This window comes from Alligator mississippiensis, chromosome 4 (genome assembly GCF_030867095.1).
Source record: "Alligator mississippiensis isolate rAllMis1 chromosome 4, rAllMis1, whole genome shotgun sequence".
Taxonomy (NCBI): Eukaryota; Metazoa; Chordata; order Crocodylia; family Alligatoridae; genus Alligator; species Alligator mississippiensis.
This window is the reverse complement of record NC_081827.1, coordinates 90,890,384-91,008,570: the sequence shown is the minus strand read 5'-3', so window position 1 is coordinate 91,008,570 and position 118,187 is coordinate 90,890,384. Positions and strand designations below refer to the sequence as shown.

The following is a 118,187-nucleotide window of genomic DNA, read 5'->3' as shown; positions in this document are numbered from 1 at the left end:
TTATAGAATAGATATAGAAATAGAATAGAATAGAATAGAGTATTTCTAGTTATTTATTATTTATAGTATAGTTGTTAGTGATTTATTTATAGTTTATATACAAAGGAAAAAGAATTTTATATTTTTATACTATATTTTTATACTGTTTTATACTGTTTTTTTCTCTCTAAGGTTAAAGCTTTTATTCAGTGAGTAATATTTTTATCATGGATTGAAACAAATATTTTAAAAGTGAAAATAAAGGTTTTAATTTATAAAGTACCATGTGGATGTGATGTGTTTTCTTTCACAGGCAGATTGGTGTGGGAGTCCATGAGGATTAGGGGTGGGGGAGGGGAGGACCGTGCGGGCTATTGTGGCTTGGCGTGGGGATCTCTGTGGACAGCTACGGCTTCAGGGAAGCGGGGAGGGGGAGGAATACATTTCGGGAGTGAGGGGATTATTGGTTTGCCAGCACCCCCTGCAGTAATTAAGTACCAAAGAGATCAGCAGGGTGGATTGTTATATAACTCCCCCTGCTGACATTTACTGTGAATTCTGAACTGTGAATTTTTTTCAGATGCAACATTTCACAAGGAAAATTCTCAGAAAGATCTGTAGGATACCTGTGAAGTAGACATTTAGAAGCTTTGTCCAGTTCCACAGGATCTAGTGTCACATATTTTCGGACTGAATGAAATGTAAAATAAAATGTTACTGTTTGCTTTGAATCTGCACTCTAATCCATAGATAATGTTGTCCAAAGTTGCATCAAAAACATTCCTTCTAAATAAAGATTCTGGATCATTTTCAGAGATGGTAGAATGTGATTCCTCAGCTGTGTCATAATGAAATCTTTTTTGCTTCTTGCCTCTCTTCTTTGGTAACTGTGGCAAAATTCCCATGCCTTCTGCTACAAGACATGCTTCCTGTAGAATTTTGGGCCACTGATCTCCAAGTTGTTTTACTTCTTCAATAATATCAGCAATGGGAGCTGCCTCTGATTCAAGAGAGAGTCCCCTGACTTGTAAAATCTTGTTTCTGTCATCAATACTTGTAAGAACCTTGTACCAGAAGCTAGCCAACAAAAGGCATGAAAATGAGCTGAAGTACCTTTCCAGTGCTTCCAGTTGTGATTGAGCTTTGGTGTCAAATTTAATTCAAGAGCACATTCCAGTGCTTCCAGAATACCTGGAAGGTGCTTGGTGAGTGGACGGATAGCATTAGCACGTGCAGCCCAGCATGTCTCTGACAGAGAGTGGAGTGAGCAGTGTATCTTACCTGTTATAATTTTCCACCTCACTGAAAAACACAAAAAGCTGCTGCACACAACCAAAAGATGTTAATGTTTCAGTACGTGCTGCTGCAGCATTAACTCTTACAAGATTTAGTGAATGGGAAGCACAAGGAGAATACACATCAACTTCATTTTTGGACATAATGCAGACCTGAACACCTTTTATTTTCCCTGACATATTAGAGCCATTATCAAAACCTTGACCTCTACAATCATCAAGAGGAATGTTATGGCGCTTCAAGGTGGCAATTAGCATTTCAGCTATCTGCTCTCCATTTTCTAAAACAAAATTGACAAACTCAAAAAACCTTTCTACAATGCTAAATGTACCAGTATTTTTGTTGTGAACTACAAATCGGATTATCAACATGTGTTGTTCTTGGTGAGAGACATCAGGCGTAGCATCACGTATGGTAGAATAATAAATGGTCTTTTCTCTCTCTGCAAGAATGGCCGTCTGCACACTCTTACCACATAATTCAGTAAACTCATTCTGACTCTCCCATGAGAGATAATGAGCCAGTCCTGGCATCGTTTTGACCTCTGGTTGCTTTGTTTGACTTTGGCCCAATGTTCACGAGTGATGCTGTCAGAATGAGCTATTAACTCAAGAGTCCCACGACTGCATGGGTCACCTATCAGATTATTATCCCCTTGGAATGCTAACCCTCTTGAAGCAAGATATAAGGTAACATCCAACAATCTTCCCAGTATTTTTTTCCATCTTGTTGCTTCTCTTAATATTTGTTTTTGAACAGCACTGCCCACTCCATGTTCACCTGACAGTGACTGCTCTAATTCCTTCCACTGGCAGTAGCAAGTTGTATGTTCGATGCTCTTTTCATGTTCAGGAAGTTCATGATACAGCTTTTGCCATTTTGTCACATTTGGTGAATACCCTTCACTTTTTGCCAGCATTCTGCATTGTTTCTGTCCCCCGACATGGAAAACCATATAGCGCTTGATTGGTAGGACTCCAAACAAGCCAGTCTCTTGGTAGCTGTTCTCCATTGGAAGTCTTACACTTGAGAAGAAATTCAGGAAACTTATACCCATCAACTTCTTTTGGAATTGACTTTGCTAGCTTCCACATTTCTTCAAAAGTCAGGACACCAGATAGAACAATTTTTTGCCAGACAGAATCTGTTATCAGTTTAGGCCACAAGCCTGGGTCTTTGAAAAAGCATCAATCAGATTGTGTAGTACTACTCTCTCCTGTTTTTTGTAACCCTTCTTCTGAATGTAGTGGTGCTAATGGTGATATTACCTGACTATCTTTTGAAAGTATTAGATTGGAGTTACATGATGCATCTGGCAGCTTTTCTTCATCATCAGTTGCCACAGGCACAGTCTCTATATTAAAGTCATTTCCATCTTGCTTTTGTTCATCTACTTTCTTAGGTAGTGTATTGCCTGAGCCAGACTGCAGAAAGGCCTTATCTGTTTTGAAAAACAGGAAGATTGATTGTTGTCTTTTAGCTCCTTTTAGTTCCCTTTGTTTTACCTCCTTACATTTCTGGCTGCCTGATAAGTATTTATAGCCAGACATGGTGTGTGTGTGAGAGAGAGAGAGAGAGAGAGAAAGAAATGTCCTTTCCTTCCAGGCACTAACCCCATACCTGTTTCACTTCTACTGTGTGCAAGGTTTAGACCATCAGGCCTAACTCATTACTCACTTTTGGGCCTGTAAATCCTATCAGCAACACTATGGCTTCCACTGTCCCTGGGATCAACGTCCCTGGTTATATGGTTAAGAAGGATGTGGATAACCTTGAGAGGGTCCAGAGGAGGGCCACTCGTATGCTTAAGGGTTTACAAGCCAAGCCCTATCAGGAGAAACTGAGGGACCTGGACCTCTTCAGCCTCCACAAGAGAAGGCTGAGAGGTGATCTTGTGGCCACCTACAAATTCACTAGTGGGGCACAGCAAGGAATCGGAGATGCTCTGTTCACCAGGGTGCTTCTTGGGGTAATAAAGAACAGTGGTCGCAAACAGACAGAGAGCAGATTCAGGCTAGACATCAGGAAAAACTTCTTCACTGTAAGGGTGGCCAAAACTTGGAATGGGCTTCCAAGGGAGGTGGTGCTCTCTCCTACCTTGCGGGTCTTTAAGAGCAAGTTGGATAGGCACCTGGCTGGGGTCATCTGAACCCAGCAGTCTTTCCTGCCTAGGGCAGGGGGTTGGACTTGATGATCTGTTGAGGTCCCTTCCGACCCTAGCATCTATGAATCTATGAATATTGGCAGACAGTAAGTGTGCACATCTACACGTGTGCATGCTTACTGCTCTATAAAAACACCTAATCATGAGTAAATTTGATACCTGCAAAAGTAGGTATCAAATTTACTAGCATTAGTTACTGCATAGTAATGCATGTGTAGATGCCACCCAGGGGCAAATTTGCTCCCAGGTCAGCATGGCTACTAGGGGGCTGGCCTGAGGCTAGCCCTATGGCTCTGGGCTGGGAGCCTCTCCTGCTCCAGGGCTGGGCTGCCTCTATGGCAGCCCCTGCCACAGGCCTTTAAAAGCCTGCAGGCATTTTGAGCCCTGGGGCACACCAGCAGTGAGCCTGAGAGAACTCCAGGTCCCTGTGTCCACTTGGGCAGGCTGCAGGCCAGTTGCACCAGCCTGCTAGCCCCCTGGCATCACTGCTTGGCACCTCAGTGCCGCATGCCTGCCTGGCCTGTGCTGTCCAGGCCAGCAGGGCGCTGCAGCCTGCTGCAGGGTGCTGTAGGCTCCAACCAGGCCTGCTAGCATCCAGGTCCAGCTGCAGGCTGCTTCTGGATGCCAGGGCCAGCTCCACCTGCCTGCAGTCCACCCTCAGCAGCCTGCCCTGAGCCTGTAGGTCCTGTGGGGTAGTGCCTCAGCTGTGTGGCTGCAGGACACTGCCCAGGCCTGGCAGCACAGGGACAGCTGCATGGTGACCCATAGAGCCAATGCGGGACCCCCCCATGGAATCCTCCTCACCCACGCCCATGCCTGCACCCATGCCTACCACCCAGGGCCCCAACTGGTCGCAGAAGACTGGTGACCTTGTGGCACTGTAAGGTGAGACAGAAGTGCAGCACCAGTTTGAGTGGGGAGGGTGCTCCAACACCCATGTTTATGATGCGCTGTCAGGCTGGATGAGGGAGAGTGGGCACAACCAGTTGGCACAGCAGTGCCACATAAAGATCAAGGCCTTGCAGGGACAGTCGGTGGCCATCAACAACCACAACTTTCAGTCAGGGAGTGCCCATAAGTACATGCCCTTTATGCAGCAACTGATGGAGATCCTTGCACCTCAGGATCCAGGCCACAGGTATGCTGTCTACAGCAGCAGGGGTGGCCTACCTGGGCTACTGCCCCAGGCTGCCATCCCTGCTGACACGTCACTGGGAGAGGGCCGCTCAGGCCTACAGCCACTCATCCCGCTGAGCTCCCTGGCTGCAGCTCCTACCAGCAGGTCAGGGAGCCTGGGCCAGCACCTGCCACACCAGCTCCACAGCCCTAGGCCTTGCCATGAGGGGCAGCTCCTCCCTGGGGGGGCCCTGACCAGATGCCAGCTCACTGTCCCTGCTGTCTGAGGACACTGCCCCACAACCTCTGCTGCCACATGGAGGGCTACATGTGGCTGCACTACACATACCTGCTCCGTGCTGCCCACCATCAGCATCAATCCTCAGCATGTGAGAGGCCCACGCCCATGTAGCTGTGGGGAAACAGGCTCCTAAATAAAGTTTTGCACTGTCTCCCACCTCTCTGCATGCTTTGGAGGGGAACCCAGGGGAGTGTGGGCAGGCTGGGCAAGGGCGGAGGGCAGGGGCGGGGAGGGCCCTTGCCCCAGTGCACGTGGCTGGGGCTGGCATGACTGGTGGCTATGTGAGTGTGAAAGCTCACCCCTGTCACACTCTGGCAGTTGCCTTCATGCCACCTGCTGCCCAGCCCCTGACCCTAGCCCCACCTGCCCCCTGGCAGCCACCTGCTGCCCAGCTGCAGGCTCCTGCTTGGGTCTGTGAGGAGGTCCTGTGGTACCTTCAGCAGTCAGGAGCCCCTGGCCCAGCGCCTCTGCCTGGGCCCAGGTCCGCCACTCGCCCTGGCTCAATGCAGGCACAGAGCCAGAGCTGCCTGCAGCAGGGCCAGGACTGCATGCCAGCCTTGGTGGCTGTTGACAGCGCTTGGTGGAGAGGGAGCCACCCATGCCAGAGGAGCACTGGCTGTCATCTCCCCTGGGTGAGCCCCCCATCTGCCTCATGTGCCGTGGCCTGTGCACCCATAGAAGAATGGCCAGAGGCCCAGGTGCTGGCTGCCTGTCCCTGGGTTTTGCTGCTTAGGCACCCCCACCCCATGCCCCCCCACCTTAGGATGGCACATAAAGTACAGTGTACATAGTTTTCATGGGGAAGAAGACATTTTATTGTTGGTAGGTGATGGAGGGGTTCTGTTTGTTGGGGAGGGAGGTGAGCTCTGGTTGATGAGAGGGAAATAAAGACTTGTTCTTCTGAGACGTGACTGCAGTGAGCGTGGTGCTGCGGGTGAGCAGTGGTGCAGGGTAGAATAGAACAGGGAGTGCTGGAGGAGGTGGTCCGCCAGTGCCTCACACACCCAGTGCCCTGGCCCCCAGTGACAGATGCACAGCTCTTCTGCACCTTGGGGGGGAAGGGGCTGCCACTGTTGCCGCAGGTAGTGCTCCCACCTCCACATGTCTTCTGCCCACTGTGCCTCCTCTGTCCAGGCCTCATGGAAGAGCTCACCCCGGGCCTCACAGATGTTATGTAGCACCCAGGCTGCGAAGATGACCCAGGAGAGATTTTTCTCAGTGAATCTGAGGTGGGCGGTGAGGGTGCACCAGTGGTTCTTGAGGCGGCCAAAGGTGCACTCCACCAGGACGTGGGTCCAGCCCAAGCTGTGGTTAAAGTGGGCCTGGCAGAGGTCTAGCTGGCTAGTGTAGGGGTGCATGAACCAGAGCAGGAGTGGGTAGGTGGGGTCCCTGATGAGCAGGGGTGGGACTGCCATGGCACCCAGCTGCAGGTCCAGCACCCCTGGTGTGAAGCAGCTGCTCTGCACCAGAGCTGGCAGGCCAGAGTTCCTAAAGAAACAGACATTGTAGGTGCTGCCAACCCAGCTGGCGCTCACATACATGAAGACCCTGCAGTGGTCCGCAACAGCCTGCCTGCAGCACCATGGAGTGAAAGCTCCCCCCCAGCTGTAATAGGGACAATCTTTGTGGGGCAGGCAGGTGATGGGGATGTGGGTCCTGTCCAGGGTCCCAATTCACTGGGGGAATCCCAGGGCACAGAACACAGCCATCACTGCCAGGGGGTCGCGCACATGGAGCATGGTGTCTACCAGCACATCCTGAAGGGTGCCACACACCTCCAGGACTGCCTCCCCAGTGGTGGCCTTGCCCACGCCGAACAGGTTGCCGATGTACAGAGGCTGGTGGGCATGGCCAGCTTCAGCAGGGTGAGGGCCAGCTGGGTGTCTGCAGGGAGGAGTGAGCACATGGTGGTGTCCTGTCATTTCAGGTGTGACTGGAACTGCTCCAGGAGATCCTGGAAGGTGTCCCAGGTCATTCAGAATGCCTCCAGACACTGCTTGTCAACCCAGGTATGCTGGACGACATGCAGCCACCAGTCCTGGCTGGCCCAGAGGGCCCAGAAGTGGCATGGCTGGACACCCAGGCGGGCGACAGTGGTCCCAGCAGTTGCATTCTGGATCCTGTTGTCAGTGTCACTGCTGCGGTCTAAGGCAGGCAGACGGATTGAGGCAGCAGGTGTGCAGCAACAGCCCTGGGATAGTATGCAGCAGGCGGGAGGTGGTTGCTGGACATGGGGGAGCCGGGAGGGCCCAGACAGCCATGAGCCAGGTGGCAGTTGATGCGGTGGGCCAGCAGGGCCAGCCCAGAGGCCAACGGGAGTCTGGTTATTGTTGCCAGGGGAAGGGGCTGGAACAATCATGGTGTGGTGAGGCACAAGTGTCCAGGACAGTGCTGCCATGTGCTGTTACTGTGCTGGGCACGCTACTCCTGGCCAAGGAAGGGGCTGGCCACAGAGCAGCATGTGGCCCTGGCTTTTGAAAAGGGCTGCCAGTTGCAACCAAAGCCTGGAGCTCCCCTGGTGGTGGCAGGGGTCCACGGCAGGAACCCAGGAAGTAGCAGCAGTTTGGCAGCAAATCTGCTGCTGCTTCCCTGCACATGTAGCTGCCTGCCTGGCATCATTTACTCATGAGTAAATTACTCATTTCTGCTTCCATTGAACTCAATGACAAAATTCTTACTGATTTCCATAGAAGGCCTGAAGTGTCTTATGTTCTTGAGTAAGATAATTATCAGTAAGAAAATGAAGACCAAGAAACATTTCAGGTACAGGATTGTAGGATTTACCAACTATAAGACATTACTTAAATATCAAATAATGTTTAAAATTCTTAAAAATATGACATTTTAAAATTTACATTGAGGAACAATGGTTTATTTCCTGTTAATAATTGTAAACACTATATGCCAGAAGGCTTGGCACTGATCACAGCCCTCACAAACAGTGTTGAAGATCTGAATTTGGCAGAAAGCTCAGCAGAAACTGAAGGAATATGTAGAGGGAACAAAGTTTTGGTGAAGGTCTTTCCAAATCAATCTCAAATGTAAAGGGACCAATAGGGTGGTGATGCCCTCATATCTTACAATCTAAGTTAGGTGACCCTGGTAAGCTCTTGAATGGGAAACTTTCAAATTTAAAAAACAGTTGAAGAAAATTAGTGGTTCTATCCTTAGAATTTTCTTTGGTTTTACATTCCAGCATGCACATAACTCTGAAATTAAGGGGAATTTTGTGGATTGATTTTGTATTGGGATGATGGCTCAGTGCTCAGAGGAAAATCAAGACTGAAGATATATATTTATGTGTCTGTTAGTGCATGTGTTTATCCTTAGTACACACCCATTTAACTTGAGAAAGGTCTGTCTAGCCATGTGACTGCATCTCACCCTGGTGTGCTGAAGGCTTACCTTTCCTGAGGTATATACTTTTCTGTTTGTTTTAGATTGCTCATCACTTTTCTTCCATAATTCATATGTTTAGAGTAACAATTAAACAACATGTTTGCAAAGCAATGAAATATATAGAATACATATTTTATAAATATTTTGGTGGGACTTGCGCTAAATGTATATGGATTGCTGCTATACTTCTACCTTAAAGACAGAAGACCTTTTGATCTATCCCTGCCAATCAAGGACTTTTTATCAGCACAAAATACATGAAAGCATTTTAAAACTGCAAGGAGGTTGAAAAAAAGACAATGAGCTCTGAGCCTGGATGTTGATTCTAGAGAGCAGTGATACGTTAAAATAACCTACAAACCAGGCAGGCAGCAGGACCCAGCTGGAGTAACAATCCCTACAGGCTATGTCATCATAGTCTATCAGAAAATACGAGAGGAACCCAGTGAAAAAAGAATTCATTGTCCTGCACATCCACAGCTGATTACAGAGGCTCCGAATAAAAACAGGTAGGTCGTATATATCATTGACTGTGTACATTTTTTAAGATAAAGTTTTTATTGGGCAGAAGAGGCTGACATAAGAGTTTGCATGGATATTTATATATTATATGGACAGTCTGACTACTGAAGGTAATGTAATACCTGTCTGAAAAAGAATAAATGCCAAGAAGGAGAGGAGCTGATTTTGATTTTCAGAAGATGCATACATCAGAGTAACAGGATGAACCTGAAATGGCCAGGGATAAAAAAAATAGGAGCTAGAAGGCCTCTTCTGCCTCTTAAGTGTCTGTTATATCAAGGTAATTTGCATCATCACAGATCCTCACAGGAGGCGAGAGGCTCCATACCAGCTACGAACTGACTGCCCAAAGGAGTTTTCCATCTATCGACTCCTCTGTGAAATCCTATGAAACATGAACTTTCATGTCTTCCCAGAACTTTTACAATCTTTTCTCCAACGCCTGATGAAGGGTGTTTGTGCCCAAAAGCTTGCAACTAAAGAATTTTTTTTTGCAAAAATCTTGTTGGTTTAATAAAAGATATCCTCTCTACTAGAAGTCCTGGTTGCCTTTTCCTCTAGACCAATATGGCTACAACCTGGATACCTGTTATATTAGTGACATTCACTATAACGTTTTGTACTAATTATTAACACATTTAATCCTCTCAATATTTCTACACTGTAGTGCTACTTAACAATCTAACAGAGAAATAATTAGAATGAAATAATCTTAAAACTATTTTAAGTCAGAAAAAAGCCAGTATTCTATTTTCCTTAGGCAGAATTGATAAGGAATAGTACCTGCTTTCAAAATTCTTGGGTTCAGTTCAGTTCATTGTATTTCACTGAAATCACAAACTCAGAATGCAGATGAAAAACACGCCCTTCATTCTAAAAGAGAAGCATGGATTAAGTGTTCAATTTTTGACAGCATTATAAATTGTGCGTGAAGACAATAACATTAATGCAAATTATTCCATTAATAACATTAAAATAACATTAATTAAAATTATTAAATATTCATTCAAATTGGCATTTATCCAAACAGTGCTACTTGCACTGAAAGCTGATTGAGGAACCAGTGAAATAACTACATGTAATGTATCCTACTGGGGAGTGGAATGGCATCTAGTAAAGTCTAGTCTGCAGGGTTAGAGTCAGATGATTCTGAACTGGTAGTGAATGCAAAAACCAGTAAGAAGAAAAATAATATGAAGGGCCTGAGTAGGAGGAAATATCTAACTATCAATTTTAGATATTCCTAGGATGTCTATCACTGTGATATCTACATGAAAAAGCACGAGCCTTGTCTTGAAAAAAATGCAAACTAAAACTCACCCACAAAAATATTAGGCCCAAGATGTAAGGGGAAGATGTTAAAAGAATTGAAGCAGCGTGTTGCTTTATCTTCTAGTCCAGGGGGCCAGGTGAGTGGTTCAGGGCTGGTCTGCAGGCTGGATCCTGTAGATGAGGACAGTCTGCAGGCTGGATCCACCATGGAGGCAATGTGCAGGGTTAATCTGTGGGTGCAATCTGGCATCCCAATCTGGCCTTGCATGCCAGATCTGGTCACGGAGTGACCCTGTGTTCAGGCCTGGCCCTGCATGCCATGATTATGCCCAACTAGATTACCTTACAGTTAAGTTTCACTGGGTAAAATATAAAGGGGATGTAAACTGTAAAGTTAAGCAAGAACTAGTTTAAGCAGATCTATAGTAATGCAACACACATGTTAAAAGGATCCAGAATACGGTATGCTGGTTATCCATATTACCCAAACCCCACCTGCTTTCCCAGACTTCAAATATAAAAAAAGAACTTTTCTTTTCTCAGCAGCAGTTCTCTGAAGAATGGCTCTGAGTGACCTTCTCTACCCAGACAACCCAAAGAGACGGCAAGAAGTGATCCGCCTGCACCAAGAGCTGCTTGACTGCATGTCAGTTAACTTCCTTGCCACCAATGAACTGATTGGTGTGCTGAATGCTCATTTGGGGTGTTCGATTGGCCACATCCAGATGAGAAAGACTGGCACCATTAAGGAAAACTGTGACATTATCATCCAAGCCATGGGTGAGATTCAACAGGAAGTCAGGAAGATTGACAAAGAAATGAAGGAAAAACTGGAGCCAATGCTGTACCAAAAACTTTGTGATATCAAAGAGCCAGAGGTGGGGAAAATACCAATAGCACACAAAGTTTTTTCAATTATTCTTGGGGAAGCTACTTCCACTGCTGGTCTGTTAGCTGTGAAACTAATTGGCTCAAATGTTATAACCAATACCGTTAGCAAACTGGTCACTCTGCTTGCCCAGATTGGTGCTTCTGTTCTTGGAGGTATTGGAATTGCTATTCTTGGGCTAGGCATTGATGTGGTCCTCCAGGCCATCCTAGGAGCAGTTGAGAGGGATCAGCTGCTGGCCTCTGTTAAAAGTTATGAGGACCACCTGGCTGAATTTAAGACAGCCTCAGAAAAATATTCGTGTGCCATAAATGAAGCAACTTCAGTAGTGAAACATAAAATTCAGTGAGTGGCTTTTTAAGTTGTCTCTAGCTGTCACAATGACAGAACTTACTAGATGTAAGAATTAAATCAGTTCATGTATACTTTGATCCTTCATGGCTGAGCAAACTTTTTTCTTTAACTCCAGGCATTTTTGCAGTGGCACCAGGGCTAGCTTAAAGAATTGAAACTGAGCTCTTTCCATAACTGATTCAAGCCCACTTCAGAAAAGTAGTATATGAAAGTACCTGCTTCTGGTGTTTGCTGAGATTATGGGAAATAAAATGCTCATTCTTAATCTAGTAAACTAGTGGTCAAGTGGCTGCAGAAAATAAAATCATCATCAAGCCTATCTCTAATTCCCAGGTTCTGGAGAGATGCCAGTAGCTGAATAAAGGTCAGATCTATACTAGAAACTTTTGTTGATATAATAATGGTCAAGTGTGTGATTTTTATAATGTTTATTTATTTATTGGCAAAAGCCTGAGTAGAGATGCAAATACACTGACAAAGAAGGTGGGCTTTTTTTTTTGCCAGAATATCCACATTTGGAGGGTTACTGATATTGCAACTTTTTTCTGGTGCATACTAGACATAATCTTGATATACAGGATTCCCTTTCTCAAGATCATCTGTCAATGTTTTGAATCTGTATCTGTGAAGCCACCCAGTGCCCTACTTAAAATGAACTCTAATCCTGACAGAGTTGTGGTTTGAAAAATATGTGCGCACACAATTTAAACCCTACAGTTAAGAGATTAAAAGAAGGTTCCAGCATTCCAGACGCTATGGGCCCAATCATGAAAACACACGTGCAATTAATATTGTGCATACATGCAGTTCTTCTGGGTTAAATGGATCTACATCCAGGCAAAAGTGTTTGCAGGACGACTGGCCTACAAGGACATGCTATTTTCTTTTCTTTAAAGTGATTAATGGATGAGTGATATGGGACTGTAGTGGGTTTGTTCAATATATCCACAGCCTGTCCTGTAAAACATCGCAACACAAATACTACAAATCTAAATGTGCCTAGTTTGGAAACAAAAGGTTAGAGCAAAGAGTTTGATTTGTATGCCCCTTCTCTGAGACGCACTGAACTTTGGGGGTTTTTTGGCTGTTATTTAAATAAAAATTGTAATTTTAAAAATATATTAAACCTGTACCATATTAATTTTGAGAGCTCTTTTCTCTATTTGGTTGACTAAGTTCATAGGCATTTGTTCTTTGTCTCAAAAATTAGTCTAAAGCTAAATCATGCACATTATTTACTGGTACTAAGAAAGGATGCAATGTATAAGTAACAATACAGGTTGTTTATAAAGTCCTTGTGCAACTTTAATAACTTTGGATGTATACTTGATAGAAGCAAACTGTAAATGGTGACTGAAAGCATAATACATTAAGTTTTAACACAATACAGCTCAAATTTCTAGACTTCAACATAACTGCCATCTTTTGTGATACATCGTTCAGTCTGATTTTCCAACTCATAGCAAACATTTTCTAGCTGAGTGATTTCATGATTGGCATTTATGAGCCTTACCCTATACAATACTTACACTATGCTAAAAAACATAATGAATTATGCTTTCAGTAGCCAAAGTCATTAATGTTTAAAGTTGTACAGGGACTTATAAGCACCTATATAAGTACTTATATAAGCACCCTGCATATAAACTGTACAGATCATTATATGAAAGTTGTACACAGGCTCAGTTTTTTATACCAAGACATACTGTGATAAAACTATTCAGAAAAGACCCAACAGCAGATTTGTACGGTAACAACTATCGTATCTGTGTAAAATTTGAAGCAGCTCTCCACCTTTTTATCTCTCTTCTATTCTCATTCCCTTATTCATGTTTGTCTCCCTTCCAACCTCATTTGCTTTCTTTGTTTTCCCTCTTTACTTGTGCTCTTTTCCCTTTCCTTCCTACTTCCAGGCTTAATTTCTTTTGTAGCTCTTAGTAGTCTATCAGTTGACTAAACCTCAGCAGGTGTGGCAAATCACCCATTAAGCAGAAGAGTACTGGAAAGACTTACAGACCAAAACATCTAGCAGATTTTTCTGGCAGCTTGTCCATCTTAAGAAGGAAAGAAATACATTTCTGGGGGGAAGCGGGGGTGGGGGTGAGGGAGGGGGAATGAAAAGATAAAATTTTCATTCACCTTTACAGATTCTTGGTGATGCTGGGAAAAGAAAGATACATCTTTCATGAAGTAGAAACGGGGGGAAGAGTGAGCTCATCTCTATGAAGTACTCATATTGTAGGCTGTGGCAATCAGCCAGTCCCACAGAGCACAATGCAGTGACCTCACAGAGGCCTGGGGCTGGTCAGCAATTCTGCTTGACCTAGGAGATGTAGCAGTGACCTCACAGAGGCTTACAGGAGGATCTCTGTATTTTAGCTGGTTTTAAGGTAATGGAGGCAACCAAGCCCATTTATTCTGAATTTGTTAAGTGTAATAAAGAGCTCATTAACCAAGTCTGGCATGAAATTAGAGTGACCAGGCATTTCTACAGTGGCCTTCAAAGAGATGCTTTCATGTGTATCAGTGGATACTTTGCTCCAGTGGAGAGTCTTTGAAATAAAGGAGTGCATGGAAAGGATAACTTAGTGCAGTGGGGGCCAAACTTTTTAGGAGGTTTGCCACAAATCAGCCCTGTTACCTCTCTGCAAGACATTCAGATCCCTTTCCTCTGCCCAGCCTGCTCCTCGTTTCCTGCTTTTTGCCCCGCGTTTCCTGACTGACCTGCTGCTATGTTTTCCGCTCCTTATCCTATCCACCACTGTGTTGCCTGTCCCCTCCCAATTGCAAACATACAGCTTGCCTGTGCCACTTTTAGTACTTAAGCCACAGGTTGGCCATCCCTGACCTAGTCTGTTATGCTTTAAGTAGGCAGAGACTGGGTTTTAACAGAACAGTTCGCAATAACAGTTTGTGGAAATCTTTTAGATTCACTTGGTAACGCAAGTCATAGAGTTGCTTGAAGCTGTAGTCACTTGTTTAACTACCAATTTTGAATAAGGAGAAACAGCCAGCATCCGCATTTCTCCCATCTATACACTTTGCATATGCTGGCTGTTTCCAAGTAGGCCACATCCAAGTTGCCTCCTGGTTTCCCTTAATAAAAAAATTAGAAACATTTTAAAACTACAGCTTAAACATGAAATTGCAGAGTAAGAAATCAGCCACAAACTGGACCATGTTAAGTATGGTTTAAACAGAGACTACAGATTCTTATCCCATTACCTGGGTTAGCTATGGTGACCTTTTCACTCCCTTGGGTTCTTTCAGCATTTCCCCTCCCCTTCGCTTTCTCACCTATTGTATTCTAATCACTCTGCTTTATTATGACATCCTTTTACAACATCTGGATTATTTGACCCCAGCGGTCTTTCTTGCCCAGAGCAGGGAGGCTGGACCCGATGATCTCATGAGGTCCCTTCCAGCCCTAAACTTCTGTGAATCTGTGATGCGGTCAAAAGCAGTCAACCCCAGCTCTTTTGTGCTCTCTCTCTGTATCTTGTGTCACAGGCAAACCCTCATAGTCAAGGGTAATCGTCTTCCACCACTGCCTTATCTGTGGTCCAAAGACGCCTGACAAGACCAATTCAGGATTGCAACTTGGGCGCATGTTTCCACGTGGGCTGGGCAGCTCTGGGTTCTTGATTTGGTCTGCGGCACGTTGTTTCTGCCGCTCCCACTTTTCCCACTGTTGTTGTGAGGTCTCAAAGTACCAAGATCCTCACAACTGACTCTTCCTCCATTTGGGGGCCACACTGGGTGATAGTCCCCCAGGAGCAGATGCTGCATTTTTTCAAGTGGGCCTTGAGGATGTCCTTGGACTGCTTTGTCTGCCCTTCTCTTGAGTGTAGGCCTTGACTGAGCTCAGTCATATCTTATGCCAAGGGTGGGCAAAATGCGGCCCATGGGCCACATGCAGCCTGCCAGGCTATTCTATTCAGCCTGCAGGGCAGCTAAAACATTTCAAAAATTAATATTTACCTGCCCCTGACTACCTGTCAAGCAGCCCTCGATGGCTTGCCAAAACTCAGTAAGCAGCACTCCACCCAAAATAATTGCCCGCCCCTGTCTTATGTAGTCAAGTCTACAGAGGTGCACCCCAGTGCCCTGCCTGCTCGCTAGGGGAGACTAACGTGGAGAAACACCCCTTTCCCTTGGCAGAGCCCAGACCCAGGTGACGGGCACCGTGGTTTGGCTCCAGGAAGAGGCTTTGCTGCGCCAGGTGCGGGTCAAGCTGGGCCCCGAAACGAGTGACACCAGCGCAAGAGCGCGCGCTGTACGGACCCAAGTCCACCCCCAGGCCAAGCCCTGACTCCGAGGCAGACCGCGCGCGACCCCAACCCAGACAATCCGCTCCCGCCCCCGACCCGCCACGTGACTCACTCCACCCAAAGGGCGCTCGGCCTGGGTTTTTTTTTGTTTGTTTTGTTTTATTTTGTTTTTTGCACTCCCGCCGTCACCATGGAGACCCCCGGCAGGAAGCGCCCTCCCTCCTCCCCGGCTCGCAGCCGCTTTCTGGCGGGGCCCGGAAGAGGTTCCGGGTCGGGGCGGAAGTGGCGCGCGGCTGTGGTTCATGCGAAATGGCGGCGGGGCCTTGCGTGCCGGGACTCCCGCGGCGGTAGGAAGGAGCTGCCGCCCGACCGCCGAAGGTGAGAGCCGCGGGGCGGGGGCGGGTGTTGCCGAGCCGTAGCTCCTCCCCCCGCGTGGGCCCCGGCGGAGCCGGCTTGCGCCGTGCCGGGCTCTCGGCGGCCCGTTGGGCTCCGGCTTCTCCAGCGAATGAAGCGGTTCCTGCCTCAGCTGGGACGTGAGCGCGGGGCAGGGGTTGGCGGACCCTTGCGCGCCCCGGGGTGGGCGGGGAAGGCAGCGGGCCCGGCAGCCAGGGGACAGCGTCGCTGCTCGGGCTTGCGGCGGATCTGGGGAGCGGCTGAATTGGTCCCCTGTAGGGCCCATCCTGGCAGGCCAGGCCGCGGTCTCCCTTCCGCGGGCTCCCCGCACATCCGGGTGCCGCCGCTTCCCCGCTGCCACATTTTGGTGCCCGTGGGCAGCCCCGTGGGCCGGGTGACAAACCAGGCTCTGCAGGCTGAAGGTTGAGCCCCCCCACCCTTTCATAGGAGGGTTTTGACCCAACTTCTGAGGCCTTATGTTCAGCTTGGTGCTAATCTCCATTGGCGTGTTTGTGCGTTTGGATGCGAGGCAGCAGCTTGAGATGCTTCACTCAAATATGGCCTTTGGTGTCTGGCAGGGATTCCTGTGTCAGAGGGGCTCCCGGTTTTTGTGAAAACGAGGAGGAGGAAAGTGGAGACACAGGGACCCTTAGTTATCAATTCAGGGGGGAGTTGGTTCCTTAGTGGAGGTGGTCCCTCACTGAGAAAATGTCTCGGTGGTTGTCTCAAGGTTAAAGAACAGATCGATGGCATCAGTTAATACTTTCCAGCATAACGTTTCCTGTCTGCCAGGCCAGCCGAATTTAAGCTTGAAGCCCTGAACAAACAGCCAGCCTCAGAGAAGGGAGAAAATGTTAGTGGGAGAGCAGAGCACACAGGGGGGCACAGAAATTGAGGGGTGGTGAGGAAAGGAGTCTCTTACCTGACTGCAGTGAGCCAGTCTGGAGAAAAAGGGAATGGGGGTGTATGCAGAGCCCCTAGCATGGGAGTTGTGCAGAAAGCCTCAGGGGCGTGGGACTGGGGCAAAAGAAGTGTGCAAGAGCCCCTGGTGTGAAAGGGGAGCACCTGGAGTGAAACGGAAGTACATAGGAAACAGGTAGTAATGGAAAAAAAGCAAGGAGCAGTGCACTGGTCAGTGCAGTGCGCTTAGCAGAAGCAGCAGTGTGCAAAACTCGCCTGTAAATACAAACAATGTACTTAGTGTGGGTTGTGGGAGTCGCTTGTTGATAAAATGGTGTAGTTATCTTGCTTTGTATATGTGCCAGAGGGAATGGGTGCAAGCACATTCCCACAACATATCCTTCAGATCACATCACAGCTGCTTTGCAGTAACTGCCCATGTGTGCGCCCTTACCTGGTGCCAAATGACTTCCCACTAAAAATGTTTTGGTAAGCAGAAGCTACTTTGTATTTATTGTGTGGTAAGATCATACATGTGGGCAGTTATCACAAAATGATGCATTGTAAGTTCACACTTCTTACTTCACAGTATTTGTTTGTGCAATTGTAAGTTCACACTTCTTACTTCACAGTATTTGTTTGTGCATCCATACCTGGGGCTTGCATGCAGTTGAATTCTGTGCATTCACAAGAGCTGGGATTTAAAGATGTGATGGATACTGACAGCAGCTATTAGTTTGGTGAAGGAGAGAGGAAGAATAGGAGCATGCTTATCATTACTGATAGATAGAATCTGATGTTGTGGCTTTGTTTTCAGGTTACTCATCCATTTTTTGAGGTGGCAGTGAAAAGAGAAAAAACAGGCCAAGATGGGGCGGAGATCTACATCCTCCACCAAGAGTGGAAAGTTCATGAACCCCACAGACCAGGCCCGTGAGTATCTAGAAAAATGCTTGATATTTTCTTTGACAGATGGGAATGAAAAGTAACTGAAGGATCAAGTCAGATTCCTGATTGAATTCCTTTTTGCCTGTTCAGCACACAGATTGTTTCCATCTCCAGAGTATTTGTTGTTTTGTTAGAACTAAATTTAAACAATTGTTCTAATTAAACATCTGCTTCCATTTTTGAGTGAGTGAGTGACTGTGAATATCTCTGCTTTTAGTGGTCTGGGGACTGCTGTTGTCTATCTTTCATAGTGTGTCTGAAATTTTTTTTAATAAGCATATTTTTCTAGGACTGAGAAAAGAGGGGTGGATAGAACTGGTTTTCAAATCAGCAAACTGTTGAGAAACAGAACTGAAGTACTTGCAAAAGAAAAATGTTATGCTGGCTGGGTTTGACTGAGTTTTTTTTCAAGTTGTCTGTTTCCTTTCTTTCTGCAGGAAAGGAGGCCCGGAAGAGGGAGCTGAAGAAGGTAAGCCATTGTGTCAGCAACGGTATTGCTGTCCTGTTTGTTTCATGTTTCCAACTGCAGTGGACTTTAGGCAGTGAGCAGACTGGCTCCGGGCTTCTCAAAAGCCTTTCTATGTTGTGAAGATGCTGTCTGTCTTAAAGGGATATTGCTAACCTAAATCATGTTTTTGTCTGAATTTTTTTTTTAACCTTAACCCTTCCCCCCCCCCAGTCTGCTTTGTGCTTTTGGTAGCACTTTTTTGTTATTGGGATTACTATGTCCCATTTGCTTAGTTTTCCCTTGTGGTTCCTTTGGCCCTTATAGAAAGGTAACAGGGAAGAAGAAAACCTTAATAAATATGGGAGCAATTATGTTGGGATCCCAAAACTGTCAAAACTGGAGGAGGAGGTGTCTTGAACAAGATAATCCTCAAGTTATATTAGTGTCAGAAGTTGGTTAAAAGTCCTTCTAGGTATGTTATGTGATTAGTACTTTAAGTTGCTTTGAAATCTCTCTTTCTTTAGGTTGTATGGAGTTTCTCCCATATTTTAGAAGTCATAGGATTCTAAATTTTAGAAGTTTATGATACCATAGGTTGCATTTATTTACCATAGGTTGCATTCATTTCCCAGTTAACATAGAGTGACACTCTTTCTATCTCTTTATTCTCTGTTATAGAACAAAAAACAGAGGATGATGGTACGAGCAGCTGTATTAAAGATGAAGGATCCTAAGCAGATCATCCGGGACATGGAAAAATTGGATGAGATGGGTGAGTGTGTAGCATCTGGGAGACTTGTTTAGGGTGAGAGGAGATCAGGAAACATCAGACAAGATGATAGTCCCCTGCATTAATCCCCTAAATTTATTTTGTTTGTGTTGGATGAAATTGATTATACGAGCTTTTCTTTTTAGAAGAAATGGGGAGTGGGGGAGAGTTCTGTGGATGGGAAAGCTGTTCTTTTTGGATGTTTTGTGACCCTTTTTTATGGTTATTGAAGAAGGTGGATGACTTAGGTATTTCAGTGAGAAGACAAACGTGTAAGGGAGTGTAGTTCATATTGTCAGAATCTGAGCATGTATAAAGGAGTGGCTCCATATAAGGCCTGGAGACCTGGTGAAGAAATTATTCATCTTAAGGCTCTTGTCACTCTCTCTTTGGATGGTTTCATTTGTGAATATGCATGCAGTGTAATTCAGTTACTAATCAGGGTTCCTATTACAAGTTCTCCTTTTTTTTTTCCTGGGCTTTTGTCCTGGATCAGAGTTTAACCCAGTACAGCAGCCACAACTTAATGAGAAGGTGCTAAAGGACAAGCGTAAGAAATTACGTGAGACCTTTGAGCGTATCTTGCGTCTCTATGAAAAGGAAAATCCTGACATATACAAAGAACTGCGCAAGCTAGAAGTGGAGTATGAACAGAAGAGATCACAGCTCAGCCAGTACTTTGATGCTGTCAAGGTAACATCACTCATGGTTACGGGCATATGACACTGATAGATCTCTTGCTTTGTTCCTTGTTTACATGTGGCTGTTACAAAGGAGAAGTGTTTTGTGAAAGACTGTTTTTGATACTCAACCCCTTCCACGTTGAGCATTTTAATCAGGCTACATAGCTTATGCCTTGGCTGCCTCTGTGCTCCTGTGTGGTATTGGATTTAATTTATAGGGTGACTTTGCTATAGCTTGAACAGCATACGCCCTGGTATCTAACTACTTTCTATACCCTGGCTCATAAGATGTTTTTCACACTATGTACAGTAGATTTTATCTTAACTTGATGTTAATCCATATGCTTAGGGTAATGAACTTGTACCTCAGCTTTTAATTATCAATGTTTCTAATGGTCCCCTTCATGAAATCCTTAAGCTTCGAGCTGATCATCTGTAAATGAGGGGGGATTTAATAGCAGCCTATACCTGAAGTGTGGTTCCAAAGAGGATGGCGCTAGACTGTTCTCAGTGGCAGCAGATGACAGAACAAGGGAAGTTCGTTAGATCAGTGGTTCTCAACCTGTCTGCCATTGTGGGCTACACTTGCTCTCAATGTGTTATGTGGGTTGCACCTGCACAGCTTACTTCCTGTGCATCCATTTAAAAATGTTTTAACAGTTTGTCACATGGGCCACAGCAGTGTGCTGATTGGACTGCATGTGGGCCATAGGTTGAGAACCACTGGGTTAGATATTAGGAAATCCTTTCTCACTAGGATCGTAGTAAAGCACTGGAACAGGTTACCCAGAGAGGTGGTGGAATCTTCATCCTTGGAGGTTTTGAAGACCTGGCTAGACAAAGCTTTGGCTGGGAAGATCTAGTTGAGGATGGTCCTGCTTTGAGCAGGGGGTTGGAGTAGATGCCTCCTGAGGTCCCTCCAACCTAATTTCCTATGATTCTATGAAATGTTCCTTTGTAATGTACAAATTCCTATAGCTGCTGCTACTCCCACATACTTAGGAAGGGCATGAGCATTTTTGTCTGAAATAATTGCTTTGTGGGCTGAAAATCTTTAAGCTTGACCAGGCTTTGATTTGAACAGGGCAGTTTTTTTCACGAGCAGACTCTGTGTGGGACCTTGCCATTAGGGACTTTAGGGTGAGATTACACATTAGAGTTAGCAGGTGCTAATCCTTAAGAATGTTAGCCTGTATTAAGGTTAACTAGTGCTAGTGATCAGTCATGGGATTAATACCTTCTCTAATGTGCACTACTCAGACCTGCTGCTAGAAGGCTGGTGAGTTGCAAGTCTACTATGGCTAGGGGCTGCAAGTCTACTCTGTACCTGCCCTGGTCTCTGGCTCTCTAGCCGGAGTTTAGGCTAGGGAGGAGAAGGGTGAGGGCCTTCCAGTGCCACTTGGATCTCCTGCTCCACCCCCAAATCAGCTTGCTACCCCCCTCCCTCCAACCCCTAGATTCTCCCTCCACTCGTGGATCACTGCCCTGGCATCCCAGTTGGCCCAAGATCAGTGGTGGTTGGTGGTGGGGAATCCCCCTCCCTGCCTGCTTCCAGACTAGTTACAGCCTGTGCCACCCCAGTGAACCTGTATCCAGCCCCCACTGGGCCCAGCAGCTGACAGTCAGCTCCTTGGCCCCCCTTCCCCCCCACCCCGTCTTCAGTTGCTAGGAGCCTAGCTCAAAGATAAATCTGGTCTGGAGTGGTGTAACTTTTTAAGATGCCAAAAGAGCACTTGGCACTAGTTAACGAGCCTTAATGTGTAGTCATTCAAGTTTTTAATTGCTCTTAGTCTGATCTGATTTTAATGTGTAATCTCATCCTCAGTTTTTTCAGATCTTCAAAGATCTGTTCAAGAAACAGATGCAAAGAGTAACATATCTTTGAGATACTCACCTTTGTTGATGGTTATTGACACCCTTCCTTTCACATTCTGCAAACTGAGGAGGGTGCACAATATTCTGTTACCTCTACCTCCTGCATGGTTAACCTGCCTGCTGTTTATAATTCTCCCAGAATGCCCAGCACGTTGAAGTGGAAAGTATTCCCTTGCCAGACATGCCTCACGCCCCCTCCAACATCCTCATACAAGACATCCCCTTACCTGGAGCCCAGCCACCTTCTATCCTCAAGAAAACATCAGCCTATGGGTAAGAAAGAAATGTCCTGAAGAGCTAACAAAATCTGTTGGGTGGAAAGAGGGTGAGTGGGAAGCATCAGCGAGGGGAAGAAATGATGATCTCATTTCCTTCTACAGCCAGGTGACTTATCACCTGGACAAGGGAGAAGAGATTGATGTCATATATCTTGACTTCAAAAAAGCCTTCGATCTGGTTTCCCATGATCACCTCTTGGAGAAACTGGCCAATTGTCGCGTTGGGTCCTCCACGATCCGCTGGCTGGAAAATTGGCTCCATGGTCAGACCCAGAGGGTAGTAATTGATGGAAGTCACTCAATATGGTGTCCTGTGACCAGTGGGGTCCCCCAAGGCTCTGTCCTTGGACCCATACTGTTCAAAATCTTCATTAATGATGTGGACACTGGAGTCAGAAGCGGACTGGCCAAGTTCGCCGACGACACCAAACTTTGGGGCAAAGCATCCACGCCAGAAGACAGGCGGATGATCCAGGCTGACCTGGACAGGCTCAGCAAGTGGGCAGATGAGAATCTGATGGTGTTCAATGCCGATAAATGCAAGGTTCTCCACTTTGGGAAGAAAAACCCGCAGCATCCTTATAGGCTCGGCAGTGCTACGCTGGCTAGCGCTATGGAAGATAGAGACTTGGGGGTCATCATTGACCACAAGATGAACATGAGCCTGCAGTATGATGCTGCGGCTAGTAAAGCGACCCAAACACTGGCTTGCATCCATAGATGCTTCTCAAGCAAATCCCGGGATGTCATTCTCCCCTCGTACTCGGCCTTGGTGAGGCCACAGCTGGAGTACTGCGTCCAGTTTTGGGCTCCACAATTCAAAAAGGATGTGGAGAAGCTTGAGAGAGTCCAGAGAAGAGCCACGCGCATGATCAGAGGTCAGGGAAGCAGACCCTACGATGACAGGCTGAGAGCCCTGGGGCTCTTTAGCCTGGAAAAGCGCAGGCTCAGGGGTGATCTGATGGCCACCTATAAGTTTATCAGGGGTGACCACCAGTATCTGGGGGAACGTTTGTTCACCAGAGCGCCCCAAGGGATGACGACTAGGTCGAATGGTCGTAAACTACTACAAGACCGTTTCAGGCTGGACATAAGGAAGAATTTCTTTACTGTCCGAGGCCCCAAGGTCTGGAACAGCCTGCCACTGGAGGTGGTTCAAGCGCCTACATTGAACACCTTCAAGAGCAAACTGGATGCTTTACTTGCTGGGATCCTATGACCCCAGCTGACTTCCTGCCCTTTGGGGAGAGGGCTGGACACGATGATCTTCTGAGGTCCCTTCCAGCCCTAATGTCTATGAAATCTATGAAAGTCCTGAGTAAATGGTGAATCTAGAGTACTGTCAGTATTTCATCTCCACTTCGAACCTTTCTTTCCATCCTTTCTGTTTAAAAGTCTGCTTTGTGCCTTAATTTCAGTTATGATAAATGTCTCTCTCTAGTCTTTTGTAGGGCTGTGCAAAGCTTTGGATCATGATTTAGATTTGGAGGCCAAATCTACGAATCCGAATCGAATCACAGGAAGCTTTAGGCCAGGCTTGTCCAACATATGGCCTGCGGGCCGCCATGCAGCCCTCCAAGCCGTTTTCTGAGGCCCGAGGTGCTGCAAAGGGAAACGAAAGTAAACACTATACTTTCGTTCTGGGGGGGGGTGTGATGTGATACTGCTTCCTATGAGGTCTTTGAATATGGCTCGCCGGTCCACTGGGTGATAAAAAGTTCATGATCCGGCCCCACGTTCAAAAAGGTTGGACACCCCTGCTTTAGGCTTCCCGAATCGATTCGGACCTTCCGCATCAATTCAAAGATTCAGCCGTAGGGTATAATGGGGAATCAGTGAAATATCTATAATTTTGTTGTCTTTTGGTTGATTCAGATGAAACTTGCAGGGATGGTAGCGTCTGCTGAGAGCATGACGTGTGCCAAGTTTCACGGTGATAGGTGCAGGCGTTTCTGGGAAACTGCACCCCAAAGTTCTGACGGCAAAACTTGTGTCACGTGTGTGTTAAGCCACAGCGGGGTGAAAACTGCTATAGGCCCTGCACCTCTAGCTGCTGACAGGCAAAACTCGTGTCATGGGTGCTTGTGCATCTGTGTGTGTTGGGGGGGAGGGACTACTGCAGGTCTGCTTTATTCTTTTTGCCAATTTCCCTGTATGTGTATAAAAGGTTGTCTTGAAGGTGCTTTATAAGGAAGGGGGCAAAGGCTTTCATGTTGATCTCTGTCCTTTTTTATTTCAGACCTCCAGTCCGGTCCATTTCTGTACTTCCTCCTCTAGGACTTGGCGTTCCGCGATTACCCCCAGGCAGGAAGCCTCCTGGGCCACCCCCAGGGCCACCCCCACCGCAGGTCCTGCAGATGTATGGCCGTAAAGTGGGCTTTGCCTTGGACATGGCTCCTCGGAGACGAGAGGAGGAGATTTCTTATGGTTCTGACACAGGTAACAAGCTACTGCTTCTCCCAGTCTTCATGTTAGCCCTTCACTAAAGATGCTTTTCAGGTTATTTTCTTCTTCCTTTCTTTATTCCTCTTTGATAGTATTACAGGGTAGCTGTACAGTTTGGTTCATATTGACATGGCATTTGTTTTAGAGGGAATGTGTACGCTTACATTACCTGAGCCTGGCTTTTACAGGGTCATAGAGAATTGACCTACTGTACAAAAACCTGAAATTCTTATGCTGTTGAATTGGAAGTACTTTTCTCCTCTTGAAAGATTATGCGCTGGTTCTCTTTTTGTTAATGCCAGTATGATGCATATGGTAATTTTATCAGTGCGTTCAACATGAGCTTCACTTTTAACAGTTGATGATGATGCCAGTTGCAACATTCGGATTTTTGGTTTTGCCATCAGTGCAGTTGAATTGGGGGTGTGTGGGGAATTCTCTCGTGGGTTTGACTGGGTTGCAGAATTGTAGGGATCCTGTAGTTAAGAACATCCCCCAGAGAAGCTTCTCAGCTGAAAACTTACAACCTCTTCCAGAAAAAATTCTACATGTTCTTGCCAATAGCATGTATAGGATTTACAATGCTAAGGGGGGAACTGATTGTACCCTCCAGTTTTGTGCCTTCTGCAGGATCTTCAGGAATGTTTGAGCACCATATAACTGAATAGGTTTCACTGTTTTAAGGATCTTTTCTCTTTTCGGGTGTAACAATTATCAGCAGGGGGCCAGAAACGATAAAAATGGGATGGATAATGAGGCAATTTCAAAAGAGGAGAAATTGATAAACAGAAATGAACTGGTAAATTTTAGGTGCTGGTTAGATAGTATCCAAAAATAGCCTGGTAGCTAGTTGGTAACCGGGCCAAAAGAAATGAGATTTCTGTCTTAGAATTTTTTTCATAGATGTAGGGTCAGAAGGGACCTTGTAGAGCTTCTAGTCTGACCCCCTGCAGGAGAGAGAACTGGGCTCAAATGACCCCACCTAGGTAATCATCAAGCCTCCTCTTAAAGACCCCCAAGGTAGGAGCCAGCACCACTTCACTTGGAAGTTGGTTCCAGATCCTAGCCGCCCTGACTGTGAAGTAGTGCCTCCTAATGTCTAGTCTAAAACTACTCTCTAACAACTTATGGCCATTATTCCTTGTTACTCCGGGAGGCACTCGGGGGAACAAGGTCTCTCCCAATCCCCGCAGGTCCCCCCCCAGTAAGTTTATAGACGGCCACCAGGTCCCCCCCTCAACCTTCTCTTGCGAAGCCTGAACAGGCTAAGGTCCCGTAGCCTCTCCTCGTAGGGTCTGCCCTGCTGTTCCCGGATCATGCAAGTGGTCCTCCTCTGGACCCTCTCGATGCTGTCCACATCCCTCCTGAAGTGCGGCGCCCAGAACTAGACACAGTACTCCAGCTGCGGCCTGGCCAGTGTCGCATAGAAGGGGAGGATGCACGACAAGGTGCGGATAGCCCTACTGACCGTGTCCTCGCATTGTCAGCCCATGTTCATTTTGGAGTCAGTAATGACTCCAAGATCTCTTTCTGCCACCGTGCTTTCGAGAAAGGAGTTTCCCAGCCTTTAGGTATGCTGCTGGTTCTTACTGCCCAAGTGCAGCACCCTGCACTTGTCAGTATTGAATCCCATCCTATTCTCATTTGCCCACCCCTGTAACCTGTCCAGGTCCCGCTGTAATCTGTCCTTCCCTTCTAGCATGCCCACCTCACCCCAAATCTTGGTGTCGTCTGCGAATTTTAACAGGGTGCTTTTCGCCCTGTCTTCCAAGTTGTTAATAAAGAAATTGAACAGTGCGGGCCCAAGGGCTGAGCCCTGGGGGACTCCATTGCCCACTTCCCTCCAGGTCGAATATGACCTGTCCACCACCACTCTCTGAGTACGACCCCTCAGCCAATTTGCAATCCATCTGACTGTATAGGCATCAATGCCAGTTGCCTAGCTTTTTAATGAGAATGGGGTGGGAGACAGTGTCAAAGGCCTTCCTGAAGTCCAGAAAGACTACAGCTACCGCGACACCTGCATCCAGTGATTTTGTGACCTGATCGTAGAAGGCAATCAGGTTGGTCCAACAGGACCTGCCCCTAATGAAACCATGCTGGTTGCCCTTGAACATCATCCCTGCTGCTGGCCCATCACAGATGTGCTCCTTGATAATCTTCTCAAAGAGCTTCCCCAGGATTGAACTTCTGATAGTAAAGAGAAGTCGCTTGTTTTTGAAGATGCATTATTCTATCAGATACTAACTTAATTGTCTCTTATGTTGCCATAGACTCTGAAAGGATGTTTTTTGGACAATGAGTCCCTTTCTTTGTTGGAATAGGGTTTGTCAGAAAATTGATTGAAATGAGCCTTCCACATTGGCATGGGGTTTTCTGGCTTCTTGATATTCTGCGCTTTCCTCAGGCCAACGAGGACGTGACGATGAAGTCTCCAGTACCAGTGAAGATGAAGGATACCCAGAAGACATGGATCAAGACAAGCATGATGAGAGCAGTGATGACAGTGATAGCGACAGGTCAGATGCAGATAGTGATGGTGATGAGTTCCTACATCGTGACAATGACAAGGAAAGGGATGGTGGAGAAGAAAAGAAAGGTGTGTAGTGAGAGGTTATAACTTGAAAAGTGACTAAAAATGACAATATCTTAACTGAACAGTTCAGCTTGGTTGATGGGTACATATAGGCTTTAGAGTTTGGCTTTCTGCCAAAAAGTCTGATTTCAGATAGCTTTAAGACCTACACCATTGTTCTTTATATAATGGCTGAATTATTACTGTGGTTTTAACTGCAGAATATTTATTATTTTGATTAATGGATCAGGAGGAACCCAGCTATACTTTTAAGATCCAGGATGAATGAATATTCAGACTCCATTGTGTCTCTTTTTTTAAAGAATAACAGCATTTTAAAGCTAAAGCATTGGGTCAGAAACTTGTACTGTGCAAGTCTGAGTCTGAATCAAGGGCATAACCCCACTTTAATGACTTAAAGTCTCAGTGCACATAAACTTCAAATTCATCTGTAATACAGAAAGGCTTCTTAGAAAAGACACTTAGCTATTGGTTCTAATAGTTTGAGTGGAAGTAAAAAAACAAACCCTATTTGAAACTGGTAGCAAAGTTTAGGTTAGTAGACAGTAAAGAGGCTAATAATATTAAGATTTGTTATTGTTTTGAAGACTATGGCTCCTGACAGAAGTGAACAACCCCCCCACAAAAAACAGCGCTTTGCTGGAAGAGGAATTGTGTTAGTTTAACCTGGTGCTCCAACATCTGTATAGATTGGGTGCTTCAGCAGGGCTTTTTGGCATTTTTATCTAAAGGTGATTCAGTCAGTTATTAGATAAGTCCCCAAAAGCCCCACTGAAGTGCCCAGTCTATATGAATGTTGGGCGAGCCAGTTCAAACTAATGAAATGCGTCCTTTGGGCATGTGCTACATTCAGTGGGGGTATGCCAAGCTTAAAGTGGTGTTTTTTCGCATATGTAAGTAGTCTCTGTATTTAAGGTGCTACTCACATCAGAGTAAAACTCTATTTTCTCATGCATGTTGAATCCCCCCTCCCCCCCATCTTTGTAGGTCACAGTGTGCGGTTTGCTGACATGCCTGGCAAGTCACGGAAAAGGAAAAAGAACATGAAGGAATTGACTCCGCTTCAGGCCATGATGCTGCGAATGGCAGGTAAACAGTTAGGTTCCTTAGCAGGTTATCAACATTGGAACTTGTATCTCTCTAGTTACCTTACAGTAAGAAAGTGTGAATTGTGTAGTAAGCCTCCCAGTGAAAATTTCCTTATCCACGTGCTATGCATAAAGGTCAGGATATTACAGAAATAATAGAAGGAAACGAGTTAAGGGAAATTGGTTAAGAAATTGCTTCTAGCAGTTAAAGAGCGTATAGTGGTTTAATTTGCTCAGGGTAGCTGTTGAAGCATTGAGTTGAATATGAAGGACAGAGAAAGCTTTTTAACTTAACAGAGGAAAAAAACCAACAACACTATCCACTCCTGTATCTTAAAGACAAGCTTTTTAAAAAATGGCCTGCATTAACAATGAAGGCAGAAACTCTCTTGATACTCAGAAGGGTCTTTTTCCCCAAGGCTACTATAATGTATATGTGCCAGACCATCAATCATCCTCTTTCTGTGTACACTTCTCTCTATTACCTCTTCAGTTTCAGCTTTGTGTTGCTGTTATTGGAAAGTGTTCTTGCAGAATCTAAACAGGAATGGACACTATCAACCAAAGGGCACGTATCTGATGGAGGGTGTGGTTAAGGGATGATAGAAGAATGGTGGCACTGGGTGCATCTACATGTGCGCTGGACTGCACAGTAACTGTTGTCACTGTGCAGTCCTGGTGTCACATGGGTCATTTCTGATGCCACTGTGCAGTAGCAACAAGCTACTGCACAGTAGTGCCAGTGCCATGGTTTGTGCCTGCCAATGCTACGTTGCTCCAGCAGCGAGCTATGGCGGTGTAGCATCTCGTGTAGCTGTGCCCACTGCCTATACACACATTTTACTTATCTGAACAAAGTAAATGGGTGCTTTAAAAATATTTTAATTATAGTTGTAGCCATAACTTCAGGTTTTACTGTTTGTTGCAATACTGATTTGCAAAAGTTAACTTTAAGTTGATTAAAAAAAATCTGGACACATCACTTGAATAGACTGTAGGGTGTGTATTAACTAAGTAAAACTATTAGCTTTACATTAATGTGTGACTTTAACTTTAGAAATTAAGCATCAGGAAAGTCATAAATTAAGATTTCTAAAGCAAACTTATTTCTGGACAAGTTGCACATTTTCTGCTTTTTGTGACATCAAGTATAAAGTAAAATAAGGTACACTGGGAATGTGATATTGGCTGGCCTGTTAAGCTAACTTTGTAGTCAGAGGAAATTCTAAAGTATCCCTTCACTGATTGTGTAATTCTGCTGTGCAGTTACTGTTTAATAACTGATTTATTTAGTCTATGACTGGTTGTTTTGAACAGATAATAGAAAGTACTACATGAATTAAGAGTGGCAGAGTTGAAGTTGCTGAAGGAACCTTAATTTTTCTGCTTCCTTAATTTTTCAACCTTAAATGAAGAAAACTTAGATTAATGAAAAGCTAACATCTTTAAGAGGAGGAAAGAGGGAATAAATCTAAAACTGAATTGTTACCCAGTAATCTAAAGTCTTTTAGTATTGAACATGGGCAACCTAACATATTTTTTTTTATACTTTAATACCACATTTGCATCAAGTTAAGTTTCTTCTCTTTCACTCCTTAGAGCATTTAAATCTCTTAAAAAGAAGCTGTTTGTGCACAAGGGGGTGAAAGGAGGGAGGGAAAATTTCTAGCTTGTTTTATAGTTCAAGTGATAGCATCAGTTTACAGTAATATTCCTCTAAGAAATATTTTGCATACTTTGGTGGAAACCAAAGTAACTGTTAGTAAGTCCTGAAAATACAGTACTAGTGAGTTCCATTAGAATCCTTTTACTGTATGTTTTGTATGGTATCTAAATTATATCAGTTTATTCACCATTAGTGTGGGGTAAGGATTTCTTTCCCCTTATACCATGTAGTCCAGTTTTTCTGTGGTGTTATGATAGTAGTAGCTATGAGTTGATTAATATAGGGGTGGCCAACCTGTGGCATAGGTGCCACAAATGGTATGGGCAGACTGGGGAGGGGACAGGCAGCTCAGTGGCAGATAGGGCAGGAAACAGAATGTAGCGCATCGGATCAGCCAGGGAGCACAGGGCAGGAAACGGGGAGCTGAGCTGCGGGTTGGGTGAGGGAAAGGGATTAGTGGCAGTTGGTGAGGGCAGGGAGCAGGGTTAATTTGTGGCACACCCATCAAAAAGGTTGCCCGCCCCCTCCCCCAAATACATTCTCTTTTTTGTCTTTTAGGTCAGGAAATTCCAGAGGAAGGCCGAGAAGTGGAGGAATACTCGGAAGAAGAGGATGATGATGAGGAGGACTCAGAAACTGAAGACACATCACCATCACAACAACAACACACAGAGGAGTCTCTGACTGAGACTGGATCATCTACTGCAGCTGCCCAGCCCCAGCCACAGCAGCAACCACCACCACAGCCTGTTCCTCCAGCTCAGATACAGGCACCTCCTATGCCTGGGCCACCTCCACTAGGACCACCTCCTGCCCCTCCTCTGCGACCCCCAGGGCCACCCACTGGTCTTCCTCCTGGCCCTCCACCAGGTGGGTCATTTGGCTGTTTTCATTTAATTTTGTTTGTAGGTTTTTCAGCTGTGCAGAGGTCCCTTAGCTGTTCCTCAACCAGCTACAGTTGCCACCATTCTAGGAGTGTTTCATATCTTGCTAGGAGAGAAAGAGACTTGCACCATAAATTCAATTTTAGGCCTCCTTAACTAATTTCCAAGCAAGAGAACCAAGTACTGCTGGTTCTGCAGTGTGAGCGCATGTTTCATTAGGAATTGGAGGGATATAGCAACATAATTTGCATGGGTAATGGGGTCACCTGAACTCATTTGGGCCAGTTGGCTTAGAAATGAAATTCCCTGAACTATTTAACTGCATTAAATTCCAAGAAGAAAATTGGTCGTTGTAGAGAAAGAACATTTAGGACTTTGTTTATAATTATCCTGCTATTGTGTTTCTGAGCCACATACAAGAAGTATAAAGAGGATTTTAACGAGCAAAAGCAAGACATGTCCTCTCACCATCTCTCCTTTTAAAAGTCAGCTGCATGCACTCACCTTTACCGTTCTTGTGCGATCAGAAATGTATGGCTGTCATCTCAGCAGGAGAAACAAAATCCAGAATGAAAAGTCCTCCAGTAAACTTGTCTTTAGTTGTTTAAATATATTCAAATAAACTATCACTGAATTATATGGGAAGGAGGGAGTGTAGCTGATGAGTCTACAGTCTCAATCTCAATAAACAGGGAAATATGGGTATTGGATCATAATTATTTTGGAATTAGGTTGAGTTCAAGATCATTTGAGCAGCACCATGTTTGAGATGGTGGCACCAAAGAAAAGAGGATTTCTCTTTTTTGTCTTTTGACTCTGGGCTGTGTTGTAGCATATTAATTCAATAACTACTTACAAGAACAGTGACAGCCATTAAATAAAGATGATAGGCCTGCCAGCCTATTTAATCTACACAAAAAAGATTTGGGATCGTGATTTGAAAGAATCCTGATTTGGGATCAGGAAGAATATTCCCTCCATTTCAGTCCCACGGTCAGTACTGTGGTCAGATGAATTTTACCTTTTTTCTCTTAAGTAGTTGGCTTTGACTATTGTAGGGAGATGAACCATCAGAAGCGATGAGCCATTGGTGCTGTCTAGCAATAGCACTGTAGTCTTTTAAGACAATGTTCTTGATTGCTTTTCAGTTAAGAGACTTCTTATGGCTCCATGACGGCAAACAGCTGTTTAAAGTTATACTTTTATATTCTGTTTGTTGCGGGTAGGTCTTGCTTAACCAATCTCATTTCCTTCTACGACCAGGTGACCTATCACCTGGACAAGGGAGAAGAGATTGATGTCATATATCTTGACTTCAAAAAAGCCTTTGATCTGGTGTCCCATGATCACCTCTTGGAGAAACTGGCCAATTGTCGCCTTGGGTCCTCCATGATCCACTGGCTGGAAAATTGGCTCCGTGGTCGGACCCAGAGGGTAGTAATTGAGGGAAGTCACTCATCGTGGTGTCCTGTGACCAGTGGGGTCCCCCAAGGCTCTGTCCTTGGACCCATACTGTTCAACATCTTCATTAATGATGTGGACACTGGAGTCAGAAGCGGACTGGCCAAGTTCGCCGATGACACCAAACTTTGGGGCAAAGCATCCACGCCAGAAGACAGGCGGGTGATCCAGGCTGACCTGGACAGGCTCAGCAAGTGGGCAGACGAGAATCTGATGGTGTTCAACGCTGATAAATGCAAAGTTCTCCACCTTGGGAAGAAAAACCCGCAGCATCCTTATAGGCTCGGCAGTGCTATGTTGGCTAGCACTATGGAAGAAAGAGACTTGGGGGTCATCATTGACCACAAGATGAACATGAGCCTGTAGTGCAATGCTGTGGCTAGTAAAGCGAGCAAAACGCTGGCTTGCATCCATAGATGCTTCTCAAGCAAATCCCGGGACGTCATTCTCCCCTTGTACTCGGCCTTAGTGAGGCCGCAGCTGGAGTACTGCATCCAGTTTTGGGCTCCACCATTCAAAAAGGATGTGGAGAAGCTTGAGAGAGTCCAGAGAAGAGCCACGCGCATGATCAGAGGTCAGGGAAGCAGACCCTACGATGACAGGCTGAGAGCCCTGGGGCTCTTTAGCCTGGAAAAGCGCAGGCTCAGGGGTGATCTGATGGCCACCTATAAGTTTATCAGGGGTGACCACCAGTATCTGGGGGAACATTTGTTCACCAGAGCGCCCCAAGGGATGACAACTAGGTCAAATGGTCATAAACTACTACAAGACCGTTTCAGGCTGGACATGAGGAAGAATTTCTTTACTGTCCGAGCCCCCAAAGTCTGGAACAGCCTGCCGCTGGAAGTGGTTCAAGCGCCTTCATTGAACACCTTCAAGATGAAACTGGATGCTTATCTTGCTGGGATCCTATGACCCCAGCTGACTTTCTGCCCTTTGGGCAGGGAGCTGGACTTGATGATCTTCCGAGGTCCCTTCCAGCCCTAATGTCTATGAAATTCTTGCCTGTAAAAGTGTTCAAATGGGCTTGCTGGGTTGCTGGAAAAAGTTAGATGCTGAGCATTGTTCAGCACTTGAACTTCTGTGTATGGGTAAGAAGTGAAGACTAAAAAAGGGCCCTTATGCCTGAAAAAGGTCAAGACCTCTGAGGGATCAGAGACTTTTGTGTGTACTTGAGATGGTGGAAGATCTGTTTTTAAAACTAAGGGTTTGCTGATATTGGACAAAGCTCATCTTGGAGATGGTGTTAACTCTTGACCATAGGGTTGTTTTTCACCCCCCCCAACTCATGACTTAACTTGTTCCTATTTACATTATCAGGGGCTCCGCCGTTCTTGAGACCACCTGGCTTGCCAGGACTGCGTGGACCTTTACCACGACTCTTACCACCAGGACCTCCACCTGGCCGACCCCCTGGCCCTCCACCGGGCCCACCTCCAGGTCTACCACCTGGTCCTCCACCACGGGGACCCCCACCTCGCCTGCCCCCTCCGGCACCCCCAGGTAAAATTTTCTGCTCTTTGTTTCTACTCGTTTACAGTCTCTTGTTTAAAACCTTTCTACTAGTCAAGCCATTTCACAGAATGGGGAGAAAAGGACTTTCCCAGTGCCCTGGACAAACAAAGTAAACTGTTTCATAATACTAGTGTGCCCCTGTTCAGTCTATGTCACTAAAACATGGCTTGGAGAAGTCTTCCCCTTTACATTAAGTCTCTTGGAGATACCACTTCCTCAGCAAGAACACTTCTGTTACTGTTCCATGTGGACTTATCTGAGGAAGTCTAAGTTCCTTTGCTACCACAGGGTCTAAGTTTGTACTCTGCTGTGTCATAATGCTATTCTAAAATGTCCTTGCACTGACCTCCCTCTTGGAATTCTTATTTCAGTAGCAGGCCTTTTCTGAAGCAGGGTAGAGTTTACGATCCCTGGTCAGTTTTCTGATGTAACCGAGTTGCTTATAGGCATGTGATGGGAAGCTAATTTTCATGTGCTTTGTGCTCGAGCACTTCATATCTAAGAGGAACGTGAAAGAGGGTAGTATGCAGGATTTCTGGGCTTTTAAGCTCTGATGAGGGACATTATGCCTGTCTGGAATTTCCCCTGTTGTAAGTGTTTGTGTGCATTGTTCCTAATGGAGATCAAGCTGATGCTGAAGGGCTTGAAGGCAACTGGTAATGTCACCTTGTAATGCTGTCCAATTTACTGGCCCCCTTTCAACCTAAGAGCTTGCTCTAAACCCATGCCAAGTGTTCCTTCGGGCGCTTAGCAGAACAGAGAGCTAGCTTAGACTTTCTGTTCCCCATACAGGTATCCCTCCGCCTCGCCCGGGCATGTTGCGTCCGCCTTTGGTGCCTCCCTTAGGACCTGCCCCACCCGGGCTTTTCCCACCGGCACCTATTCCAAACCCAGGGGTGCTGAGTGCCCCACCCAGTTTGATCCAGCGCCCCAAGGCGGATGACACCAGTGCAGCCACAATTGAGAAGAAAGCCACAGCAACTATCAGTGCCAAGCCACAAATCACCAACCCCAAGGCAGAGATTACTCGCTTTGTGCCCACTGCCTTGCGAGTGCGCCGTGAGAACAAGGGTGCGTCTGCTGCCTCCCAGAGGAAACAAGATGATGAGCCTGCTCTTCCATTAACCAAAGCGACACCTAAGGCTGGATCCTCTGCCCCTGTCTCTGTTCAGACAAAGGATGATGTGTATGAAGCCTTCATGAAGGAAATGGAAGGGCTTCTGTGACCTAGCCTGTTTGCAGTCAACCCTCCTACTTGCTGAGCTGTGATCAGACTACCATGAGGGAGGAAGAGGATCCTTCTGACTGCAATGATTGGGTTGGAGGGCATGTGTTAAACGTAGCTGCCTTACCCAGAGGTTAACTTATCAAGAGTCTCTAAGTAGAGACCATTACATGTGGGGTGTGGCAGGGAAGCCCCCTTAGAGCCAGAATTTCCACTTCTAGCTTCTTGTTAGGGAGGAGACTTAAAGTCCAGAAGGTGACCCTGGTAAAAGGCCTTTCTTGGGTCCTCTATCATTGTGGGAATGAGGCTGTAATACTGAAAGAAGGGGGAGTGTATCACACTCAGTGGAACCCTTTCACTTCATGGATGCTTTGTGGTAGGGTAATGGCACAAATTCCTGAGGTACCAGTAATAAGCTGGTAACATTTCATATACAGACCTGATTGTTGGGTTTTTATGTTCCTTTTTGTTTTTGTTTTTTTCTGTAAATATTTTATAGTACTATTTTTAGTTGCAGTGAAATCGATCAATCATTTTTTCTCCCAAGGGTGGCCAGGAGGTAATTTGTTGCATACATTGTACACTGGAGTTTTGCACTCTGTCCCCTCTGCAACCATCTTTGTGGTTTCCTGCTGACAGGAGAAACTTCATTCTGTCTCATGAAAGACAATAAATGTTCAGTGTATTAAGACTCCTGCCTCATGGTCTGGTATCTATAATAATTCTGTACATAGCTTCTGGGGAGGGCTTGTTGCTCTGAGCCTCACAGTAGAAACACTGGGCTGTAGATTGTGAATTAAATACATTTTTTAAGATTTAAGTCATGAACAAAGTCAGTGCATTTGCATCTTTCATAAACTGTTCAATTCATCCCCGGCCTTTGCTAGTATATTGTGTAGTTTTGAAGACTGAAATGTTGAGGCCACATTAGTTGCAGACTTCTCTGTTTGTGTAACAAGCTTTAACTCCAATATTTTAATTGCACTTGTCCTAAGGACTGATGAGGCAGCATCTCAAATGAGAGAAGAAATCCATTTATCAATGGTTTAAAACAGAAATACTTTTACTTGAGGAAATGTTGGGCACAAATTCTATGAAGAGTCCAGCTGAGTATATTGCCCGTTTAATGCTAGCAAGTAAGAAAATCCTATAAGTGGCAAAATTTAAGTTGTTTTATTTTAAAAATAAACATGCACACATTAAGTTTATTATTTTCTACCCTAAACTGCTTTTTATTAACAGTAGTAATTTTCAGATGGAAGTGTTCCTTTATTTGATCAGTGTATATGCTGCTATCTGGTGTGCGTCTTCCTCCTCCCAGCTTTTTTTTTTTTTTTTGGCTGTATAAGAGTTTGGAATCTAATCTCTAGATTTAAGAAAGAAAAAAAAAAAATCTAGCACTTCTCTCTCAGAATATCATTTTTGAGCCATGATGCATTGATCCATCTGTCATTATTAACTCTCTTGTCCATGAAGCCATGTATTAGTATTCCTATAAAAGAGGCTTTTATAGGAAGATAACAAGAAACATAATGACATAACTGGACAAGAGGAAAAGTTCTCTCAGCATCTTCTACAGGCAATATGATACAGTAGGAAGATTTTGAAATGTAAGCAGCGTATAATTTTGTCCTACAAGGGTCTCTCATACTCTCCATGTTTGTCCTTCCCACTTCCATGCAAGTCCCTGACTCAATGTTTATTTTCCTTTCGGTCTACGTATATTTTGACAGGCCACTTCTGTCACTTCTTCTGGGATGGCCTGAGGCTTGCAGCCACCTCTGTATCCTTAGTCCTAGAGTTGGTGAGAAAAGAGGAGGCAAGCCATAGTAATAGTAAAGCCAGCCAGGAATTATTTAATTAGGCATGCTTGGGCTTTAAAAGAAAACTACAGGAGCTAGGAAGCTTTATTGGACCACTTCCTGTAGCAGATGTCACCAAGGAGGAGGATAAATAGTGGTCCTGTGGGTGTGGAGAAGGAATAGAACTGGTGGGTAGGGCAGGGAGGAGGGGATGGACATTGGAAGGAGAAAGAAATAATAGGATTGCAGCCACTGGGATGTAAGTGAAGATAGCAGACCCTTGATAGTGGGCAAGATGGGGTGCAGCAAGTTAGATGGGGGTATTAGCAGCTTCTGTGCTTGCATTGACAAGCATTTGGGTACTAAGCACTTAAGGCTGCTTTTGTTCACAGGATCTATTGGTTTAAAATCTTGAGAGGCTGTAGTATTTTCCTGGGAGTATGTAGGTAGGGCTGGGATGGTTTGATATTTGTTGACTTTTTTTTCCCCTTGTGTGAAATTTTAATAAGTTGTGCTCCTGTCTGTTCTCCTATAGAATTGTTTGCAAGAGGTGGAAGAGGAGCTGGTTTCTGCCAAAAAGCTTGCTGTGTAAAACCAGTACAATTAATTTTGGAACAAGGGAAGTCATTTTCTTCTGCCAGGAGGCTGTCATACATGCCCTTCCATCACAACAATTCCACAGCACTGGTGACTTTGGTTTGTTGTGGTAGGTTTTGTTTTGGGACCTTTTGGGGATTTTTGTTTTGCGTAGGTGAAATGATTTGGTGGTATTTGTTGTGTCCATGTCCCCCCTCCCAAGATGCTTTTAATACATAGTTTTCTATTGTGCTTTTTTTTTTTACATACAGTACAGTTTACAAAGGAGGCAGCAATTGTCTCCATTTCTCAGGTTGGGAAGCTAACAGAGGTGATGGGGTCTGTAGGCCCAGTGGCAATCACGGTAGAATTTCGGTTTCCTCATTCCTTACTCTGTCGCTGTGCTCCAGTGGACCATATTGCTGATGGAGGTGCTAGATCAGAGATAAGTGCAGTGGCAGTGTATTATTTGATTGTAAGAGTCTCTGGTCAAAATACCTTTTATGTGTGAATTTTTATTTACTTATTTACTCATTTAGATTCATTTCTTGCCCCATCAGAAAGGAATAGGGAAGAAATGGGATGAGCAAGTAGTTGGTGGAGTGGAGGGAGCACTTTTTATGAATATTGGAAAGCAGAAATGGGAGGTTTGGGAGTATGAAAAGAGGAGGATGAATATTGGCAAAGTGTCAGAGGTCTAGGGAAAGACCTCTAGCTTAAGTCCCTTGAGAGATGCTACTGGAAACTATTTTCACTGTTCTCCAGCCTTTTTGATGATGCCACCCTTCCATTTTTACTTCAGGCTTTTTTTACTCAATCATTACAGGAGCAGGGATCTTCACTTCTTTCGGGCAAGATTCAAAATTGTGTACATGTCTTTCTAGGCAATAATCTTTCTTTATTTAACCTCCCATGCCTTTCAAAATGTCATTTTTCTCCCGTCGTTTTCCTCAAAGAGCAGGTTAACAAGAATAACCTACTGCTGGTAATGACAGCATTGTACTTATACCTGCTTAGAGTCTGTGAGAGAGTTGCTATTATTTTAGGCAGAAATAAAAGCCAGAGCCCTTTTGGGAGTAAGGATTTTTTCTGCTGAGTGTAGAGTATGTGAAAGGAAGTTGGTGACATTTCTTGGAGATGACAGGCGTGTAACATTGAAATTGTAATCCAAATTCCTTTATAGGTGGCTGATTAACTTCAAATCTCCTGGGAACTATAGCTTGAAAGCTTGACCTTCCTTGTCTTCTCTATATGCTACTCTGTCTCCCTTGCCTTTTTGTTTTAAACTTAAATGGTTCTTTGGGGCAAGTGCCTAGTCCCTTCTACATATTTTATGAAGTGCCTGGCATTTTTTGTGTTTCTATAAAATGTTATTTCTGACTTTTGTTTGTTCTCCCTTTCCATGTTAGGTGCAAAATTTCTGGTATTGGGTTGAGGAAGGCTGAAGAAGGATGGTGAGCAAATTTCAGAAATAGCCAAAAGATAATGTGCTACTATGGCCACCACTCTTCATTGGCCATATCTCATTGGGTCACTATTTTTGTCCAACTGCAGTAGGATAGGAATTGGTTACCTCTTTTGTGGGGTTGCAGCCATGTGATGATGGCCCACACTAAAAGAGCATTTATAGACATGGTTTTGTAAGTTGACTTTGCGCCTGGAAAGCAGATGATGTAGAGTGGGCTTCAGGAAGAATGCGTCTACCTAATACATGGGTCCATTTGTTTGGAAAAAGATAAGAACTATTTTTTTCACCATGATTTGAAAAGTTCCACATAGGAAGCTCATTCTGAAATCAGGAAGTTTGACTTTATTTCCATAGATCAGTGATTATTTGTTTTTGTCCAGTGTGCCTTGAAGTTATTTAAAGTAGCAGTTCAGTATTACCTGTTAGGGATGCAAAACACCTACACATGATTCACAAGGTAAACCGAGAGATTTTAAATAGGAATCCATAGTATCAAAAAGACTTTGGAACACTTCTGAGGACTTTGTAACAGAGAAACTGTTTCTACAGTGTAAAAAAAAAAAAAAAAAAAGAAGAAAAAAGAATGATAGTAGCTAAGAGCTGGCATTTTCTGGGGAGTGCCTCTAGTCTAAAATGGCAGAGAAACACTGCTTTTGATGAAAAGTCTAACACAACTGATCTCCAGAATCCAGTGTGACCTGGTAATAGAAATCTTTTCTAGAGAGAGAGCTCTTTTATTGGTTTATGTTAAGCTACAATTGAATGGAATGTGTACGTAGGCATATATTTGTTCCACTTGATCCAACTTGATTGATTTTTAGATTGAAATGAAGTACCTATAACAAAAGGTCTATCCTGAGTTCTAATTGTCTCTTGCCATGAGTTCTAGAATTCAAGATGAAACACTGGACAATAGCACATTTCTGTCCCTTTTCCCAATCCTACTATTCCGAAGTTAACTGGTACATTACCAATCAAAATTTCTTGTCCATAATATGTCTCCCCAGCTGTTCAAAAATGTTAAAAAACTTGTAAAAAAATGCTTTGAAGTATACCAAAATGATCAAAAGTTTGTGGCTGTGGGATGAAAGTGAGTTTCAAGGCTGAAAACCACTTTCTGATAACATCCTGCCACTAGGTGCTTCTTTTCTAGAACAACAGTTTGGGTGTTTTTCCTGATTTCAGTTGAAGCATGGGTAGTTCAGTAAGGAGGGACCAGGCATTCTAAGCTTTGGAAGTTCCAGTGAGGACAAGCTCTGCCTGGAGGCAATCACTGCAAGTCTCTGTGAAAACGATGCAAGTGCTCCTTGTGAATTACTGTGCTTAAAAAGTGCATAGAAAATGGCAGCTCAAGCGTCAGCTTGCAAATGGACTTAATGCAGTGGCTCAGAGGAATATACATGGTGAGAGTCTGTCTAACAGATGAGTGAAGTGTGGATCATGGAAGGTGGGTCTGCTTGTGAGAAGAGAGGTCATGCCTCATGCTCAGTGGGAATGGGATTTTCCATCCAATGGGGAAAAAAATTCCTACTTGACACTAGTTACTACTCCCCAGCAAATTCTGTTAGGAGGAGGAGTCTAATGACTGGTTCTGTTTGCTCATATGTAGGCAGCTTAGCATCTAAGGGTGGTGGTGGTAGTGGAAGAGTGGGGGACATTGCTTTTGATATTAAAAAAAAATGGGAAGAAAGGACCCCGATCTCAGTCTACTGCTTCATACATGATAGTTGGTAATAAACTCATCATCATCTGTTTTAAACAACATATGCAATATTCCCCTTTAATTTTATTACTGATTTCTGGCTGGAGGAAACCTGGTCTTGATAGAGCATAATTCTTGACGCCCTTTAGTTTTAGTTTACAAAGAGACAAGGATGGGAATAAACCTAATTAGAGCTTTGGTTTAATTCTGAAGGTGGCTTCTGCTTTGAGAGTTCCACGGCAAATTTAATTTACAGATCTATTTAGAGTACAGGTTACCTTCTTCCACCCCCCTAGGATTCCTGTCCAAGCTAACTGAATAGCTTTCAGGCCTGGAAGAAACTGCAAATCATGTATTATTATTTCAAGTATATATGCTAGTGGCACATAGTTTCAGTCAGGTCATGTTCCAGTTATGCTAAGCCCAGAGCAACATTTTTCCCAACGGTCACTGCAGGTTTTGGTTAGTTCAGTATTCATAGTGATGTGACTCTATGTTGTCCTGAGACAATACACATATCCAAGCTAGCTTACAATTTAAATTCAGGTGAGGATTTGTTATCTATGGTGAGATGGGACATACTGAAAGTAGGGGTATGGATACACATATATTTGGAGGCATTTGAAAAATGAAGACATTTCAAAAAGGGAGCTGCTGATCCCGAGCAAGCAGCAGCTGATAGACACTAATACTTATGTCTGGATAGGCTAGGGACAATACAAATGTAGCAAAGCTGCTCCTACTTCAGTTTGAGATGAAGGGTGTTAGTGGTGGAGCTTGTTTTGCTACACTTTAAATCTTCTCAGTTTGTTCTCACCTACCTGAATGTAACGGCTGCTGTTGCAGGGTTTGGAAGAAGAGTCCCCCTGCTCCTTGTGAAATAGCTCCAAGTATACACATATCCACCATACTCAGGGAGGTGTAGTGATGGCTCCCATATCCTGGTCAGATCCTTCTAAGTGATTTGAGGTAAAATGGTTGGTTGCTGTCAGGATGGTCTTAAACCTGTTCTCTTTTGTGATAGGAAGAGACTGGGAGAAATCCCACTGAAGGTGATCAATGTACTTTTAAAATAAACTGTTTTTCAACTAGACTACCAGTAACATAATCTCCAGAATATCCTAAAGAATAACACTTAGGTAATACTTGACTTAATTCAATATTTAATCTGAAAAAATTTGTTTCCAGAATAAAATGTTAATATTCTGTTTGATATTTTAAATTTTCTCCTCTGCATTTTACCAGTGCAAGGGTATTTTTAATATCCCTTATTTAATTTTCAGCTTTTCAAACACTACTTGATTTTTTTATTTAGTTTCTGGATATTTTAGCTGAAGCTAAATAAAACCATTTCCACTCCTGAAGAGAGTGAAACTAGCTATTTTAAGAAGAATTTTTTTTTCTTTTTTCTGAGTTACAGTATAATATTTTCACTAGAAGATACATAAACATTTTGACTGTGCATATGTGGATAGTGTCTTTTCCCTCTCCCCTTTTGAAGATAAGGAGAGGTTTCGATTGTGTATATTTGGATATAGTGTCTTTTTCCCTCTCCCCTTTTAGCCTTGCTTTTCCTGAAAGCACCTCTGTAACTGGCAACCCTTGGTTCTTTCAGCAGGACATTCAAGACCATCATTACTCTGTCTGTGGGACAGGCAGAACATTGAAAGCAAGCAATGATCTGTGGTAAGATTCAGATAGGATTGGATAAAGCAATTCTTTCCCTTTTGGATTTAAATAGAGTGGGGCATTCTTTAAATGTAATTAGATATCTGTAAATGGTAGTCTCTTTAGAGACGGAGGGATTTTTCACATGCAGCTGCTGGAAAATGTTGAAGTACGTACTGGAAGAGAAAAAGGAGGCGCTTTGCAAAGCGAGGTGAAGAAACAGTAGAAAGAGCTGAAAAGAAGTTTAATAGGATCGGGGCCGTCTTCGAAAAGTGAAGAGGGACAGGGAGTGAAAGACGCTCCTGCCTCGACATTGGTCAGATTTAGATCCGCATCGCGATTGGTTGTACAGAGGAAGGGCGTTTGTTTAGCCAATCACAATTCACTTTCCCAGTCCGGGCAAAAAGGATAAAAGGGCAGGGCTGGGGGCGGGGTTACGCGTTCTCGGCGCTTGTTTGGGCGGTGCCAGGTTCTAGCGGAGTCGTGATGTCGGGCCGCTGCAAGCAGGGCGGGAAGGCGCGGGCCAAGGCCAAGTCTCGCTCCTCGCGGGCTGGGCTGCAGTTCCCGGTGGGCCGCGTGCACCGCCTCCTGCGCAAGGGCCACTACGCGGAGCGGGTCGGAGCCGGGGCCCCGGTCTACCTGGTGGCCGTGCTGGAGTACCTGACGGCCGAGATCCTGGAGCTGGCGGACAACGCGGCGCGGGACAACAAGAAGACGCGCATCATCCCCCGCCACCTGCAGCTGGCCATCCGCAACGACGAGGAGCTCAACAGGCTGCTGGGCAAAGTGACGATCGCGCAGGGCGGCGTCCTGCCCAACATCCAGGCCGTGCTGCTGCCCAAGAAGACCGAGAGCCACAAGGCCAAGGCCAAGTAAATCCAGCCGTTAAGAGGCAGGATCCGTCCTTTCAGCCGCTAAACAGAACCCAACGGCTCTTTTCAGAGCCACCCACCATGTCGCAGGGAAGAGCTGAATGTCATGCTTAGGAACAGGAAGGGAAGGGCTTTTCTGATCCGCAGGGTATTTTTCCTGATAGTAACATTAGGACACTTGCCAGTTTTACCCTTTATCAGGATGTTCAGTAATGAGCTTTTTGGGGGAAGGGGAAGGACAGAAATAATTAGAGGTATTAGTGCTTCCCCTCTACGTCTACAAAAATTGAGCATGTCAAAAGAAGGCAGACGTATAATGTTGGGTAGCCTGTAGAAAAATACGAAATGGGGTGAAAAAGCCTGAGTGATCTGTACCTATACAAGATATATAGGCGCTTATCATCTGCAGGCAGTTTCTGAACCTGACAAAGGGCGTTTGTGCATGGAAGAAGAATTTTCCCAAGTATTTGACTTGACCTAATAAAAGATACCTGATTTACCCAAAGCACCTTGTCTGCCTGTGTCCTCAGACCAACACTGCTGCACCCTACACCCCTATATATGATACAGTACATGTATTCTCTTGACCAGGAAACTGAGTATCTGTGACAAGCTACCAACTGTACCTCATCCCTCCATCATTTTAGGCTACAGAACTAGTTTTAAAACCAAACAACATACCATTTTGGTTTTTATTTTTTAAACAAAACCCCTGGTATTTTCCACCTCATTAAACACCTTCTAAAATAGCCAGTTTCAAATGCATTGATCAGGTGGTGCTGTCCTTATTGCTTGTGTTCTGAGCGTATCCAGATTCCAGATCTGTGGGGTGGCTGAAGATACCACTGCTTGGTCAATGGGATATTATTACCATGAGCCATCTCCAGTAATGATTATTAGATGGTGCATGTGACGCAGGTTAACGTGTTCACTAGTGGTACAGAAGGAAAAAAGACTCAAAAGGCTTTTAAATTATGCTTTCATCAATATAAATGTGTGCTTACTACCATAAGGAAACACTTACAATATTAGGAAGGGAAAAAAAAGTCATTCATTCAGATCATTGGAGTCATCTTTTATTATGGGGTGTAGCTTAACTATTACTGACTCCGATTTCATCATCTAAAGAAATGTATATTCCTTCCTCATGAGATGTCATGAAATATTCTGATATAGTGTTGGTCCCTTTTGGCTTATAAAGCTTCATTATAAAGCCTTCCCATCTCGTGCTGATGCAGGAATGTGCTTAAAAAATGAGTAAGAACAATAGCTTTGTGTGATTAAGCTATTTCTATTTAACATATTTTTGAGTGATCTAGGGATCCTTTACTCTTAAGAGTATTTTAATCCTAAAACCTACCCAGAAATATCAGTGACAAAGTTTTTAGCAGACAAGCATGGGAAGTCCTTAGAACCAGCCATGCCCGTTTTAGACAATGACTCATAATTTCCCACACTGGGTATAGATGCAATCAAAAACATAGTGTGATATCAGTAAATATTAATGTTTTCTTCTTAGTTAACAGGAAAACCTCGCTAATATTTCTTCCACATAACGTCTTCATAACTTTATCTTTTAACAAGAACAATCACCCTTTCTGCAACACAGCACTATGTAACCAACCCTCTCTGCATTGTACACAAAGTAACAAACAGTACGTGATAATAACATTTCTTCCCGGGACACAAAATGGTCCTCGCAGGACTTTAAATTGCACAGTATGCTGTTACAACAGGCACGAATTTCGCTTAATTACATTGTTTTAAGAGGTAAAGGATTTTGGTCAAAGAGGCTAATTTCTAATCCATAGTCAACGCTCAGGGACGAACTTGTGTTACTTCCTTCCCTTTGAAATCATTTTGTGATGAAAATAAGGGTTCAAACACCTGGTTTTCAGCTGTGATTTAAAGGAGACCCTTTCAAGAATAAGATTTGGTGGCTTTGGAGGTATTTTTTTGCACTATGAAGTTTTTATTTAGAAGGAAAAACAAAAGTTTCTATTTCCCGAGGTCTCTCCAGGTCCAGGACTCAGCGTTTATTCACTCTTTTTTAACTCGCCTTTTATTTCCCCGCCGGGAAACTTTACCGGATGAAAAAGCAGTCTTTCTTCTTCATCCTGATTTAAAATGGGGTGATTCCACCGGATCTATTCTCTAAAAAATACACTTTTTTGACTCCTAAGAAACACAAACTGAGCGGAGAGAAGAGTCCTTTCTGCCTTGCAGCTGGGCGGGCTCTTTAACGCACCAATCACGGAGCAGCTCGTCTCTATAAATACCAGGCATCTGACTTGCGCTAGCCCAATTGTTTTCTTCTGATTCGTGGAGGACGTCCGCCACTATGTCGGAGACCGCGCCTGTTGCCGCTCCTGCTGTCTCTGCACCTGGGGCGAAAGCCTCCGCCAAGAAGCCGAAGAAGGCGGCGGGCGGCTCCAAAGCCCGCAAGCCCGCGGGGCCCAGCGTGACCGAGCTGATCACCCAGGCCGTGTCCGCCTCCAAGGAGCGCAAGGGGCTGTCGCTGGCCGCCCTGAAGAAGGCGCTGGCAGCCGGCGGCTACGATGTGGAGAAGAACAACAGCCGCATCAAGCTGGGGCTCCGGAGCCTGGTGAACAAGGGCACCCTGGTGCAGACCAAGGGCACCGGCGCCTCGGGCTCCTTCAAGCTGAATAAGAAGCCGGGTGAAACCAAAGAGAAAGCAACGAAAAAGAAGACAACGGTGGCCAAGCCCAAGAAGGCGGCGGCCAAGAAGCCGGCCAGCGCGGCCAAGAAGCCCAAGAAGGCGGCGGCCGTGAAGAAGAGCCCCAAGAAAGCCAAGAAGCCGGCGGCCGCGGCGGCCAAGAAGAGCGCGGCCAAGAGCCCCAGGAAGGCCAAGGCGGCCAAGCCCAAGCGGGCCGCCAAGAGCCCGGCCAAGGCCAAGGCGGTGAAGCCCAAGGCTGCCAAGCCCAAGCCCAGCAAGCCCAAGGCAGCCAAGGCCAAGAAGGCGGCGCCCAAGAAGAAGTAAAGCGGCTACCGACGATTATTCATGCAAACCCAACGGCTCTTTTAAGAGCCACCCACCCTTTCCTAAAAGGAGCTGAAACACTATTCCTCACAGCACCAGTAGCGGGTGCCGCCGGCCCCCTAGTGCCCGGGGCGAGGCGGTGAGTCTACACGTAGCGCACGTTTAAAACTAGCCCAGCCGGGTTTTGCCCCTGGGGTCTGCCAGGTCCCGGTGCCGCCGTGCGTTCCCGCGCCTGCAGCACTTGCAAGTAACAGTCAAGGCTATAAATCCCCAAACAGCAAGCACATGATGACTTGCGAAACGCGATCTGACTTCCTTTACCAGTCGTGGTGGGGCTGCAACAGCTGGACTTGTGTTGGCCCCACGTCCGCGGGGCGGGGGCCAGGCCCCAGGCACAGCGAGAAGCGATCCCGCTGCTGACTGGCGGCTGGAAATGGCATTCAAACAGTTGGAAACTTTGAAAAGCCCGCGCTGCGCAGGGATTGGTCAGACTGCCGCCCTGTGTCTAACCCTCCGGGCCTTTCAGTGCACAATCATTTGAAATCAAGCACTTATTCTACAGATCAATTAGCTAACGTTATGTTTTATCATCACTCGTTCGCGTACAACCGTCGGGAGGTGCATATGAGCTGTCCATGCCCTGGGAATGTAGGCTCCTGACCGGTTTCTATTGCCGCCTAGGTCGCGTTTCAAAAGGAGACGAGTTTTGCCGCCACCCGGATTATCTAAAGGATTTAGTACATGGCACAGTCGCCTTCACAAAGGGGAGAATATGGTGCTCATACGTCAGTGCCATCATTGTAGCGGCAATATTAACTGGGGGGGTAGGGGGAGTGGGGGAGAAATGGATCCGAGCACAAGAGGTTCAGCTGGACTGGGGACACTCATGACAGATCAGGGAAGAGCAATACCCCTCAAAGTTTCAGGGTCACTACAAGTTGCCTGGTTTTCATGGTGGGACTCCAGGCGCGGTTTCTGAATGGCAACATTCAGCTGAGCAACACTGGTCTCGAGAAAGCTGTAGTTACGCTGTATTCAAACCTTTCCTCTCTTCTTGCTTAGTACTAGCAATACTGGAAGCAAATGGAAGGACTCGTGTTCAGTGGGAAGGCTAGCTATTTTCTACTCGGCAGCTGTGATTCTTCAGGAAGTGATGAGAATAAGATAAGACACGGGACTTAAATATAGGTAGTGTGTAGGGCTCGGAATACAAATAGACTCCCTTGATCAGTGACCGGGTCACCTGAACAACCCAAAAAGTTCAACAGAATCCCCAAAGACTTGCAAGGTAACAAAGAAAACTAGAAGAGAGCAAAATCAGATTGGACATCAGGAAAAAATTATTTACAGTGCGGGTTGCCAAAATATGGAATAAGCTTCCAAGGGAGGTGGAGGTGTTTAAAAGGAGATTGGACGGATACCTGGCTGGGGTCATCTGACCCCAGCGCTCATTCCTGCCCAGGGCAGGGGGTCTCACTCGATGATTTAATAGGTCCCTTCCGACCCTAACATCTATGAAACTATGAAAGAACGTGACAATTTGATTTTCAGGTACTCTAAACAGCTCACGTGACTGTTCAGAGCTTGACACTTAAACTATGTGATTAAATATGGAAAGCCTAACTTCTTTTTTAAAAGCATGGACTACTTTGATTTCCCTTTCCCCGTTGGATTTAGCTAGTGCCACGTACAAAGAATAGCACAGCCTTAAGCTAAAGTTTAAAAAAAAAGTTTTTTCTACATACCCTTTGCCCCACGAATATAGAAACAAGAGAGCAATAAAGCTCCTTTACTGAAAATATGGGTGGCTCTTAAAAGAGCCTTTGGGTTTTAGTCCAAAGCGACTCGAGCCCGTTTACTTGGAGCTGGTGTACTTGGTGACAGCCTTGGTGCCCTCGGACACGGCGTGCTTGGCCAGCTCCCCGGGCAGCAGCAGGCGCACGGCGGTCTGGATCTCCCGGGACGTGATGGTCGAGCGCTTGTTGTAGTGCGCCAGGCGGGACGCCTCCCCGGCGATGCGCTCGAAGATGTCGTTGACGAAGGAGTTCATGATGCCCATGGCTTTGGACGAGATGCCGGTGTCCGGGTGCACCTGCTTCAGCACCTTGTACACGTAGATGGAGTAGCTCTCCTTCCTGCTCTTCTTGCGCTTCTTGTCGCCTTTTTTCTGGGTTTTGGTCACAGCTTTTTTCGAGCCCTTCTTGGCAGCGGGGGCGGACTTGGCGGGCTCAGGCATGTTGCTAACCCCCCCCCTCGGAGCAAGTCAAGAACAATAGTAAAACGCATGGCCAACTCCCCTCTATTTATAGGGGACCTATGCAAATCAGTACCTTCTGTGCTTTTCATTCTTATTTGCTACAAGTTCTTCAGTGCGTCATTCATGCACTTCTTCCTAATTGGTCACCTTCAAATACCAATGCGCCATTGGCTAAAAGTGCGAATTCAATTTTAACCAATCAGAAAATAGTTGCCAAACACTATACGATTACATTGGTTACAATCGTTTTACTTCTAAACTTGCCGTCCCTTCAGTAAGTTATTGCAACCTTCAAAACTAGAGATTCTAGAGTAGTTTATAACCTTTTAACTGCCGAGCGGGGGCATAAATTCCGTTAGAAAGATAGTGTCGATCCTCCAGGATCAGGAGCACCTGCCTCTCGCATTGTTATCTAACTGGGGAAAATACTGGTTTTGTATATATATTAAAAATAACAAGTATATGCCCAACCATAACATAAGAATGATTTTTCTCCTGGGTTGAAGGAAAATACTACAGTAATTTTACCGCAAATTAGTATAAATGATTGCCTTATTTTATTTTATTTTATTTTATTTTAAGAAAAAGGTTATGTTTAGGGGGGCAAAGCTGTAAGGATAGGGTTGAGAGAGACTTTGTAAATGAAGATACAATGATTAATCATGACAAAAATGGTGGTGGGGAGGGGGGAAATGGACATATACAATTTCATAATTGCTATCAGTTGTTTCCAGGTTAAATTAATCCAGTTCACTTAGTGGATCTTTTCTCTCCTACTCTGTCCTGAACAGCCCCCATCATCCAAATGTATGTTTAATTTTATTGTTCACATCACACATCAATATAAACCTGTCGGTCAAAAACTATGGCCTGTGTTATACCTGTATAAATCTTTGAAGGCTCATGGGATTTCCAAATTATAATTGGGTTAAAAAGTAAAGGTGGAGTAGTACAAGTACAGTAAAAATAATTTGGGCTCTGAGATAATTGTTATTGTTGGTGGTGCCTGAGAAGGGAAGAAAAACACAATTTTTCTTTCAAAATGTATGATGAATAGAAGTGGTGGCAGGTCTATGCAAACCATAATATATCAACATTGATGCAGATATGTTTCAGATGCAATAGGTATGGAAACCCATTATGAGAGGAATTATGTGATCTTGGTACTGAAATGAAAGTAATCTAGGCACAGGGATCATGCAAGACAAAGATAAACCAAAGACTTGGAATGAAATCTGGCCTTTTTAATGTCCAAGTGATTTTTGGTACTGAGTTCACTGGTATTGCAATTTCACTTCTAGTCCTGAAAAGAGCTCATTCTTACTTAGTCTTATGCTTAATTACACACATTCCCATTCACTTAAATAGAAATGATCACGAGGAAAATTCTTTTTTTCTTTTGTTCTATGTTTACCTATTTAGTCCTACAACACTTTGCATGTGCTTGTGTTTGTGCATACTGGGTGTGACACAGAATCAGAAAATTAGGGCTGGAAGGGACCTTAGGAAGTCATCTAGTCCAGCCCCCTGCTCACAGTAGCACCAGCTCCAAGTAGATCATCCCAGACAGGGCTCAGTCAACTTGGGCCTTAAAAACCTTGGAGGATAGAGATTCCACAGTTTGTCTAGGCAACCTGTTCTATTGCTTCACCACTCTCTTAGTGAGAAAATTCTTCCTAATATCTAACCTAAGCTTCCCTTGCTTCAACTTGAGACCATTGCTCCTTGTCCTGTCGTCTACCATGACTGAGAACAATCTAGCTTCATCCTCTTTGGATCCCCCTTTGGGTAGTTAAAGGCTGCTATCAAATCCCCTTCAGTCTTCTCTTTTGCAGATTAAATAATTCAAGTTCCCTCAGCCTCTCCTCATAAGTCATGTGCCCCATTCCCCTATTTTTATTGCCCTCTTCTGAATTCTCTCCAAATGTTACATACATTTTGACTTAAGATCTTTGAAAATTGCTAATACAAATCTGTTATTGAAATAAAAGTAGTGCTGATGATACAAAAATAAAATACAGCTATTTTAAAATTGCATCTAGCTGATTTTATTAACTGATAGTGAGAACTCTGAAAGTAATTAAGTCTGAATGAACTGATTGATAGAACTCTGAAAGCAGGCAAAGTTCATTTTGATACAAATTAATTAAGAATAAGATTGTGTGGATATATAGCTTTTTGAACTAGCTCAGAAATCCTCCCACACTGCTTTTCATTACCCTTAGGACCAACATTTCTATTTACCTACTGCTCAATTAATTTGATGTATATGTTTTAATAATGGTCAGGAACAGTCTATTTGTGGTTTCATAGTTCCAGGGCTTTATGCCTTGGCACGATACCACTGATATAATGGCAGACTTATACCAGCTATGGGTCACACATTCCCTGGCTCCTTACTGAAATTTTGGATCTGCTTGACAAGTGGGAAGAAGAGATGGCAAACCCTTCTTGAACAACCAGCACTATTATAAACAGAGATATGAATGCACAGTTCAGCAAATGGATGAAGAGGGTCACACCAAAGGCAAGGAGCTCAAACAGGTTTATGTGAAAACAAAAACACAACCTGTGGAAGTGCTCTACTAATCTGTCCTTACTAAAAGGACCTGGATAGCATTTATTTTGAAAATACCAATAATTGTAGACATTGCTGCCAACATTATGGAGACAATGGACTGGGAATCATAAAGCATAGTTCAAGTTATGCCTTCTTTTTAAGCATACATAGACAAAAACAAAGCGGATATTCCAAAGGTAAGATTTTTCAAAGGTACTCATCCACAGACTAACTCTCTTGTCACTTAAACCAGTTCAATGGGTCTTGAGAAAAATATTTTTGTCAAAACTGTTACGTGATTGCTGCGCGTTTCAAAAAGCTGATTTATCCTCAAATATGGTGTCAAATTGGTTTTCAAATGTTCCTCCTTACAAAGGTTATTGTTTCAAGCATCTTTTTTGTTTTATTGGTATTGTTTACATGACCTATTAGGACTTTCTAAGACTATGCTGAAAATGTTTCTGTGTGTGTCATTGCCCCACAAGTCCTCCATTTGACTCTGGAGAGTTTCTAAAGTATAGTCTTCTGAGAGACAAGGTTCCTTGGGTGAATTTGATATCTTTTATTAGACCAAGCCAAATGGTTGGAGAATAGTTATTAAGCAAGCTTTCGGGTTCAAAAACCCTTTGTTAGGCTAAGGAAGCTTCAGCAGTTGATGTGTGCTCTTCCTACTGCTGAAGCTTCCTTAGCCTGACAAAGGGTTTTTGAACCTGAAAGCTTGCTTAATAACTATTCTCCAACCATTTGGGCTGGTCTAATAAAAGATATCAAATTCACCCAAGGAACCTTGTCTGCCTATGTCCTTAGACCAACACGGCTACAACCCAAACCCCTGCAGTCTTCTGAGATACACTTTAAACATTAAAAAACCCCCAGCTCTTTGAGGAAGGCCTTAATCTAACTGATTTCATAGAGAAACAATCCAAAGTATTTTAACATCCCTAAAAATGTTGGTAAAACAAGGCAAATGCCTGTTATTATTCACATAGCTATCTCTTCAAGTAAGGGTTGAAAAACCTCCTACTAAGATTATTTGGTGTTAAATAGACCTCCCAGGAAAACAAATTATAAGATCAAACATATACAATGAATATAACACAGGGGTTACAAATTAGATGTTGAACATTTTTGGGTAGCATCCTTAACCACTTCTGGTTCCATTAATTTTTCTGATGATATGATATATTGTGGGGAACAGTTAGTATATAAAACACCCACTACCACCTGAGTGTTCTGTAATATCTTTTATAAAATGATAATTACCATAATATTTGTGAGGTAAGAGACAAATGAGTTAGACTAAGAAAAAAATCAGGTCAGGAGACAAACTAAAATGAACCCTTTCCTCTCTCTCTCTCTCTCTCTCTCTGAATTCCTATCTTAAGTTATATTTCTGCTTCTGCTACTCAAAATGAATGAACCAGAAAAACCACAAGATGGAAGCAAAGCATAATGAAAAACAAACCTATTCAGAATTTCAGGATTCATTTAAATGAACAAAAAAGTTCAATCATTCTAACCTGAGAGTACAAGAGATGAACAGTCCACCCCAACACTTCTTGAGTGCCCTGGAAGTGAGAATTTAAAGGAGGGGAGAGGGAATTTTTGAAAATAAAAAACATTGTAGAGTACTATAAACATTTATATAGAAAACCGAGACATCTTGAGAGAATAACTTCCTCAATTTCCTGTATTTTTGCATCTTTTTCTCCACTTCCAGGTACATAGCTAAAAAACGATCCCTTTATAGTACAGACGGTGCTTCAAACAATACATTACAAATGGTACACGGGCTAGAGCCCTGTCTGAAGCCGGAAAGGAGTCTAGACTTTAGAGCTATGGCCTTTCATTCCTGTACGCCAGTATCTCATAAGACGGCCTTGAGAGCACTAGCAATAAATAATTAAAAGGAATCAAAAAAAAAAAAATATAATGCCTGCGAGGCTACTCTCGGGATTCAGTTTCGAGGCATTCTCTAGCAGATCGGTTGCCGGCAGCCCTGTTTGCAAGATGGCGGAGAAGACGGCGAGGAAAGGGGCGGGCGATATGGGAGAAAAGAGAGGAGAGGGAAGAGGAGGGATGTGTCTGTGAAGCCGGTTGGCCAGATATTGCTGCAGTTTCTTATTTGAAACAGAACAGGGTGTCCCCGTCCCGTCCCCCGCGCCGAAAACTCAGGGCGGTGTCTGCCACAAGTGGGATCACAACGATGTGAAAGGAAAACACGAGCATGACACGCGCACACTGCACGCGAAAAAGCTCCTGTCCTAAGGGGCATCTTGGGGAGAGGTGCACCCTGCCGGGAAAAGAGCAGCGGCACTGAGTGCGGTGCTGGCGCTGGCTAGCGGGTCTAAAACTCTCCAAAAGCGGAGATCAGTTCTTCCGACAGCGGCTGCGGCTGGGAGAAGGGATGATGACCCCCCCCCAGCAAACCGCGGCGCTGCTGCGCCTGAGCCGCCTCAGGCTCACAGTGCAAGAAGGCAAGCGAGTGTGGGGGAGGGGAGAAGCGCCAGACTCGCGCCTTTTTTTCTTTCTTCAGTTCTCAATCAGGTCGGACTCCAGGCAATATATAACGCGCTCTTCGCCAAGCTCTCTACACACAGGCAGTAGCAAACAGTTTGTAACAATGTCAGGTCGCGGCAAAGGCGGCAAGGGACTGGGGAAAGGCGGTGCCAAACGCCACAGGAAGGTGCTGCGAGACAACATCCAGGGCATCACCAAGCCGGCCATCCGCCGCCTAGCTCGGCGTGGCGGCGTGAAGCGCATCTCCGGCCTCATCTACGAGGAGACTCGCGGGGTTCTCAAGGTCTTCTTGGAGAACGTGATCCGCGACGCCGTCACCTACACGGAGCACGCCAAGCGCAAGACTGTCACCGCCATGGATGTAGTCTACGCGCTCAAGCGCCAGGGTCGCACCCTCTACGGCTTCGGCGGCTAAACGGAGACGAAAAAACCCGTCTAGCAGCTACTTTAGACACAAAGGCTCTTTTCAGAGCCACCCACATTTTCACAAAAAGTGCTGTTAATCCGAGTTTTGCTTTAATAGTGCAGTTCTTACATCGAACGGAATATATTTAATTTCGATGCATGTTTTTAACGTGTTAAGTGAGAACAAAGAATGAGTCCTATGTACGCTTACGGGGGAGCGAAAGGAACCGCTCGTTTTTCCAGTTAAGTGCAGGGAGTGGGGGCTCGAAATACAGCACAGCACACCCACTGTTTCCAATAACCAGGGCTTTTACAATATGAACTTGTTCTACTGGTAGAATCTTTAGTTAAGCTCTCTGCCCCAGGGTGCTACATTGCGGGGAGGTGCTGGGGAGCCCGTCTCTAAGGACTGCTCAGCTCTGTCGCAGGGTGCGCTGTGGTCTCCAGCCGTTTTCAAGCCCAGCGCACCTGATTGCAAGCAGTTTTAAGCTGTTCAGTGAGGTATAAGGAGCCTACATAGTTAGGTGCTAAATTCGCAGAGACCAAAGACCCAAATAGAAAGTTATAAGGTGACTTAAACAAGGATATGGAAAGGGGAGGGAAAGGAGGCACCGTTGAGCCAGGCGGAAAAAAAGCACTGGCTCAGTCCGGAAAGGAAATCAAAGGATTTCGTTTTTTGTTTTTTTTTAAATGAAGCGTCTGTTGTCCAATCAGACGGGCGCGATCTCGGCAGCCAATCAGGAAGCAGATCTTAGCTATATATTATCGTTCCTGAGCAGAGGTTCGTAGTAGTCTGTCCAATCTTGTCTCTGGACTGGTTGCTGAGAATGGCCCGTACGAAGCAGACTGCGCGCAAGTCGACCGGTGGCAAAGCGCCCCGCAAGCAGCTGGCCACCAAGGCGGCCCGCAAGAGCGCGCCCGCCACGGGCGGCGTGAAGAAGCCGCACCGCTACCGGCCCGGCACCGTGGCGCTGCGCGAGATCCGGCGCTACCAGAAGTCGACGGAGCTGTTGATCCGCAAGCTGCCCTTCCAGCGCCTGGTGCGCGAGATCGCGCAGGACTTCAAGACGGACTTGCGCTTCCAGAGCTCGGCCGTCATGGCGCTGCAGGAGGCCAGCGAGGCCTACCTGGTGGGGCTCTTCGAGGATACCAACCTGTGCGCCATCCACGCCAAGCGCGTCACCATCATGCCCAAGGACATCCAGCTGGCCCGCCGCATCCGCGGCGAGAGGGCCTAGAGACCCTGGGAAGGCTGCATTCATTCCACGTAACTGCCGAAAACCTAAAGGCTCTTTTAAGAGCCACCACAGTCTCGATAAAATGAGCTGTTGTTTGCTCGACTGCCTTAATGCGTTTAAAATTTAATGTGGGCTTTTGTATTTCCCTGCTTGCGCTTACCCGTGGCGGGGAGGAGGGATTCTCTAATACCCGGGTCAGTAAGTTCAGTGTGTACTATCGCACCGCCGCCAGCCCCACTCACACAGCGAACTAACCTATATAAATGCAAAAAAAAAAGGAAAAATAATAAATTCAAGAAAAAAAGGGGGAGAGGGGAGAAAATAAATAGAAGTGCCCAAACGATGCCCAAGAGCATTTTTAAGATACGATGACAGCACAAGTGATATTAGCAACTCTTTCTGCGAAAATGTGGGTGGCTCTGAAAAGAGCCTTTGTGTTCAAAGTAGCTGGTTAGATGGGTTTTTTCGTCTCCGTTTAGCCGCCGAAGCCGTAGAGGGTGCGGCCCTGGCGCTTGAGCGCGTAGACTACATCCATGGCGGTGACAGTCTTGCGCTTGGCGTGCTCCGTGTAGGTGACGGCGTCGCGGATCACGTTCTCCAAGAAGACCTTGAGAACCCCGCGAGTCTCCTCGTAGATGAGGCCGGAGATGCGCTTCACGCCGCCACGCCGAGCTAGGCGGCGGATGGCCGGCTTGGTGATGCCCTGGATGTTGTCTCGCAGCACCTTCCTGTGGCGTTTGGCACCGCCTTTCCCCAGTCCCTTGCCGCCTTTGCCGCGACCTGACATTGTTACAAACTGTTTGCTACTGCCTGTGTGTAGAGAGCCTGGCGAAGAGCGCGTTATATATTGCCTGGAGTCCGACCTGATTGAGAACTGAAGAAAGAAAAAAAGGCGCGAGTCTGGCGCTTCTCCCCTCCCCCACACTCGCTTGCCTTCTTGCACTGTGAGCCTGAGGCGGCTCAGGCGCAGCAGCGCCGCGGTTTGCTGGGGGGGGGTCATCATCCCTTCTCCCAGCCGCAGCCGCTGTCGGAAGAACTGATCTCCGCTTTTGGAGAGTTTTAGACCCGCTAGCCAGCGCCAGCACCGCACTCAGTGCCGCTGCTCTTTTCCCGGCAGGGTGCACCTCTCCCCAAGATGCCCCTTAGGACAGGAGCTTTTTCGCGTGCAGTGTGCGCGTGTCATGCTCGTGTTTTCCTTTCACATCGTTGTGATCCCACTTGTGGCAGACACCGCCCTGAGTTTTCGGCGCGGGGGACGGGACGGGGACACCCTGTTCTGTTTCAAATAAGAAACTGCAGCAATATCTGGCCAACCGGCTTCACAGACACATCCCTCCTCTTCCCTCTCCTCTCTCTTTTCTCCCATATCGCCCGCCCCTTTCCTCGCCGTCTTCTCCGCCATCTTGCAAACCTTAAACAAAGGAGGGCTGCCGGCAATCGGTATTTCATCTGGAATTTGTAGTCCTTTGCTGTTCAAGGACGGGTGTCGGGCGGGGGTGACCTGTAAAGATCCACATAAAGAAGGGTATTCATTATAAAAGAGCAATTTTTATTATTACTTGCCTCAAAGTGGTGAAAAATAAGATACAGAATTCCTCCCCCCCCTACCCTCCCCCTTCAAATCTTTCCTCTGAATACTTTTTGCTTTCTGGTTGATATAGAAGTATAGATGACTATTTGTTGTCGCTGATTGTGTGATCTTTTATTATTTTATCACCGGACATCCTTGCAGATATTGCTTAGCCATTCATACTTGTCCAGATCAAACATTAAGGCCAGTTTAGTTGTATGCTTGTATACAAAGGTCAGGCATGTATTCTGTGTTTGGATTCATCTTGTATTTTCCAAAAAGTGATGCCATATGTTGTTATACATTTGATTTCATCAAGATGATCTTTTCATTTTTAACCAGTGCCCTACCTTGATTTCACAGCCCTTTCCCCCATACCTTATCTTCACCCCTTTTAAAAAAAACTTGTTACCTGTCTGTTGCAGATCTCATGTCTGTTTCATCCACCCTTTTAATGCCAAATTTATTTAATGTATTGCATAAAGTCATTTCTGTAACAGTCAATGGGGAAAAAAAAGAAGTCAGTTCAAAGAAGTTGAACTGTCAGAACTTTTTTTTTTTTTTTTTGCTGAGAGTTTACTTGAGACAGTTTATTTTCTGCTGTAGATTCAAACTCCACTCCCAGACCTCACAACAAGATATTCAAGGAACTCTTTAAAATCATTGTTCAAATTGGAATTAGTGCAAAGTTAAGGGTGAGTGGCAGTATTTTGCTCCCTTCCAGGAATACATATGCTCCTTCAGTTATGCAATTGAAAACCAAGCAATTTAGTGATACAATCTCCCTCAGTAAGAAATAATTGTACAGTTACCCCTTTTTGCCCCAAGTGATTAGCTTTTATTAAAAAAACCACAAACAAAACTGTTTGGTAAGTTGCTTCTCGAAGGGGGAGGGATTCATAAAGGAGTCAGTTTTTCTTTTTTGCTGCAGCTCTGTTTATTTACCCTGGTGTTTCCAGTCCCATCTTGTAGAATACAGGATTGATCCTTAATCCCACTCTGTAGGCTTCTTCCCTCCCTCTTTGTCCCCTAGAGCCACACACCATTACAGATGGAGTTTGTATGAGGCTTTCTTCTAGAGTTGTTCCTGATGCTATTGTTTAGGCCTAGCATTTAGGGAAAGGGAGCACAAGTTGCTTGTAGATATGGTAAATGGTCAATTCATCTCAATTGGATTTTTTTCACATGAATAAGAAAAGTCTCTGCTGATGAATGAAGTCTGAGAAAATAATTTTAAGATACATATGTGACCTGGCTTATATATCCCAATAGATGTTCACCATGTCCCCTCTACCTCCTCCCAACTCTGGCAGGTATTCCAGAAGAAATAATTGCTTGCACAAATGTGAACTCTTTGCAAGCAGAGGTGCTAAACAATTTATAGTATGACATATTTCTAAAGTGATCGTTGGTACCAGTCAAAAGCTGAGCTCAGTATTACTCAGATCATATACATTTTATGAAGGTTGGAGCTTCATTTTTCCCATTAGCTTTGCACAACATGTTAATACATTCTGAACATTATAAACTATTTTTGAGTCTTAAGAGGAAAGTCCTGGATTCCAAACTTGTACCTCTCCCCCTCATGAATTTCAAAGTTTCTTGAAAAGTAGCAGATTGATTTTAAAAGCACTTTAAGATTTTGAGTGCTACACATAGAGAACTCCTGAATGCATTTCTCCTGCCTTTGGGGAGAGCTTGTCTTCACTACAACTTTGGACCATCAAAATGGAAATTCTGCTCATTATAGAGCTTTGTAAAGCTCTATAAAGTTGCATACTCTGGAGAATTATCAGTCAGGTCCCAATTTGAGTTCGGTTTGTCCAAACAGAATGCTATTACATTACTTTATAATATACCAGGTTTTGCAGGGGGATCTAGTTAAGAAGTGAATGTCCTGCAGATGTCTGGGGCATTTGTGTAACTGGGCTTTTTGAATTCTGCAAGAGCTATTGATTGAATAGGTATGGCCAATCTATATCCTCCCACTCACTGAGTTCATTAGAAGAAAGTGAGACCACTGAATAACGAAGCAAGCCTGTGTAAATAATCATGACTCTTTCCTGGTGGTTACTTAGGGGGGCAACCTAACTCCAAAATGTCCATGCCAGGAATCAAATTAACACCCCTTTAAAGATAACTGCATGATTATTAGGTATCTTTTATTACTGTGATTTTGAGAGACCCTTCATACCCTTTTCTTTTGGGGGGCATGACATCATATCCTAACTACACAAACTCTGGCAAGTAGCTGTTCAATATGATACTTAGCAGGTTCAGGATTGTGAAATTTAAATAATTTGTAGTTTAATGTGGAATTTCTGCCAGCACATACTAATGGGGACTCAGAAATGAGGGCATCAGAAGTTTGTCATTTATACTCCACATAACATTTGTAAAACCGAAGGCGAGGCATTTAATAGATTATGGATTGAAGTGTTGTTTTGTCTAGACAGAAGTATGTCAGCACTGGACATGCAAACCTAATTAGAGATAAGTCTGCATGCCATAAGTCTGGATAGTTTAAGAACTGAAAGAAGAGGAGACCTGAAGAGATGTTTCTGGTGTTGATTTAACCTCATGCAATAAGCAGGATCCCCTTCTACCTCCTCTCCCAAAACAAAAAAGTGTTATGTTGAATTAACATAATTGTGTGAGGGAAATAATGGAATAATGAAGTAAGGTTTCTTTAAAGTGTTAATACTTACTGAACTCTTTAAAGAGAGAAAAATGATGGGGAAATGGGAAAGGGGGAGGTGGGGGGACTTGAAAATAGTGCAGTTCAACTCAATAAGTTTCAGTATTACTAGTAGTAACAGCAGTAGTAATAAACAGTGGAGACCAAAAAACAAGACTTGGTACAGGAAAATGCTTCTCCTGTACTTTCCAGTTGTTTCTCTTTTGACCTGTACTTTCCAGTTGTTTCTCTTTTGAATACTGGCAGAGGTGAACTAAAACAAGACCGAGGTAAACAGAACCACTCATCTGCCCACTGAAACATAGGAAACATGAATTGGCCTTGAACAAAATTAATTTTTTTCTGGAGTGATTGTTTTGTGTTGGATTGTTCTGTATTTTAGTATATGTAATATAGCAATATAGTATATTTAAATAAATGCCATTTCACCCCTTCCAACGGTAAGGAAATGTTCTCACTTTCTAATGGAGAAATGGAGAGGGTTTTTAGTGGGGGTTTTTTAAGCAGTCCAAACTGCCATTTAAATAAATCATCAACTACAATATATTATGTCATTAGAGAACCATTCCAGGCATCCAAAATATAAACACGAAAGAAAAACCACCTATTCTGCTGAAATACGTGGGTGCTGCTGATTTCTGATGAAACCGAGACATAGCAGCTTCATCCTCCCCACCGAGACTTTAGGGCACGAAGCTGATGCTAGGGGAAATCATGGAGGATACAAATTGTGTGTCAGGGAAGCTGATTGGTTAGAATTTGCTGCAGACAACAAGCTGCGGAATCAAGCTGCTGCAGTAATGTCAGCCAAGCTTCACTTTAGGACTAAGAGTAACCCTAAGGGGAACTTGCTTCTCGACCTTGGATTGGTCGGTTTAAATATAACCCCAATGTTAGAAAAATACAGTTTTCAAAAAAAGGGCGCGAAAATGGGTACTTGCCCGGCCTGATGAGCTTGTGAAAAGGTCCTGTCTGGGGAAAGCCGGGCAGGAGCATTGATAGCAGCTCTTCATAGGAACGGTCTGCAAGCTTCATCGCTTCTTGGCCTCTTGGAGGTTCAGATAAAGTATAATGTGTTTTCCTAGACAAATAGGGACCAATCTAATATTGCCAGTCAAAGTGGGTTTCTACTGGAGTTACAATAGCATTCGATCTTAGTATCCTCAGCTGAGCTTTATTTGATCTTTTATTAAGAAAAATGTGACACAAAAATAGGAAGAAACTTATTCCAACAACCTGCCTTGTCTGTGTTTTCAGTTGGAGAGGTTCAGTACAGATATGCAGGCAAATAGAAGTTTCCTGCTTGTAAACTAAACTTGTAGCTGCTACTAATAGCAATGTTGTAAGGTTTTTTTCTCTCTCCTAGGAAACTGTATTTTAGTTAAAAATGTCAAGCAAAGGAAAGCTAGTAAAGGGACAGGAAAAGGTAGTTCTAAGTGCCCCAAAAATTGCTGAACCAGATAGTCCTGCACTGGCTAGACACACCGGGACCAAGCATGTGTGTGGAGAGACTCATGGAGGGGACTTCCGGGCAGTGGCAATCTGTGAGACTGTTACCTACACTGGAAGTGCCAAAAGAAAGTTTGTTGTTGCTAGAGATGTGGCCTGTGGTTTTAAAACCTGAGGCACATTCTTTCGAGGTCTTCACATAAGTGCAGGCTATCTGGAACACCAGGCTGCAAGCACTTAGGCATTCATCACAGGTGCTATATTGTTCCCTTTATCTAAAATCTCTCTCTCTCACACACACTTTAAATCAAGTTGATACAGAAACTGGGTCGGGGTCTGCTGTGTCTTACATTTATTTCATGGATTGGAAATTGGAATTTAAATAATCTGGTTTAATCCAACCAGAAATAGTGAGTGGGAGAAATAATTCATGTCTTTGGAGGAAAGAAACATATCCAATACCAAAACAAAGGTGTTTTCTTGCACTTATACAGGATCTCAGTTAAACAAAAAAATCCTGAATTATGTAATATGACTGTTATAATGTAAATTGTGATGTAAAATGGAACAGCTTTTCCTCCAGCAGTGAGACCTTTCTTATTTTAAATAAAGATAGAAACAAATATCTGATTTGAAAGGATGAATGATTTAGAAGATATGAAGTACAAACAATCCTTCACTTACAGAAGACATATTGGTAAATGGTGCTCCAAGTCTGCATTCACATTCAGTTGTTAAGAGTGATAGGGAGAAAAAGAGCTCTGGGTATTTTTAAATAAGAAATCTACGGAGTATTTCAGTCTCTCCTTTTTTTGAGAATATATTTACACACACACACACACCTCTCCAAATCTGTGTTGTGACTAATATGGTTCACTTGACAATCCAAAACACACCTTTACAGTTGCACCATTTCTCATTCCTGTCATCATAACCTTGCTGCGTGCCTGTCACCAACATCTTTACCTGTCACAATCACATTTCCTCCCCCCACCCCCTCCCAATTCCCTGCCTGTTTCCCCAGTCCTTTCATTTGATGTCATAACCGTCATCATCATTGTCAGCGTCTCCATCTTTGACATTGTCACTCTTGGTCCTGCCACTGAACAATCTGTGTCAGTCCCTTCTCTTCCGTATGTTCCCTGCCATTTCCTCCCCTGTGTCTTCAACCACTTTTCTGTAGTGTCCCTGCCTCTCACTCAGACCCATTTTGATACAGTCCTCAACTGAAGGGTTCCTTTGTCTGCTTATTAGCAGGTTCCTGGTTTTCAGTAGAGCATTCCTGAAGCAGGAGATGTAGTGGGTGAAACCTGTCTGACCTAAGAACTAAAAGCAGGGGAACCCATAGTCCTGGTTGATTAAAAGTGGGAGTGTTTCAAACCCACCAGAGATACTCTCTGATATCATCTGGGTCAGATCCACCCATTGCTTTTGAAATTACTAAAGACTCTTATAATGTCCGTGAATGCAAGCAAAAGGCCATTGTTCCTTATAAAAGTTCAAAAACCAAGTTAATATTTTGAATACAATTAATATAAGAGCAATTTGCTTCTCTTAGTCCTACATAAAACCACAGCTGATTGCAATAAGTAGTATCTGCAATGGAGTTTTTTACCACCTTGGGACAATACCCCAGTGCTATTTAAATGAAAGCCCTGGTGTAGTCCTCGAATAATATGCCTGAAAGAAAAAGAAGGAAATATTTAAATGACTAATTTTGCTTTAGATCTCTTGTTTTCCAGATTTCAAGTCCAGTTTCTGAGGTCTGGTGCTACTTCTGTCTTCCTGAGGTGGATTTTTAATGAACACAGATGAAAATTACTAGTGTCCTTCTCTAGTCAGGAGAATACATTGCCAAGACTAGCGAGGCACTATTTCTCTGATGGTATTTACTAAGGTGCCTTTGTAATTTGAAAGCAATGCAAAACTTTGGTTCTGAGGTGTCTATCCACCATAAGGAAAAGGCACTTGTTTGTTCTTTCTTAACATAAAAGTTTCCTTTTTTTTTTTTTTAAGTAGGGAAGTTTAGTGTGAAAACAATCTCCTTGCACCTTCATCTGGATGAGAAAAAGAGCAGTTTGGTTACAGCTATTGTACATAAATAACACTTTGTTTTCCCAAAAGAAACACAAATGAAGCAGGAAGACGAGTCCTTTCTGCCTGGCAGCTGGGAGGGCTCTTCAACATACCAATCACAGTTTCTCCTACCTATAAATGGCAGGGATCTGACTTGCTTCCCCCCCCCCATTTTTTTGTTTTTTGTTTTATTGGTTTGAAAACCTTTCTAATCATATCTGAAGTAACACCTGCTGCCCCTGCAGCTTCCACCACTGCTGTCCCTGCCCCAGCTTCTAAGGCTCTAGCTAAGAAAGGGAAGAAGGCAGCTGCAGGGGGCTCGAAAGCCTGCGAGCCCTCATGCCCCAGCATCACCAAGCTAATCATCACCCAGGCCAAGCCCGCCTCCAAAGAGCACAAAGGGCTCTTGCTGGCCTCCCTAAAGGTGCTGGCAGCTGAGGGCTATGATGTGGAGAAGAACAACTACTGCATTAAGCTGGGGCTCAAGAGCCTGGTGAGCAAGGGTGCCTTGGTGCAAGGGTACTGGTGCCTCTGGCTTCTTTCAAGCTGGGCAAGAAGCCAGGCGAGGCCAAGGAGAAGGCACCCAAGAAGCAGCCATGAAGCCTGCCAGTGAGGCCAAGAAGCCTAAGGCGGCAGTGGCTATGAAGAAGATCCCCAAGAAAGCCAAGAAGCTGGCAGCTGCCATGGCTGGCCACCGCAGCCAAGACCATGGTCAAAAGCCCCAAGAAGGCCAAGGCTGCTAAGCTCAAGAAGACAGGCAAGAGCCCAGCCAAATTCAAGGCAGGGAAGCCGAAGGCTGGCAAGCCCAAGCCAGCAAAGGGGAAGGCAAAGAGGGCTACGCCCAAGACGCAAATTCATTGGAGGAAGAAAAGTCAAGGTTCTTCTGCGAAGAAACCCAAGGGCTCTTTTAAGAGCCACCCACCTCATCTGGAAAAGAGCTGAAACACCGCGCTCACACCATTGCTGAGCTATAGTTGCAGCAGCACTATAATTCCAAACTGAGCTCACCCTGAAATAAATCTGTTGCCACTTCCAAAAAACTCCCATCTGTAGCTCCTTGCCTTGCACATTAGGGACACACACCACTCTGCTTTATCACATTCCACACGTACCTATCATTTCACCAGGCAGCTAAAAATACCTATATGAATGATCTAAAGGAGTGGAAATCCTCTGTAACAAAGCTCACTCGCCCACCCACCAAGTCATAGCATTTTATATCTCTCGCGTTTGTTTTTTTTGACCGCTAATCTTCCTATCGCCCCCTCCCCCCGCCAGTTTGAAGGCGAAAGAAACGCTTGTCGATATATTTAGAACAGTATCCGGCTTTCTATTCGGTTTTGCTCTGAGGTGGGGCTTTACCGGACGAAGAGTTTGAAAAGACCGCGCTTTGTAGGGATTGGTCAGAAACCTTCCCATCTCCTCCCCTCCCCCACTTGGGACTTATTCCCGGTCTCTGCCAAGAAGGCGTCCCGCCATCAGTCTGCAGTTTTACGATTGTTCAGGACCCACTTACTAAAGCCAAACTAACCCCACTCTGTAGTCCGTGCTAGTCTGTTCCTTGCCACTGATCCCTTTCTGCTCTTTTCCCTGCCCCCTTCCACCCATTTGTGAGCTTAACAGGATTTGCCCAGTGACCTTCAATTAAGTTGTGAAACTTGTTGCCTCTCCCCCCGCCTTTAAACTAAATTTAGAAAAACGGATGCAGTAGATTTAAGAATAGGAAATTCAAGAGACTAGTAACTAAGGTTGTGTTTTAAAAAAAAGACAGTACTAGGTTAATACTTATGTTGTGTAAATTAAATGGTTATCGCTCAGGACCCCCCACCCTGATAATACACATCCGAATCTAGTTTTTGTTCTATAGGCAGGGCTGTGAGAGAACTAGTTATCCAACTCTTTTCGGACACTGTGGGCGGCTCTGAAAAGAGCCTTTGGGGTGTATTGTTATCAAGATTTACTTAGCCTTAGCCTTGTGGCTCTCGGTTTTCTTGGGCAGCAGCACGGCCTGGATGTTGGGCAGGACGCCGCCCTGCGCGATCGTCACTTTGCCCAGCAGCTTGTTGAGCTCCTCGTCGTTGCGGATGGCCAGCTGCAGGTGGCGGGGGATGATGCGCGTCTTCTTGTTGTCCCGCGCCGCGTTGCCCGCCAGCTCCAGGATCTCGGCCGTCAGGTACTCCAGCACGGCCGCCAGGTAGACCGGGGCTCCAGCCCCTACCCGCTCGGCATAATTACCCTTCCGGAGCAAACGATGCACGCGGCCCACCGGGAACTGCAGCCCGGCCCGCGAGGAGCGAGACTTGGCCTTGGCCCGCGCCTTCCCGCCCTGCTTACCACGACCTGACATTTTCTGTATACAGCACCACGAGTAGAAAACGTGGAAAAAAAAAAAAGAAAAAACTACATAGCAGTAAGCTTGAATCCGCCTTTTTATCTTCTGGGTTGGGTTGAAAAGTCTCTTGTGATTGGCCAAAAGCCGTGGGTGCACAGGCAGCCAATGAGGATAACGATTTTTTTGTCCAATGGAAGCATATAGAGAATGACGTCATGGCAGCGAAAGTCCAATAGCAAGTTAAAGCTAGACTCCCTTTATTTGCATGATGCCCCTATAAATACAGGCAGCTCTAATTTGGTTCAGGTTGTTGTTGATCTCAACGGGAACCAGTTAGTCGTCAAGATGCCGGAACCTGCCAAGTCCGCTCCAGCTGCGAAGAAAGGCTCCAAGAAAGCTGTCACTAAGACCCAGAAGAAAGGGGATAAGAAACGGAAGAGAGCCAGGAAGGAGAGCTACTCCATCTACGTGTACAAGGTGCTGAAGCAGGTGCACCCAGACACCGGCATCTCGTCCAAGGCCATGGGCATCATGAACTCCTTCGTCAACGACATCTTCGAGCGCATCGCCGGGGAGGCGTCCCGCCTGGCGCACTACAACAAGCGCTCGACCATCACGTCCCGGGAGATCCAGACCGCCGTGCGCCTGCTGCTGCCCGGGGAGCTGGCCAAGCACGCCGTGTCCGAGGGCACCAAGGCTGTCACCAAGTACACCAGCTCCAAGTAAATATGATCACCAAACACATTCGAAATGGCTCTTTTAAGAGCCGCCCATCTTTTCAATTAAAGAGCTATCATTATTATATCCCTTCCCCCTTTCCCCCCCCTGACAGGGTAAGTAGAAATTTTGTTTCGGATTTAAGAGCTACATTTTAATTTATATCAAGTGAAATAGCTGAAGCTGCATAATCTATAGGTTGCATCGTGGCGAAGTTAGGCACCTGAATAAGGGAATAAGTCATAAAGAGCAAAATCGATGACTTATTATTGCTATCTTCCAGGGTTTCATCCCGCGGGTACAATGGTAAACAGACGAAGTCTGAATCACTGTACAACCTTTCTATACGTTTTCTGTGTTATGGCCCAATCATTACACTGGTCCAGCAGGGAGGAGTACTAACTACTATCACCTACTGTACATGTGTAGATGCGTAAACAGTACGTACATGCACATATACGTGAACATACATGTGTATTTCCACCCCCATTCCTCCTGTTTAAAATGGAGGGATGCAGGCAGCATAAGGTGTATGCCTCTTATTTTGCGAGATCAGCGGAGAGAAAGCACTTGTTACCTCAAGCACCCCACATTTTTTAAAACCTGGAAAGAAGACCGCTTCCTTCTCGTACCGCATCTCGCCTATGTGCTATGAATTCCTGTGGCGGGAGTCTCGGCTGGGTTTTGCTGCAGTGAGAGTTCATAATTTGGGTTGGGGATATTCAGAAGCTCATGGAAGGATTTAAAGCAAAAATCAGGGGGAAAGAAAAATAGAGAGAGCGGGGGAGGGGAGATGGGGGAGGGGGAAGCGTTTCTGGGGAGCCTCGGGAGGAGGTGTTGCTGGGCGCGCATGCGTACTGCGAAACGCGCGCCTTGAGGGAAGGCGCGAAGAGCCGTTTTCCTGCTCAGCCCCAACGGCCGAGCGCGGGCTTTTTAAATATTTAAGATTGACCAATGGAGTTTGTGTTTTCCCGTCAGCCAATCAGGGAAGGGAGTTCGGCTATAAATACCGGCTCCTGGGAGCTTCTAGTTTCATTCTTGTCTTTTGTTTCGCCGTAGTGATTGTTAGCGTCTGCTATGGCCCGTACGAAGCAGACTGCGCGCAAGTCGACCGGTGGCAAAGCGCCCCGCAAGCAGCTGGCCACCAAGGCGGCCCGCAAGAGCGCGCCCGCCACGGGCGGCGTGAAGAAGCCGCACCGCTACCGGCCCGGCACCGTGGCGCTGCGCGAGATCCGGCGCTACCAGAAGTCGACGGAGCTGCTGATCCGCAAGCTGCCTTTCCAGCGCCTGGTGCGCGAGATCGCGCAGGACTTCAAGACGGACCTGCGCTTCCAGAGCTCGGCCGTCATGGCGCTGCAGGAGGCCAGCGAGGCCTACCTGGTGGGGCTCTTCGAGGACACCAACCTGTGCGCCATCCACGCCAAGCGCGTCACCATCATGCCCAAGGACATCCAGCTGGCCCGCCGCATCCGCGGCGAGAGGGCGTAAAGACGAAAGTCCTCCCCCGTCTGACATTCTGAAACCCAAAGGCTCTTTTAAGAGCCACCACAGCCGCACTGAAGAGAGCTGTATCGAGCTTTTGTATGGTCTGTGTGCGTGTGCATGTATGTGTTGTGTGTTTGTGTGCGCCCGCGCACATCCTTAGTCGGTTTAATTCATGTTTTTTCTGCGTTTAGTAGAGAATAGTCTTAAGAAGACCCCGTAAACCATAATGGTGTCTGTAGCGTTCACTGAAACTCACAGTTCATGGATGCTTTCCAGGGGCCGTTCTTGTAATCCCAAGGAGCCTCCGTTTCCTTGTTTCGGCTGCATACAATGCTTGCTATGCAGGTACTGCACTTCTTTCCTCCGCCTCCCTCTCCCCACCCCTGGCAGGTAAGAGGCTGGGGTGCTTCATACTGAAATATCGGTGTCTTAACTATTCCTGTGGTTCAGTACTAGCAGTATGTAGTATATGACCTGCCATGTAAAATATGGGTGATGAGAGGTTTTCCGTTCCTTACAGGTTTATAGGCTAGGAAACATAATGAATGAAACTGCAGGTTTCTAAACTAGATGCATCGTGAGCGTATTGTAACGCCCCGGATAGCTTTGGGAGGGGGGAGGAGGACGTGTGAAAGATTCAGGATATAACCTGCTTGGGAAATGCTGTGCGTTTGATCCCCGAACCTGAAATTTGCGTTTCTGCCTTCTCAGAGCAAGGACCGCAGTGGTGTCCTTGGCTGCTCCTCTTTCGGCAGTGGAGGGAACTTCGCATCCCCTCCCAGATCAGTCCTGGCGTCTGGTACAGGGCGACCAACCCTGTTTTCACTGCTCACTTTTCATCCTTTTCACTGTTTTTTGCCTACAGCCACAACTACCAAGCGTTGGGGGGAGGGTGGCGCTGTGTTCCCCGGAGTCACCTCGGACCAATAATTTAAAAACCAGCTGCAAATTCGAGCACTTTTTCCCCACTCGCATCGGTTTCCCAAGATGAACAATAAAACCGCTCATCCTGATGAGCCTGATGTGTATACCGTGCTTCCCCAAGGAGGAAGACACGTCCTATTTAGAAGCTGACACTGAAGGTAATTTCTTATATTAAAATGGAAATGCAGTTTTTTCCCTAGTCGGGACTGTTTCTAATCGGGATTTTTGTTTGCGTCCTCCGACTCCCGATGCCCTCCAGCACTTGTTGGTTGTGCAAGCCCTTAGGCATGTATGCCAGTGAGCACGCTAAAAGCGTCTTGTGCTGCCTTCTACCATAAAATAGCTCTCTTTTCTGTGAAATTCAGTTTTAAAAGATCAAGTGCTGCCCCAGGTGCTCTTGTCATGTGAGGGACAGGTTCGGCTGTATTGTACATGGTTTAGATTGAAATCTCCCATTAAGAAGCCGTGACACAATACATGTAACTCGGAATCTGGTTCCTCCATGTTGGTGGCTGACGCACGGGCTTAGGGGCTTGTTGCTGCCGTTTCAGTTCTGCTTTCTGTGTTTCAGGTCCCTGCACCAAATTCTGACCAATCAAGTCTCTCGACGCACCATCTTCTTTCTCCATCTTCCGCGTGCAGCCCTCGCCATTTTCTAAAAAGGAGACAGAGTTAATCTGCAGTGTGAGAGTATGTGTGGGCGGAGCGGGAGGGGAGGGGAAGGAGGAGGGAAGTGAACCCTTTTCAAACAGCCCCTTAGTGTGATCTAATTGTTTCCTTCTGATCGCTGCAGCATGTGTCTTGATGGCACAACGTGACTGTAGATATATGGTTGCAGAAAGGCGCATGGACAAAACCAGGTTCGTTACTTGTGTCTGTGAGATCGATCTAATAAAGCATAAATTGATGCTGAAAGGGGAGAGAAGGTATGGCAGTGTTTTGATATCTAATGTACATTTACTAACTAAATAAAGGGTAACCTTTTAGGAGGTGGCTGTATGTGCAGTCTCCAGCATTCAAAAGCAACACAGAAATAATTTTGGAAGATTGTGGATTTTGCTTTGTGTTTACTAACTTATAAGTATATAAATACAGGGTAACATGTAAGAGGTGGTTGTGTGTGCAGGTTCCAGCTTTTTGTATTCAAAAGCAACACACACAATTCTGGAAGATTGTGGATTTTTCTTGGTCTTTGAGCAAGTTCCAGATATAATCCCATAATTATGTATAATAACTAAATTGTTTTGAAAGCCTAAATCACCCCACACTCATGTTCTACAAATATGAAACCCAATTTAAGAGTGAGAGATGCTGAAAATGGAAATGGTGCTGCTTATTGGTGGACGGTGGGGGAACATTTTTTTGAGGCTGGCATGTTTTGCACAAAATCCAAAATGCTGGTACCATAACCAGTTATTCCTGTTGAATTGGCCTGGCTTGATTCAGAATGGCCATATTCCAAAATGTATGAGAAGCAAGGGGTGTTTTTTGTGGTATCTTTTAATAGATTCTCTTGGGGAAGGGGTTTGACAAACTTTTGTGCGCCCATTGCCTTCCATTATGTTAGGAAGAAGGTCAGTGGGTGCCCAAATGCTTGTTAAACTTCCCAACTATTATATAGTTGTCTCAATAAAAAATATCTGAGGAGGAAAAAATAAAAACTTTACTTGTATACTTCCTGGACTATCATGGCTACAGCAATCCAACTCCATGTAATCCAATATAGCATTTTTTTTGTTGCTGTCTCTCCATTGGTACTACACATCTTTGTGGCACTGAGATTCAAAGGCTGGAAGGGGAGGCATTCCTCCCTCTGCACCCCCCCCCCTTTTAAAAAAACTGTACCTTTCAATTCCCCTTTGCAATTATGTTTGAATATTCTATATAGTTCATCATCATCATCATCATCATCATTTAAAATGTGTATGGTTGGCAGGCATGATGGCACTCTTCTTAAGTTTTTACTTATGGCGCTGATCTTCTGGTGCCTGCCAAGTTTTAACAAAAAGGGTAGATTCAGCCAGGCAAAGATTGTATTGATATATAAACAAACCCCAAGGTACTCTATACAAACTAGTTTAACAGAAGTTTAAAACTAAGATTAAGACTTGGCAAGAAACTCATTATGTTATAAAGATCCATAGCATTAATTGGGATCAAGATACCTCATGAACTTTAGCAAACTACAACTACATAAGTTAAAGATACAAGGGGCCTCTTAACAAGTATTGGATCCCATGTGCCTTTACCTTCACGTAGAGAGGGCCCCCTAGCTATGCTTGGATTAAGTCTAATACAGGCATTTGATGGGAGTCTCTCCAGGGAGACATCCAGTCTCAATCTGAAATCTTGAAATAAGGGTGGAGGAGGAATGCCATCATCTGCCCTATTTGGGTTTTTTTTTTCCAGCTAGCTGATCCCTTCAAAATACATAGGAAAGCCAGTTTAAGTAAATGTTGTGTTGCTATATCCCTTAAGCATACAAACTGTTTCCATCCGCTGATTGATTTATGTTCATATTTTCCAAGAAGCTCCACTGCTATTTAGAAGTAATTATTGTATGGGTTATATTCTGCCAGGCCTGTGCCAGCAAGTACTCCAGCCAGTCTGGGACCCGTGTTGTATCTGGTGCCTGCAAGTACTGCAGACAGCACAGGTCCTGAACTGGATGGAGTAAGTCCTGCATGCAGAGATCATACCATATGCAGGGCACAGTCCTGACCATCTGGAGCAGCCCCTAGATTGAGTGTGCTGTGAAGAGGAAGGGACAATGGGCAGGATCTGCCCTGGCTACATGGCATGGGCATGCCTGTGTGGGTCTGACAAGGCCCAGGGGCAGCACTGGGGGCCAGATAGTAGGGATCACTCTTTCCTGCCTATGCAGGGGGTCGGACTCGATGATCTATTGAGGTCCCTTCTGACCCTAACATCTATGAATCTATAAACAAGGAAAAGAGCATGTTACAAACTGCATTTAGGATGGAATAATCCCACGCACTGGTACAGGGTGGGGGCTGACTGGCTGGGCAGCAGGTCTACAGAAAAGAACCTGGGGGTTACAGTGGGCAATAAACTGAATATGAGCCAGCAGTGTGCCCCTGTTGTGAATAAGGCTAACATCACCAGGAGTCCTGGGCTGCATCACCAGGAGTGTTGCCAGCAGATTAAGGGAAGTGATTATTCCCCTCTATTGAGCACTGGTGAGGCCACAGCTGGAGTACTGTGCCCAGTTTTGTGGCCCCCACTACAGAAAGGATGCGGGCAAATTAGAAAGGGTCTAGTGGAGGGCAATGAAAATGGTGAGGGAACTGGGGGATATGACTTATGAGGAAAGACTAAGGGAACTGGGTATATTTAGTCTAGGGAAGAGGAGACTGAGAGGAGATTTAATTGCAACAACTACCTGAAGGGGGGTTCGAAAGAGGATGGAGCTGGACTGTTCTCAGTGGTGGCAGATGACAGAACAAGGAGTTTAGGTTAGATATTAGGAAGAATTTTCTCACTAGGATAGTAGTAAAGCACTGGGACAGGCTACCTAGAGAGGTGGCAGAATATCTATCCATGGAGGTTTTTAAGACCTGGCTCAACAAAGCTTTGGCTGGGATGATCTAGTTGGGAATGATCCGATCCTGCTTTCAGCAGGGGGTTAGACTAGATGACCTCCTGAGGTCTCTTCCAGTCTTCATTTTCTATGATTCTAAGTTTTCTAGCAGCCTAAGAAATGACAAATATGTTAGCAGGTGATTGCTCATTGCCATCTGTAGCACAAATGTGATTATATACAGCAGCCATAATTTCTCTAGATTCCCTTGAACCCAGGGTCCAGACTACTTTCCTCCTGTACAAACTGGTACAGAAATCTGTTGTTGTCGTCCATGGTCTGCTCCATACAAAAATACCTTCCTCTAGCTTCACAGATGCTGTACAAGAAACAGGAGGCTACAACCATATATACAGAATGACACTGTCATCCAAGCAGCTTTTGCAGCAAGACCATGTTTGCCTCCAGTCTTCTAAACATAGTCCACCACTGTTTTACATTTCATAGTGTAATTGCATGTCTTACATGGCCTAAATGTTATTTGGATGTGTACTCAAAAGCCATGACAAGAGTAGCTTCATAGTTGGTAGGGTCGGAAGGGACCTGAGCAGATCATCAAGTCCAACCCCCCGCCATGGCAGGAAAGAGTACTGGGGTCAAATGATCCCAGCAAGGTGTTCATCCAGCCTCCTCTTAAAGACCCCCAGGGTAGGAGCCAGCACCACTTCTCTTGGAAGTTGGTTCCAGATCCTAGCTGCCCTGACAGTGAAGTAGCACCTCCTGATATCTAGCCTGAATCTACCCTTTGCCAGCTTGTGACCATTATTTCTTGTCACTCCTGGTAGTGCTTGGGGGAACAGGGACTCTCCCAATGCCTGCTGGTCCCCCATGACTAGTTTCTAAACAGCCACTAGATCCCCCCTCAGCCTTCTCTTGTGAAGGCTGAACAGGTTCAGGTCCCATAGTCTCTCCTCATAGGGCCTGCCCTGCTGACCCCTGATCATGCGGGTGGCCCTCCTCTGGACCCTCTCCATATTGTCCACATCCCTCCTGAAGTGTGACACCCAGAACTGGATGCAGTACTCCAACTGTGGCCTGACCAGTGTCGCATAGAGGGGGAGGATCACCTTGGCCTTGCTTGAGGTGCATCTGTGGATGCACGACAAGGTGCGGTTAGCCCTACTGACCATGTCCTCGCATTGGCGGCCCATGTTCATTTTTGTCTCTAGTGGGTTATGGAATAGAGAAGATCCCACACAACTTATTGATTTGTTTGATGCACTGGCTGGGGAAACTTTTAGCTACTTGCACGATTTCACAATGATTACACACTTAATTCATACAACACAATTTTACTTTAAAATTCTTTGCTACATGTATAACACTGCTTAGCTTTAAGAAATACCACAAACATTAAGAACACAATAACTACGTATATCAGAAACAATGCTCCAAATGCACTTCCTTCCCAAACAATGCTATAAGAATTAGTATTACAAAAACAACTACAATTACAACTAAAAGTTAAATTTGAATCAATACTATTATTTTCATAATATACTTACAGTCCTAGAATTCTGAGAAGCCAGACACCTAAATATGGTTTCATTCCTCAGTAGTACAATGTAATGGGCTTGCCTCAGCAATACGGTTCAATGGGCTCGCCTCAATACTGATAGGACTAAGTCTCCTTCCTTCAGTCCCTTTTGGGTGCTCCGCAGCTTCAGTGTGAACTAAGAGATTCATGTTCACAGAGAGGGTGGTTCAGGTGATCAGTCTGATCTGGCCTACACTTGCGATTCTTCCTTCGTTGTTCTGCAAGTGAGGTTACCTCCAAATTGGGACAGTAGGTTACAGTTTTTATTGAGTGAGTTGCTGTCTTGGGCCCCTCCTACCCAAACCTGTCACTACTCCCAAATTTGGGCTTAGATCTTACTTAACAGATTCTTTTGCTTGGTAATTAATTTATTTTGTTGATCATTTTAATTTCTTTGAGGAATTTCCTTTCTTTCCAATCTTTTAAAAGGCTCCTAGGGTTTGATTTCTCGGAATGTGGGATGTTTGCTTAAGGGTCATTTTTAGGTTAACTTTGTTAAAGGCCTCTAAAGATAAAATTCAAGAGCTAAGACTTTGAGCAAAGTCAGGACCTTCCGCACATATACCAAAACAATGGCCTAGATAAGAAGATAAATTTTGTCTCCTTCCTAAACTGGCTAATGGGCAACTATTACAAACATTTAAACTATTTCATTCAATATGACAATTTTGGAATCGATAATGACTCCAAGATCTCTTTCTGCCACTGCTCTCGAGAAGGGAGTTCCCCAGCCTATAGGTATACTACTGGTTCTTACTGCCCAAGTGCATCACCCTGCACTTGTCAGTACTGAATCCCATCCTATTCTCATTTGCCCACCCCTGTAACCTGTCCAGGTCCAGCTGTATCCTGTCCCTCCCTTCTAGCGTGCCCACCTCACCCCAAATCTTGGTGTCATCTGCGAATTTAAACAGCGTGCTTTTCACCCCCTCATCCAAGTTGACCTCCAGGTCAAATAAGACCCGTCCACCACCACTCTCTGGGTGCGGCCCTCCAGCCAGCTAGTGACCCATTTGACTGCGTAGGTGTCGATGCCACAGTCTCCTAGTTTTTTAATGAGAATGGGGTGAGAGACAGTGTCAAAGACCTTCCTAAAGTCCAGAAAGACTACGTCCACTGCTACCCCTGCATCTAAGGATTTTGTGACCTGGTCATAGAAGGCCATGAGGTTGGTCTGACAGGACCTGCCTCTAATGAACCCATGTTGGTTGCCCCTAAACATAATCTCCCCTGCTGGCCCCTCGTGGACATGCACCAGGATAATTCTCTCAAAAAGCTTACCCAGGATCGAGGTAAGACTGACTGGCCTATAGTTTCCTGGGTCCTCCTTCCTCCCTTTTTTTGAAAATGGGAACCATGTTGGCCCTTTTCCTGTCCTCTGGCACCACACCAGAGCACCGTGAGTGCCATGCCACGAGTCCCACAATGACCTCTGCTAATTCCCTCAGCTCTCTGGGGTGGAGATTTGTGCAGACTTCCAAAATAATCATGGACAGTTGCCAGTATATCAGTAACCAGCTTATTGCTGTGGTATGGATACAGGTTAGTGGTGGGACATAAAAAAGGCAGATCCTCTAGCCCTTGAATGTCATAGAACAGTAGTTTTCAACCTTTGGTCCACGGACCCCTGGGGGTCTGCAGACCATGTCTAAGGAGTCTGTGAAAAATGACTATAATCAATCAAAAGTGTGACTACCCACACTTACAATTCAAAGGGGTTTGTACCTCAATTTAATTTTTTTAGGGGTCTGCAAATTAAAAAATGTTGAAAACAACCGTTAAAAATCACAGAGAAGCAGGGATGGAAAGGAGCTCCAAAGATCATTCTAGTCTAATCCCCTGTCTGAGGCAGGACCATCCCTATCTACCATCCTATACAAAACCATAATCTAACCTCTTAGTAAAACTACAGTCAACCCAGATGCAGCACAAGGCATTAACTCCCTAACCTACCACAGGTACAGCAGGAGGACCATGATATCCAACATTCTGCTTGTGCACAAGGTTCTTAATAAGGACTCAAGAGATCCCAGGTAGAGAGAGGGCATGCCTCTTAGTACAGAGCAAGGCGGAAACAAATAAAAAACCCCAACAAAACAAAATAAGCAAAACAAGAAAAACCAATGTAGCAGTGGTACGTGTGTTGCTGCTGTTTGTCGCTGGGGAAACGCATGTGCCTGCACATCTGGATCTAGCCCATTACTCATACTCCTTGGATTTTTCTTACCATGTATTTGTTCCCTGGATTCAGACTGGAAGTTACCTGCTACTGTACATTGGTCTGGCGGAGGCATAGGTAACTATTACTGAGTTCTGGAGTTCTGGGTGGCAGCAGCTAGAGGTTCACTACTGTCGGGTGTGATGTCTCCCCCCATTTTTTTTTCTACTGACTCTTGTGTCAAGTGACTAAAAAACCCATTGATTTTTGCTGGCAAAAATATCAGTGCCTCTCTCCTGTTTCAAACACCTTCAATGATGGAGATTTCACAACCTCTCTAAGGTAATTTACTAACCTTAACTAACTCCATAATTAGAAGGTTCTTCCTAATATCTTAATCTCACTTGCTGCAATGTATATCCATTATTTCTTGTCCTGTTCCTACAAAGAACAATGTGAAACTTTAATATAGGAAGAAAGACATTTCAAACTTCAAGGCATAGAAATGGCAGTCAGCCAAATACTGTAATTATGAATCCCCATTCTATCCCTTCCTGTTATATTAGCATTGGATTTTTTAATATTGATATAACCTCTCCTTCTGAACCAAGGATGTGTGAGCATATAGCCCTCATTATTTTCCTGTGTCTTGTGAACTCAGCCTCAATAAATACAATGGTATGTTAAAAGCAGGATAGATAAGCACCTTATAAACTAACCAAAGTGTGTGTGTTCATATGAGCATGAGCATGCATCATGTTGCACTAGCTGTTGTGGGCTGAAGATCATTTCATCTGATGTCTTGATATACATATGAAAACAAAGTACCTAGGCTTGAACATTTGTAATATGGAATATCCTCAATGTGTACTTTTGTCTATGCATCCCACATAGGTATAAGAACAACACTCTATAGTTTATCAAGGCCTGCAAAAGAAGTGAGCAATACCCCTTCCTGTTTATGCACCTATGTATGCCTTGTAGACAGCAGAAAATGGGCACTGGTGTGTCAACAATAGTACCACAACCATTGAGGAAACACATTCCCTAGAACAATGAAATTATTTCAACAACATTGCCCACCTTCACTGCCTGATTATGTGACATCAAGATAGTTGCTTGGCACACATCCAGATCTAAAGAACCCCATCAGTTGATTTGTTAATACCTAACTGATTAGCCTTTAGACATCATAGCAGCGACCTTTGGTGGTACCAACCTCGGGTCCTCCACTGGGTGTGTGGGATGTTTGGTTTTGGCTTTCCTGCTGTTCAAGCAGAAACTCCATGACTGCCCCCCATCTCCCCAGAGTAACAGCACAAACACACAACTGTCCCTTTATTTGTCCATTACTTTTATAACTTTCCCATCCCAAATTGTCCAATCCTCAAGTTCCTTACCTCATCTTTTTAGATAAGGTACTCCAATCCTATTCAGTTTTTGGTTTCATTTCCTTTTAGGGAAACTGATATTCCTGGTTCACGCGCTGTACCAGTCACAGCACTCAGTTCTTCCACTGCCTTATAAGGCACTCCGTACAATTGTATTGCTTAGTTCCGAGAAGGCCTAAACTATGGCTAAGAGATTTAGCGTAACTCAGGTTGCCTGCTACACTCTTGATTGTTCTATGCATGCATGATAATACAACATCATTGGCCTAATGAAATGTAAGACCTCTACATAGATCTAATCAGTTAGATGTTGACAATCAACTGATGGTTTTGAGGTCTAGTGCCCCGTAATGCATTTCAGGAAACCTACCATATATTCCATTACTGGCTTTGCTGGGTCACAAAATCACATTACCCCTCTTTTTTCCTCATGTGTGAAATAGGAATAATGATATGGACCATCTTTGTAAAAGGCTTTAAGGCCTTGCGATTAACTGTGCTATATCAGTCTTTGAATGCTCATAGTATGGGGAGTGAGCAGGAGGAACTGTGCCACCTGATTGCGAGTAAGAACCCAGACTTAGTAGGGCTCACAGAAACCTGATGGGACCCTACCTACGACTTGGTGGTGGGCCATTTGGGGATACACCCTATATAGAAGAGACAGGACAGAGAGGAAAGGTGTGTGTGTGTGTGTGGCAGGGGGTTGCGCTCTATGTCAAAGACACAAGGATTAGCTTTGGGTTTGAAGAGCGTCGTGCAGAGACGCTATGGGTCAAACTACAAGGGGGGCATGGCGAAAGGGACCTTACGGTGGGTGTCTACTACAGACCACCCAACCAGGGGGAAGAACTGGACCACGACTTCTCCAGTCAGCTTATGGAGGCAGTTAGGTCAAGGGATGTTACTGTCATGGGTGACCTAAACTACCCAGACATTTGCTGGGAGGAGCAGACAGCTAGGTCTGACCGCTCGCATAGGTTCCTGGCTGTATTACAGGACCTTCACCTTATCCAGGAAGTGCACAGCCCCACTGGGGGTAACGCCTTGCTGGACCTGGTCCTGGCCACAGGGGTTGACCTGGTGAAGGGACTGCAGGTCCTCGACCACCTGGGCAATAGTGAACATCACCTGCTGGATTTCACTATCCAACGCAGGGTGTCAAGGGCTTACACCAAGGCTAAAGCCCTTGACTTCAGAAGGGCCAACTTCAATGAGCTTAGGAGACTAGTGGGGGAGGCACTAAGGGCCCAGAAGGTAGAGGACATGGGAGTCCACAAGGGATGGATGTACCTTAAGGGGGCGATCCTCCAGGCCCAAAGGATAACAGTCCCTGAGAGAAGCAAGGGGGGTAAGAGTGCTCAGAAACCCCCTTGGCTCAGCAAGGGCATTCAGCAATGCCTGAGGACTAAAACCAGTGGAAGAGAGGAGCTTTCAGCAAGGAGGAGTACTTCTCCTCGGCCCGTGAGCGTAGGAGGGCCAAGGCAGAGATGGAACTCAGGCTAGCGTCCAGGATTAAGGACAACAAAAAGTCCTTTTTCAAGTACATTGGGAACAAGAAGAGGGCACCAGGCAATGTAGGGCCCCTGCAAGATGCAAACGGTAATCTGGTGGCCACGCCAGACAAGAAAGCTGATATTTTTAACAGTTTCTTTGCCTCTGTTTTCTTGAACAGGGACCAGGACATCCCACCTACCAAAGGTAGGGACCATCTTGGGGATAGCTCTGTCAGGCCTTCCGTCAGTGCAGATGTAGTTAAGGATCTTCTGGAAGGGCTAGACATTTTTAAATCTGCAGGTCCAGATGCCCTCCACCCAAGGGTGTTGAGGGAGCTGGCAGGGGTCATCATAGAGCCTTTGGCCCAGCTGTATGAGCATTCATGGTCATCTGGCCAGGTGCCGGGGGATTGGAAACTGGCTAATGTGGTCCCAATTTTCAAGAAAGGGAGGAAGGAGGACCCAAGTAACTATAGGCCTGTAAGCCTCACCTTGGTGCTCGGGAAGATCTTGGAGAGAATCATCAAGGAGCACATGTGTGGGGAGCCTGCAGGGGAGATCATGCTCAGGGGCAATCAGCATGGGTTCATCAAAGGCAGGTCCTGCCTGACCAACCTGATTGCCTTTTATGACCAAGTAACTAAATCCTTGGATGATGGTGTTGCCGTGGACAGTCTTTCTAGATTTTAAGAAGGCCTTTGACACTGTCTCTCACCCCATCCTCATCAATAAATTAAGCGACTGTGGCATTGATGCCTACACAGTTGGATGGGTAAAAAATTGGCTGATGGGGTGCACCCAGAGAGTAGTGGTGGACGGGTTGTACTCAACCTGGTGAGATGTGAGCAGTGGGGTACCCCAGGGCTCAGTCCTCAGGCCTACACTGTTTAACATCTTCATCAGTGACTTGAATGAGGGGGTGGAAAGCACGCTGTCCAAGTCTGCTGATGACACTAAGATGTGGGACAAGGTGGACACACTTGAAGGGAGAGAGAGGCTGCAAATAGATTTAGACAGACTATAAAAGTGAGCAGATGATAATAGGATGGGGTTCAACGTAGATAAATGCAGGGTGCTGCACCTTGGGAGAAGGAATCCACAGCATAAGTACAGGCTGGGGAGTTCCCTTCTTGAAAGCAAAGAGGCGGAAAGGGATCTTGGAGTCATTATTGACTCCAAGATGAACATGAGCCGCCAATGCCAGACCGCAGCCAGCAAGGCCAGCTATACCTTATGCATGTTGCAGTTCAACAAGGAGAAATGCAAAGTGCTGCACCTAGGGAGGAAGAATGTCCAGCACACCTACAGCCTAGGGAATGACCTGCTGGGTGGCACGGAAGTGGAAAGGGATCTTGGAGTCCTAGTGGACTCCAAGATGAACATGAGTCGGCAGTGTGACGAAGCCATCAAAAAAGCCAATGGCACTTTATCGTGCATCAGCAGATGCATGACGAATAGGTCCAAGGAGGTGATACTTCCCCTCTATAGGGCGCTGGTCAGACCGCAACTGGAGTACTGCGTGCAGTTCTGAGCACCGCAATTCAAGAGGGATGCGGATAACCTGGAGAGGGTCCAGAGAAGGGCCACTCGTATGGTTAAGGGCCTGCAGACCAAGCCCTACGAGGAGAGACTAGAGAAACTGGATCTTTTCAGCCTCCGCAAGAGAAGGTTGAGAGGCGACCTTGTGGCTGCCTATAAATTCATCACGGGGGCACAGAAGGGAATTGGTGAGGATTTATTCACCAAGGCGCCCCCGGGGGTTACAAGAAATAATGGCCACAAGCTAGCAGAGAGCAGATTTAGACTGGACATTAGGAGGAACTTCTTCACAGTTAGAGTGGCCAGGGTCTGGAACGGGCTCCCAAGGGAGGTGGTGCTCTCCCCTACCCTGGGGGTCTTCAAGAGGAGGTTAGATGAGCATCTAGCTGGGGTCATCTAGACCCAGCACTCTTTCCTGCTTATGCAGGGGGTCGGACTCGATGATCTATTGAGATCCCTTCCGACCCTAACCTCTATGAATCTATGAATCTATGCATCCAAAGGTGCATCTCAAGCTGGTCCAGAGAGGTGATACTCCCCCTCTACGCAACTTTGGTCAGGCCGCAGTTGGAGTACTGCATCCAGTTCTGGGCACCACACTTCAAAAGGGATGTGGCCAGCCTGGAGAGGGTTCAGAGGAGGGCTGCTCACTTGGAAAGAGGGCAGAAGGACAGGCCCTATGAGGACAGACTGAAGGACCTGAACCTGTTCAGCCTCAGCAACAGGAGGCTGAGAGGGGACCTGGTGGCTGCCTACAAACTCATCAGGGGAGATCATCAGCAGATAGGAAGAGCCCCTTTCTCCCCAGCACCACCTGGGGTGACAAGGAACAATGATAATAAGCTGATGGAGAATAGGTTTAGGTTAGAGATCAGAAGGCAATATTTTACAGTTAGGGTGGCCAAAATCTGGAACCAACTTCCCAGGCAAGTGGTCCTTGCTCCTACCTTGGGCAAATTCAAGAGGAGGTTGGATGATCACCTGTCTGGTGTTTTGTGAACCCAGCATTCATTCCTGCCTGTGGCAGGGGGTCAGGCTAGCTGAAATGTTCAGGTCCTTCCTGACCCTAGCTACTATGATACTATGATACTACTATGAATAGAGAAAACAGATTCTGCTCAATCTTTTTTTTTACAAAGTCAACAGATTCCACTAACAATATATTTGGGTTATATATATACACGTCTAAATGAGGAGGAAGCCATTTCGTTATAAATATGTGCTTATGGAAGGCCTTGGTAACCTTAAACATAGTATGCTCAATCTGTCCCATGCACAAAAAACAACCCAGATCTTCAAAGTGATGATCAAGTGTTTGGGCATCAGGTAAGATGGGTTCCAGGTGATGTGCTCAAAGAGATCATTCAGACACAAATGTGTGTTTGTAAATAGATGGCTTCTGAGTTAGATATGCAGTGCTATAACCCAACCATTCTTGTTAGATCATCTACTGCCTCGATAAACAAACACACAAAGCACTTTATCAGGATTTTCAAAGACTAATAACAATATTTTTCATGAATACACCCTAAAGTATTTTACAAAGACAGTGATTAATATGAACCCTATTATGCCCATGCCCTGGAAGATATGTTGTTTGGAAATATCCACCTCTACACACTTTCAATGGGAGTGGAAGGGCTGTATTGAACCTTGGGACATTTCTTTTGGTACTGACCATATTCTCAAGGCTCAAATTCAACGCTTAAGCAGACTGACTATTGAAGCTGGAGTTCCAAAGCATGCCCTGTTTGACCTCTGGACACTGTTGAAAGATGACAAATAAGTTATGCTTTTCTCTTTTAAAAATATAAATGTTATTGTAAAAGGGAATTAAGACCATACTTTATTATTATTTGCATTAGCACCTAGAAAGGTGCTACAAATGAATGAAGGGAGTAATCATTTTTCTGTAGAAGCAGCACAGTACATTGAATAGGATGTTCAACTGAGGCCTTGGTTTTACCCACAACTCTTCTAGTTTCATGCCACTTCCTCCTCTTCTGCATCTTTCTTGTTTCAAACATTCTGTCCTCCCTACAGTTTAAATAATAATATCTGGCATTTACATTGCACTTTTCACCAGTCAATCTCAAAACACTACATGAAAGAAGTCCACACCAAGGAAAATGTGGGGCGCTTGCAGAATGGGATGGGACAGCTGATAACAGACAGTCAGGAGAAAGCTAAACTCTTTAATGAATACTTTGCATCAATGTTCCTTCATACAAATGGTGGTTGCCCGTCCGGTTGGATACTGGGTGGATGCTGGGGCGGGGGAGGTATTGCCAACCAGTGGTCAGTGTCAAACTGGTGAGGGAGCACTTAGAGCAGCTGAATGTCTTTAAGTCAGCAGAACTGGATGGACTACACCTGGGAGTACTGAGGGAATTGGCTGGAGTCACTGTGGAATCATTGGTGAAGGTATATGAAGACTTGTGGTGCTTGGGAAAGGTCCTGGAAGACTGGAAAAAGGCCAATGTGGTGCCACTCTTTAAAAAGGGGAAGAGGGAGGATCTGGTAATCTATAGGCCAGGCAATTTGACCTCAATATCAGGTACAATTTTGGAGAAAATTATCAAGAAGTCCATTTGTGAGAGACTGGCCCAACAAAGGTTTTGGAAACATCTGAAGCCCCAGGTGCGGGTGGAGGATGTTTGCTGGTAGTAGGGTCACTTATGGTTCTGGACACTTGGATTTGGAATTAGTTTTAAATAAAACAAATAATTGAGACAGACTAGCAGAAGGCAGGATTATCAAGGATAGCCAGGTTTTGTTGCGGGCAGGTCATGTCTGACGAACCTTGTCTCCTCCTATGATCAAGTAACGAACTGCTTGCATGTGGGAGACACGGTTGATGTCATATACTTGGATTTTAAAAAGGCATTTGAGATGGTCTCCCATGATGATCTTATAAAAAAACTGGGGGATTGTGATTGTGGGCTGACAGAGTCCACTGTCAGGTAGGTTGGGAACTGGCTAAGGGGTCAAACCCAGAGAGTGTTAGTGGACGGGGTCTGTATTGTCTTGGCAGGAGGTGGCCAGTGGTGTCCCGCAGGGTTCGGCTCTTGGCCCTGTACTATTCAACATCTTTATCAATTATTTAGATGAGGATGTGGAAAGCATGCTGGACAAGTTTGAGGATGATACTAAGTTATGGGGAAAAGCGGTCATGCTGGAGGATAGGATGTGGTTCCAAGTGGACCTGGACAAGCTGGTAAGGTGGGTGGAGCGGAACCAGATGCAGTTCAATAAGGATAAATACAGGGTGCTTCATCTGGGGAGAATTAACCAGTGACATAAATATAGGTTAGGTGGAGATGTCCTGTCCAGCACGATGGCTGAAAGGGATCTTGGGTTATGGTTGATAACAGAATGAACATAAGCTGCCAGTTCAATGCTGTAGTCAACAGGACTAATAGCATACTGGGATGCATTAGCCAATATGTCACAAGCAGGGCTAAGGAAGTGATACTTTCTCTCTACTTGGCATTGGTGAGACCCCAGCTGGAGTACTGTGTCCAGTTCTGGGCGCCACCCTACAAAAAAAGACATGGAGAATCTTGAAAGGGTCCAGAGAAGGGTCACTAGAATGATTAAGGGCCTGGAGGACAAACCTTATGAGGAAAGACTAAGGGATCTGGGACTGTTCAGCCTGGGGAAGAGAAGACTGAGGGGGGAATGGTGGCCACCTGTAAGTATGTAAGTGGTGAATATTGGGAGCTGGGAGAAAAAACTGTTTACTAGGGTGCCCCAGGGGAGGACAAGGAGCAATGGCCATAAACTGTTAGAGTATGGTTTCAGGTTGGCCATAAGGAAGAACTTCTTTTCAGTAATGGTAACCAGAATCTGGAATAGACTTCCCAAGGAGGTGGTGCAGTCCCCAACCTTGGACTTCTTTAAGAGGAGACTGGACAGCCACCTTGCTGGGATCATTTGATCTCGGCAGTTTTCCTGCCTAGAGCCTGTGTGTTGGGTTCAATCTTTCAGGGTCCCTCCCAGCCCTTAATTTCTATGATTCTGAGCAGGGGCGTTGGACTTGATGATCTTTTGAGGTTCCTTCCAGGCCTTAGTTTCTATGATCATTATCTCCATTTTACAAAGAGGGAAACGGAGGCCTAAGTGGTGAAGAGCCTTGCTCAAGGTCACACACCCTAAGCTGGGAATTTCCATATCTCTGATATTGCAGTATATTGCTCCATTCATTAGAGATCATGCTCTCTTTTTTTTAGGACAAATGTTATAACTAAACTGTCTCAGCATCATCTAGCATGCTAGTGCAAGTATACTAGTGCTGCTATACTAAAAACAGTCAACATACACAAATGCAAGTGGAAGATATATAGCTATAGGAAAAGAATACTTTGTTACATTTTATTTTCATAAAATAGCCTTTGTTCTGACCCAGGTTTGCCTGTATTTCAATAAATTATCATTTAATTATAACAAAATAGTAAATGAGGACACACACTTAAGTCTATGACATTGTATAATAAAACTGAAAGGAACTACCATACATTACTTTTCTTACAATTACATTGCATAATAAAGCAACTATAAATACATTTTAAAAGTTACATTTATTTGTTTCTTTATGTCAACCTGTGGATCAAACACTTTGTGTTGTTGCACTGTGATCAGATAATAACAAACACACACACACTTATGTGGCTACTGATTCACTACAGGAAGCTTATCTTTTTGTTTCCTGTATTTTGCACAATTAAATAAGCACCAATACATATCTTATAAAGTAATTATTTTATATTAGGCATTCCACACCCACCCCATATATTAAGTTGGATTCAGAACAAATGAAAGCTAAGAATATTCACTTTTTATAAAATGCTACTAAGAGACTCCCTGTGCCTGAAGAAGAGTGACTGCGCCCGAAAGCTTGCTAAGAACTTTTTTCCAACTACTCAGGTGGTCTAATAAAAGAGATCACATCTACTCAAAGAACCCTGCCTGACTAAGAAATAAACACATACATCTACAGCCTTTGAGCTGAAAAAAATAAGACTAAGAATATTCACCTTTTATGAAATGTTACTAAGAAAAATATATTTATATTAATACCCATTCATTGCCTTTGTGTGACCTTCTGGTTTTAAAGCAGTGAGGGCCAGGTGTGCCTCAAATTGAAGTTCATGCCCTCCTTAGTGCCACTCAGCTTTCTCTTCCTTTGCTTTCTGCTTCCTGCTTGATCTACAACAGGCAACACACACCGGCTGCCCGTGACACTTGTGGCGAGGGTGCAGCAGGCTGCTCCAACTCTCTTGTCAACAGCTTTGTAACACAGAAAATGTATTTAAGCAACTCTCCTCACTTGGCCATGAGGAAAAACAAGAGCTAGGGCAGTTCATTGTAAAAAAAGAAATACAGTGAAGGGCAAAAGAAGCTTGCCAGGAACACACCCTTTCTTGCCGCCAAAACTTTGTCAGCAGCGCCTTGGACAAAAGGTCCAATCGGAAAATCATTTGTAATCTCTGGATTCTCGTGGCACCTAATTCAATTTGGTTTTGATAGAGACCGGATTAGAACCAGCGGGGGGAGCGGTACCTTGGCCTCGGAAAGGGATTTCTCCAGTCACGTCTAGGAAGGGTCGTCCGCCCCTCCCCCCTCCCTTTGCTGTCCGAGTGGAGCGGGGCGATGCGGGTCGGGGAGAGCTGTAGCGAGGTTGGCGAGAACGACGAATAAAGCGGCTGCTTCCCCGCCCACGCTCGTATCGGTGCGGGGCCGCGGCGCAGAGGGGCAGGAGCCCCGGCGGCTTCAGCAGCGGGCGTCCAGGAGCTGCCTTCAGAAAGGCTGGTACCGGCCCGGCTGCGTGGCCCGTGGCAGGCCTGGGAGCGTCCGTGTGTGACGCCTCCCCGGGAGCCCCCGCCCGCCGCTTCCCAGCACTCGCTGCCCCGAGAGCCAAGACCGGACACCTCCTAGCCGGCCCAGCATAGGCCCCCTCCCCCGAGAACCAGAGAGCGCCGCGGGACCCGCAGCCCCACGAGAAGCCTCAGCCGCCCCAGCGGGGCCGAGACGGGCAGCGCGGCAGCGGCGCAGGCCTTGGCTCGGCCGCGGGGAGCCCAGGGCTGGGACGCGCCCGCGCTCCCCCGCGAAATGGCGGCGGCCGGGGAGGGGGCGGCGATGTGCTGAGACGCCTGATTGGCCCGATTTTGCCGCAGCCTCTCGGTTCCCGAGGAAGCCCCCCCCGCCCGCGCCCCCCCCGCTCCCTCCGCCCAGCCACAAGCGCGCCTTGAAACCCGCTCCCCGCGAGCGGGAAGGCCTGGGACGGGCAGGCCCCGCACACAGGAGTAAACCGGGGGACAAAGTCCTGGGCAAGCGGCTCTTAGCTGCACGGGGGGAGGAGGCGGTGGCAGGGCGCCCAGGACGGGACCGCGGGCTTCACCCGCCAGAGCCCGGGACAGAGTGCGAGTCGAGCGGCGCGCAGAGCGCGTCCGAGCTCTTTCCCTCTTTGTCTCTCTCTCGTCTTCCCCGGCGGCTGGGAGAGAGCAAGCCGAGTCGCAAACAAGCCAGGCCGAGCGGCGGGCGGGCAGGAGGGGAGGAGCCACGGGCCTCGCTCCCGCCCCCTCAGCCCCGGCGGGCTCTCTCCCGCCCTCTTTTCCTCCTCTCAGTTTTCAATCAGGTCGGCTCCCAGGGAATATATGCACACGTCACCCAACTCACCGCACACTCTGCAGCCTGTGCTTTTCGTAGACATGTCGGGTCGTGGCAAAGGCGGCAAGGGACTGGGGAAAGGCGGCGCCAAGCGCCACAGGAAGGTGCTGCGGGACAACATCCAGGGTATCACCAAGCCGGCCATTCGCCGCCTGGCTCGGCGTGGCGGCGTGAAGCGCATCTCCGGCCTCATCTACGAGGAGACTCGCGGGGTGCTCAAGGTCTTCTTGGAGAACGTGATCCGCGACGCCGTCACCTACACGGAGCACGCCAAGCGCAAGACCGTCACCGCCATGGACGTGGTTTACGCGCTCAAGCGCCAGGGCCGCACTCTCTACGGTTTCGGCGGCTGAGCTGCCCGTCCCAAACTCTCAGCAAAACATCTGTACCTAAGGCTCTTTTCAGAGCCACCCACTTTTTCACAATAAGAGCTGTTCGCTGCTGTTACGGTTTTTTTCTGTAAGCAAAAGCCTTATACCAACCGGAGTTCAGAAAAAGCACATTGCGTAGTATTATCCTCCCTAGTAATTTACAAGCGTTTATCGTTGCTCGTCTTAAACCAACATTTATTGGAATTTAGAGCATAATTTTAATTTAATGCAATTAGTTAAAACGTACCAACTTTATGAACTCATGATTGCTTAAAAGAAACATGAAAAGCTGCTTGGGGAGCTGGCTGAGCACGCTGTGTCCGAGGGCACCAAGGCTTTCACCAAGTACACCAGCTGTAAGTAGACACGCAATATTAGCAATGTACTTAAATACAAGGATATAGATGGTAAATCAATTGAGCTGTGAGAATCTGACCAGACTTTTGTATAGGTACAAAGGGGTTTTTAAAGTAAGTGCTTCCACAGTATTGATAGTCACTGTTCTGGGATACTGGCTTCAAGCAAGGGTGAATGGGAGAATGTCTATAATGACGCGATTTCTTTTCACCAATGGGAACGCTGAAACTAGAATACCCTAATTTGCATAACACCCTTATAAATAAAGCAGCAGCCGCCTTTGCTTTCACGTTGTTGTTCAGCTACTGGGAAGTTTTGAAAAAAATCCTTGAAATGCCAGAACCAGCGAAATCTGCTCCTGCTCCGAAGAAGGGCTCAAAAAAAGCCGTGACCAAGACTCAGAAGAAGGGGGATAAAAAGCGGAAGAGAACCAGGAAAGAGAGCTACTCCATCTACGTGTACAAGGTGCTGAAGCAGGTGCACCCGGACACCGGCATCTCGTCCAAAGCCATGGGCATCATGAACTCCTTCGTCAACGACATCTTCGAGCGCATCGCCGGGGAGGCGTCCCGCCTGGCGCACTACAACAAGCGCTCGACCATCACGTCCCGGGAGATCCAGACCGCCGTGCGCCTGCTGCTGCCCGGGGAGCTGGCCAAGCACGCCGTGTCCGAGGGCACCAAGGCTGTCACCAAGTACACCAGCTCCAAGTAGACACGCTATATTAGCAACACTGTTAATACCTAACCAACTAAAAGGCTCTTTTAAGAGCCACCCAAGATATCTCTGAAAGAGCGTAATTGCTGATGACAGATTTAAAGTGAGAATTTTGTTTAAGCTCCTAGGTATTAAGATTCGTGGAAAGCAACTACTTTGTACGGGGCCGCCTGTATTATTTAGGACGGGATTCTACACTGTACATAAGTGAGAAAATATATCGAACCCCGTTAGCAATAAGAACTAATAAAACCCTTTTTAACTGGGGAACCGTCCTTACGGTTTCAAAATCACGCGATTTTACATAGAATTATGGACTTGTCTAGAAGCGCAACAGCAGCGAACAGCTCTTATTGTGAAAAAGTGGGTGGCTCTGAAAAGAGCCTTAGGTACAGATGTTTTGCTGAGAGTTTGGGACGGGCAGCTCAGCCGCCGAAACCGTAGAGAGTGCGGCCCTGGCGCTTGAGCGCGTAAACCACGTCCATGGCGGTGACGGTCTTGCGCTTGGCGTGCTCCGTGTAGGTGACGGCGTCGCGGATCACGTTCTCCAAGAAGACCTTGAGCACCCCGCGAGTCTCCTCGTAGATGAGGCCGGAGATGCGCTTCACGCCGCCACGCCGAGCCAGGCGGCGAATGGCCGGCTTGGTGATACCCTGGATGTTGTCCCGCAGCACCTTCCTGTGGCGCTTGGCGCCGCCTTTCCCCAGTCCCTTGCCGCCTTTGCCACGACCCGACATGTCTACGAAAAGCACAGGCTGCAGAGTGTGCGGTGAGTTGGGTGACGTGTGCATATATTCCCTGGGAGCCGACCTGATTGAAAACTGAGAGGAGGAAAAGAGGGCGGGAGAGAGCCCGCCGGGGCTGAGGGGGCGGGAGCGAGGCCCGTGGCTCCTCCCCTCCTGCCCGCCCGCCGCTCGGCCTGGCTTGTTTGCGACTCGGCTTGCTCTCTCCCAGCCGCCGGGGAAGACGAGAGAGAGACAAAGAGGGAAAGAGCTCGGACGCGCTCTGCGCGCCGCTCGACTCGCACTCTGTCCCGGGCTCTGGCGGGTGAAGCCCGCGGTCCCGTCCTGGGCGCCCTGCCACCGCCTCCTCCCCCCGTGCAGCTAAGAGCCGCTTGCCCAGGACTTTGTCCCCCGGTTTACTCCTGTGTGCGGGGCCTGCCCGTCCCAGGCCTTCCCGCTCGCGGGGAGCGGGTTTCAAGGCGCGCTTGTGGCTGGGCGGAGGGAGCGGGGGGGGCGCGGGCGGGGGGGGCTTCCTCGGGAACCGAGAGGCTGCGGCAAAATCGGGCCAATCAGGCGTCTCAGCACATCGCCGCCCCCTCCCCGGCCGCCGCCATTTCGCGGGGGAGCGCGGGCGCGTCCCAGCCCTGGGCTCCCCGCGGCCGAGCCAAGGCCTGCGCCGCTGCCGCGCTGCCCGTCTCGGCCCCGCTGGGGCGGCTGAAGCTTCTCGTGGGGCTGCGGGTCGTCGCCGCTGGAGTCGCGTTGCGCCGAGCGCTCCCCGCGATTGGCCGGGGCGGGGCTGTGCGCTCCGGGTCTCGCAGTGAGGTTGGCCGAACGGCGGAAGCCCTGGAACCCGGGGCCGGGGTTTAAGCGCCACAACGGAGCTCCCCTCGGGGCCGCCGCGTGTCGTGGTGGTCGCGGAGTGACCGCTAATAACGGGAATGAGCCTCGTGCAGGGGCCGGAGCGGGGCGTCCGGGGCCGGAACGGAAACAAAGGCGGGGCGCGAGGTCGAGGCAGGAGCTGCCGCTGGCCGGTGTTGTCTGCTGCCGCCAGCAGGCCACGGCCGCCGAGCCGCGCACTCCCGGCTTGTGACCCGCAGGTTATGGAAGGTGGGCATGGTTTACACCGGCGAGCAGCTCGTTCCCTTTTTATTATTATTATGATTATTCTCAGTATTAATATTAGTAGTAATAGTGGTTCAATATAATAATGCTTACAGGGTGAGGAGTGGAATGCTATTTTCTAGTCTCAAGAAAAAAGGCAGGGAAATCTGTCATAGTGTCTACAATTAGAAATGTAATTTAATATAATATGTGATGTTTGTAATATAATGTAATGAAAATAATATAATGTGTACTGTGCTATGGAATATAATATACAAAGTAAAATAGGAATAAAAGTCTCTTCCCCTTCTTTGATATATAAACAATGTGCAATGTGTTTGGCAGGGTCACTAATTTCATGTTTAAATGCAGTCAGTTTGTGTTCTGCAGGACCCTATTTGGAACAGAAAAAAGAATGAGAGAGAAAGGGGAGTTATTCCCATTAAAAAAAAAATGAATTAGTTATTCTTCAGTCTGTCATTTAAAAGGTTTTCAGCCTGGCACAGGAATTTGATGTTTATGTAAGAGCATATTATGAACATGAGACACTTGTTTTTATTAAATTCTTGTTGCTGGTTTTTGCCATTCAGATTTCCCTTCCCTGTCTTCCTTGCCCCATTCTACTTCACACATTTAATTATACTGTTTTTTATATTTGTGTTTTGATAAATCTTTTCAGCAAAAGGAACACAATCATATCCAATCCCTCCTATACAATCTTTATCTGTTCTTACTGTTTTCCAGTTTAAGGATTTCTCTCTCTCTCTCTCTCTCTCTCACACACACACACACACACAGCCACACACACACACAGCCACACACACACACACACACACAGCCTTATGCTGCTTATTTGGCAATCACTGGTAAAATAAACATTCAAATGAATAGCTTGGAAGAAAGTGATTTCATAATATTTACCTTCTTTCTTGATTTTTCTATTGATTAATTTTTCTTAAATAAATGCATTAATATTTTATATAGGAAGAGAAGCCACTGGATGGCTTCCTGTATCAATTGATCCATACATGTCTAGTGCGTGTTCTTAATTTGCACTTTTGTTGCTGCTTGTACCTTTCTTTCCCTTGCTGCTGAATTCAGTGGGGAGGGACATGAGAACATAGAACAAAAGAAGTGCCATCCTAGGTTAGACCAATGATCCATCTGGCCCAGTATCCTGTCACCAACAATGGCACAAGTGGATGCTATACATACAGGGAGGACGCAGAACCTGGTATCTTTATAGTAATCTATTCCTTATTCAATACTCTCCCTAGCATCCACCACTTATTGGGTTATTGCTGCCAGAGGGAACATTTCCAAACATTCTGTTCCACAGGGAGAGGGAGGGGAAAAGCAAACAGTGGCAGTGTTCACCCATTAGACTCAAGAGCCCTGGAAAGCAAGGGGCTCCAGCCAGATCCTGCCCAGATCAGCTGGTGAGCTCAGAGCTCACTGCTCATGCAGAGTCAGGCAGAAGCCTGTGTGGACCAGACAGTGAGCTCACATCTCACTGTACATACGTAGATAAAGTAGGGGGCATCACTCCACCTTGCTTTCTTAGATTCACTACTGCTTTGTTATCAATTGCCCAATAACCATAGATTCATAGATTATAGGGTAGGAAGGGACCCAATGAATCATCATGTCTGACTCCCTGCCCCTGGCAGGAAAGAGGACCGAGGCAGATGACCTCAGCCAGGTGCTTGTCAAGTCTCCTCTTGAATACCTCCAAGTTAGGTGATAGCACCACCTCTCTTGGAAGTCCGTTCCAGACTCTGGCCACCCTTATTGTAAAAAAAAATATTTCTACTGTCTAACCTAAATCTGCTGTCCACTAGTTTGCACCTATTATTCCTAGTTACTCCCTGAGGCGCTCTGGTAAACATTGGCATCTTCAATTCCCTGCTGTCCTCCCCTGATAAATTTATAGGTGGCCACAAGGTCACCTCTCAGCCGTCTTTTGTATAGGCTGAAGAGATCCAGATCTCGCAACCTCTCCTCGTAGGGTCTTTCACAAAGACCACTAATCATGCGGGTAGCCCTCCTCTGAACCCTTTCCAGATCCTCCGTGTCCCTCTTCAAGTGCGGCACCCAAAACTGGACACAGTACTCCAACTGCAGCCTGACTAGTGCTGCATAGAGGGGGAGCATCACCTCCCTCAATCTGTTGGTCATGCATCTGCTAATACACGACAAGGTGCAATTGGCTTTGTTGATGGCCTCGTTGCACTGCTAGCTCATGTTCATCTTGGAGTCAACTATGACTCCAAGATCTCTCTCAGCCTCTGAGCTGCTGAGGAAGACATCCCCAAACCTGTAGGTGTGCTGGGGATGATTCCTTCCTAGGTAGGGTACCATGCATTTATCTTTGTTGAATTGCATCCTATTAAGTTCCGCTCATTGATCCAACCTGTCCAGGTTGGCCTGTAACTGCTCCCTGCCCAATGGTGTATTAACTTTGCCCCATAATTTGGTATCATCTGCGAACTTGGAGACGGTGCTCAACACATCCTCATCCAAATCACTGATGAAGATATTAAATAACACTGGCCCAAGGACCAAACCCTGTGAGACCCCACTGCCCACCTCCTTCCAGGTTGAAAATGACCCGTCCACCACCACTGTCTGGGTGCGGTCCCTAAGCCAGTTGGCCACCCACGTGACTGTGTAGGCGTCCACTCCACAGCCCGTTAGCTTCCCTATGAGAATAGAATGAGAAACTGTGTCAAAGGCCTTCCTAAAATCCAGGTAAATGACATCGGCCTCTGCTTCTGTGTCAAGGCAGTGTGTGACCTGGTCATTAAAGGCTATAACGTTTGTCAGGCAGGATCTACCTGTGACGAACCTGTACTGGTTTCCATTCAGCATCGTTTCCCCTGCTGGGCTTTCACAAATATGCTCTTTGATGATTTTTTCTATTATTTTCCCAGGGATAGAGGTAAGACTGACTGGCCAAAAGTTACCCTGCTCCTCCCTTCTCCCCTTCTTAAAAATGGGCACCACGTTGGCCTTTTTTCAGTCCTCAGAGACCTGTCCAGAGCACCATTAGAGCTCAAACAACTGTGCCAGTGGCTCAGCAACGATACTGGCCAATTCCTTCAGCACCTGTGGATGGAGGTCACCCAGGCTGGCTGACTTGTACCCATCCAGCCCTTCCAAGTACTCTTTAACTAAGTCAGCACTAACCTTTGGCGGTCTGGTGCCTTTTGGACATCTGTCTATGTTCAAGGTGGGGGACTGTCTTGGTCAGTATTAAGGAATACATTGAAGAGCTCTGCCTTTTTGTCTGCATCAACCACCAACTAACCTGATTTGTCTAGTATTGCTTCCTTTGTCTAGCATGACTTTTCTCTCATTGTGGTTACCTCCTCTTCTTCCCCAGTATGGGTTCTGTGTATTTATTTTACCTTTGTCCTCATGTTGATTTCTGAGGGGTTTTATGGAGGGATACAAAAGGCTGTTGCATACCACTCTATACCAGTTAGCTCAGCCGCCGAAGCCGTAGAGGGTGCGACCCTGGCGCTTAAGGCAGCTATTTGGCCTTAAGGCAGCTATTGGATTATAAACCCTGGGTGAATGGGAGGCTCACTCACTTGCAAGTAACTGAATTCCCATTCCTATTCAGTTAGGTTTGTGAAGGCCTGTTCATTGCAGTGGGAGAGCAAGGCCTGTTATGGTGTGCTTTCCTACGTCGGACTCCCAGTGGCTGTTTAGCCTCCAATGCACTTGGTGAGGTGAGCCAGAAGATAGGAAGGTCTAGATATAAATCACGGGGGCCAGGAACAGACATTACACTTTTACTAGTATAACTGATCAGAGAGCAGTTTATACCTGTAATAGAACAGAAGTTCAGCACACAAAGACTGGTTTAAAAATAGCAAAACCCAGTTTAAGATTTCTCCCCCCACCCCAACAAAGGGGGAATGTGTGTTCTGTTCTCTTATCTAAACTACACCACGTACAGAAAACTCTATAACTTAGATTGATTCCACCTTGGGCGTCTTGAATGTCTGTACTTAGCCTGGATGTCCCTGATTTCCATCCATCTAGGCTGCTGCAGGCCTATGTATGGGACTGGGTAGGTGAGGCTTCTTGCTGTGTACCATCAGACAACAGCTTTAATTTGTCTTTTGGCACCTACTGGATTGTAATGGACCTGGGGGGGGTTCTCTGAATTCCATTGTCCCTGAGTATCAGTCAGTCTAACTCCCAATAGATTTTCAGTATATGGCCTGTGAACGGGTGAGCCATTCACTCAATTCCTGCAGTAGAAAAGCTGAGACCATAAAAGCTCCCTCTCTCCTTGCTGTAGACAAAAACTACAAACTCTTGGTTTCTGTAGTGTGTGAACTTTATCGAACATTTAACATGATTTAAACAAACAACGAGGGAAACATGGAGCTGGGAGAGTAGAAAGGGGCACATGGAAATGAAAGGCTGAGAGTGTAAATGAAGATGCATGCACGCACAAAACTCCAGGCCTGAAAAATGATGAGAAAACTTCTGACCCAGAGTGCAAATGTACCAAGACATAAACTATATAAAGGGCAAAAATCAAATAATAAATAAAGTATATACAAGGCACAGAAAGTAACAATAAATAAACTATGTACAAACTGAAATTAGAACCAATACATAAAGTATTTAACAAGGAGAAGTCAAACATATGGACCAAGGTAAATGGTGAAACCAAAGTTACAAGTCAGCTAAGTGCCAAGGGAGAGCTCAAAAACAGGTAATATAAACAGGCCACAAAGAAACAAGTCTCTGTGCAACTAAGCAAAACCTGAGCCAGCACACCAGTGGATATGAACTCATGAATTAGTGCTCCAGAAGAAAAAGTACTGGGCAAGGATTTGGAGCAAGGGTGGAGGAATGAATAAGCAGAAGCAGAAACATCTCTTGTGGCTTGGCTAAATCACCTTCTGAAATGACAAGTCCTCCTGGGAGAAGCCTTATTTTGCCTAATATACCCAGCAGGCTGCCACCCTCCCAGGAGTCCCCTCCATGGCTAAAGCTTCTTTCTATGGCAACATCCAGGGTTGTATTGCAAGCACCACCATAGGCTTGTGAAAGGATTCTCCCATCAGCAAGCCCAACTCTTGAAGCAAGGCTGGGGGGGGCGTTCCCCCTTTCCATCCACTGAGATGGAGAAGGAGAGCTACTCTTCTCCTCTGCCACTTTATGCCCTAGAGGAGTGCCTTGCATTGAGTAGGCTAGATGTTAGCCTTTGAGGTACACTTGCTTTGGGGGGAAAAGAGCTGTTCTGGGCCATTGCATGCCAAAGCCATGACAGCTGCATAGAGGACTCCCAGGCATGAAGCACTGAGTTAAGCAGGGCGAAGTGCCTTGGGTGAATATGGGGCTCCATGATTTTCATTTCAAGGAAGGTGGGGAGGAAAGAGCATCGTCAGTCAGGAGCTGATCTGAGCAGCCCAAGATGCATGGAATAGACAGGTCTCAAAGTAGGGATCTCAGCAATGACAGGTCAGGAACACTGCCTTGGTAGTACCACCCTGGAATATGCCTTTTTCTTTTTCCCCCTGCCTCAGCAGCCACCTTTCACTTTGGCCATGACTAGAAAAGGGCCTCAAGCTGCCAGATTATGTCCCTTTAGGTCTGACAGCTAAGGTTACTAAAGAGCCTTAGTTTGAAGCAAGGCTTACAGTGGAGGGGAAAGAGAAAGATCCCCTGAGAGGAGGGCCAGTGTGGGGGAGGAGTGACCCTCCAAGATGGAGCACTATTGCATGGCTATTCTCCAGGCTGGAAGAGCTGGTAGCCTTTGGTCATAAAGGATTCCTGGAGGAGAGGGGTGCTATTGCTCTGGCAAAAGGGGACACTGAACTTCTCTGGAAGAATCTGGGGGAGAGGAAGGTGCAAGTCTACATTTCCCAGGCTCTTCATCTGCCAGAGTCCAGAAAGGCAGTGCTTTGTCCTCTCCTTGGCCGCTGGAATTCCCTCAACATTCCCTATGCACCCTCAACAACCTTGTCCCACACATGCCACCTCCCATAGTACTGGGAGAAGTACTGGGGGGGGGGGGGACAGCAGCCTTTGGAAGATCATATTTGATTCTTTCAAACCCCGTTGTGGCCTGCTGCTGCAGAGTTCTCGTGCAAATGACCTGTGGTGAGTGGCAGCTATGCCACTGATTCTATGTGGCTTCCTATGTATATAGTTTCCTTTTCCCCTAATTCTTTCCCACTATTTTAAATGGTTTATTACGGGCTTAATTATTAAATAAAACCAACCATTTCTATTCAGCAGGTTTTAATGAACATACCCTCTTACAATATGCATTAGAACAGCAATGGCCCTACCTCATTCCTGAGCCCCTTCTTCCTGCTCAAAGTAGTCTGCCAATGCTTCCCTGACAAGAGTCCCCTGCTGGCTGTAGTTTTCAAGAAGTACTGGCTCTGGCTGCTCATAACGCTGAGAAAGTCTCTCAGCCTCCATCACCCACCCAACCCCTAGAGTCTCACCCCTTGTCTCACAGATGTTGTGTAGGATGCAGCAGGCCACCACCATGCTGGAAAGGTAACGTTCAGACGCATCCAAACGGACATTGAGGGCTCTCCACCTGGCCCTGAGGCGTCCAAATGCATGTTCTACCATCAGCCAGCAGTTGCTTAGCCGATGATTGAAAAGTTCTTTCCGGGGGTCCAGGTACCCTATGAATGGCTTCATGAGCCATGGTAGGAGGGGGTAAGCTGGGTTACCAATAATCAGTGGGGGGATTGTCACTCCATTGATTTCAATGCTGGAAGCACCCCCAGCAAAATCTCCCCTCCTCATCAGGGGGACAAGGCTGGAATTACGGAAGACCCTAGCATCATGCATTTTGCCAGACCATCCAGCAGTGATATGTGTGAATCTCCCACAGTGATCCACAAGGCCCTGCAGCCCAATAGAAAAGAAGCCCTTTCTGTTCATATACTCTGAGCTACGGTGGGGAGGGCAAAGGATGGGGATGTGTATGCTGTTGATCACACCAATGCAATTTGGGAACCCCATGTGGGCAAATCCATTGATGACTTCCTGGGGATTGAAAAGCCCGAGGAAACGTGGGGCAAGCACCTTCCTGATAGCTGTGCACACCTCACGAATAGCTGATCCAGCAGTGGATTTGCCCACGCCAAACTGGTTGGCCACAGACCTTTGGCAGTTGGGGGTTGCGAGTTTCCAAATGGCAATTGCCACCCGCTTTTCAACACTCAAAGGGACTCGCATGTTGGTAGTTTGCCTCCTCAGCTCTGGAGTCAGCTCCGCACAGATCTCTAGGAATGTGGCCTTTGTCATCCTAAAGTTTTCACGCCACTGTTGATCACCCCATGTCTGCAGCACTATCCTCTCCCACCAGTCTACACTTTTCTCCTGTACCCAGAACCGACGGTCAACAGTCTGAAGACGTTCCCAAAGCAAGCCATCCTTGTTCGTGTCCTCAATATCATCTTCTTCTGGCAAGTCGCAGTCACCTGCTGAGAGCATGCCATACAGTTCGAATGTTCTCCTTGTGAGAGCTTCTGACATTGCAGCCTCGCTTACATGGCTTTGGAAAAGCAAGTCACACAGTTGGGTGATCAGGCTGGTGAGAGTCATGAGGAGATTACGGACTCGTCGCCGTGAGTCCAAATACATTATAAGGACCTGACGGCGTTGAGCATTCAGTGCCTGGAGGAGCTCTAGGTGGGAGGCATCCATGCTGTATCTTTGCATGGCATGGAAGATCTTCAGAACCGTTGGAGTGGTCTTCTAGCCTGACTAGTATCTAGAGGAATGACAACCTGAGACTTCTGAGTACCTTGGGGCTAACTTCTCACAAGATACCAAGGCATATCCTAGAAGGCACGGGGAAGCAGGGCCACAAGGGGAAATGGGACATATGACTCCTCACGGCCTAGTAGAGAGAGCTTATTCACTGCTTCCCATGTGAGGACTAACCTGGCATACGAAGATGACAACTGAAAGTCTGTTAGCACCTATCACAGTTCAGTTTTTTCACTGGTATAAAAAATTGCTTTAAAGTATACTGTTTCTGCCTTTGGCTGTCTTCTCCCCCCCCGAGTCAGACAAGAGTCAGAATTTCAAGCGGACCATTCTCGCAGATTCGTCTTCTACGGACAGGGCACAGAAAGGGACACAATGAACATACTGACCTGTAGATTATACAAACAAAATGTGTGTTTTGGTGAATTGCACCATAGTTTACAGATTATCATAGTTTTAAAATAAAAAAAATATCTTTGAAGGATTTCATTTCATTGTCTGTATCACATGCAACTGTACCATTCCTACCTAGAATCATCAAGCAAATAAAAACCCCTTGGAACTTCAGTTTACTAGTTTAGGGACTTACTATTTAGGATTAACTGCTAGGGATTTAGTAAAAGGGCAGCTTAGAGAGTGAAGGTTTTCAAAAAGGCACTTACTTATTCAGTAGTGTATTCAATTTACTAATCACCAATGATCAAGAATGCTGGATGCTATCTTGATCACTGGAAAAGTAGGGTAGTGAATGGTAGTTGGAGACCAGATAACTGGACTAGTCAAGTCACTTTGAAAAACTGAGTTGCACAATGGACAAATGTTGACCTTCTAGTATATCAACTGACAGTTAGGGTGAGATTCATGGCCTTACTCCAGTGATTCTCAAACAGGGTACCATGTTACCTGTTGGGTGGCTTGAGATCCTTGCAAGGGTGCTGATGGGTGACATGCAATATTAGCACTGGTAGGTGTGCAAACATGATTCACAAAATAAATCCAGAGATTTCAAATAGGAATCCATAGCGTTAAAAAAATTCTGACCCTCTGTGGTCTGAGTTCTCTGAAACAGAAGGATTGCTCTATTATTTTTCTGTAGTAAAAAAAATAGGGAAAACCAAGAACTTACAGTTTATGAAGGGTGTCTTCAGCCTAATAAGGGGTGCCTTGAGTCTAAAAAGGTTGAAAACCATTGTCTTACTCATTAAATTCCAGAGGCAGTCCTGACCCCTAAGTGAATTGAAACTCTTGGTCTATTATTTTCCTGGGGTTAAGGGTATTTGGTAATGCAAGTCTTGAGGGAAAGTTCACCTTGGCATAACTATTTTCTAATATGTCTGAAGTGTTACAAAATATCCTATATATACATTACGCTAGGAGTCTGTGCAAGAGAAGCAGTACTGTGGACAAAGGGCAGGCCCCAAACTGTTCTAATTCTGCCAAAAAGAACACTCGCCTCCCCCCACCCCTCCCAAAAAGAGACCTAGACAAACCAAAAATGTCGGCTCTCAAAATGTATATTTAAACGGGTGTTATTTTCTGTGTTGATTTAAATTGCCATAGGCAGAAAAAAAACAACAGCAAAACCTTTTAAAGTTTGTGTTTCATTGCATTAATTGATTGATGAATTGGAAAAAACACAGAGGTTTTGCAAGCTCCCGTTAATTAAATTTTTACTGCAATCTCAGCGACCTCTGGCTCAATTTCAGTCACATCTTAAGAAAAAAAATATTTCAGGCACCTTAAGTTCCAGTTTTTTTAAAGGGCAAACAATGCATGACCTTCTTCTTACTGTACTTACTTTACATGAAGGCTTCCTGTATGCCTGCAGCGATTCTGGATTACTCAACATGATGAGCAATGACAGTGTTCCGGCAGTCACAGGACTAAACATTCTCCACTTCAATTACAAAAGGCATCAGGAAGTGAAGTATTTCTTGGGAGCCTGAAAGTAAGAAGAAGTTGTTTCTTGATATGACACAGTCCAAAAGAATTTAATACCACTCTTGAACAATATTTATGTAGGCAACAGAAAATCTTCTACATAAAAGAGAGAAAGTTGGCACCTACTACAAGCATGTACAGCAGAAGGAGCCACTGGATCTGAGGCTTGATATATTAAGTCAGGCTACGGTAGGCACAATGATCAATTTAGACATACTCTGTACACATTCCTTCAAAGTGTGGATGGGAAAATGGAAACAAGTTATACAGGTAACAGTTGTTCTACAGGCAGAAATCAATACAGTAAACAGTAAACATTACCAGTCAGGCTGCCAGTGATTTTGTCTTTATTTAGCAGGTTTAAGGTCCCTTCTAATCAGTATTCTGATTCAAAATGTGTATGCTAGTATTTAGGGGCTTCCGGAGGAGTGAACTTAGGGATCTAGACTTTAAAGGAGTTGAAAATGTTTTTTTCAACTCAATATCATTGTTTGTTTTACTTGGGAAGGCTTGGCTTTCTTGTCATCATCTTCTTCATTATTTTTATTTGTATATTTAGATTTATCTCCTAACCGCTAAAGCTACAGGTTTCTTTTCACCACTATCTCTGTGTTTTGTGAATGGAGGAAAGGAAGAGCAGATAGCAGAGATCTGTGCAAGTATGAACTCCCTTCACTCTTTTTCCAGCGGCACCAGTTGGCTTAGTCATCACACTTAGATCACAGAATCATAGGAATCAGAAAATTAGGGTCGGAAGGGACCTTGGGAGGTTATCTAGTTCAACCACTGCTGAAAGCAGGACCATTCCCAACTATATCATCCCATCCAAGTCTTTGTCTATCCAGGTCTTCAAAACCTCCAAGGATGGAGATTCCACAACTTCCCTGGGTAACCTGGTTCCAATGCTTTACTACCCTCCCAGTGAGAAAGGTTTTTTTCCTGATATCTAAACTAAACTTCCCTTGCTGCAACTTGGTGATAGTGCCACTGTTACCGAGCTGATTCTATCCCACTTCCCTTCACATCTTGCAACAGAAGGGTCCACACAGCCCATAGACCACACCAGCTTGAGCTAAGGGCCCCTTGCCGCACAGATACCATTGCACCATGAAGTGAAACCCTGGTCGCAGGCTCTGCTGCTGCTCTGAAAGCTGTGCCACAAAGTAGTACGCTAGCCCCTGGGGAGGGGCAGGAAGTGGAAGCTGGAGGAGGGAAGTACGGGGAGCCCTGAGACCCCAGCTGCTGCACTGAAACTACTGCGGGGAGATGTGGCTAGGTGAGAGCTGGGGACTGCACACTAACCCCTCATGGGTCATATGCAGCTTCTTGGCTGCCAGTTGGACAGAGGTGGCAATTATTTGGGCCTGTGGGCCACATAGGGAGTTTTGCTGAACTGTCATGGGCCAAGTCAGCAGCACCTTTCACCCCACATGTGCAATGGCCCACAAAAACTCCCTATGTAGCCCACAGACAGGCAGAGAGCAGTGTTCAAGAGTAGGACAGGGGGGTGAGGGTGGATCATGGTGTGGGGTCATGGGACGGTGACAGTGTAGGGCTAGGGCAGAGCCGCAATCTGCTGCCCAGATTGTGACGGGTGCAGATTCCACAGGCAGGGGCCTGCCTTGGGCTCTGGCCCCATGCTGTCACCACTGGTACCTGTGTAGCATGTGGCCCAAGAGACCCTTAACTAAAGCTGGTGTGGCTGGTCTATGGGCTGTGTGGCCCCTTCTGTTGCGGCAGTGGGTGCGGGGCAGAAGAGCTGGGATGCCTGGGCAGAGGCCCCAGGTCCAATGAAGATGTCAGCCAGAAAGAGCCATCCCCACCAGGGCTGCTGGGAAATGGAGGTCAGAAGCCTTGTTGCCCCAGGTCCGTTGCGTGTCCAGGGGCAGAGGAACTCTGCATGTGCCATGGCCTGGGTTGCCTCTGCACCTGGGCTGGGGAGGGCTGAGGGACCTGCTGCAGGCTGGATAAAATCCCTTGTTGGGCCGAATCTGGCTCATGGCCTGTATTTTGCCCACCCCTGGTCTATATGGTGTCACACTGCTTAATCTTTTACCATTCAGCTTGCAAAAAAGGTCCTCATCACAGATGGGCTCTAGTTTTGTCTTTCTGAACAAAGACTGAATGATCCTGGGGTTTTTCGCAACATAATGGCTAGCACACTCCTGAAATCACCAGTCACTAGGGTTTAGGTTTTTGCAGTTCAGAGGCTGTTTTGATTTGTGCCAGTGGATTTTTGCCATTCACTAGCAGATGGCAATTATTGATCCTTTTTCTCTGGTTCCAGCCCCAGGCATATTTTAGCAGTATTTGGGACCAGCCCCAAAATGCTGAAGTATAGCATGCTTACTAACCTCTTTACCATTTGCCAAAATAAATTTCATAGGATATACCAAAACTCAGGCCGGGAGTCAGAAGTAGGGTAAGAGAATAAACCTGAAGGAAAATATGGTTTCTTTGCTAAAAAAAAGGCTACAAAATGTATGCTTGTTTCCATGTAGGCAAACTGGAGAATAAAGGATATACCAGTAGCTGCTATTGTCCTGCATCATTATTTGGAAAGCAGTTTAGGGGTAAGTATCAAAATGGATCTCTTGTCCACAAACTGTTTACTTTACTCCTTGATAAATCTAATCTTTGAATCACAGACCCTCATTCTTCATCTTTCTCTCTCTCTCTCCTCCTTACCCGGTTCACCTTCCTACCTCCCTTAGGCCAAAAACAAATGTTTTTGTAGTGGAGTTACATTGTAGAGTCCACAAAATATGCGAGGGGCAGGGATTGTTTTACTTTTTTATGACTTCGTTGGCTGAGCATTTTGCTAGGTATATCCCTTCATGGGCTCTGAGAGAGAGAGGAAAGCTGACACAGAAAGCAGCTCAGACAAACACCCATGTTATAAACACCTTTGCTGCCTGCCTGGCCAGTTCCCCCTGCAAGAGGTTCACCACTTTTATGAATTCTATGTAATTGCTCTTTTGAAAGCTCCTGATGAGGTTAGAGAATAGAGTTACAGACAAATCTTAAGATGACAAAAAATCCACATAAAGATCACTAGGTATGTATTTTAGTGGCAAGAGACAGGGGCAAGCCACATTTTTGGGCTCCTTTTTTCTCCATCTTGATTACGTGGCAGTGAAAAGTACTAGCATCAAAGTCATAGTTACCACCACTATACCAGGTATTTTAAAGGCAAGTGCAAGGTCAGACACAATGAGATGGAGATGAAGAATAGAGGACACAGGCTTGGGGAGATTTTGAAAAGAAATTAATCATGATAGACAGCAAACTGAACATAAGTTCTTAACACCATGGCATCGTTAAGAAAGCTAACATGAATCTTGGATATGTAATAAGGGGACTATACCTGGAGCAGGAAAGTTTAAACTCTTTATGCAGCTTGGGTGATATTATTGTGGAGAGAGACAGTTAGATGCGTTAGAATGAAGTCAGGCTGGAACTGTACTTTATCAATCAACTAAATTAGAAATGCATAAGCTTTGCAGAATATCATGAAGTTATTGTTTATGAAAGCTTATGAATCACCGATTTAGCTTACCTATAAGGTACAATACAATACTATCCTGCCTTTTGACTAAGATCATTGAAATGTGGATAGTGCAATGTCTCAAAAACAAACAATTAATTAAAAGTAAAAAGGTCCCGTGACAATTTTTAGGGGCCTAGAAAACGCTATGGAGAGATTTAAACCTTAGTTTAGCACATTTAGCAGACAATTAGAACATTTTAAATCACATTTGGTACTTAGCTAGCTGTACTTATTATAAAGTGCATCTATACTATGCTTTGTACCTGCTTTTCTAATAGTAATTAGATTTTGTCTAGCAGAAAAAAAGCAAACAAAACCCCCAAACCATAAGGTAATTGCTGGGAGCTTAATCTTTATATAATTAGGATAGAAATAATCTGTTTATTTTCTGGAACAGTTTACAAAGGGCTGTAGTGGTTTCTACAACGATGAAGCAAGATCAAATCTTTTACATTGCACCCTTTGCTTGAACCATTTTTCCTCCACACCAGAGCCCAAAATGAAGGAACAAGTGCACAGAAATTTTAAAATCGCAAATACTTTATCTGCCACCAGGTGTGTGAGTTGGGGGGCGGGGGAGGTGCTTTAAAAGAATGCTGTACATGAAAAACCTAGTCCCTAAAAGCAGTCCCTAAAATCCAAATGACTTCTTGTGACAAACCTAAAGAAATAGAAGCAATTCAAAGAGCAGACACCTCCCTCCCAAGGCCCTGAAGGTTCTCAGCGTTGGGACACAAATCCCACCGGCAAGGGTGGAAGGGTTATACCCATGGTCTCAATAAAGCTCTATAAGGAATATTCCAGTTTTAATGAGGCTCAAGGGACAGATCCTCCAGCTCAGTCTGAAGAGAGCGGTGGCAGGCGTCAGGAAGTTACAGTTCACATCAGATCCGCACTCTGGGAGGATGCGCAACCCCCCTCGGAGCTGGAGCAGCGGATGGGGACGGCTTTCCCGGGGAAGCAGGAATGTCCTCCCCCCCAAATACCACAGCCGAAGACTGCCCACATAGACTCAATTTCTCCCCACGAGGCTACTCACCTCCCCGGCTCATGGCGGGAGCGGAGACAGAGAGCGTGGGAGGCCGGGCGGGTTGGGGAAGATCAGGGAGACGATCAGAAGTGAAAGGCCGGGCTAGGGCACGCTGCACACGGGCCCGGGGCCGGACGAGCCCCTGGCCCCAGGGGAGGCAGGCACGGCCCCCCCGCTGCGGCCGGCTGCGGCCACCGTGGCTCAGAGGCGCTGCAGGTCACCCCCTCGGACGTGCCAGAGGCGACCACGATCCCGTTGCCGGAGGCAAAGCGAGCGACCCCGCGAGCTGTCACGGGGGCGGCCCGGGCAAGCGGCCGCGTCTCTTCGGGGCGGACGCGAGGAGAGGGCTGAGGGCCCGGGCTGACGATGCCAGGGAAAGGAACATGGCCGATCCCCGGCCAGCTACAACGGCCGCCGGTTTGAAAAACCCGCCCAAAACTGGGATTTCAGAGCGCTGCAGCTCGTTTCCTCTAGGGGCAGCGGCGCTCCGAGCAGCCTCGCCCAGTCCCCGCGCGGCGCCTCCCTCCTCTCGCTTCCCCGAGTTCCCCTCCTCGCGGCCCGCAGACCCCGGCAGCGCCGTGCACCCGGCCCCGGAAGCATCACCCCTTTCCGCTCATCGCTGCTCCGTGCCGCTCGCCTCCACACATCAGGCCCGAAGCATCGTCCTCCCCCCGCCCTGCCTCGCCCGGCGCCCCCCACGCCCAGCCCAGTCTCACGACTCGTCCCCGCGCCCGGCCCGGGCTCGACAAGGCGGATTCCCCCAAAACCTCAAGAGCCGCAGAAGAAAGGGCGCGGGGGGGGAACGGGATGGGGATACCGACACCTGTCTCCTTTGTACTACTAGTCCCGCCCACTCCAGGAACCCTCCGAAAGGGAAACAAAACAAGTGCTAATTTACGACCACTGCCAGACAGGTCAGGCACCGGAACCGGCTGATCTTTAGGCTAAAACAAAGCGGAATAGGGCGAGCCTTCCTAATTTTTTTTCCATGTGAGGAAAAGAAAACACGCCAGGAATTAATGAAGTGACGCAAAAACCCACTTACTTGGGGACGTGATTACTGTATTACGAGGTGAACAGCTCTTTTTTGATCGTGTGGGTGGCTCTGAAAAGAGCCTTTGGGGTGTGTTTTTCGCAGTTTAAACCTCTCGTTTCTTATAGACCGTTTTTACTTGCTCTTGGCCTTGTGACTCTCGGTCTTCTTGGGCAGCAGCACGGCCTGGATGTTGGGCAGGACGCCGCCCTGCGCGATCGTCACTTTGCCCAGCAGCTTGTTGAGCTCCTCGTCGTTGCGGATGGCCAGCTGCAGGTGGCGGGGGATGATGCGCGTCTTCTTGTTGTCCCGCGCCGCGTTGCCCGCCAGCTCCAGGATCTCGGCCGTCAGGTACTCCAGCACGGCCGCCATGTAGACCGGGGCCCCGGCTCCGACCCGCTCGGCATAATTACCTTTCCGGAGCAACCGATGCACGCGGCCCACCGGGAACTGCAGCCCGGCCCGCGAGGAGCGCGACTTGGCCTTAGCCCGCACTTTGCCTCCCTGCTTTCCCCGGCCCGACATAGCAACAGATTTCTTATCACAACCTCCTCACTCCAAAACAAGACTAAATAATTGTGCTGACGTAACTATTCTTCCCTTTTTATCCCTTCTCCGGGAGGGCCTGCTGCTTCGTGATTGGCTAAAAACTGTCCCTAGGTTATCAACCAATGGGACGGCGGATCTTACTTTGGCCAATCAGAGGGTACAAACGCCACAAGGACAATCCAATAGAGGGACACATCCTAGAGTCCTCTAATTTGCATAAGCACCCTATAAATAAAGGGCACCGCGGCCATTTTAGCTATACTGTGGGTATTGATCTGTGCGAGGTAAGTTGCCAAAATGCCGGAGCCCGCGAAGTCCGCTCCCGCCCCCAAGAAGGGCTCTAAGAAAGCGGTCACCAAGACGCAGAAGAAGGGCGACAAGAAGCGCAAGAAGAGCAGGAAGGAGAGCTACTCCATCTACGTGTACAAGGTGCTGAAGCAGGTGCACCCGGACACCGGCATCTCGTCCAAAGCCATGGGCATCATGAACTCCTTCGTCAACGACATCTTCGAGCGCATCGCCGGGGAGGCGTCCCGCCTGGCGCACTACAACAAGCGCTCGACCATCACGTCCCGGGAGATCCAGACCGCCGTGCGCCTGCTGCTGCCCGGGGAGCTGGCCAAGCACGCCGTGTCCGAGGGCACCAAGGCTGTCACCAAGTACACCAGCTCCAAGTAAAATATCCTAGTGTTAATATTCTAAACTCAACGGCTCTTTTAAGAGCCACCCACATTCACGACAGAAGAGTTGTATCACTGTCACATATTAATAGAGTCCTTAAATAGAAATACTTTGGGGGTGGGGGGTATGTGTAAGAGACGTGATTGGTTATGCTCACCTAAAATCCTTTCACCTTTCCGCTGCTCATTCCAAGGTTAAAAGCCACCGGAATAAAAGCTTTGTTTTTCTCAAAGTCCATGGTTAAGTATCGATAATAGGACGGGGGAACAGGGTACAAAAATAAGCGGAGGGGAGGGGAGATAAGGTGATGGGGTTTACGGGATGGGGTTCAAAGACCATCCAGAGACTTGCCAGAAAGAGATGTTTGACAACAAATGAAGTGGGAGCCAGTGGTGGATAAAATCCCACACAAGGGAGGCGGGCTTTTCAAAGCCTTGGAGCTGCCCAATGCGCTCTCCCTTTTCACTCTAACCGCTCGGAAAGGACCCCAGGCAACCGAAGAGGAAACAGAGGGCAGCTGCTGCAGAAGCCTAGTAGTCCTTTGTTGTGGGCAAGGGTTGGCTTCCGAGTTTCCCTGAATAGCGGCCTTACTGCTAAGAAATGCTCGATTATTACTGGGCCACTATGCCCCTGCGGGAGCTATATATTAATGGCCAGTTCCCATACGTTTCCCAGCCCCGGTACGTGAAAGCCCCTGAAGATTAGCGACTAAATGGCTCTCTTTAGAGTTTTGCAAAGCAATCGAACCACGCGGGGAGAGAGGGGGAGGACTGAAGACACCCCGATCTTGTAAAGAAAGTGACTGCAGCCCACCGAGCACAGTCGGGGTAGGGCAGCGGATGAAGAGTGATAATAAGCCAGTCTCTTGAGAAATACGGCACTTTAGCGATCTCTACTGGCCTATTTTTTTTCTTTTTTCATTAAATGCATTCCTTTAAATTCCCCAATTTAAAAGGGAAATAAAACAAAACGGTTTCAACAACCGGCACAAGCAACTTCTCCATACACTTTGCCCATTAAGTTAAGTGTACTGAACTAGAAAGCGGGCTCCAGTATTGCAGAGCTGCACCAGGTCGCCGACTGGACTCTTACCTCTTCTCCTATTGCAAGCTACTTCAGCCCACTTGCTCTGATGGGCAATCAACGGTCTGTGAAAGGAGGGATTCAGCTCTTTCTGGAAAATGTGGGTGGCTCTTAAAAGAGCCGTTGGGTGTATAGGTGCAAGCATCTTCAAATCAGCTTACTTCTTGGGCGCCGCCTTCTTGGCCTTGGCTGCCTTGGGCTTGCTGGGCTTGGGCTTGGCGGCCTTGGGCTTCACCGCCTTGGCCTTGGCCGGGCTCTTGGCGGCCCGCTTGGGCTTGGCCGCCTTGGCCTTCCTGGGGCTCTTGGCCGCGCTCTTCTTGGCCGCCGCGGCCGCCGGCTTCTTGGCTTTCTTGGGGCTCTTCTTCACGGCCGCCGCCTTCTTGGCCTTCTTGGCCGCGCTGGCCGGCTTCTTGGCCGCCGCCTTCTTGGGCTTGGCCGCCGCCACCGCCGCCTTCTTCTTGGGCGCCTTCTCCTTGACCTCGCCCGGCTTCTTGCCCAGCTTGAAGGAGCCCGAGGCGCCGGTGCCCTTGGTCTGCACCAGGGTGCCCTTGTTCACCAGGCTCCGGAGCCCCAGCTTGATGCGGCTGTTGTTCTTCTCCACATCGTAGCCGCCGGCTGCCAGCGCCTTCTTCAGGGCGGCCAGGGACAGCCCCTTGCGCTCCTTGGAGGCGGACACGGCCTGGGTGATCAGCTCGGCCACGCTGGGCCCCGCGGGCTTGCGGGCTTTGGAGCCGCCCACCGCCTTTCTCGCCTTCTTCGCGGGGGCCTTCGCTCCGGCTGCGGCGCCAGGAGACGCGGCGACGGGCGCACTTTCCGACATGGTAGCGGGAGTCCAAAAACCAGAAAAAAAAAATACGAGTGCAACAGTAAGTGTGACGCGACCTTTATAGAGAAGAGCTGCTCTGTGATTGGCGCGTTACAGAGCCCGCCCACCTGCAAGCCAGGAAGGTCTCTTTCTTCCCTTCTGTTTGTGTTTCTTCGGAAGGGAAAAAAGTGTAATTTTTGCCCAGCGCCTGCCTCCATCTCACCCGATTCTCCTCCGAGTCCAGAGCAAAGCTTGCCTGTTCATCCAGGAGAAGCTTCCCCATGTAGAGACCCGCCGTGAGTACAAGAAAGAGGCAATAAAAGCCGGGGGCTGTGGCCGGAGAGAGCTCGGGAGAAGGAAACTTTTCTTTTTCCTCCTAAATTAAAACCATGTCGTCCCCAATCGAAGGGCAAATAATGTGGCACTTTATTCTTTAGAGGGTTTTCTTCATCTCGGGGGAGAAAGCCAGGCACTGGAGTCGATGTTTTTCTCCTAAAATAATTTCATATAGAAGCAAGTAACACAATCCAGTCCCTCAACTCATTCTTTCATATGTCTTAAGAATTGGCTCTCTTAGCCAAATGTTTTACTTCTGAAAAGCACTACATTTTGTTGAAAAATGCATCGTGCAGCATTACAAAGAGGTCATGAGAAGCTCATAGAGGAGTATGTATGCTCCTGAAATGGAGGTTGAAATAGTAGGTAGCCTCACTACACTTTTCCAGGTGCTGTAGAAAAAAAAAAGTTCGGTTTTATCCTGTTATTTTTTGCAGGTAACTGAAAATTTGCAGTAAGAACAGCATACTTTTGTTCTTTAAATGCAATAGTGAAGCTGCTGTAATGTTTGGGTCTCAAAGGAAACAGATGTGATTTGATACCCGTACATGATATTAAGTGAGAAATTGCCTTTAAGTAAAAAGCATGTGAAATAGAGAGCATATATTAAACATTATGAAACAGCAAATAATATTCTTTTCTTTCTCCATCAAAAATATTATACTGACTTTGGTTCCATGAACTGGGTAATTGACAAGAAATATTATTTAGTCTTTTAAGTATGGTATCTTCACTATGCATTGAATGCTTCATGCAACATATACCACTTTTTCTGAATTAAAAAAGGAGCCCTTTAGAAACCTTTAATATATTCTGCAGCAGAAATACAACATAAAACAGGGAAAGAACCTGAGCATCTTAACTAGTGTTTCCCAAATTGTACAGTGAACTACCTGTCATTTAAAACAAGGTATATAGTCCCCAGCTGTCCAAATAAATGTACAAGGTCTTCATAACATTTTCAAATAAAATGTTGGTGCCTAAAGTGCAATATAGTGGCCAAGACACTTTGAGGATGGACAGTGGAATGTGAGCCCTAAAAAATTTTGGAAACAATATTCTAAACCAATGTTTAAAAAAAAAAAGGAAGGAAGGAAGAAAAAATGGTTTGTTAGGAAGAGGTGGTTAGCACCAACTACAAAATCATGAAATGTGTGAACACATGAATACACACAAAAAAGCAAGGAAACAAAATATATTTTTGTTATGTAACAGTAACTAGATGTTGCTTTTGATGATCTTGGGTTTAAATGGGATATTTAGGCCATAAGTAACACATGTAAAGAACCATGGAGTAACCTGCTTTGTTAATGGAATAAAAAGACCTAGCCTTATATTTGACCGGTATGTTACTAGGAAATTTTTATTATTTAGTATCTCTTTTGATTAATTTGGAAAAGTAGGTTTCCTACCTCTCATACATACACATAAGAGTGGATAGCTCAAGTAGTTAGGACCATGGGAAAATAGAGCTAGAATAGACCTCTGGGCCATGTCCACATGAATTTGGACATTTGTTTCCCTGGGGGCAAGAAGCAGTGACATACCTTGTACCCGTGCTACTTGTCCCTGGGGACTGCCCATGCCATGCGCCCTCTGGCAAGCAGCATTACCCCAGGTGGGGTAGGGGAGGCTGGTCCCAGCAGCCTTACCTGGGATCCTGGGGGCTGGGGAAGCTGCAGCTATGGTGCTCCTGCAGCTAGGAGCCCAGCCAGCAGCTGAAGCATGGGGCAGGCTGGCCAGGCTCTGGTTGTGGGTGGTGTGCTCTGCCACCACATGTGCTGCCCCACTTTTTTCAGAGGTCAACCCCCTATCCTCGCGATGCAAGGTAGCAGTGTGGGGGATGTCTGAAATCCACCAAATCTCCACAACATCTTCTTTTCTCTAGGCTGAACACTCCCATTACTGTCAGCCTTTCCTCATATGGCTTGCTCTTCAGGCCTGAGGCCAATGCCTCTGAAATTACTTCAATCAGTTTCTTCAGTATGCTAGGGTACATCCCATCTGCCCCTGTTGACTAGAAATAATACTAGTCCCTCCCCTCCACCCCCATCTCCAAGATCCATGCAGAGAAAGGCATACATCTTTTTTAGTACAGGTCTCGCATTGTTTATATTACAAAAACAAAACAACAGCAAAAAACCCTCTGTGCCATAAAAAAGGGGACTTTTTTCAACAAATGAAAGAGTAAATGTAAGCTTCAGACATACCTCCCCCTTTTTTAATTTGCATGTGACACTGCTTTCATTCTATTTCAGGTGAATGTAATGAAGAGAATGAGACAAAAAGAGAGCGAGAAAGAGAGAGCAGTGGAGTGGGATAAATCTGAGCTTCGTAATGGGTGATCGAATTGATGGTCACCTTGAAAACAGCTTATTGGGTTTCCTCTGGATGCGGCATAAGGGACCAATTATAAAACTGAAATAGAATAAGGGACATGTGCCAGGATGTGAGATGTGGGTTAGCAGAACAATGACTGTTTAGAGCAGGGACTAAAACCAAGGTGGACTCTGTGAGCTAACTGGAGGCCTGCAGCAAACTGGGGGAGAGGGGAACTCTTAAATCTGGAAGGGATTCCTGGTAGTTCTCCTTGGATCAACTGTAGATGCAAACCTGGGGATACCATTGCTAGGTCTTTAAAGAAAGAAGTCCCAAAAAGAAAAGGCGAGCCCTTCTCCCCTGATTTTGACATATCTAGGTAAGGTGAGACTGCTTTGGGATCAGGGACCTGTTCTCACAGAAGGACCTGGGTTATGAGGGCCCATGCACAGGACTGTCTTCTGGAAGTGCCATAGGGCAAATGTAGGTAGCACTCTCAGGGTTGAAGCAGCTAGTTAAATAAGTATGGTGAGTCTGATCTAGGGGCATGGCTTACAAACAATTGAAATGTACATGTCTCTGGAGCAGGGATGAGCTGGCTGGTTAATCAGTACTAGTGGTCCAGGGAATGTAAAAGTCTGTATAATCAAAATAAAACTACTGCCCCAAGAAGAAATAGCTATAACCTGGCTCTGAACACCATTAGAATGGGAAGTAAGAGAAGCTCATAAAGTATTAGAAGAGCAATTTTTTCTAATATTTTTTTCTGGTGAACAAGAAAACAAGAAAATGAAATGAGATTTAAGGTGGAGGTTGGTAAATGAGTTGTCAAATTTATGGCCAAAAAGAATTCTTCCACCTAGGTTAGATTGGCACAGAATGTATGGTATATACTTTCTTCTGTGGCATGGGGAGTGGTTTCTTTCCTCTGATCATCTGAGCAATATATTAACTATATGCATAATTGTTATAGGGTATTCCTGGACTTTTGGGTATTTTTTTCTTGCAACAGGATTGATGATTCAAAAGTGGTGATTTAGGGGATTCCTTTGTTTAACTGTAACTGGTGAATGCCAGGGACTGGTTTTAATGGCCCAGGAGGCCCTTCAAAATGATACTTCTAAATTTATAAACGTGTGACATGGAAGCCTATGTTAACAGCGGAATAGATTCAATAACCCAGGAGCACCGTCTCTGTCCTGGGTCATATGTTCCTTTCAAAGACAGAGAATGTATTTTGATTGAAACTATGCACCTTGAAGGAGAATATCCATCAGAGGGCAGTAAACGATCAAAAGAAAGAGTGGGATCATTCTTCAGAACTTCTGGAAACCCATTTCAGTCATTTTTATCTGTTCTTTCAAAAATTAATTTATTATTAATTTGTGCTATTATATACTTTATAATGTCTACCCCATTACATCCTTGAAGTTTTGCACTTTAATTTCTTTCCTTTCTCTTCCCTTAGCCTTTAATACAGTAAGTATTAATTTCAAAATATAAAATGAGTGTTTTTGCCCAGTATTTAAAATATTGTGTCCTGCTCTCTGGAACAACATCTTTTTGTTTGCTTGTTTTTAATCCCCCTGATAGTTTTAATTTGTAGTTAATCTGATCAAAACCCATACTATTCTAGATATGTTATAAAAGGTGATGTAATAGTTGATACACACACACACAGACACACAGATAAGATAGTTTAAAGAATGGAGAAAAGTCTATAGTTTTTAATTCTATAAGAGGGCTTTGATTTACTTCAACTTACTTTGTTCAGTTTCATTTACTGGCAATCACACTAACCGTCATTATATAAACTATGGCAAATACTAGCAAGAGCAGGGAGGAGAAATACATGTTGGTGATGTGTTAGAAAATCTGATTAGTTGGATTTTGCCACCAACTAATTAATTAAAACTTGGAGGTGACCTTTTGAAACCAATGAGTCATGTACCTGAATCAGCACTTTTGGAAAACTCTCAGAAAGAGGAAAAAATAGGACATGATCATGAAAATTGTAGCCTGAAATTTGTTCTATATATTGGCCATTATCTAAGGCATCCCTTATAGTAGGAAAAAAAGGCATCTCATAGACGAAAAATAGCATTCTTTGTGAGCCAAGGGCAGTATTTAGCCCTGTTGATCTGAAGTCAGGCAGAAGGCAGGATAGAGGTACACTAAATAAAGGAGACATGCATACGCATTCATGAGCCCAGCTCACTTTATTAGATGTTGTGAAAGGACATGCACAGAACAGTATTAAAAAATACAAGTAGTTCCTCTCGTCAAAAACAACTAGCCCGAGAATTGGACAAGGTGTCTCATATCTGTAAATAATACCCCCGTGCCCCAACGCGCGCGCGCGAGCGCGCCCACACACACGCACGCGCGCGCCGCGGGAAACAAGACAAAGGTATCAAGCCCGAGAGCCCGCCTCTTTCAGGAACCTTGAACGACGCGTGACTAGGTCATCACAGGAAGAAAGGCCATGGAAAAAAAAATACAATGGAGCCAAACCCCACCCCATTTAGGCAGGCAGTTCTCAATCAGGTCGGAACTTGGCCTATATACAAGCAACCGGGAGTTCACTTAGTTATTTAGCAGTTCCGCTTACTCATTATGTCGGGTCGTGGCAAAGGAGGCAAGGGGCTGGGGAAAGGCGGCGCCAAGCGCCACAGGAAGGTGCTGCGAGACAACATCCAGGGTATCACCAAGCCGGCCATCCGACGCCTGGCTCGGCGCGGCGGCGTGAAGCGCATCTCCGGCCTCATCTACGAGGAGACCCGCGGGGTGCTCAAGGTCTTCTTGGAGAACGTGATCCGCGACGCCGTCACCTACACGGAGCACGCCAAGCGCAAGACCGTCACCGCCATGGACGTGGTTTATGCGCTCAAGCGCCAGGGCCGCACTCTCTACGGTTTCGGCGGCTGAGCTGTTTCTTCCCATAGCACCGCCCTTTAGTAACCCAAAGGCTCTTTTAAGAGCCACCCACCTTGCCGTGAAAAGAGCTGTTACTCTGGTTGCAAGTGCAGTTTTGCCAGTCTTGACCAGCTGGTTGCGCTTTCCTCTTTCAGGGAATCGGTTATTATTCTGCAACAGCAAGCAGTAGATGGTTGTACTTGCCAGGATGCGGCTCTCCCTCCCCTGGCTGTAGGTTGTCTGGGCGCCTCCTTATTGTCTGACACTGAAACAAAAGAGCCGCTTCCTCTTCCAGAGAAGCTAGTTCCTGAGCGGGGTCGGGCACCGCTGCGTTACCTGAAGAAGTCGAGCCAAAGCGGGGGAAAACTTTCTCGGAGCTCCGAGCCGCCCGGCGCCTCCTGTCCTCCCGTGCGTGCCAAGGGACAAGCGCGGGGACGAGACCGGGGGAGGAGAAAGGGCCGGGACTGGCTGGAGTCACGGATCGGGTTTCATTTTCTCGTAGGGACGGGAGGAAATGCAAGCGGGGCGGGGAGAAAGCTAGCCCAAGGCTGGAGGGGCAGGAGGGGGCTGCCCACCCGAAATGGGGAAGGAAAAGGTGCCTAAATCCGGTGGCTGCCTCTGAGAAGCCCGTGCCTTGCAGGGACCTGTGCGTGGCTAGGGCGGGCGAGCAGGGGCTGGAACTTGGTTCCTCCCTCAGTCCCTTCGCCCCTTGGAAAGTGCAAATCTCTCCCTCTCTCTCTCCCTCACACACTTTCACCGCCCCCCCCCCCCCCCATATCGATATGTATATATGTATAATATAGACAGACAAGGTTCCTTGGGTGAATTTGATATCGTTTATTAGACCAACCCAAATGGTTGGAGAATAGTTATTAAGCAAGCTTTCGGGTTCAAAAACCCTTCGTCAGGCTAAGGAAGCTGCAGCAGTTGGTGTGTGCTCTTCCTGGATGGAATGAAAAATAAAGAAGCCAGGGGCTGGGCTGGGCTGGGGAGTCAGTTGCCAGGCAGATTGTAATGTATCAAAAATCCAATGTCTGTGTTTAGTCCCTGATCTCTAGTATCCAGCAGGTTGATGAAATGGAGCTCATAGGCTCGTCTCTGGGAAGAGTTGTGTGAGTTTCCCTTGAGGATCAGGACTGAGAGATTGGAGAGAGAGTGGCCCTCCTGTGAGAAATGTGCCCCCACCGGTAATTGGGTGTTTCTGTCTTTGATGGATTTCCGGTGTGCGTTCATTCTGGTGCGCAGTTGTTGTCTGGTCTCTCCTATATATCTTCCATCAGGGCATTTGGTGCATTGGATGAGGTATACTACATTCCTGGAGGTGCAGCTGTGAGATCCTGGGATGCTGATGGCTCTGTTGTGGGGTGTAGTAATAGTGGGGGTGGTGGAGATGTGTTGGCAGGTTTTGCATTTCTTGTCACGGCACGGTCTGGATCCTTTTGGTGTGTTCTGGGGTTGAGGAAGTTTGTTTCTGGTGATGAGGTTGGTGAGGTTCAGTGCTTGTCTGAAGGCTAGGATGGGTGGCTCTGGGAAGATCTTTTTAAGAATAGGGTCTTTTTCTAATATGGGTTGCAATTTTTTGAGGATTTTCTGTACAGGTTCAAGGGATGGGTGATACGTCATAACCAGCGGTTGTGCGATTTGTGGGTGTTTTTCTTCTGTACTGCAGCAGTTCTTCACGTGGTATCCAGGTGGCTCTTTCAAACGTGCGATCTACCTCTGGAGGAGTGTCCTTGCTGAGTGAAAGCCTTTTTAAGATTGGTGAGGTGGCAATCCCGGCTGTTCTCTTCAGTACAGATGCGGTGGTATCTGAGGGCTTGGCTGTATATCACAGCTTTTTTGGTGTGTTTCAGGTGATTGCTGGTTCTGTGCAGATATGTGTGTTGTTCTGTGGGTTTCTTGTATACTGTGGTCTGTATTTTACCCTTCTGGATCCTGATCCTTGTGTCTAAAAAGGGGATGCTGGTGTTGGAGTATTCTAAAGAAAGATCCTACTCCCCTTTTCACCAAAAAACTCAACAATACCATCAAATCATTTCCACCAAGATTACAAGAAAAACTACAGACCTTGATCCCCCTGCCACCTAACCCAGGGACTTTTTACATGCTCCCTAAAATCCACAAACAAGGGAACCCTGGCAGACCTATCATATCCAACCATGGGACCCTAACTGAGGAAATATCAGGTTTTGTTGAATCCATCCTAAAACCGCTTGCCACCCACAGAGCAAGTTTTGTCCAAGACACCACAGACTTGCTACGGAAACTTAAAAACATAGACCACCTTCCCAGCAACACACTCCTAGCCACCATGGATGTTACCAGCCTATACACCAACATCCCACACCAGGATGGCATCCATGCCTGCCTTACATATCTACAGGAACAAGATTACAACCCAGAATACAGACCCAAAGATATCACTGAGCTTATACACTTCATCCTCACACACAACAATTTCACTTTTAATAATCAACACTTCCTCCAGATGATGGGAACAGCTATGGGCACTAAAATGGCCCCACAGTATGCCAACCTTTTTATGAGCCACCTGGAAGACTTCCTCAAGAACTGCACCATCAAACCCTTGCTGTACTTACGATATATCGATGACATCTTCATCATTTGGAGTGAGAACCTGGAATCTCTGATTGAGTTCCACCAGAAATTCAACAGTCACCATCCCTCCATCCGACTTTCTTTAGAATACTCCAACACCAACATCCCCTTTTTAGACACAAGGATCAGGATCCAGAAGGGTAAAATACAGACCACAGTATACAAGAAACCCACAGAACAACACACATATCTGCACAGAACCAGCAATCACCTGAAACACACCAAAAAAGCTGTGATATACAGCCAAGCCCTCAGATACCACCGCATCTGTACTGAAGAGAACAGCCGGGATTGCCACCTCACCAATCTTAAAAAGGCTTTCACTCAGCAAGGACACTCCTCCAGAGGTAGATCGCACGTTTGAAAGAGCCACCTGGATACCACGTGAAGAACTGCTGCAGTACAGAAGAAAAACACCCACAAATCGCACACTGCTGGTTATGACCTATCACCCATCCCTTGAACCTGTACGGAAAATCCTCAAAAAATTGCAACCCATATTAGAAAAAGACCCTATTCTTAAAAAGATCTTCCCAGAGCCACCCATCCTAGCCTTCAGACAAGCACCGAACCTCGCCAACCTCATCACCCAGAAGCAAACTTCCTCAACCCCAGAACACACCAAAAGGATCCAGACCATGCCATGACAAGAAATGCAAAACCTGCCAACACATCTCCACCACCTCCACTATTACTACACCCCACAACAGAGCCATCAGCATCCCAGGATCTTACAGCTGCACCTCCAGGAATGTAGTATACCTCATCCAATGTACCAAATACCCTGATGGAAGATATGTAGGAGAGACCAGACAACAACTGCGCACCAGAATGAACGCACACCGGAAATCCATCAAAGACAGAAACACCCAATTACCGGTGGGGGCACATTTCTCACAGGAGGGCCACTCTCTCTCCAATCTCTCAGTCCTGATCCTCAAGGGAAACTCACACAACTCTTCCCAGAGACGAGCCTATGAGCTCCATTTCATCAACCTGCTGGATACTAGAGATCAGGGACTAAACACAGACATTGGATTTTTGATACATTACAATCTGCCTGGCAACTGACTCCCCAGCCCAGCCCAGCCCAGCCCCTGGCTTCTTTATTTTTCATTCCATCCAGGAAGAGCACACACCAACTGCTGCAGCTTCCTTAGCCTGACGAAGGGTTTTTGAACCTGAAAGCTTGCTTAATAACTATTCTCCAACCATTTGGGTTGGTCTAATAAAAGATATCAAATTCACCCAAGGAACCTTGTCTGCCTATATCCTTAGACCAACACGGGTACAACCTAAACCCCTGTATAATATAGATACGTGGGGGGTGGGGGGTGCATGGCTGCTCAGTAGTTGGGTAAGTTTGAAACAATGTAACCTAAGTCGGTTACATCGTTTTAAAGATCGTTCCATCCCTTTCCCAGCTCCTGGAGCAAGCTCTGGGGTCCCCTCGGCGTTAGCACTGTTATTTATGCCAGCGTGATTCACAAGATAAACCCAGGGATTTCGAACAGGCATCCATAGTATGAAAACCATCCTGCCCTGCTGTGGTCCTTCTGAGTTCTTTGCAGCAGAAAAACTGTTCTTATTCTGTAGTCTAAAGCTAGTGACAATGACAACTGGCAATTTCCTAGGGGTGCCTTGAATCTCAAAAGGTTGAGAACCACTGCTATGGAGGGAGGGGGCACTGGGTGGGGTGGGGTGGGGTGGGCAGGGGAGAAAGGATGCTTAGAACAGTGGGTGAAGCACAGGAAGCTGAGTGAGGAAGTAACTGTGGCAGAAACCTGTTGACTATTGCAAAGCAAGGGAGGATTGAAGGAGAGAGACCACAGACAACGA

General features: G+C 46.1%; 17 protein-coding genes across 24 annotated transcripts; 11 read left to right on the top strand and 6 right to left on the bottom strand.

The window, feature by feature from the left end:
- Window positions 1–8,658: 8,658 nt before the first annotated feature.
- Window positions 8,659–12,439, top strand: SMCO3 (single-pass membrane protein with coiled-coil domains 3). Of its 2 annotated transcripts, none has more exons than XM_006278963.4 (2): window positions 8,659–8,764; window positions 10,596–12,439. In XM_006278963.4, the coding sequence occupies exon 2, from the start codon at window positions 10,610–10,612 to the stop codon at window positions 11,285–11,287; it is 678 nt and encodes a 225-aa protein (XP_006279025.2). In that variant the 5' UTR covers window positions 8,659–8,764; window positions 10,596–10,609; the 3' UTR covers window positions 11,288–12,439. The 2 variants fall into 2 exon arrangements, with proteins under 2 accessions (XP_006279025.2, XP_019336340.1); XM_019480795.2 differs by having other exon boundaries at window positions 8,662–8,764; window positions 10,593–12,439.
- Window positions 12,440–15,829: 3,390 nt separating this feature from the next.
- On the top strand, window positions 15,830–35,428 carry WBP11 (WW domain binding protein 11). Of its 2 annotated transcripts, none has more exons than XM_006268052.4 (12): window positions 15,830–15,941; window positions 17,674–17,789; window positions 18,242–18,273; window positions 18,931–19,024; window positions 19,518–19,714; window positions 21,719–21,852; window positions 24,097–24,296; window positions 26,710–26,901; window positions 27,886–27,987; window positions 30,211–30,522; window positions 33,318–33,500; window positions 34,305–35,428. In XM_006268052.4, exons 2-12 carry the CDS (start codon window positions 17,726–17,728, stop codon window positions 34,736–34,738), a joined length of 1,944 nt encoding a protein of 647 aa, XP_006268114.1. In that variant the 5' UTR covers window positions 15,830–15,941; window positions 17,674–17,725; the 3' UTR covers window positions 34,739–35,428. The 2 variants fall into 2 exon arrangements, with proteins under 2 accessions (XP_006268114.1, XP_059582287.1); XM_059726304.1 differs by lacking the exon at window positions 15,830–15,941 and adding an exon at window positions 16,077–16,096.
- Window positions 35,429–35,533: 105 nt separating this feature from the next.
- LOC102565605 (histone H2A-IV) lies at window positions 35,534–43,679 on the top strand. Its single transcript, XM_019480946.2, has one exon. It carries the CDS (start codon window positions 42,440–42,442, stop codon window positions 42,827–42,829), a length of 390 nt encoding a protein of 129 aa, XP_019336491.2. The 5' UTR covers window positions 35,534–42,439; the 3' UTR covers window positions 42,830–43,679.
- A 1,458-nt stretch (window positions 43,680–45,137) lies between these two features.
- On the top strand, window positions 45,138–46,644 carry LOC132250107 (histone H1). Its single transcript, XM_059726305.1, has one exon. The coding sequence runs from the start codon at window positions 45,167–45,169 to the stop codon at window positions 45,824–45,826; it is 660 nt and encodes a 219-aa protein (XP_059582288.1). The 5' UTR covers window positions 45,138–45,166; the 3' UTR covers window positions 45,827–46,644.
- Window positions 46,645–47,601: 957 nt separating this feature from the next.
- LOC102565132 (histone H2B 1/2/3/4/6) lies at window positions 47,602–48,108 on the bottom strand. The gene has a single exon (XM_006268049.3). It carries the CDS (start codon window positions 48,060–48,062, stop codon window positions 47,682–47,684), a length of 381 nt encoding a protein of 126 aa, XP_006268111.1. The 5' UTR covers window positions 48,063–48,108; the 3' UTR covers window positions 47,602–47,681.
- A 4,607-nt stretch (window positions 48,109–52,715) lies between these two features.
- LOC132250101 (histone H4-like) lies at window positions 52,716–53,671 on the top strand. The gene has a single exon (XM_059726298.1). The coding sequence runs from the start codon at window positions 53,051–53,053 to the stop codon at window positions 53,576–53,578; it is 528 nt and encodes a 175-aa protein (XP_059582281.1). The 5' UTR covers window positions 52,716–53,050; the 3' UTR covers window positions 53,579–53,671.
- On the top strand, window positions 53,668–68,982 carry LOC106740424 (uncharacterized). Its single transcript, XM_059726187.1, has 5 exons — window positions 53,668–54,800; window positions 62,880–63,092; window positions 64,599–64,772; window positions 65,238–65,653; window positions 66,710–68,982. The coding sequence occupies exons 1-5, from the start codon at window positions 54,396–54,398 to the stop codon at window positions 67,134–67,136; spliced, it is 1,635 nt and encodes a 544-aa protein (XP_059582170.1). The 5' UTR covers window positions 53,668–54,395; the 3' UTR covers window positions 67,137–68,982.
- Window positions 54,806–56,297, bottom strand: LOC132250100 (histone H4-like). Its single transcript, XM_059726297.1, has one exon. The coding sequence runs from the start codon at window positions 55,807–55,809 to the stop codon at window positions 55,282–55,284; it is 528 nt and encodes a 175-aa protein (XP_059582280.1). The 5' UTR covers window positions 55,810–56,297; the 3' UTR covers window positions 54,806–55,281.
- On the bottom strand, window positions 64,515–65,143 carry LOC102564669 (histone H2A-IV). The gene has a single exon (XM_006268047.4). The coding sequence runs from the start codon at window positions 64,944–64,946 to the stop codon at window positions 64,557–64,559; it is 390 nt and encodes a 129-aa protein (XP_006268109.1). The 5' UTR covers window positions 64,947–65,143; the 3' UTR covers window positions 64,515–64,556.
- LOC102564899 (histone H2B 7) lies at window positions 65,234–65,728 on the top strand. Its single transcript, XM_006268048.4, has one exon. The coding sequence runs from the start codon at window positions 65,277–65,279 to the stop codon at window positions 65,655–65,657; it is 381 nt and encodes a 126-aa protein (XP_006268110.1). The 5' UTR covers window positions 65,234–65,276; the 3' UTR covers window positions 65,658–65,728.
- A 17,025-nt stretch (window positions 68,983–86,007) lies between the features above and the next one.
- LOC132250104 (histone H4-like) lies at window positions 86,008–86,843 on the top strand. The gene has a single exon (XM_059726301.1). The coding sequence runs from the start codon at window positions 86,436–86,438 to the stop codon at window positions 86,799–86,801; it is 366 nt and encodes a 121-aa protein (XP_059582284.1). The 5' UTR covers window positions 86,008–86,435; the 3' UTR covers window positions 86,802–86,843.
- A 546-nt stretch (window positions 86,844–87,389) lies between these two features.
- LOC109281518 (histone H2B 8) lies at window positions 87,390–87,950 on the top strand. Its single transcript, XM_019480862.2, has one exon. It carries the CDS (start codon window positions 87,390–87,392, stop codon window positions 87,888–87,890), a length of 501 nt encoding a protein of 166 aa, XP_019336407.1. The 3' UTR covers window positions 87,891–87,950.
- A 30-nt stretch (window positions 87,951–87,980) lies between these two features.
- On the bottom strand, window positions 87,981–89,107 carry LOC132250105 (histone H4-like). Its single transcript, XM_059726302.1, has one exon. It carries the CDS (start codon window positions 88,682–88,684, stop codon window positions 88,319–88,321), a length of 366 nt encoding a protein of 121 aa, XP_059582285.1. The 5' UTR covers window positions 88,685–89,107; the 3' UTR covers window positions 87,981–88,318.
- A 4,945-nt stretch (window positions 89,108–94,052) lies between these two features.
- Window positions 94,053–105,657, bottom strand: LOC102563266 (histone H2A.J). 6 transcript variants are annotated; one of them, XM_059726295.1, is made up of 4 exons: window positions 105,053–105,657; window positions 99,285–99,428; window positions 98,390–98,546; window positions 94,053–97,875 (listed from the first exon to the last, which is right to left on the bottom strand). In XM_059726295.1, exon 1 carries the CDS (start codon window positions 105,563–105,565, stop codon window positions 105,176–105,178), a length of 390 nt encoding a protein of 129 aa, XP_059582278.1. In that variant the 5' UTR covers window positions 105,566–105,657; the 3' UTR covers window positions 94,053–97,875; window positions 98,390–98,546; window positions 99,285–99,428; window positions 105,053–105,175. The 6 variants fall into 6 exon arrangements, with proteins under 6 accessions (XP_059582278.1, XP_059582275.1, XP_059582274.1 ...); XM_059726292.1 differs by having other exon boundaries at window positions 105,053–105,168; XM_059726291.1 differs by lacking the exon at window positions 105,053–105,657 and adding an exon at window positions 104,017–104,495.
- Window positions 105,658–105,822: 165 nt separating this feature from the next.
- Window positions 105,823–106,502, top strand: LOC102563028 (histone H2B 1/2/3/4/6). The gene has a single exon (XM_006268040.4). The coding sequence runs from the start codon at window positions 105,887–105,889 to the stop codon at window positions 106,265–106,267; it is 381 nt and encodes a 126-aa protein (XP_006268102.1). The 5' UTR covers window positions 105,823–105,886; the 3' UTR covers window positions 106,268–106,502.
- Window positions 106,503–107,457: 955 nt separating this feature from the next.
- On the bottom strand, window positions 107,458–108,192 carry LOC102562799 (histone H1). Its single transcript, XM_006268039.4, has one exon. It carries the CDS (start codon window positions 108,171–108,173, stop codon window positions 107,511–107,513), a length of 663 nt encoding a protein of 220 aa, XP_006268101.3. The 5' UTR covers window positions 108,174–108,192; the 3' UTR covers window positions 107,458–107,510.
- Window positions 108,193–113,197: 5,005 nt separating this feature from the next.
- Window positions 113,198–114,296, top strand: LOC102562569 (histone H4). The gene has a single exon (XM_019480870.2). The coding sequence runs from the start codon at window positions 113,430–113,432 to the stop codon at window positions 113,739–113,741; it is 312 nt and encodes a 103-aa protein (XP_019336415.1). The 5' UTR covers window positions 113,198–113,429; the 3' UTR covers window positions 113,742–114,296.
- Window positions 114,297–118,187: the final 3,891 nt, after the last annotated feature.

Coding starts and splice junctions, on each gene's coding strand:
- SMCO3 (XM_006278963.4), top strand. CDS start 10,610: ATGGCTCTGAGTGACCTTCTCTACCCAGACAACCCAAAGAGACGGCAA.
- LOC132250100 (XM_059726297.1), bottom strand. CDS start 55,809: ATGATGACCCCCCCCCAGCAAACCGCGGCGCTGCTGCGCCTGAGCCGC.
- LOC102562569 (XM_019480870.2), top strand. CDS start 113,430: ATGTCGGGTCGTGGCAAAGGAGGCAAGGGGCTGGGGAAAGGCGGCGCC.
- LOC132250107 (XM_059726305.1), top strand. CDS start 45,167: ATGTCGGAGACCGCGCCTGTTGCCGCTCCTGCTGTCTCTGCACCTGGG.
- LOC102564669 (XM_006268047.4), bottom strand. CDS start 64,946: ATGTCAGGTCGTGGTAAGCAGGGCGGGAAGGCGCGGGCCAAGGCCAAG.
- LOC102563028 (XM_006268040.4), top strand. CDS start 105,887: ATGCCGGAGCCCGCGAAGTCCGCTCCCGCCCCCAAGAAGGGCTCTAAG.
- LOC102565605 (XM_019480946.2), top strand. CDS start 42,440: ATGTCGGGCCGCTGCAAGCAGGGCGGGAAGGCGCGGGCCAAGGCCAAG.
- LOC102564899 (XM_006268048.4), top strand. CDS start 65,277: ATGCCGGAACCTGCCAAGTCCGCTCCAGCTGCGAAGAAAGGCTCCAAG.
- LOC102563266 (XM_059726292.1), bottom strand. CDS start 97,435: ATGCAAAGATACAGCATGGATGCCTCCCACCTAGAGCTCCTCCAGGCA.
- LOC132250105 (XM_059726302.1), bottom strand. CDS start 88,684: ATGCACACGTCACCCAACTCACCGCACACTCTGCAGCCTGTGCTTTTC.
- LOC102565132 (XM_006268049.3), bottom strand. CDS start 48,062: ATGCCTGAGCCCGCCAAGTCCGCCCCCGCTGCCAAGAAGGGCTCGAAA.
- LOC132250104 (XM_059726301.1), top strand. CDS start 86,436: ATGCACACGTCACCCAACTCACCGCACACTCTGCAGCCTGTGCTTTTC.
- LOC132250101 (XM_059726298.1), top strand. CDS start 53,051: ATGATGACCCCCCCCCAGCAAACCGCGGCGCTGCTGCGCCTGAGCCGC.
- LOC102562799 (XM_006268039.4), bottom strand. CDS start 108,173: ATGTCGGAAAGTGCGCCCGTCGCCGCGTCTCCTGGCGCCGCAGCCGGA.
- LOC109281518 (XM_019480862.2), top strand. CDS start 87,390: ATGGGAACGCTGAAACTAGAATACCCTAATTTGCATAACACCCTTATA.
- LOC106740424 (XM_059726187.1), top strand. CDS start 54,396: ATGGCCCGTACGAAGCAGACTGCGCGCAAGTCGACCGGTGGCAAAGCG. Junction 63,093..64,598: donor AGCTGGGGCTCAAGAGCCTG/GTGAGCAAGGGT, acceptor TTTCTTGGGCAG/CAGCACGGCCTGGATGTTGG. Junction 64,773..65,237: donor TCCAGGATCTCGGCCGTCAG/GTACTCCAGCAC, acceptor AATTTGGTTCAG/GTTGTTGTTGATCTCAACGG.
- WBP11 (XM_006268052.4), top strand. CDS start 17,726: ATGGGGCGGAGATCTACATCCTCCACCAAGAGTGGAAAGTTCATGAAC. Junction 18,274..18,930: donor GGAAGAGGGAGCTGAAGAAG/GTAAGCCATTGT, acceptor TCTCTGTTATAG/AACAAAAAACAGAGGATGAT. Junction 19,715..21,718: donor AGTACTTTGATGCTGTCAAG/GTAACATCACTC, acceptor TAATTCTCCCAG/AATGCCCAGCACGTTGAAGT.